The sequence below is a fragment of the Centrocercus urophasianus genome, unplaced genomic scaffold (genome assembly GCF_019232065.1).
Source record: "Centrocercus urophasianus isolate 14NV4802_14NV808 unplaced genomic scaffold, USGS_Curo_1.0 seq_14, whole genome shotgun sequence".
In the NCBI taxonomy this organism is placed as follows: domain Eukaryota; kingdom Metazoa; phylum Chordata; class Aves; order Galliformes; family Phasianidae; genus Centrocercus; species Centrocercus urophasianus.
In genome coordinates, this window is record NW_024884586.1 from 37424711 (window position 1) to 37547668 (window position 122958).

General features: G+C 41.5%; 2 protein-coding genes across 4 annotated transcripts; both read right to left on the reverse strand.

Moving 5' to 3' along the window:
* Positions 1-524: 524 nt before the first annotated feature.
* On the reverse strand, positions 525-17893 carry GPR68 (G protein-coupled receptor 68). Of its 2 annotated transcripts, XM_042815057.1 has the most exons (4): positions 17875-17893; positions 17542-17680; positions 4990-5126; positions 525-3241 (listed from the first exon to the last, which is right to left on the reverse strand). In XM_042815057.1, the coding sequence occupies exon 4, from the start codon at positions 3123-3125 to the stop codon at positions 2025-2027; it is 1101 nt and encodes a 366-aa protein (XP_042670991.1). In that variant the 5' UTR covers positions 3126-3241; positions 4990-5126; positions 17542-17680; positions 17875-17893; the 3' UTR covers positions 525-2024. The 2 variants fall into 2 exon arrangements, with proteins under 2 accessions (XP_042670991.1, XP_042670990.1); XM_042815056.1 differs by lacking the exon at positions 17875-17893 and having other exon boundaries at positions 17542-17695.
* A 10223-nt stretch (positions 17894-28116) lies between these two features.
* On the reverse strand, positions 28117-114826 carry CCDC88C (coiled-coil domain containing 88C). 2 transcript variants are annotated; one of them, XM_042814306.1, is made up of 31 exons: positions 114725-114826; positions 114510-114610; positions 107535-107643; positions 81410-81479; positions 74996-75054; positions 73338-73421; positions 71916-72056; positions 70986-71170; positions 70338-70419; positions 69767-69925; positions 64317-64463; positions 62742-62886; positions 59998-60179; positions 56583-56720; positions 54134-55204; positions 52170-52297; positions 51230-51371; positions 49587-49775; positions 49056-49217; positions 47748-48025; positions 43875-44018; positions 41900-42086; positions 41516-41661; positions 40701-40790; positions 39087-39328; positions 35162-35344; positions 34683-34751; positions 33841-33909; positions 32813-33114; positions 31662-31877; positions 28117-30429 (listed from the first exon to the last, which is right to left on the reverse strand). In XM_042814306.1, exons 1-31 carry the CDS (start codon positions 114782-114784, stop codon positions 29413-29415), a joined length of 6297 nt encoding a protein of 2098 aa, XP_042670240.1. In that variant the 5' UTR covers positions 114785-114826; the 3' UTR covers positions 28117-29412. The 2 variants fall into 2 exon arrangements, with proteins under 2 accessions (XP_042670240.1, XP_042670243.1); XM_042814309.1 differs by lacking the exon at positions 31662-31877 and having other exon boundaries at positions 114725-114825.
* Positions 114827-122958: the final 8132 nt, after the last annotated feature.

Here is a 122958-nt window from a genome sequence, read left to right on the forward strand (position 1 = left end):
CTGACCAGAAGTGAACCACAACAAAGTACCGACTCAAGTAAGCCTTAATCTGTTCAGTGTAATAACTGCATGCAACAGGGCACGCTCTGCATTCCAGCTAGTTTAAACAACACGGACAGCCATAAAGAAGTAAAGCACAAACAAACAGCAAAATAAATATTTTATCTTAGAACAAATCATGTGTGTGCCTTGCAGCATGTCAGGTCATGGGAGTCTGAGTGTTGGAGCTCCTCTTAGCAACGCACAAGCACAGACTGCAGCAGCCAGGAGCCCCTGCTTCCAACCAGCTGGCACAGACAGCAGGGACTAGAGGAAACATTCACAGATAGCAAAGCTAAACAGCACTAAATAGTAAGAAGAAAAGTGCATGTAATAAGATAATTAATCCAGCATGGAGAGTGGTCTAAGTATAAAGAAATGTAAAAGAATTAAACAAACCAAATATGAATATAAGCAAACCTAATCCCCTCCTGGAGTAGGGACATGAATCCCTTCTGCAACAGCAGGGAGGAGAGGAGCTATAGTCTCATAAATACAATCTGTGAACAAATACAGGAAGGGAATAATAAAAACATTATTTATTAAACATGTCTCCTAATTACTTTTAATATTGCACTTCCAGTGTGGTTTCCAGAAAATTCTTAGAACATATTACCTTTTAAAAACCAATAACAAAACCATGCACAGCAACATACCTGAGAAAACCCAATGTAGAATGCCTGTCTAGGCCTTCCTCAAAAAATAATTTTGAAATTAAATATATGTAAACCTATATATGTGCACACACTCTCAACTCCAGGCTGCAGAAACAGAGAGGTGCTCAAAGAAAAGCTTGAAACCAGAGGAGAAGTGAAAGGATAAGGCAATATTTGTGGTGTAACAGCTGCAGATACCAGAAAGCACAGTGAGGTCACAAAGAAGAAACAAGACTCACATTCTTTAATAATGAATATAAAAAAAACCAAAACAATAAAAAATAGAGGAGTTGATTCTAGAAACAACTAATACAGAGCACAACAACCTCATCTGTAACTACCATTATCTCCAGTTATTCCTGTATCGCGTTTCCATCTAACCCAAAAAGCCACAGAGATCACTCATACATCACATTTCTGATATCACATTTACTCAATAATGAGCACACCTTAGCTGTCGTATTGACTGGTGAAAACAGAGTTTAAGCAGAATCTACTTAAGAGTTCCATTGACAAACATCTTGCTTTTTAATTGCCCGCAAGTTCTGTGCTGCACAACACACACAAATTTGTAAGAATGCAATCAAAATCTTAGCAAGGTCTGATAGAATTTAGGTGCAATTAAATTCACCTTTAAACACAGTGACTCAAAGAAACGCAGGAGGTAAAAGTGCCTCTTGTACTATGAACCTCCTGTTCTTTTCCAAATCAACAGCTTGAATTATTTATCCTCATCTGAGCCAAGAGATCCCATACCTCTCAGTCAATAGAAGCCTTATGAGGAGATTCAGCAGTCAATGCACAAATCGAAGTTCTCATCTGATTCTGAGTTTCTGTGCCTGTTGTCCCAGAAGATTCCACATAACTTCATCAGCTGTTTTAGCAGGTTGGCTCCTGCAATGGCTCTGCTCACTTTGAAACTTGCTGGAGGAGTTATTTCAGAGTTACAGTAATCTGCAGAAGTGCATATTTTTCCTTTTAAAATTAATTTTGATGACATTTGATTTGTTCTGCCTCCAACCTATTGAACACCTTCTGGAGATCTTTTTCACCAGCTGCTACAGAGGCAAATAGCAAGGAAAGGCAATTTCAACAGAACCACATCATGAATGTGGTTTTTCAGCCATGCCAGTTGACAGGTTTGAGTGGTATCAAAAAGACAGCAGATGTGATTTTGCCTAAGATCCACGCACCTCCAGAAACTACCTCACTGTACTGCTCTGCTAAAAGACCTTTGGAATGTAAAACAGTTGTAAAACACAGATAAATCCAGTGGATACACACAGTTATATAAGGAAGATTTTACACGAGTGCCCTTTTTGATGAATGCTATAGATGGCCTGCCCTCGTTGAAGAAGAGTCTTTTGTTCCAGAATCACCCTGTGATTCTTGTAATAACCTTGGCTGATGCTCATGCTGTGGCCTGTTGGGAGTTTCTGGAGCATTCAGCTGATAGGATTCCTTTGTCTCAGTCCTCAGACATCCTAAATGCCTTAAGCAAGAGTCTCGCATCTTGACAAAGTTCAGGTAAGTGCTTTCGCTGGAAAAACAGTACAGTACCGGGTCGGCGATGCAGTTAAATGTAGTCAGCAGGAGAGAAGTATGGTAGATGTTAAATATTTTGCCAGCAAATGAGCAGTTGCTCTCAAACACACTGCGAACTACAAGTAGGATGTGGTATGGTCCAAAGCAAACTAAAAAAATGAAGACAGTGCTCGAAACCAAACGTTTAATTTGGAGTTTCTTCTTCTTTTGAGTGCCGTGACTTCTGTGGACAACTCGTAAAATGCCACAGTAAGAGAAGGCCAGCAGAAAGAAGGGGAAAAGGAAGCCAGCAGAGAAGCGGTAGTAATTGATACTGTGCTCCCATTCTTTGATGGGGTAATGCTCAAAGCACACCACATGGCTCTCGGCATCCATACTGATCTCCCCGTGCACAAAGACAAATGAACATGTCACTATTTCTTTGGTCCAAATAATGGCACTCACAATCATAGCAGCCTTCATTGTCCGAAACTGATGAAACCGAAAAGGGTGCACGACTGCCAGATAGCGGTCAATGGAGATGCAGCAGAGGAAGCCCACACTGATATAGATATTCTCATACAAGAGAATGCCACAGATTTTGCACAGCAGTTCATCATATGTCCAATTGTCATGCTGCAAAACGTACTGGATCCAAAAAGGCAAAGAAAATATGTAAAACAGGTCTGCTACGGTCAAATTGCAAAGGTAGATACCCAACTCATTTTTAGCCTTGATCTGTAAGTACCCGTAGTACAGTGACAGGCAGTTAGCTGGGAATCCTATGATAAATACAAATATGTACACCACAGGGGATAATGTCTGGTGAATATTATGATCAATAATGCACTTTTCAGTTGCGTTCTCTGTGAAATTCAACATCTTCTGCCTCTCAACATACACCATTAATCAGTGTCCCAAATGAATAGATGTAGAACTTAATTTCATCCAGTTTGAAGTACCACTTTTCATCCACAAAAACCTCAGGCTGAAGAGATGCCTTGCTGCAGGATGTTAATAACCTGGTGGTAAAACGTATGAAAACCTTGAGGAGGAAAATCATTATCAAACGATCATTTTTCAGTGAGATGCCTGTTCTAAATTTTCTTTCAGTATTTAACAGAAGATAAAGCCTGCCTGGGAAATCATGATTCGTGTCAGTAAGCCCTAGGAGTGTGTTCTGTCAAAGAATTCCAAAGCAACTTACAAACATTTGTCACCTTAGCTTTATGAGTATCTAAACGGTGGAGAAATGTAATCTCTGTTTTGCAGATGAGGCAGAAAAGCAGTAATCTGATCTGATCCAAATGGAAAAATTCCTCTGGCAGAGCAGCAGTTCACTCAGACTTCCTTAGAGGATGTGGGGTGAGCAAAACCGTTGCTTTCTTAATTTCCATTTCTGGAATTTCCCTTTAGATACAAAATATCATAGTACATGCAGCTCAACCCATCGGGATGATGAAAGTGGAATTTTTAGCAGCTGCTTTTACAGTTAAGTGTAAACACAGTCCTGAAAGGGAGCTGCCTGTAGGAAAGACACCATAAAATGCTGCCTTAATGTATCCCTGGTGTCAGCCCCCTACAGAATATACCATTACTGATTCCTTACTTGCCATAGGCTCTGAAAACCAATCATTATCTGCATGTTTGATCTTTTCATTTCGCCAGCACTGAACAAACACAATTATTTTCACCTGAGGAATCTTTTTTGATCCACACACAGACCCATACAGATCCTTTCCATATTATACCATTACTGTAAAAGGCATTTTTAAAACCCACCTGCTGACAACAGGTTAGCACTCGGTTTGGTCAGGTTAAGTGTTTGGCCTTCAGCCTGTCCGCTGTTATTAAACCCCAGACTAAACGAAGTCTCATTTTCAGCCTTCTATCAGCTCGCGTGGTATGTTCAGTCACTTTGGCACAAGTGCTCAAGACTGTGCCCCCCTGCTCTGCTCTGTGAGGGGCATGTGTGTTTTGTGTGATGACACAAACCAGCGGGATTCATTCTTTTAACCACTGCCAGAAAATACCCAGCTGCCGAGTACACTTGGGTGAGGTTAGCAACTTGTATACTCTTTACAGAACTTCAGTTAATTGAAACAGATTGAAAAGCAGACTGCATTGTCAGGAACAGAGAAAAGTCCTTGCTGTTTGTTTCCCATTTACAATACATATCTGCATTTTTTGTAATCATCATCTGTCCTCTGTGAGAGCAAACCATTTTTTCCAAGGCAATCCTTATGGAAACATGACCATGGTACGGTAAAATTACTGTGATTGGCAGCGTTTGAGAATGTTACTGTAGAATAAATTCTTCTGTGAGTGATGTAATTTTGGTTTTGTTTGATTGTGTATTAGGTTTTGTTTTTTAAAATAATGGTGGGCTTCAGTCTCATAGAAGTTGAAAAGAAAATCACTTTCTTAAGGCTGAAAAGATTGATCAAACCTGAAAAGATGTACAGCATTCAGCCTCAGTCAGTGTACCACAGTCCCAGTGAAATAACAGCAAACTTAAGGACAGAAGTATATACTTAATCATTAAAACTCTCCTTTGTTCTTCTCTTTATCCCCTTTTTCTTGCTAACAAAAAGAATATCAGCCCTGGATTCCTTGAGTCTCAGGTAGCTTCAACGACAGCATGAAGGCCAGGTTAAGTTCCTCTCCCTCAAACTTCTAACTTCATTCTTTGTCGCTATCTGCCTTAGCCCAGCACAGTGTGAGCTCTGCTCCCCTTGTTCTCATACAGCCGCCTCAGGGATGCACCTACCTCAGAATCACCCCCTCCTCCACAGATGGCACAAGTGTTACCGCAGCTCTACCAGGCACAGCAGCAGAGAGGCGAGCCAGCCACAGGTCGTCCTGGCTTAGCTTGAAGTTTGCTCCAAGAGATTGCCATAACCCTCCCTGCAGAATAACAATGATAATGTGACCATTATCACACACATGCGGCAGAAAGCAATGAAGTTACGTGCAGATTTTCCAAAGCACTGCTACTCAGGGAGCATCCTCTCTTCTCTGACACCATCCCATGCACTGTGCTTGTCTTAATGGCTGCATGACTGCTGTGTGGTTTCTCCACCTACAAGAGGTCTGGCTTCATGCCTGCAAGCACAACGCACAGAACTCGGAACAGATTTGACAGCCTTACTTTCCCCCTCACCTGTTCCAATCCAGGGCTCCAGGACAAGTGCAATTGTATTTGAGACTGTATTTGATACAATTTCTGTACGATAATTCGGTGACTTTGACATGTAAGAGTTTGTATGAGCAGAACGAAGGACATACATACGCACAGTGAAAAGTGCCTAAGTGTCTGTGGCTCCCTTGTCTAATCTAACAACTAGAAGCATCCAGTCACTGTTCATCTCCTGCTTATAAGACCAACTTACAATAACTTGAAAGCTGTCAATAATTTTCAAAAGGCAGAACTGTCCTTATACATTCATATTTCTTGAGCTCAGTTCTGTTCTGTATTATCCTGTAGGCCAATATGGGCCACAGGATGAGAAAAAGCAGATGTACTCTACAGTCGCCCTGTTGTTTGTTGTTGTTTCTTTTTTTTGAAAATGCTTCTTTTTCTGTAAGAACTCAAAATGTTTTTACTAAATTATGTCACGAAGAATGTGATTGTAAAATTCATATCTGTTCAGCATAGAAGTCTTGCCAGAATTGCAGAGTAAAAAACAGAAAAAGCCTCACTGATACGATATTGTCCTAATATAATACACACTTCTGATTACAGTGATGTTTCCTGCTCCTGGAGGAAGTGCTGCAGTGTGCTGTTTCAGAGCCAGGAAGAGAAAGCTGCCCGTTACGTGAACAGAAGTCCAGATTCTTGTTTGCACAATAGCTGTTTTATGCTGCTTTGTGGAAGAAGAGAGCTTAGAAAATTCCTCCCTTGTTTCAGCCTCCACAGCATGCAGGCTCTGGGACACTGCTGTGCCTTCTGACCAGTGACCAAATGGGAAACAGAGTTTTCCTTTCCCCATTTTTTTCCCTTATTCCAAGTATGTTAACACAGCTCTGCACTGGCCAAGGAAAGGAACTGCAAGTTTTCTCAAGGCTGATACCAAAACACTGTGATTATGACAGTCATCACATGGTTCAGAAGAGTGATCTTTAAAGACCACCCTGTTACTAAGAATATAATACACAATACCTTACAAGCTCCCTAAATGAGGGGAAACTCAAGGAAAGGTGATGCTGAGTAGGAAAGAGGAGACAAATAGCTCCTGCATTACTTAGTAAGCTAGCTTGGGTAGTAGGAGGAGAAAAATAAAAAAGTTGCTCTAAGAAAAACATCTGGGGTGCAGATAATCACTGAGCTGAGAGCAGCTATGGCTGGGAACACACAGGCATTCCATTTAGACAACTTCAATATGGAAATAGTGCAGCTGTGTGGTGTTCTGTTTTTAAGAGCTTAGTTTATATAACACATTCAGTATCACAAGTCTACAGAAATTTCCAGGCAAGATATCTCTCTCCTATGCCCACCTTTTTTCAGTGTTACCTATCTAAGCCCAACTCTTGGAACGAAACATCTAGATGAGCTCCAAACATTTATCTTGTTTCTGGGTAAAGAATTAAGCCAACAATCTCAGGGCTTTAGACAGCTTAACTTTTTCTCAGTCAAAGTAAGCCAACTTTCATTACTCACTGGACAATTCAAAAGTAGGTTCTTTTTTTTTCCTCCAAGTCCTTTTGTATCCTGTTGACAAAGCCACAATTCCCACCCCACATCATGAGCTCATAGAACAGCTCACATTTGGCAATAGCCAAGGATTGAGCCCAGGCCCACCGGCACCAACAGCTTGTTCTGCTCTGACTGAGCAATACTGTGGAGCCTGCGTGTTTTTTCTCAGTTCCAGTGAACATTCCTATAGTTTTCTCCTAAGAAACCTGATACAATTAGACCTAAACATTATAGTGGTGACAAATGGGACTATACACCAAAGGATTTCTTTGTACGTTTGTAATAGATGAGCACACAGCTTGTCTCATCTACAAAAGCACCTGTCACCATGAATGGGGAGGATAAAATGTGATTGCATATCTTCATGTCATAGTAGATCTCTTGCTGTCCCTCCACCTGTCACACATCACAAACAGACCTGAGTCTCTTGACCTTCATAGCAGCTCTTGGACCACACTGCACAAAATCTGAGATTTGGTTCAGATCATTACCTGGATAAACATTAGCCTTTAGACTCCCACATCAAACGGGCAGAAATTGGCTGGCCCACACCTGAGGGTTTGAGGCATGAGGTGGAGTGAGTGTAAGAGCTGCAGTAGCAAAGCTGCTGTAGAGCAGGAAAATGGCAAAGCTTACTAAATGTTCCTTCCACAGAACATAATCATGCTTTTTGGGCTATTTTAAGAGAAGTTTTCTGCCCCTTCCCACATCCTCCACATACAAGGAAGAGCTCATGTTGTGATGGGGTGATGATCTGGTAGAAAGAGGGGAAAGAAGGACCAACTATTCCTTCGTATCTCCTTTCTTTCTGAAGTCTATCACTGTATCTCACTACTTGAGATAGCTAATACACTTAGAGAAAATCCCCCTAAAATTGTAGAACAAAGTGGAAATTGGGGGCATGACTAAGGATGACTGTAAGGAAGTGGCACAACAATGCTTGGATTAAACCAAAGGATTATGTAAAAGGGTCACAAGTGGAAAGAGCCATGAAAGGCAATAAAGGATGTTTCTGTTCTGTACTGGAGAGAAAATCCAGTTCATACTGGAATATTCAAATTCATTCTTCTACAAAAAAAAAAAAAAAAAAAAAAAAAAAAAAAAAAAAAGAAGGGAAAAGAAATCCAAGCACGAGGCAGAAGCAAAAATTATAGATCTAAACACAACTGAAATATTTGCTGTTATTTCTTATTTCAATCGTCAGAAGCAGAATTGTGACAAGAGCTCCCGGCCCCTAAGAGTGTGAAACACTGCAACAGAAAGCACACAGAAATTTTGTCAAACATTTATGGGAAGAGCAGTTGGTTGCAAGGAGTTTTGTTTCTGCATTCTGCTGGTTTTGTTGTTTGTAAAGCAATCGGGCAATCTTTGCTATACTTTCATTCCTTTTTTTTTTTTCCCCTGTTTTATTGTTGTTGTTTTGATGTTTGGTTATTATTTCTTTTTTTTTTGCAATAGAAGTACAAACTCTGGATGTCCCTCTATTTGCAAGAAAGTCATGCCAGGGCATACAGTACATGAAGGGCTGCACCTTTCTGAGCCCATGAAACCATCTCACATAAATTTCCCACAATTTCTCCTCACATTAAATTCCTTTCTAAATTTCACTTAGGTCTTTGCACAACTTATTTGTACTTGTTAACATGTGAAGGGACAGCCTTTCCAGCAGGAATGTCTTCATACAACAATAACTATTCCTCTAAGCATTTGTTTCGGTGGGAGGAAACCAGAGAGGTATTCTAATAATTACAAATCACTTTACTTTTGTTGCTATTGCATGACTTCATTTATAAGTCTATTGTCAAAAGAGGAAGCCAGCAACATTTTTTCAGAACCCACATAAACAAAAGACCAATTAGTCACCAATGTCCAATTCTTCCTAGCACAGACACGCAATTATTCACAGCATTGGGTAAATCACTCAACTTGCTCAAACTTTGATATCTTGAGAATTTGTCTCAACTTCTTAATTTCTGTTTATCATCAAACTTCTCCAAAGTCTGAAGTAAGGTAGTTGCATTTCATCTCTAAAAGTTCGGATCTGAACCACAGTGGTGGTGTAATTCAGGGCTTCATGCCTGTGAATGTCAGTAGGAACTGATAATGCAGATTTGAGTGGCAGCTTCATGTCAAAATCCTAGATTTGTAAATCTTTCCTTTTTCTTACAGTGAACTCAATGCTTGATAAAAGCATTAGATTGGACATCAAACGTGTGTGACTTTTTTTAATACAGTATTCCATCACAAAAATGTAAAGTGTTATAGTATGAAGTGGGGTATGCTCAAACATTTGCATTTACTAATGTGTTGCAATGTTTGCTCCTCGTTCCTCTGGTCATTAGTTACATCCTCCTCTGTCTTTAACTTTGCCACCTCACACGTTCTCCTCCTGGAGAACATTTTAATGGCTTCATTAGCTACCTTACAAAGTATCAGGTGTATCATTAAATGTTCTATGAAACAGCTGAAAAATGTGACCTGTGAAGCCTAGTGTGAGCAGTACAGGCGGATTGATGAAGGCAGCTAGAAGCCAACGGAGATAGTTCCTGTATATTAGAAAATGAATTAATTAAAATACTTTAATGACCTCAAAACTTAGTCCTAATGCTCATTTCTCAATAGCAACGGACTTGGTGATGTAGTATAATCTTGCCAGATTATGGCTCACAGATCATAAAGCTTAGTAAGAAATATCTAAATCACTATAGACAATAAGCCTATGTGTTCTACATTCAACTTAATTCATAAGTCAAAGAAACATTCAATTAAGCAGGGAAGCCACTTAGAAGGAACAGAACGGAGCACGTCTGAACGGTTGTGAGGGAGCCAAAGTATCACCTGCAGGAATTCATGGCAACACAGCATCCCAGAGGCTACTCTGGGAGAGGTCACAGGGATGGACTTGTTGAAACACAACATTCACATTCCTGGAAAACAACAATATTTCAGAAAAAAAATTCCCAGAATGCCCGAGCAGATTATCAGCCTAACCTAACCTTTGTTCCTTTGATTAGAACACCGAGTATTCCTCTTAATTGATGTGCAAACTGCTGTATATGAGATATTACATATTATCTCTGAAATGAGAAGTCTTTAACAAAGCAAATGCTACCTTACAGCAGAACACTAGGAAGGATAAACGGATTACAGTGATCATATATTGAGTAGGAGTCAACAATATATTTTTGTAAAAATATAAGAAAAAAAAGCAAATTATCTTGGGATGTGCCAGCAGCTGTGGGTGCTACCTCTCTATCCTGAGCATCATTGCAAGGCGTTACGGAGCTGCTGGCTGTGGTTGGGGAAATGAAGGGGGATGGTCATTGGTCTGGGATTGCTTAGTCTAAAGAAGACCATAATGAGGGCAAACAGCAGAAACCTTCCAACATGTTAAAGTCTGTCACAAAGAAGAAAGCACGCTCTCTGTGAAAACCTGAATGAAAGACTGGGTTAAACACTGCTAAGTCTTTCCACTAACAAAGTTAAGTGGGGCAGCACTGGGACAGATGACGCATGGGATGGAGGTCTTCAAGTTGGAGGTCTCAAAGTTTGGCAAACATCCTGGGGATGGTTCAGCTGATGCCCCTTGAAGGCAAATAAATGTTTGGAGAACTTTCAGACCCTCCATTCCAGTCTCTGTTATTGCTCAGTGACATGACACAACTCACCCTTGCCCTGAGACACACAGCAGCATGAAAACAAATGGTACAAACCTGACCTGAAGTAAAATCATTTCCACATTAAGGCTATACAGAAGTGAAATGTCCTTGATTTCACAAATTCCAAAAATAATTAAACGGTACGCGTTCTGCTGTTGGAACATTTCATTTCATGTTTTTACACCTTTGGAGGCCTGCACGTGTAAAGGACAAATAGTGGTAAGGAAGGCAGAAGGGACAGCAGATTGTCACATATCTGACACTGGTTCATCTTCTTTCTCTAGGTCTGGGGACTTTTTTTAACCAAATATAAGGCCCAAACGACTGGCTGAGCACAAGGAAGTGCTGAAAAGAAACTACATTTTGGAAAATCCCTATTTATGGTAATAAGAAGTTCACACAGTGTGTATTTTTGGTCAAGCAGTCCAACTAAAAACAGGGCGATGAATCACACAACAGGAATTAGTCATGCCACAGTTGCCTCAAGGAGCTGGCTCATAGCTTATAAAAATGACCCCCATCTGCCCCCTCCTTCCTGCTGCTAAAGAGCAGCCAGGTGGGTGACGTGGCCACCAGGCTCTCAGCACTGAGCTGGCTCCTGCTCCAGGACAGCTCCCTGGAGCTCCTGCATGGCTCACTCAAATCCACGAGCGGGAGTGGAAGAGAGCTCCCCATCACACCACTTTCTGCAGAAACCTTTTCTCTGTTCCTCAGAGAACAACTTCCAACCTTCCTTTTGCCCCAGCCAACAGCCAGCTCAGCCTCTCTCTCTCCTACACATCTCCTCAGCACAGAGGCCAAACCGCCAACCTGCCTCTGCTTTACAAGAAGGTGGCAAACAGGTTATGAGCAACTGCAGGCAGTAGGGCGGCCAATGGCCCTGAAACTATCTGATGATCCTTGCTTAAGTGAGGGGGCAAGAGAAGCCAACACTGAGTAAGTCTTAAGGATTAGGAGACACACAAGTCACAAACAATGTGTAGAAGTATCAGTAAGGAATGAGAACTGAAACCACCATAGCGTAGGCTTGGGACCGAGAAGTAGGAACTTCTTTCTCCTGAAGTAAATGGGTTCTGATTCATTTTACCTTCTACAGCCTTGGAGAAAATCCCCTAACTCTTCTGACTCATTTTCCCTGACTGCATCCCCATCCCCTCTGAGGCTACAGTCTCTCTGACACCAGGGTTGATGTGTCAGCAGCTTGTTCTCTGTACACATGTGCTGTCAAAGAAAGGGAGAGGGTGTCAGCAACGTGCAAGTAGTCCCACTATTGAACCTCCCCAGCATCACGCACTGGCTACAAGGGAAAATTTGCTCAAAAACTAAGTTAGAGACCAGATTCCCTTTCTGCTGACATCTTTTATAATGCCACTGCCTCCAGACAGAAGAAGGTATAATTAAACCTAAATATCAAACAGAACTATCTCATTAACAGAAAGAAATTTGGAAAGCTAATCCCATTTTCAGCAACCAAACATTCATCTGTGCAATTGTTCTCCTCCTTCACTTTTCACTCGGGCAGCACTGATTTGCCAGCACTGCTGACAAGCAGTGACTTGGACCAGCGATGATCAATGTTTGACTAATAATGTTTGGCAAATAGCAAAGGCTGTCTGAGAGAAAAATGTGACTTGCCAGGTCTGACTGAAAGGTGGTTGGAGCCTTGCTGCGTCTAAAGAGATTGAACAGATCTCCTGTCAACGTTTTCATTGTTCCACACATCAGCAAATAATGATACATTCAATAAAGTCATCTCTCTTTTAAATTCTATTTTCTGCATTTATGATTCAGTACATGATTCATTTTGTACAGCAAAAGTTTTAAGACAAGGGAAAGTGGGAAGCCATTTGCAGTATTTGGAAATTTTTCCCTCTCTTCCCTCATTTTTCTTTAACTTCATTCTCATTCTTCTGTTTGGATTTATTTTAATCAGAGACAAAATTCGTCACAGGATATGAGCCCATTCAATTCAAGTACCTAGCATGGCATGCACTGTCGCTAGGAACTGGAACAATTCCTCTATGGCTTTGCACTGTGCTTGTGTTTCTGGCTTACACTGGTTCCATTGTGTTTTGGATGTTTCTGTTCTCAGTCCAGCTGTAACCTAGCACACCATCCACCCTTCCCTGCACTGCTCCTTAGCCATGCTCCTTTCCTTCCGACAGTTCTATATTTCTTGCTTGGATCTTACTTGGTTTGGGAGTTGGGGTAAGAGGGTGGCACACCTACATCTGTGTGTGTCTTCCAATAGTCCCCACACAGCCTGGAGAGATGTAACTCTTCTAGCTACCCTTTTGCACTGCCTTTAACTAAACTTCCCTCTTTTTTTCTTTTTTTTTTTTTCCATCTTCTTGGAAATCAGCCTAGTTTCCAGATGATCCAAGTCAATATCCTCACATAAGATTTGTTCTGCAATGTTAATTCTCACACTTCTGATGATTTTGTAGAAGCAGTGTGCCTTGGAGAAGATTTCTTGCTGTTCTCCTCCCCTCATTGCTCTCACTCCCCAGATGACCACTGAAAACTTCAGCTTTTTTTTTTTTTTTCCTCTTTTTTTAATTTGAAGATACAGAGCTCCAGTACCCCAGTCCCCAATGGATGTATTATTCTAAACAAAGCGCTGGCATCTGTATCTGCAGACTTCCTTATGTTTTAATTTCCTGAATTTTCATTTCCTCAATTCCCTTAATTTTCACGTAAAAAACTCTTTTTAGTACTCGCATGATTTTAAGCACTTGTTCCTTTCTTTCATTAAGATGTAAACAAAGCCTGGGCTTCTATTCAATTCCATTACTCCTGAGAATCCCTACTTTGTCATGTGCATAAACCCTTCCTCCCTCCTCTATTTTCTGTTATACCTTGACACTGCCCCTCCATACCCCATGTGGACTTGCACGGAGTGCAAGAAGCCTTCCCCAGCACTGTTGCTGAATCCCTGTGCAACAGCACCCTGCCTAATGGCTTAAATGTTTCCAGCCACTCTCCATCACCGCTGGATGACAGTAGGACCCACATGATCTATGGCCACCTGTCCCCCACCCCATGTCAGAGCCATCAGCTTTGCCACCTCTCTCCTGGAAGGCAAATCACAGCATCCTCCCTGAAGTCACCAACTCAACCATCCATGTACTTGAAATCTGACTCTTATCTCATCTTCTCTTAAGGAAAATGGTGAGAAACAACCTGTCCACAGTAATGGTGGGTAATCTGGGTAAAAGATCTTCATTAAAAAAAAATTGAGAAAATAGTTAAGGACCCATAGCCTTATAGAAATGGAAAAATTCTATAGCATCAGAGAAGTAACCTACAGTAAAAGTAACAACCTTGCTTTAAATCATTCTCACTTTCCAACATTCATCTAACCAGGGAAAGGGGAGAGAATCAAGTGTTGTAACAAGGGAATTCTGATGTGTTACTGGGTAGGAGAAGGAAAGCTGCTCCAGAAGAAGAGCGATTCCAGAGCTGCTCAGAAACCCAGGACCTGCTCTGGTATGGAGCTGTGGAACCCTGAAACTCAGACATAACTTCAAATTCCAAATAATAATGTTATGCCATAATAGACTAAAGCATCTTAGTTTAAGCTTTCTACTCTACCAAACAATTCTTATGTTGAAAGCTACATCCAATCACTTTTTAAATGTAGGGTGCAAAACAGACACATCCTCAAACAAGGAATGTGCAGAGGCACTACAAAATTATAATCTGTCAGACTGAAAATTCACCCTGTCCCCTTCACAGATGAAAGACAAAATACTGCATTTTATTCAAGTATCATTAAAGCAACTTAAGTTTGTTAGTTTGATTGCATTTGCTTTTGCAACTCATTCAATTCTTGATTTTCCCCTCCTCTGTTAGCCATCTAAACCTCCTCCAAAGCTTTTACATCTTTACTGTCAGTCAGTAAAAAATGATGTGAGAGAAAGGAAAAAGGAAAATTTTATCCTATGAAAGCTCATAGGATAAAGCAGCAACGCTGATGATAAACTGAGTGTTTGGACTCATCCTGCTACAGTTCTCAAGGAGAGAATGTTAGGAGGATCTCTTGCGGAGCTCCAGGAGCAGCAGCAGCGCCTTCTCCATTACCTGCAGACCATAACTCCCATTTGCCTCTGGCAGTGACAGATCTGTGCTTACCTAACCCCAGGATCCAGTGCTACAGCAACACAGCTGGAAAGGAATTCATCATCTTGCAAACAATTTCTGGCAGGAGGCTCCATAGGGAGGAATAGAATCCTCTATACTTTCAGGTGAGCACATCGCTCCACCTTTCTTGAACAGCACTCGGAGCCTCCTATTTGGTCTTTTTTCTTTTTGGACACACCAGCTAAAGTTTCAGGTGAAGTCACAAACCAGTCCTGCCTTTGCTGCCCAGTGGATTAACAGAGTTCATGCACAGCTCCTAGTGAGGAGGGAAATGCACTGGATGCATCCCTCAGAGGACAAACTGCAACACTGTCCTTAGCTGCTGCCAATTACTGAAACCTTTACTGAAAACCATTGGCCAGTTTCTTCTAAACATTGGAAGTGCTCTGTGTCTTTTCAAACCCAAGTGTCATCAGCTGTCGGGGACAGCAGCTCTGCAAATGCTTCAGCTGGCAGAGAAATTCATAACAAATGCTACAAGCCACTCAAAATAATACTTACAGGAAAAACAAATCTCTTAGAGGAAGCGTTCTGCTAATTGTAAGGTAATCATCCTCACAAGACTGCACATCTGCACTTCTATTTCCACAGTTCTTCACTTAAAAATAATTAGTAAAGTTGTACGAATGTCCTCTGAGTCCCAAGTAACATTCCAGTCATCACACTGATAAGAGCAGTAGGCAGCAATAGAGCCCCAGCAAAATGCAAAAATGTCCTGGTGTTAGATCTGGCATAAGTGGCAAGGAAAAAAATTTTCTTCTCCACGAGCCATTCATATAGATGTCCAGGAAGCAGCATCATCTGGTTAGCTGAGTGACAGCACCCGCAGCGCTGCTTAGGAGAGCAGAAGTGACACTGCTGCCTACATCTGTGCACACTTCATCCCATGTGACTCTGCACCAGCACTGCTAAGAAGCTCACAGCCTTCTTGGCCACCAGCAAGTTTGCTAGTTTTTCACTAGCAGGCTCACAGGATGGGATGTCAGCTAGTATAATGACAGCTCCATACAACTGGCTCAGCTGGGGTACATTTATCCCACTGGTCTCTGCTTTCTCCCCATTTCCCTTCTCTCTTCTGTCGCTGTCTGGGACTCCTTACAGCCCCCAGATCCCAGAAGGAATGCAGTCACTTTTTCTTCACCAGCCACAAAGTGAATTAAATAAGGCCTATTGCAAATGCCAAGTAAGATGAGTTCTTTTTACTGACAGACTGGAGTCATCACAGCTTTCTTCATTTAAAACTGTGATATTCAAATTCCAATGCTGCGATGCAGACATCATCACCTCCCAGCAGTGCCCACTATCACAGAACAAAACATTGGTCTGATTCGATAAAGCCAAAACTTTCTCACAGTGTACTACCCCGAGGCTCCTAAAGCTTTGGGGATTTACCTTCTATTTTACTGTCTAAATGACAGCTTCATGCGCCAAAAAAGATCAGCTGGGGAGAGCTACCTTCTGTCTCTTCCTTCACTTAACAGAAAGAGCTTACAGTTGCGTGCAAAGAAGAAGAGAACAGCAAAATACTGGTAACAACATGGGGAGATGAGAAGGGGAGGGCTCAGGACAGTACATGTTTTGTCTTCTCAGAAAAGGAGGACAGGAGCATGCTACAGTGCAGGGGGCTGACTGACTGCTTAGTGGCTTCTTGACTACCAAATGTAAAAGAAGAAGTGGTCAGATGTCATACTCTGCTGGAGCCAATGTGAATACAGGATGTCAGCATGGAAAAAGTCACACTAGGGGCTGAATAACTGGCTGCTCAGAATGCCCTGTAATGCTCACACTGACAGTGTCACGTCTTATGAGCCTGGGTGTAGCCATTTTTCCTCATCTCACTGTTAAATTTCCTGAAAGTTTTAGTAATACCTGCATGTGTTCTGAGCAGAAAAGCACAGTACAAGGCTGAATATCTTTCTAAACTCTTTATTTCTCAACTCCCCACCTCCACCTCCTGCAAATTTGGAAGCAGATCTCTCAGTAATTTCAGTGATTTGCTTTCCTTCTTGCTATTCAGAGACTGTCAAGAACCAGAAAAACAGACAGCTATCAGAGGCAACCTACAATAAGGAATGTCTTTAATCCTACTTAAAAACAAAAATCTATCAGAAATTGGTCTGCTGGGTTTGATTCCATCTCTCTAAAACTTCACATTCCAAGTTTCCCAAGCTGGGCTCTGAATGGCAGCAGAAAAAGTGGCTTACTGTTTGGAAAGTGCGTCAGAGGCGTACTTTTGAGATACAAGGACAGATGTACATAACTGTACACAGAACACCTACACAGCAAGGTATGTAGTTTAGCAGTTTCATGCAGCTAGACGCAACTTCTGGTCTGGATCCTCAGGGGAAATAAATTACTTAAATTCCTAATTACTCACTTAAAGCAGTTTGTATCTAGACATCTGACACATACTTACTAACTGATTTGAAAATGACCAGCGGAGTTCATCTACCCTCTATTCCTCTGAAAACATATACAGGATACAGATTCTTAGTTTATCTTAGCTATTCCTCTTCATCAATATAACATCAATACAAACTCTCCTTGCACTTGTCTGAAAGTCCAAAAAGTTTATCTAGCACAGTTTCTGCTCCAAGTTTTCCACCAGTGAGAACCTGACAAGTAAATCTAGTTTGAAGTTGTGAATTTTTGGATGTGATACTTTGGTTGAGTCCTTGGACTGCCTCATTGTTTTGCTTTACTTCACTTCTAACAACCTAGCCAAAAACCTGTTCTGCCACCATTCCAGGAGTCACAACCCAGTATAACCAATGATGGAAAAGCAATTTGCTTTAAGAATGAATAGGTGAAAAATGAAACTCACCTGTGAGCAGAGATTATGCAAAGATGCTTTTCCTGCAGTGTGAAGAGCACAAACGTTCCTTTCTCCCTTCTCCCAGCTTCTGCTGAGGCTGTTGGAGGCTGTCCTCTTCCCAGCTGGGAGCACAGCTGTCGGTGAAACACTGTCAGGAGGGAGGAGGAGATTATGCTTCATCTCCTCTGCTCTTTATGGTACAACTGTGAAGAAGTCGAATCAGCCCAGCCCAGCCCTCTCCTCCCTCACCCACTCATTCATAAATAAAAAAGATGACAGTGCCAAAGGCAGACGCTAAATGCAGAGATGACAACGCATGCAGAGTAGCGCTCACACCCCTACCTACTGTCACAGGCACAACACTACCATTGCAGCAGCTGGTGCAAAGCCCAGAGGCTGCCGAACACACAGATGTTACCTTGTGCAGACTGTTTACTATCGCAAAGTACACAGAGCATTACAAAGTACACTGAGCCTCAGTGCTGTTATTAATGTTATTTACAGTAAGTTCCTCAAGCTCTCTAGCCTTTTATGATGTCCAAATTCAGAGCTGACCTGTGCATGAGAAGCTGCAGATTTGAATGTGTGAGAGCAGGGGCTGGGAGGTGCTTTTCCTTCCTTCCTCACACAGTGAGGAAGACTGAGGCTTAAACAAACTAAGGGCATGTCCGAGGGTGTTCAAGAAGATCACAGAACATCCAGGAGCCAACCTGCTGCTAACTCACACTACCACTCTTGTTCCTGCAGCAGAGAAATTTGCACCACAGAATGTATATTAACCTGTCCATCATTCAACTTTAAATGCACTATTCTTATAGAAATAGAGATGAATTAAAACACTGAATCTGAAAACAAAAGCTTCAGGTTGGGAACTGACACAGTACTCACCTGGTGCTGTATGCTGCTGGAGGGAAATCAGTGACTCAGAGCAGTGCCGCTCTGCTCACAATGTGGGGTGACAGCGCCCTGCAGGGAGCCAGGGACTGCAGCTTTGGAAAGAGGAGCCTTGTGCTGAGTCCTCCAAATGTTCTCTATTTCCATGCTGGTGGAATGCATAGAGGAACATAAGCAATGAAATGTTATTAAAAAAAAAAAAAAAAAAAAAAGGAAAAAACAGAGAGAGGATACAATGACATTTACACAGCTTGGAAATGCTCCAGAAGTACCCATGGCTAACGTCAGAACCGGCATCAAAAATAACTCCTCACTGCAAACACGCACAGGGCTCTTCAAGGTATGAAAGGCTACCAGATGGCAGAAGCCTTCCTCTGCCAAGGCCTCCGACAGCTAAAATCATCTGCAGGGTTAAGGGACCTCTCTGAATTTGTGAGCAAAAACCTAGTATGACATACTTGAGCGTGGCCTCAAAAGGCCGCAAATAGCACAGAGCTGCTCTTGGCAAGGCTCACTGTGCTGCTCAGAGACAGGGAGAGATGCAGACAGCAAACCTGGCTGAATGGGAGAGGCACAGGGCCTGGGAACACAGTCAGGGGCTGAATATCTGTGCAGCATTGAAGGATATGAAGGCTTGCTGTCAAACCTAGCAGCACTGCCCAACGCTCTTCCTGACTTGCATTCAGTCTCAAGAAAATCACAAGGACTGGGATCTTTCAGGAAACAAAGTAAAAGTCTCTGTCGGCAGTAAACCACCTGGGCTGCAGTTCTCAGTTGTGCTGAACTGTGAACAAGCTGAGCTGCGTGTTAGATGTTGGATGCAGGCACTCAGAATACCCTGAAAGCTGAGCCTTGGCCATCAGGTGCAATATGTGTCCATGCGAGCGTGCTGAAAAGGCAGCACTGGAGAGGCCCAGATGGTAAATCAGGCCTTGCAAGCGGAGAGAAACAGGCACTTCCACCAACCTCTTTTTCGAAAAGTACAGAGCAAAAGAAACTCCTGGGAAATCCTGCTTTGGTTTACTTTCATTCTGCTTTTCTCAGCATGCAGATGCTGTAGGACAGATTGTTGAAGTAAAGGGATTTGGTCATATCCTTCCCCTTACTTGCAGGGCATGGCCTTATCACACACAACACTGGTACTTGGCACATCTATACAAAACTCTAACAGTGAAGAGAAATGACTGCTCTGTTGCTTTTATCCCTATAAATTATACAGCAGCTATTAGAGCTGAGAAATGGCAATTGTTCGGTTGTAGGGGCAATTTTTGTTTTTCACTTGCTTTGGTCAAATCATTTTAATGTTTGTGATGATTAAACTCCTGGCTTCCATACATTTCACAGCCAGAGCCAGCATGCCTCAAAAGGAATGAACCTGCACTGCATATTTCATAGATGCCACAAAAATGCAGCAGGAAGGTCACCGGGACCTCCTCCTTCCTCTGAGGCCCAGTAAAGTGAACTGGGGCTGAAGGCATGTCCTGTGAGGGGAGACTGAGGGCATGGAGCTGTGCAGTCTGGAGCAGAGCAGGCTGAGAAGTGGCTGCACTGCACCCTGCAGCTCCCTGAGGAGGGGAAGCAAAGGGCGATACGGGGCTCTGCGCCTGGAACCAATGGCGGGATGGGAACAGCTCAAAGCTGCTGAAAGAAGGACCTGCCACTGCTCTTCCCTCTGCTGTCCTGGTACTACCTGGAGTTCACACAGGCCTGTCTCTGAGCTGCTGAGGGGCGGCTGTACCACAAAGCCCGACATGTCAGCCACCCGTGCAAGTGGGATCACTGCTGCATATTTAACTGCAGCCCACAAATCCTGCTTTCCCTGTCCTCCTGCTTTCTCTTGTTTCTTTTCTCGTCCCAGTCATTGCTTCATCACACGTTATTTTTAATCTCTTTCACAGGTCTCAGTTTTTGTTGGCCAGTTCCCACAGGACAGATGCAGCCCTCAGACTCGCACTCCAGCTGCCTAGGGAAGACATGTAGAACTGTGTCCTAGAGCTGATCCCCAGAACGGGCCAGCATAGTGATCTCAGCTCTGAGAGTTCCCAGTGGGAAATGCCGTAGTTTAACATACACCTCACAAACACCAAACAAGCTCCTTCATCCAGGCCCCATTTCTACCTCCAAGAGGGACTGAAGACTGAGGTGACACAGATCTCCCACAGGCATCCAGAGATCTGCATGTTCTGGTTCACAGTGCTGAACAACGAAAAGACAATTTTCTGCATTTCCAGTTCTATGTAAGGGCTATCAGAATGGATAAAAATTTTTGCCAGAATCTAGGAGGCAGAGGCAGTGAAATTGTTTGCAGTCCTCACAGCTGTTACAGAGTCCAAGCCGAAACACCTGTTCTTGCTATCTGTAGGGAGGCTGAACTTTTTTTACCTGGATCTTGTGCCACTGAAGACATGCTGGCTTTGATGAGTGACCTTGCAATTCTTGCTTTTGTGAAGGACCCATGGCTGATTGTGGATGCACTGGAATAACCAGCTCATCTCACCTGGAATGTACATACAAACTTCCATTCCGATACATAAAAGGAGGTTGGTAACACAAAGATTTCTTCAAGATAGATAGCTATGTAGATGTGAGCTCTTATGCTGTTCTTTCTTCTCCTACTAGCATGGATCTAAGATTTTTACATTGAGGAGAACTGTGGTCATAAGGAGGTCCATCTGCTATTGCCTCAACGCAGTTGGGAAGCAAGGCCTAATATTCCTGGGGGAAAAAAACCTGGTCTTCAGTAACTGCAGTAGGCAATTAAAGCATGAATGTACACAGTGCTCCAGGTAATAGATTCTCCCTCTCTGCAAAACATTGCTAGAAAGAGGTGACACTGAAACCAGGCTAGAGTCTCTGAACTGGCTTAATTTTTGCTTTTCTTCTCACGTTCCATTTTAGCTTGTTAGCATTCTTTCTCGAGATAAACACTGCCTGTTAAAATCTAATGGACTAAATCTGCCTAACACAGGAAGGAATGTTTCTCTTGATTTTAGTTGCAAATCTTTAAGTTGGTGAAATTTGATCCTAATAAAGTCCTGTGAGTACCTACTATCATTTTTTTTCCTGATTATATAACAAGAGAACAAACGTGTTCATCGAAGCTCCTTGTACAGGACAGAGTGGGAGATCAGGATCTCCCAAGTTGGGCTCAGCTAACACTGATATGTCTGGTTAAGTAAACAAGGAAATGGATCCTCGCTCATGGGAGCTACATGTGGATAGCAATTCAAGAAGCTAAAATCAGTAACAAAATTCTAAAACAATGAAAATTATGTGGAAGAGTATATTGTTAAAAATATCTAACAGTGAACAGAGACAGTACTGCCTCATTATGCAAAAAATATGGTCCTTTTAAAATGCATCTATCAACTCATTAACAGTTTTAAGAGCTAACAAATTCTCAAAGAATTTTGATCATCAAATATATCTGCAAGTCCTAAAATGTCTACTCAACTTGTTCAAAAACTGTTCCAAGATCTTACATAAAAACCCTGCTACAGATAGTAGAATTCTACATTCCTCTGGATGAATACATTTTTGAAATACAGCTCAGTGACTATGAACAAGTGAACTTTGAAATTCGAAAACAAGAATTGAGAACTTGGCTCCAGACTTTGTGCAAATGAGCATCTTGTGCACCACAAATTCCCACAGTTGTTTGTAGCAGAGTATATTTTTTGCCTATGACTTGGCTATCACTTATCATGAACACATAGTGAAAAAGAGCAATAAAAGTGAGCTAAAGAAGGATGTGGGGAACAGCCACTATGAGAAGGCTGTGCCTGCACTGCATGAGGGAAGAAAAGCCCCTGAAATCAATGGCACTGCAGGAATAGTTGGGGAAAAAAAAAAAAAGCATGAAGCAGTAGAGAGAAGGGAATGTTTGAGTCAACAGTTGGACAGAGAAATAGCTAAGGAAGCATCAGAAAGAACTGAGAACAGAACAGATCAGGAATAAATATAGACCTGAAGGCTTGAGAATGTTACTGAATAAGAAAGCCTGGCAAGGGTGGTAAAGAACAGCAAGAAAAGGTGGCAAAAAGTGCTACTCCTCGCTGCTAGGCCATAGAATCATAGCATCACAGAATGGCTTTGGTTGGAAGGGACCTTAAGGATCACCTGGTTCTGATCACTCTGCTGTGGGCTGGTTGTCTCTACCAGATTAGGCTGCACCAGGCCTCATTCAACCTGGCCTTGAATGCCTCCAGGAATGGGGCATCCACAGCTTCTATGGGCAGCCTGTGCCATTGCCTCACTGCCCTCCTGAGTAAAAAGTTTCTTCCTAACATCTAACCTAAATTTTCACCCTTAAAATTTAAAGCCCCCTTGTCCTATCACTATTAGACTGCTTAAAAAGTTGCTCCCCCTCCTGCTTATGAGTTCTCCTTAAGGATGCAGTGAGGTCTCTCTGGAACCCTCTCTTCTCCAGGCTGACCAAGGCCATCTCCCTCAGCTGGTCTTTGCAGGCAAGGTGCTCCAGCCCTCTGGTAATGTTTGTGCCCTCCTCCAACCTGCTCCAACAGCTCCACATCCTTCCTGTGCTTGGAGTCCCTGGCCGGACAGAGAACTCCAGGTGGGGCCTCATGAGAGCAGAGCAGAGGGGGACAATCTCCTTCCTCCCACTCCTTGCTGCCACCCCTCTGTTAATGAAGCCCAGGATTCTGTTAGCCTTCTGGGCTGCAAGTGCACAGAATACATGACTAACATTTACCTATCAGTGCGGGCACAGAAAGAAGAAAATTGGGACTAGAGCTGTAAGAAAACAAGGTACAAGAAGGTGAATTAAGGAGCAGGATATAGTTAATGATAATGATGAGGTGAAGAGTAGAAAGCTCTATCATACAGGAGAGAAGTCATGAGGGAAGAAAAATCAGACAAGATGGGCTGAGCCAGCTTGAAGTAGCTGGTTGCACTGCCTCAGCTGTAGGGTAGGATGTAGCAAGAATGCTCCTATATTTGCAGATGGCATGCAAAGAGTTTCCTGCTAGCATATGCGTGATTCCTGTTGGCAGAAGTGGTTTTTGAGGGCACGCAAAACCATTTAAAATATACTGTTCCCCATCAGACACACATTTCCCACTTCCTTTAAGCCCTTGCTATTCAGGTGCAAAAAAACACTAACAAGGCAAAAAAAAGTAGCAACTGCAGAGATCCTCGTCAGTGGAGACACCATGGCAGCAGTGCACTGCACTACCAGTGCATCCATCAGATGCCGATTTGGTGTGGTTTTGCCCAGAGTGATCTAAAACAAACGCAGTGGAGGAACCTCTACCAGAGTCAGAAGGCCTAATGGAAATGGATAGATAAGCAATACAGTCCTTGCCCCTAGACAATCCTGTTAATGAAGTTTTCAAAGCATTCTACCTCTCTGCTTGATTTCCTTATGGACAAAAAAGCTATGAATGAATTCCAGAGACTGAAGAAACTGAAGGTTACCAAGCTTGCCTTAATTTTAGTTAAATCCCAGCTAAAGCAACACAAAGCCTATCCCACATGGCTTGTGCCTGCCCTTTCCTCCATTTGCCTTTTGCACTGCTTTGAACAAGCAATATTTGTTCAGATAAAATTACAATTCTAAAAAAAAAAAAATAAAGTTACCAGGATTTTCCCTTCAAAATCACTTCCCCTGTTTTCAGTGTTTTGCCCAGAGATGGCCAGAGGTGTCCTACAGCAGCATTCTCAAAACTGACGGGAATTTTCTGTAGAAAAGAGATGCTGCAGCTCAGTGTCCCAGGGTGATGAGGAGCACAAACACATCTGTAGATCTGGAGGTATTTTGTGGGCTCCCAGCACATAGGCTTTGGATAAGAAGAAGGAAAAAAAAGTCTCTATCAAAGATGCAGAAAAGCATTTTCATGGGTTTCACAAGAAACAGATAATTTTAGTCAGAGACATTTAAAGCAGCAAGGAAACATAAGCCTGTCACATCCCATAACCCTCCAAGCTCTCTGCAGAATGGTAAAGCAATCAGGTTAGAAGCACCGCAGAATGCTCACTTTGGCCTTCCCAGTCATACTTTCCTACTTCTTGCAGAAAACTCCCTCTTCCCTCCAATACAAGTCTCTGGAGATGCCTCAGCAGTCCACTGGGGAGTTGTACTTCTCCATCTGGAATACCCTTTTTGAACTTTCATGCTTTCCCTTCAGCAGCGTGTTCCCAAACACAAGCGCTTTACTCGGTAAATGCCAGTAACATCTTATACTTTCAGTGTCTCAACTACTGAAAAAAGTAGTTGACCCAACCTCACCTTGGTGAGGTCATCTTTCTTTGCAAGTTTCAGGGATTTTCACATGGAGAAGGCACACGGTGTTCCCTGTGTGGCAGCCCAGTTCCATTCTGGCTCTGAAGAAGCCAATTCCTGATGTTGGAGAGCAAGGAGAGCCGTTTCAAATTTACTTGATGCTGGTAGTTTAGTCCTCCCATAAAATATCTCATACTACAAAATCAAAAGCATTTAAGTGCTATATTAGACTGATCTATTTGACTCCATAATGGCCTACAACAACAGATTCTATCTACTGCTTTATTTTTCTTTCAGATTACCACAAGACATCCCTCTGTGCTTTCAAAGGCTAATGCTAATGCTGAGACCCGTTACTCTTCCTCATTCCAGTATGTAAGAACACACACTACATACTTCAGCGTAGCTTCATCATCAGAGCTACGTTATCCTCATTTGTAATCTTCCAATAAAAACATATATTTTAACTAGGGTTGATCTGAACAGCATCTGAGAATGATACAGAGAGCTGAACTTAGTTTCCATGGCATTTTGTGCTTTGTTTTGGACATGTTTAAGTTCCTAGTTTCTGTGCAATTACCACGTCTTCGTGGTCCTTAGCAGAAATCAATTCCCACCCAACTGACTAAAAAATGTCAGGGAATTGCTCCTCCCACAGATTCAGCAGGGGCAGCACCAGCACTGTACCACTGTTCCCCGTGTTACTCCTTAACAGGATTCTTCACAATCCTCCAGATCTGCACTGAGCTAGGCTTTTTGTCACATGCCATCAGCTCACGCTTCACTGTCACGAGCATCCAGGCTACCCTTTTAAATAAGACCTTTATGTTTTAGAAGCCTTTAAGCAGCAGCTTTGCTGCCTACTGTTCTCTTCATACATTCAGAGAAATCTTTGTGCCTGGAAAAACACCATTCAGTTCTGCAAAACTTGCCATAGCTTCTCTGTTATCTTCATCTCCTGTCAGTGCTTCCTTAATTCATAGTAAATTTCTTACTGCTTTCCAGCAGATGCCACTCTCTCTGTCCTCATGACAGCCCCTTGTACCAGCTTCAAAGACAGACCTCTGCAGTGCAGTAATCTATCTCTCCATTACAGCAATGAGAAATTAATCTGTTATTTTTGGTAATGGAACTAATTCACACTGCACTACTAGGTCAGGTTAACTCTGTCCAGTATGGGTGACCTGTAACAACATTCCCAGTTTTCCACTGTGCCACCAGGACCTGGTGTTTCATGGGTAGGGAAACAATTATTAAATAGAAAATATATTATTATAAAACATCTTTTTGTGAAGCTTACCACAACTCAACTTTTAATTTTTTTCATCCAAGAATTCAAAACCACAATTCAAACGCCCCTGTCCCAGCTGGATTCAGGTTCAGCAGCACAAGGTTTTGTTGATCTCTCGCCCTCTCCCCACCCACTCAACCCACAGGCTGAGGGTCATCGCATAAGAATCAGCAATTCCTACAGCATTTCTTTCATCTCCCATCAAATCATTCACCTCTGGCTGAACTTATAACCCAAACATCTGGATGATCAGAAATGATTTCCGGCCACAGCACATACGAGTGATGTATCATTTTTTCTAAGCTGGACACTCTTCAACAAATTTTATAATAAATTCTATTATTTGTCTTCTGGCAACTTCATGTCTGGATCCCAATTAACTGAGATCAGGAAAGCTTTCTTTCCTTCTCAACCAGCTGAAGAATATCTGATAGGAAGGTGGTTTCCATAACCACTTTCCATCCTCTATGAAGGATAGGGGCTTGAGATTTCCTGATAAGAAGATACCTTAGAACATGGGAGTCCCCCAAGTACTTTGCACAGCAGCTGTTTCTCTTACTTCAGGCAGATACTGTTGTCATGCAGCTTGTTTCCTCACATTAAAGAGTTGTGCTGACTTCAGAGAAGGGGGCATTGCAAACAGCACAGACCCCAGCCTTTCTCAGAAAGCCATTCACTACCGGTGTCTGCCTGAGCGGGCTCCCCTTCAAACATGCATCAAACGTTTTCAAACATTTAATAGAAAATGGGATATACAGGCTTCCCAACCTGCATATGTGGACTGAGACACTCCATTATCAAACACCATTACTCAAATTGTAAAAAACTGAGAACCATTTGTGGCACTACTCAGCGCAGGCAGCCAGCACTCCCCATCCAGCAGGCATCAGCTGCCTTGTGCTTTCCACCCAGAGCTGGGGCAGCCTGGCACAGCTTCAGCTTCACAGCTCCTGTGCAGAGGTGTCCCCACTTCCCAAAGCTCAGCACACCAGGCTGTCACCATTTCACGATCATTCCCCTTTTCTTCTTGAAGCAAGAACCCTGTGGTGTTTGGGCAGCTCTGCCTCTGCCACTTCTCTCTTCCAGAGAAACCCCTTCCCAGCTGCTCCCGTCTTCTCACGCCACCTGGGAGGCACCAAGGCATCAACGAATAGTTAAAACTGTTAGTTACTGTGAGCTGACTGCAAAACACCACCATTTGTCACAGCGCAACAGTCTCCTGTGACAAAACTTTCCTTCATGCTCTTGGGAGCCCCAAGGCTTCAACGCCACGTGCTTCAAGGAGCCAGAGGTGGCTTCAGTATTAACGACCAGTTGATCTGCATTATGAAGTCCATGTTTAAAACCACCCCATATTTGAAAAGTACTACATAAGTAAAGTTTTTATTCAAACTCACTAGGGCTGAGGAAGTAAATAATTGTCAATGATTATAAAAGTGGCAATTAAGGTTTAAGCGATCAGGCAGATATTTACATCAAATTGCATCAGCAATAACTGACAGCTCACAGATCTGTTCCAGCCTGCTGGCAACCAGGTGCACATCTCTACCAACGAGCTGAAACCAGAGAAACACCTGTCTTTCACCACCGGTGAGCAGGCCGAGAAGTGAATTTAACAGGGAACCTCTGGAAGAAGATTTTAGATTACAAAGAACACTTTATGTTAAAAGTAGATTGCTGTATAACACATCATTTTAACACTGTAACTAAACTTTGGTTTGCAATTAAAATAGCAGAGAAGGCAGGAAGTTCCTTTTGCTATTGTCTTCACATTCAAAGATGAGTAATTTCTCACTTTTGTAAAGTATCCTGAGATTAGCTAAGCATGAAGCACTGCACAAATGCACACTTGGTCAAAATGGAAACAAGCTTGGTGCTGTCTGAAGCCATCAGGGAAGCTTACAAGTCTGATGGTCTGTCTACCTAGAAGACACTTAATTTGCATCATTCCTTCTCCTGAAGTCTTCAGCAATAAGGTTACAATTAAACTAAGATTTCTGATATGCCTTCTTTGGCAACATTATAAAAACAGATGCAACTCTGCTGCTCAGAGACATGAATCAGTGCTAAGGCTCACACAAAACATTGCAAACAGAGCTTCATCCAACACTGTGATCTTGGTATATTTTCCAAGGACAAAAACAGTACAACATCAATGTGTATTATTTTAATCTTTATTATAAACAATTTTGTTGTTTCCAGAATGAGATTACTACAAACCAGATAACAAAAACATCCCTAGCTGAATCAATTTTAGTTTTCACTAGATTAAATCAGAACCAGAAAAACAAATATTACTGGGGGGAAAGGGAGGATTTATTCTATTTCAAGAAAAACAGCTTTACAAACATGAAACAGAATTAAAGATATGCATTTCATCATATATACATAAGCAACTGATGACACTCTGGAAAGAAACATACAAGGAACTTCCCTGGGCATAAATAGATTTAAAAGTATATCTTTCATGTGTATATAAAATTATTTTGCTTTCTCTTTTGAGCAAAGTTCTTGGAGACAAACAGATTTCTAAGATGGAATCCCACATTTCATTTAGGATGTGGGGTGCCACGCACACAGATGTAATAATACAATTTACACAGCATTCCTATACAATACTTGAGCTCCTTATATACATACTTACAAGTCACTTTTGTACACGAGATGTCACTCTTACAATTCAAACGACATCTCCCCTGAAAAGGCTGCATTAGTTCCAGTGTTTGCATAAAGATTTCAAAAAGCAGCACCACTTGGCTTTCTGAGACAAGGATCCACTGAGCTGCAGCTACATAGGGAAGGCAGTGGGGTGGTAATACCAGCCCTTCTCTGTTTATACAACCCCAGTGGAAAAGGTTAGGATACGATCCTTGAATTCTACGCGTTACCTCTATAACATGTGGCTGTGGCAAAGAGAACTGATTTTAACAAATTCATGGTTAAAGCCACACACTTTTGCTCTTCAGCTTTCTCTTCAAGCTACTTAAGCCAAGTATCTGGTTATGTCTTCTGGGAAGAAGTTTGGCCTTTGTATGACCTTTTCAGTATGGTTTAAGTTATTTATTAATGGCGGAGCTGGTTTCAGCACATGTGTGAATTACCTGTGAAACTCTTCTTTAATGCAGGTAGGAGGGGTGCACAGTGCAGCAATGACAGAGGACTCTGCTAAGCTTCTTCTGCAGATGGAAACGCTCAGCATTTGTGAGAATCAGGTCCCAAGTTTGCTGTGGGATTGGGTCAAGCATTTCATTTCAGGCACAACAGTGTCAAAAGATGGACTGGGAGTTTGCTCCTTATTTTTCTTAATCATACTTTGTCCAACAAGAAAACAGTACCCGGAGAACATTCAGATCAGCATGCAGGTGATGTCTTTTAAGACCTGGCACAGTGTCTAGACAAGGACTACCTAACATCAGCAGTGCCAAACATATATACTACAAGCTGCACCCACAGGTTACACGCAGCCATACTCATACCAAACTGTCTGCTGATCCCCCTGGGGGTCTGAAGACCCAGGAGTGCTGCTGGAGCTGCTTCCTCTCACAGGCTCCTCCAAAGCCCCACAGCTGCCATCTGGCAGCTTGCCCTGGCACTTGGTAAGCAGGACATCACCCTGGCTTTGCCCTAGGTAAGTATTTCCCTCAGTGCTGGTGGAAACAGCTCTGGCAGAGCCCACTGTGGCCACCTCCCCAGTACGAGGGGCTGGCTTAGGCTTAGTTTTAGAGGGAGTGTGTGGTGTGGGTGCGTAGTGTTGCCCAGGGTTCACTCGCTCCTGTTGCTGCACGTTCAGACTGCTGGTGGATGCGGTAGGTGAGGCAGAAAATTGGCGGAAGGACAGCGGCTTCTCATCTTTTGGTGGGGCCAGGGAAAGGCGCCTTGCATCAAGCTGCCGACAGCGAGAATCAACACCTTGCACGGAACCTGCCATCTTCGCTGACTGGGGCCTCTCTCTCAAGGTTGCCTGAGAGCTTGTTGGTACAGAAGCTCTTGAAGACTGACAGACAGCATCCCTGCCCCCACGCAAGTCTCCTACTGACTTCTGAGGGCTCTCCTGCCTATACGCCTCTGGGCCGGTGGCTCTGAGGAGATCTGCAGATGCTAAGCTGAACGCCCTGCTCAGTGAGGTACTCCTCCTGCCGACCGACCCAGGCTGCTGTGGCTGTGCTGTCTGCCGCACAGCACTGGTGGATTGCTGCTGTGGCATATGAGGAGGCTTCAGGGGGCCCTGGGAATTCGCCAGAGGCTCAGGTTCGACTTGTCTGAGGTTCGGCTTCATGTAATTTCCAGGCTTAGCCGTTCTTCCTTCTTCACCAGTGACAGCCATCTTCACAGCTGGAGCAACGTGACCAGCGGGCATCATCTTGGCAGCCTCCTTTCTTGACGGTTGAACCAGTGGGATCCCAATAGCTGAAGGCTCATTTGCTTTCTTAAAATAATCACTCAGCAAATCCTCTCTGTTACTGGAGGTGTCCTGTGAAAAAATGAGCATGTGTTACATTAATGACAACACCTTCTGTGCAAAGAAACAAGAAAAGCTTTTCATTCAATCTCCCTCCTCACTTATTTCAAGAGACTCAAAACCACAGATTTTCTATTTAAGTGTGGAATAGAAGACACAAATGCTTACAATGGATATAAATTCAAATAAAGGGATAACATGCTCATCATAAGTAATCGTGACAGCCTAACTTGCCAGGCTAATTGTCATAAATCTGAAGACTTTTCACTTCACCAGCAACCTGGGCAGCAGCTTTTTTGCTTCCTATCACATCAGCCACTATCACTGTAACATTATTGTTGAAAAGATTGAAATCTTCTATTGGTTTCAGCAATATCCATGATGTTCTGTCACTTTCCAGAATACAGCTCCTCTGGGTAATACTCTGTGATATCACAGACACAAAAAAAAAAAAAAAAAAAAAAAAGCAAAAAAAACCCTTGCTAGCAACATAAGAAAGTTTCATTGCTTTTGCCTTGGATTTCCTCACCTCTCCCAGTCAATATGCTACATATGTTAAAAGGTGCACGTACTACGTAATGAAACGTGCATTACAAAACAGAAGAATGATTGCTTGTCCTCACTTGCAAATTTCAAGTCAGACAATTAACCTGGCAGTAGAAGAAAATGAGTATTGCATATTTCATGGGGATGGTCCATGCAAATAAAAAATGGTCATGTTTGATCAGCTGTCACTGGACTATTAGTATGAGGCATACTCATAATATTTAAAGCACATGCTGTCTTCATGAAAAATGCACTGACACATGCTCAGGATACATATTTCTTCACTCTTCTCTAGGGAGCATTTTAAAGCTTAATCTATTCATTTAATTAAAGTTCCAACCATTTCTTCCAGTAACAAAACTCATCTGCTGCAGATGAACACTATCAACAGGAATAGCAGTTGAAATGCAGCTGGAAGATTTCTATGCTCAACTAAATGTTACAGTGTTAAGGTCATTTTTACTTCACTTCGAACTGCTGTTGTGCACGTTAACATTACAGAATTACTCATTCTCCAAAAACATGTGTTTATGAACAAGCAGTGGAAATACTTTATGAGCAAGTAATGCAAGTAATCTGGCAGCCTTAGTCTTTAAGTAGCAGCTGAGAGTTACAATATGCTTTTATAGGTATTAATATGCTAGCAAAAGCTGTGGTAAGTTGGAAGCTGTTGCCTTCATAGCAAGAACAATGGATACCCTGGGGATATACAGTGAAGTGGATCTCCTATTTCCCCTGTCTGTTCTGTCTCTCATGCAGTCAGGACATGAATGAATGAGGAGTGATTCGAGCGACTGCGAAGGCTCCTGACGGAGGGAAGGACATAGGGTGTAGCAAGAGGGATACAGTGCATCAGCTTCTAACAGAAATTGGTGCAATGAAATCATTTCACTCTCATCTAAACTGCGTCGATGCTGAAAAGGAACAAGGATGACAGGGTGAAAACGGAGATGTGGTCAAGTAGTCATAGACAATAAAAATCAAATTTTAAACATGTCTAAAAGCTATGAAAATTATTATAACTAAAGAACGAGAGGCATATTTAAGTATTGCTCTGAAACTTCAAGGACAAGAATTTATTGATGTCACAGAACAGTACAGCTCTGCTGATTTCAACACTGTTACCAAGGCATTCATTAAACAGAAACACCCGTTCACTTACATTTCCAGGGAACTGTTCTTAAGATATTAATATGCTTAACACTGCACCACTTCACTACTCTACACTGTATCTGAGCAGTAAACAAATGCCATAAAAAAAAAAAAAAGCCTCCTTTCTCTGGCCAAGCACCTTACAGTGTAGCATATTCTTGCAGTGGCTGAACCAACAGAACAGTGTCAGCATGGTGAAGGCAATGGAAATTTCCTTTAGCAAGAAAAATATTATCAATGCCATGATGGCCTTTTCAGATCAGGAGACAATTTCATAACTGCATTCTCTATTGAAAACTACCGTTAGATCTCATTTCCAATTATATTTAACAGCTAAAAATCACAGAAAACTTATCTATTCACAGGGAAGAATAGCTGGAATTCAAAACTGATGATATAATACAAAAACTCAAAACAAGTATTTGCTTTTAAAAAGCCCCAGTTCAATACACAATACTTGCAGTGAGTTATCTGTATTACTTGCCACAGCCAACACAGCAGAATAAATGAACAAGCGCTGCGTAAAATTAATCTTAATTGTTATTAACTAGTTAACTTTCAAGTTTCAATATGCAAAATTCACAGTTCTCTGGAAATTTCACACTTACAAACAAGGATCTTCTGTTTCCTGGTCTTCCTATGCCTTTATGCCCCTCAATCAGCTTTGAGCAGGTTAGTGGCACCAAGAAGTACTTACGCTTGGTGGAGGTAGCCTATTGCTCTCTTCCAGGAACTCTTCCAAGGTTACCATCTCACTGCCAGGTGAGGCAGAGCGCTGCCTGCCTGTGTAAGACTGTGATGGAGCACTCTTCTGAGGTATATCATAAGAGATCGAACCATTCCTGTGGAAGGAGGACTCATATCTGCTGCTAGGGTCTACGATGGCAGAAGCAGAGTGAAAGGGATAGCGGTCTCGGAGCAAGGCTGGCACCTCTCTGCTCGGCACCATATCTTCACTGCTGAGGCTCTCAGTTCTACCATGAATATGATCTAAGGAACCTGCAAAAAAATCATGAATAAGATGATTTTTCCCTTTGTTCAACAGATTTACTGAGGTAGGAACATTACGACATAGGGCTATTTCCACACAGACTAGGTGGCATTTCTGTCACTACTTTCTCTTCCCACAACTCATAAAATATCAGGATTAGTAAACGTCTTATTTTCTTTGAGTCCCTATGCTGACCAAGCACAGCTACTTGCCCAAAGAACAGGAGTAATACAGTTAATCCAGGAGGCCTCTTTACCACCTCTGCGCCACTTGATCTCTCAGTCATGACTATGTGATCTGAGTGCCAAAACCTGGCAGTGGGAAAGCTAAAAGTGGAATTTTCCACAATACTTGATCTCATTTGCCCTTCAAAGACTCAGAATTTTAGCAAGTCAGAGTGCACTGATTACTAATACATGCTGTGTAGAGGAAGAAGAGATTTGTTGCTGTAAAAAGAATGTGAAGAGTAGCCTGTTACTTCCCACAATATGATGCCAGTCAGACTGAGGCAAACCTAGACTGCCTGCCTTAAAAGCCACCACTTGCCAGAATCAGACTTAGAAAAATACTTCTTGCCAGTAGTGTTTTGATTCCCAAGACAGCCATGTCCAGATTGTATAATCATTAAATTTCAAAACAGTCTTCAAGTTTAATTGGAAGGAAAACAGCACTTTGCACACAATTTCATGTAATTTCACTTCCTGTTTGTTAGAACTCAGCTGTAAAAGCTTTACCTTTCAAATTGAGTGGTGAACTACTGCTGGATGCATTTCTGCTGCTCTCTAGACTGCTTGGTCTGGACACTGAAAAACAGGAAACAAGCCTTTAACAAACTGAAGCTCTTTTGCTTTTCTACAATAGCTGGGTGCAGTCTGCCTTCTGAATATAGGACCGGTACAACCGAGTCACTCTGAAAACACTAACAACATGATATACAGAGGATGAACAAAGTCTAGACGAAGTAGAAATCATTCCCATTTTTCAAGTCAAGTTGCTCAGGATGACTTCATTTTTCTCACTTTTATTTTTTGCACCACAAAAACATACTTTTACAACAACTATAAACAAATTAACACTAATATTGAATAAGTTCATATCGTAAACTGTCTCTCAGCTCATTTCTTTGGAGGAAGCTGGTAAGCAGCTTGCAAATTAAGTCTTCTGCAAATCCTTGAGCAGGCAGTGCTGCTGTTAGACCATTTCCACCATGTATTCTCCCTTTCCCCTCTATATATACATATATAAATTCATTTTTTTATCTACCTCCTTACAACACTGTTCAGAAAGATCAGCAACAAATAGGTACAGGATGCATTAAAGTGTCTGCTGTTGAGGCAAAGCAATTTTGTTTCAATGTCAGCATTACTTCTGAAAATTCATTTTAGGAAAACATCCACTAAAAGCTTCTCAAAAGAAAAAAAATAAATGTTTAGACCCAAAATCCCCAAACAGTTTTGCATTACTGCCCTGATCCTACAATATTTAACTAAAATGTTTGAGGATAGCTCACATGGGTGTAAATAAAAGAAGCCTTAATGTTGAGGTCTTAGAGCACTTCTGTATGCTACAATCTTACCATACTGTTTGGTGCTCGCAAACTCTACCTCAGGGGACTGTTCACATAGATCATCTTCTGAGTTATAGCCTAAAAAGAACACAAATTAGTCAGAACACAGAAGTTGAAATGCAGTATTAAACACAAGAAGATCAATCCTCTAGGTCAGTCTCTAACAGATTCTAGCAATGTAAAAAGTTGAGATGATCAAGTGGATTTTAGAGCCAATACAGGAACAGCAGCCAATTTCTAACCACTGCTACGAGTCACTGGCAGATAACCATGGTACAACCGACTAACAACAAAATGTGGTCTGTGGAGTTGATGGCATTAAGAGTAAGAAAACTCTGGATTTGATCAATTAAACAGATGAAGTCAGAGTGAAAAGATTTGTGCTGGTTTTTTTTTTACGTGAATGTCAGTAGAAGCCAAGATTTACTCAAGAACAAAAAAGTCGCCTGACTTGTCCAAACAGCTGGTAGATCAAACGCAGAGCACACCTTTCGGTCTGCTTGGGACCCTGGAGATGGGGGTGGAAGTGTGCAGGTGAATAGCTGAGGTTGAGCAAGTCCTGGGACCCAGCTCCACACAAGAGTGTTTGGTCTCAGAGTCTGCTGAGATTTCAACAGTATCACTGCCGCTCCCATGATGGGAACTCCTCTTTTGCTTCAGATCTGTTAGCACTGAGGGGGGAGAAAGAGAAATAAAACGAGTCATTGAAAAACAGCATTAGGAGATGCATATTTACCTTCTCATACAAACAGGACAAGCAGGCACAAAGAAACTGCACAACAGAGGAGCGACGTTTGCAAGCTTTCCCATAACCAGTTTTGTACTGAACAACAAATTTCTGCCACCAGTTTTTCAATCATGTGTGCTCTCTGTAAAGTGTGGGAGTGACAAGGGCTGTTTAGTGCCAGTGGGAGGGTTGGTATTATACATGCAGAAGTTACTGTGAAATGAGGAAGAAAAGGATCAAAGACTTGAATGCAGAAAAAATAACTGAGGTGTGAAATTCCCATAACGTTATTCCTTACAGGTACATTTTATAAGCATTTCAGTAACAAAAGAGAATAAGGATGGAGTGACTTGTTCAAAAGGAAAATACATTGATTTGGAAATTAACTATTGTGATTTGCACACTAAGCTAACTGCTTTCAGGTTTAGATCTTTACTGTAGTAACAGCACGGTCCCTTCAAGGTTAAAACTGCTGCTCTTGCAATGCTCTGCTGCAGTGCCTTTTAGGTGGAATTCGTGGGATCTTAGCAAGAAAACACAAAAACTACCTGCTAGAATATTACTTAAATTCAGAAAGCTGGCGACATCTTTCCTAGCAATGATGTAGGTCACTTCATTTCTTGTAACACTTTAAGGCACCCGCAAAACAGAACAAAATTTAGGGCATTAACTACAGGAAACAGCTTTAATGAGATGCAAGGTTTGAGGTTCTCATACATTTTTAAGGAATATGTGCTTAACTGATTGTAATTAAAAGCTGAAAACACAGCAGATTGCAGCGGTCAAAATAAACTCGCAGACAAGAAACAGTTCAAAGCACAGAGTAGCAGCAAAGCTGTATTAGAGAAAGCAGACCAAGTTACTGTCATATCAGATGACTCCTGGAAACTTACTTCAGAAAAAAAAGTTTTATCCCACAGTCTGTGTGGGCTCCATAGCACAGGGTCTGCACTTTCTCTTAGAATTGAAGTTGATGGCACTCTTACTGGGGCAACTACTGGCTAAAGTTTGGCATGCAAAACCACATTTCTAACTGACTTGAAAAATGCACTTAACATCTTTCACAGATGCCAGAATTATTAATTGCCCTTGACAAAGACACTATGAAATCCCTAACTGGGCAGCAAGAAGCTTCTGCGTCACTGCCCTTGGTTGTATCACTTCTAGGAGTGAGAAAGGAGATGAGACAGATCCTCTGGGTTTCTGCTGAGCTTCTCATGTATCACAGCACATTGCCTGTGCTGCACACACCTCCCTCTCTTAATACAGAGCAGGGATGGAAACCATTGCTTCATTTCAGAAGTTACCAGCTAATGACTACCAGGCAGTAAGAATTCTAGGCAACAAATCCGTGATGAAGGTTATTTCCAACATTAAGAGAACAAATCTACTTTTCCGAAAACATCTCTCAAGACAGAAACAGCAAAGATTTAAACTTTCTGCTCAATTCAAGATTAATTTCACAGCTCTATGAACTCCTTAAACAGCAGATTAGGATGCAAACTTCAAGACACTTTATGGGAAGAATTCTCCCAGTAGCTTCCACTCTATATTCAAAGTTAGGCTACCTATAAGACGACAATGATGTTAAAAAAAATGCCATTATTAGCAATTAGTTGTGCAAAGTATTGGAAAACTCTCAAAGTTTCGAAACTGGTTACATATTATATTTGCATTTTAGTAGGTCTGTAATGTTGCAGAAAGCAAAGCAGCAGCAAATCAGTTCAACACTTCAACTGGACACGACGCAAGTACGTGACTGCAAGGAAATATCCAAGCGCACAGCAACTTCACTTACTTATAACATGCACCACAGCCAATATACATACGCAAACTGTATGCCATGAGGTCCCCTAAAATTGTGCTGCATTGAAGAAATGATCCAGTGTGCAAAAGTGATTCATCTTCTACAGGAAAACTTAAGTCCACGTTCACTAATCTGTGCTTGTATTTAGAGTACTGTAAAGGCATGCTGAGTGTTTCTATCAAGGTGTGTGTTCTTTTAAGGCACGTGGGTTTAAAACGTTTGTCAGAAGTAAATGAAGATAAATACTAAAGAAAAGGTGTTAGATATCTCCCAATTCCGAGAAAGAAAAAGGTTCATTGGGAGAGGGCGGGATGCCGGAAGAAGACCAGAACCGGAGCCGACTAGAGAGAGACTGGTGATTCGATGGAGACTTAGGAGACTTTTCTTTATCCTTGCTTTTGCTTCTCAAAAAGGCAATCTTTCTGCGCTGCACAGCTAAATTGTAATCACCCAGGTATCCCAAAAAGAAGAAGAAAAAAAAAAAAGTGAAAAAAGCCCATGTACGTAAAGCTTAAGTGTCTTAAAACAGATTAAACACTGCACAACCAGTAAGAAATGACAAAGGATAAACAAAGACTAACATCTATTTAGAGGACTCAGATTAATGCATAATTAACCACAGTTAATCTGACTCATCTTAATGCACAGATTAAGAAATATACATAAAACATAAGCAACTTCATTAAGAAATAACTGTTAGAACCCCCTCAATGTTTTAATTAAAAGACAAAGAATCAGACAGGTCTGCATGCTCCTTGGTGATTATATACTCAGATCTCCTAGATGTTTTCTAGGCTTTAGTACTGGTGCTCATCATCTCAACATAAGCATGTTTCACTTAAAAGTCTCTGAGGCTTCACTCTTGATTTTACCTCCAGCACTTGGTGAAGGCTTTTTTATTAGAAATCCAACCCCAAATTTCCAGGCTGAACTTCAGATGCAGACTACAAACTTCTAGCATTTCCCAGAACCACGTGGATGGTTTGGAACATGCACTATTTTAGGTGAATCAAAGGACTCCAAGAAAGGAGAAGAAGAAACATAAAACCAATCAAAACAAAAACTAACAAACAGATACTTGTAGTAGTCTGTAGCAGCAACTACATTCCTTGGCTCATCCCCTTCTGTCTCCTGCACCTCCCAGCCGTGATTCCAGCAGGAAATACTACATAAAAATTAAGTTCAAAATTGCTTCTAGGACAAAAAACTATACACAGAACCTGAAAAAAGTGATCTCAATAGAATAAGTAAAATTTGTTTCTGTATTTTCTTCAATAAAGACTACAGTGTATTTATTTTGAGGAGCTGTCTTCTAAATTCCCTGTCACTAGGAATAGCTGATCTACTGCAGAAAGTAACTGCCAGAGAGATCATTTTGTCTTTCTTATTCCTTTTAATGTTTCAAAAATTATTTCATCTTTTTTACATTAAGAAATGAATTTGATCCCAAGTCAACTCATTGCATCATCCTCCAAAATAATATTACCATAAAAAAGCATTTTCTACATGATTTCTTTTGCATGTGCGCCATCTTCTGGCAGTGGCTGTAGGACCAGCCTTGTCTACTTGAACAGATGTTAATAAATATGACCATAAAATTACATGGATCAGCTTTAAACTGATCTGTCGCGAAGTCCCCGTAAAAATTTTTCATCAACTTACTCAGTAATACACAACACACTTAGATCAACTATGAAACTGTACAAAAGCTGAAGGGAAAAGAAGCGGATAAAAGAAACAAATCGAACACTAGTTTACTTAAAAAAAAAAAAAAGATTTAAAACTATGTGATGCAGTATCAATATATCTTAAGAAAAATAACTAAAAAAAAACATCAAAAACCTGTTTGGCTCATAAAATTGGGCTGTGCATTGCATACCTTTAGTTGCAGAACCTCCAGGGTTCTCTCTTTCTTCCACAGAGTTTGACCCTTGAGAAGTATTATCCTGAGATTCTTGTTGATATTTCAGTTTTTGTGAGGCAGATGGAGAGTTTACTGTCTCTGGGGATTCAGAATGCCATAGAGGACTCTCTGCTGCTGGCTTCAACCGCTCCCTTGTAGACTCCTTCTTTGGCTTGATTAGTTTGACTAAGGCTCTGGCTCCAATCCAGTGGTTTTTCCTAATAAATGAGGTTTAGGGAACAGGATTCAAAAAACACTACATGAAGAAGTTTACAGCTGTGCTAAAGCCACCAAGCTACATTCTTATTTTTTTGCTGTCATGAACTGGTTGGAAAGATGGAGCATGAACCTTTAGAATTCTCTCCTGAAGTCTAAATTATTTTACAGAAATATTTCTTCAGTATGAGAGATATGAGAAAAACAAATGTTTCCCTCTGCTAGAAATCTAAATTACACACATGGGCCTACACAAGTCATTTCAACTCTGAGAAAAGCTCTACAACAGCGAAAGTCCAAAAACTGAAGAAATGAAAACTGCTGTAAGAATTTTTTCCCAGTATCAGTATCAGTTTCCCCTACGTAGGTGAAATTAGCTTGTCTCTTTTTTGTTATTAAGCAAGCCTTTTCTCCCTGATGGACAGCTCATATCCTGCGAAACAGAAGCTCATGAAACTTCTGCTGCTGCTGCTTTGTTGAGTATACGGAGTCCCTGAACTTGTCTGGGACACAAATCCAGTGCTGGTCATGAAGCAGTTTCAAAACAAAGGCAAGAGACTGTTTTGTGTAAAACCGTCCCCCAGCAGGAGCTATATACACATCACCAAACATTATTCATCGGGATCTCATATCCTCCATCTATTCAGAGCTGTTGTGGCAGCAACTTACATATTCTGAGGCTAAAGCAAGAACCTGGCCACCAGCTCAGCATTGTTTTAGCACTAGCACTAAATGATCTATCAATATTGAAGCTTCTTAGTCTCTCCTGTAGTCCTTTCTTCCCTTTCTACAAAAACACATGAAGGATATCTTCTGTACATCTGCGTACATTATTTCACTTAAGTTTCATCCACCACAGTTCTTGGAAAAATGCATGTATATTTCTGTTGGAATTCTGTTTTCTGAATTAAGAGCAGAGAAATTTGTACGTTCTGATATACTTTTGCTGCTTTTAGTTATGGGCATAAGTCATCACAGAACTTCGGAGCTCCTTAATTTAACTACTGTGCTGCCATGCACACAGATTTAAAACAAAACAATCCCAGAAGAAATTCCACCTTCTCAAAGGTGGAAGGATGAGCGTGCACTTCTCAAGGCCGTCACACTGAGCAGGGCAAAGTGCCTCTTTTATAGTTAGTACTGTTTCAGATTCCAGTACTAAGAGACAGAACCCCACGTGAGGCACTCTCTATTAACACAAGCTAGATCAGGGCTTTTAAGTTCACTCTGCAAACCATTCCCAAAGAGAGAAGTGGAGATGATATTTTGTCCTCACTTCAGATGAAATTCCAATTATATCCCACTATGGAGAGACCTTTCTCATCCTCACAAATCTGTACATCAATAGCAAAACTGAATCCAAACAGCACTTACTTTTTTGGAGTAGGATCATAAAACTTGTACTGATCCATTATTTTCTCTTCAAGTTTTTCCTTGTGTCTCTTTAAGGCATTTAGTTTATCACTATGATAAGAAAAAGCATATGCTGAATTATCTGTATGAAATCAAACACAAAAGGCCAAAGAGAGCAAAGAGAATGAAATATCCTCCTGTCACATAAGCTTCAGAATGCTACTGAGCTCACTCACTATACAGAAAAGTACAATAATCTGTGTAGCTTGCTAGTGATTGACTTTTGTGCAATAAGCACGGAAGGTGAAAGAACAACAGTAGATTTAAGTTAGATTACTCAGTAACAACTAATGTAGCTTTTTTTGGCCAGTGGATGTTAGGAAAATATATACATATATATATTATATATTATTTGCTGATTGTTCAATCTTATTTACAGTCCACTGACAAATCACTGACAGACACAGCCTTACTTAGGAAACTGAAACACAAAATCAGTAAGACTAGACTCCTGCTGCAACGCAGCTCTTTCTCAGGTTCTTCAGATTTCTTTGAGAAGCTTGTTTTAGCATTCCAGCTTTTACAGCTAAGTTCTCCACATGGATTCATTTGCATTATTTGAAAAGAGCTATCTGTACTTTTGTGTAAGGCAATACAAAGAAATTCTGTAGCATATTCCCATTATGGAAAATCTTCTGAATATTTCCTTTTCTAGGTAGGTATCAAGTAGATCAGTCAACCTTCTGCTCTCCCTTCTTATTCTAATAGATGATTAGTATTCTACAGTTGTCTAAAACACTTTTTCAGGGTTCACAATTCAAAACTCTTTTCCTTACATGTATTGTTTCTGTTCTTCATGATACTGATCCTTGTTCTCCATGTTCTGCTCCAGTAACATCTGATTCTGCTGGTTCAGCATCTGAATTTGACTTAGAAGATGATGATTCTCTTCTTCCAGATTTCCCTTGAGACGTGACAGCAGCTATTGAACAAGACAGACAGATGAATTTCTACCCTATACTTGACTTCTCTGGAGCAGCAATGCAATCAAGCTAACACAACAGCAGAGCAACCTAAGATACAAACAGATCAACTCTAGAGTATATAAGAGCATACTGTTATAAACACATAGCTTGACTTTCTATACATTTACCACAAATTTTGAACAATGGATGCTCTCTTACACCAATCCAGCAGTGTACCTACTTATTGCTACTCACCTCACAGTGGTTATCCAGCTTGGTCAGAGAGATATCCATGGACTGGTGCTGTTCTTTCAGCTCATCATAGCGAGCCTGCCAACGGTTCAGCTCCAGCTGAGAGTTGTTCAAGGAAGTTTTCAGTTCTTTAGTGTGTGAATGCAGCCCTTCATATTCTGCCTTTAATTGGTTGTGCAAGAAATTCACCCTAAACATGAAAAAGCCAGCAGGCTTGTGAAGAACATTTCATACAAAGTGCCTCACATTCAAAGACTACATTTTAAGCATGCGCCAAATCAAATGTTAAGTTCTAATGACTACTAAGGACATTTTTATTCTTGTCACAAAAAAAAAAAAGTTATAATAGCATTATAAAATGTTTTTAATCTTCTGTTGGATTAGAAGAAAATAGACAACAAATAAATATGCTATTCCTCTATTGGGTAAGAAGCACATCCTAAATTTCTGAGGCAGGATGTATTTAAGAGCATCTTGATATACAGGCAGCTCTATCTGGCATAAGAGTACTAACACAACTTTTGTTTTTGGTTTTTTTTTTCCTGATGCATGAAATATAAGCATGTGTTATATGAACACAGATACGACATTGTAATGCTGTAAATGAGAATATGGCATTCCTTTGTACCTTTTGGTAAATCTAAAAATGCCTACTACTCACAAAGGCATAAAATTAAAGGAGCAGATAAATGAAAATGGTTACATTCTGTACTGCTGACAGACAGCTACGTCTTCCTCTCTTTCAGCACTGTAAATAACATTTTGCAACGTATTTCCTTGTTCCTAGAGAAACTGGATTGAAACCAGAAGGCTCAAGGAAACAATGTTTGCAGAGCTCAGCAGTGTACGAGGGTACATTAAACTCGAACATACAAAGCTTTTGTGATTGAACTGAAGGTGTAATGTTTGAACATGATTAAATCTAATTCTGTTTGAACTTGAAACCTTGGAGTCTTATTTGTAACAAACTTTTTTCTCAAAAGGCCTTTTAGCAGTGAGACTGAATTGGTTCTAACAGTGAGAACTGAGCAGGAATTGTAGGATCATAGAATATCTCAAGTTGCAAGGGACCCACCATAAGGATCATCAAGTCCAAGCTCCAAAATGGACCATCCAAAAATTCACAATTCTGAGAGCACTGTCCAGACACTTCTTGAACTCTGGCAGCTTGAGAGTGCCCTGGGGAGACTGTTCTAGAGCCCAACCACTGTCTCAGTGAAGAATATATCAATGCCTATCTTCAATGCTACCATGATCATTCTTCTGGGCTATAATCAGATCACCCCTCTCCAAAGATAGACCCTGAATACTCCAAATAAAAGCATATCACTTAACATCAGAAGGTCTAGGACAAATAGCTGCTCATTCCACTGTTGCATTATGTTACTTTTGGACGCTACCTCAACAATAGTTTGGTATGAGTTCACAGTCACACAGCGATCATATGAATCACTAACTCCATTATTAATAACAAGGATTAAGTTTTTTTATACTACTAACAAACAGCAGCTTTTTTGGCTACAGAAAAGAAACAGCTACATTAACTTCCATAACTAAAGCACACTGTAAAAAAGACACAATGAAGTTTTTCCTATGGGGAAAAAAAATGAGTAGGGATCATTTCAAAAAACTCTGAGAGCTTTGGGTATTTGTAGTCCTGCTTAAAGACAGGTGCTGGAAACAGTACAGAAAGATTTGTGAGCAGGATCACAGGTGGAGGCATATTTTTAACAAGCAGAAGCCCCAGAATCAGACCATATATGAAGCACCTTTTGTTTTGTTTACAGTATCCACAAAGCTGATAATCTAAAGTTAAACAAAATGAACAAATTACAAGACTGAACTGAGAAAAAAAATAACAGATGCATTAATAAAAGTATTTTGGAGCTAAAATTAATACAATGCAACAGAGAAAAAATGTATTTTGCATCACTGACTTTTCAACAATTGTTACAAGAATTCAGTGAGGGAGCCATACCTGTCCAGTTCCTCCCTCAGCTTCTGATTTTCCCCAGCAGTTATTGCATTTGATCTCCTTTCTTCTTGCAGGACCTCTCTCTCAGTTTTTAGAGCTAGTTCCAACTCTTCCAGTTCTGCCTTCTGTTTCATTAAACTGTTATATCTACAAAAGGCAAATAGCATATTCTCAGCTTCCTTTTATACTTTTTTCTTCATCTATTTTAAGATGTGTTAATAGGTGGTACCACGAACATCAGAAATTAGTGGTTACCTGTCTTTTTAGTTTTGTACAAATGTGTGTATTCAAAAATTTACCAAGGCTCAAGAATTCCACAGTATGCATGGAAACAGCTTTGCCCACAAGTCTGCACGACTTTCATCTCCGGATCACTGAACAATCGAGCTATGGAACAACTCCCCTGACAGGTGGCACAGCATGGGTTAGGTGGGCTCAGTTTCCCTGGAGCTGCTAAGCTGCCTGCATTCAGGAAATACTGTGCAGAATATGAGGTGGATTGAGACCACTTTGTACAACTGCAAGCTGAGCACAGATTTTTTCCTGTTGTGACCACACACACACAGAAAAAAAAAAGCAGAAGCCACTGGTGCAGTGGATGTCAAACTCACCAGCAGGTTTTTCTGGGACAGTGATTATAGGATGTTGCCCCAAAGTATCCCTGGCAGATGTACCTGCATCAGGCACAGAGAAGCATTGCTCCTGCATTTTTAAAACAGCAGCTGAGTGACAGAGTAGTGATAAAGCAGTGCCTGAACAGGAGCAAACAAGCATCATCTGCACGTGTCTTACCCGCCACTGCTGACTCTCATCTCAGCAGAGCACAGTTACTCTGCAGCCACTAAACCTTCAAAACAAAAAAATCAAAAGTAGCAGACAGCACCAAACACACTGCCTCCTGCCAGCTTGTTCTTCTTTCAGGCTACCATTTTCTTCCTCCCAGGGTCAAATTATAGCCTGTCCCAAATTCCAGCACAATTGAAGGGCCACAAAGAAAATACCTGTCTCTCACACAAAAGCTACTTTGGACTATTCATTCGCAGTGGCAGCAGTGGAGTTTAATTAACCTTATTTATTTATGTTCTTCATTCAATTCAGCCCCAGGACATTTCAAATTCAATGTCTGTACGACAAATGGAAGAACCTGAAAGCAAAGAAGGTTTCACATCCAGCTCCAAGAAGGATTTAAGAAAGACCATGTTCCAATCCAGAGCCTGAGAAGACAAACTCCACTGTCAGTCCCTTGGCAGAAATTACCCTGGCCACCTCTGTACAGCCTGTGTTGTGAATTCTTCTGCCATATCCCTATGATAGAACTCTGTTCATTTTTCTCCAAGCTATCTTTTTTAATGAGGGCTTCTCAGAGGGAAGCAGTATACTGGTACAGTTTTAACAGTCTGGCCCAGCTGTACATGCTTTCTTTGAACGTAAGAGCTGCCGTGGTTGGTCACAGACGCTTCCCAAGATACCAGGAGATAGGGAAAGAAACAAGGGACCACCTGTGAAAGTGTAGCAATTCTGCAACTCTGGTGCCCAAATGAAAACCCCAAGCAAACATACCTGTATTCCAGATGCAGAAACTGAGTATTTGAGCTAGATTTATGCAACCTGACAAGCTTTACCACCAGAAAAGGCATCCCTGCCTGTAGCCTACTCAACATACATGTTCATCCCATTTTAAGCACACAGAAAGTGTTTATTAAAGTTCTTACACATGCACACAAATTGCACTTCGGCTCTGACACAGTCCACTTCTCAACCTGAACAATCACATTTCTTTTCACTCCTTTTGCTAATTTGTCAGGAGAAATACTGCTGGTGGATGCTCGTAACTGAGAAAACTTTAAAAAGCACCCAGCTTTGCCCAGGTGTGGCAAAGAGAACATAATACTACAAATCACTGCAATATGTAACCTTGCACAGCAGGGATTCTGCTTTTCCAGCGAGATCAATTTTTTTCCAGCATCTCTGTAGGATTACAGTCCTCTCCAGAGTAAGCCACAGAGAAAACCTCAAGCATCTGCCAATCAATTGCTGTTACTAAGTTATTACCTCCCCTTAGTAATGAGCAATATGTAAAGTAATCTTAAAAATGCAGGCAGAAGAGGTCCAGCCTTTCTGTGCTCACTGCAGAAGAAACTGCTATTAATGGTAAATGGTGCTAACTTACTAAAGACACTTTTCTTCCTAAATCAAACCCACATCTCTGCGGTTTACTGGGCCATGTCGGGCATTTTATTGCAGTTATACTCAACTCATTTTAAACCCACACTGCAGGGCTAAGACAATGCAGACACAGCTGAGGAAGGTTTCATTAAATTTGCTCAGGTTCAGAAAACATTTTGATTGTGTCAAATATGGCCCACACGTGTAACCTCAGTGACCTTCACTGTACATGAAGGTAGGAGACCAAAAGCTAACTTAAGCTGCTTGTTTCTACTGGCAGTCAAATGGAGATACAGGCTGTCCGTGGACACACCACCTTGACAAGTCTCTTTGCTAGCTGACCTGCTGAAAAGAACACTACACTCTTAAAACTGCCAAAACCAACCTGCTTTGAGTACAAAGAAGGTTACATCTGTCTCTCACTGACAGTCACATCTCAGTAACAGAGTCCAAATGGTTAACATTTACTAAGGTGATTTGACCAGTTATCACTAGAGATAACCTTTTTTTGTTGTTTTTTTTTTTCTTTCAGTAAGCCACTCTTTCCCTTAGGTCAGGACTGTTTAATAGTTCGTACTCATCAATAAACGGTGCCTAACAAACTGCCCCTACACACTGCATTGTGATAATTTTAAGCAGAGCCTGTATCAAAGAGAATCATTAATCAGTCTGAGAGACTTGGTAAGCAGGAACAGTGTCTGTGTAATCATTTACAGCTCATTTAGTTGACATCCAAGCAGCTGAAGCAGCTGTCCTGTCACACAACCCATTTTAATCACAACAGGTTTACTACGATTCTACATTACTTCCGTGTTTTATCACAATCTATTGCACATTATATTGCCAGATCTGCTGTCTTCAGGAAGAAGCTTAGCACCAGGCTTAAGTCCGTTCTGAAGGATCAACACTGACTTACTATGAACTCAACTTGTGCTCCTGCACAGAAACTGATTCTGAATACAGATATTCTGAGGAGAAAAAATAATTTTAAGAAGTATATAAAATGTATATATTTAATATTTTGAGGCAGAGTGGGATTTATGCAGTACCACAGTATTCATTGTTCAATCCACAGACAACTGTCAGAAAAATGACTGTAACTAGTGTTAAATAATGAAGAGAACACTCTGATTTCACAATTCAGCTGCAGGGCCTGAAGCAGAAGTCTTAGATGGTAGATAGATGAAAATAAATAATACATTATTATCTCAGGGCAAGCCCAATAGAGGTCCCTTCAGAGAGCCTCCCTTGTCACGAGCTTGAATTAACACAGTCTTCAATTATTTATACTGTTCACCAAGATACACATAATTAGGTAATTACCCATTTGACTTACAGAAATCACAGTACGACTACAAAAGATACTACCTGCTAGAAACAGAAAAATCTTTTAAGGCAGAATGTTATTATAGCAAAGATCTTTAGTTGAAGTAAAGGGATTTAAGCTACTTCTGACAAAGCATCCCCAAGATCCAAACTCATGTAAGCTAAACATCATCACTCATCTGTGATCTGCCACCGTCAGAGGCCTGAAGTCTACAGCTTTGCATATATCCTCATCTCCTAATAATGGCAAGAATAAGAAAACACATTTTCAAGGGAAAAAGTTACTCTACCAAAAAGATAATTTCTGTTCACAACTGGAAGCCAACAATTAAGACTAAGTCCATAGCATAAGCACATTCTAGCTCTCCTGTGCAGTGAACATACCTCTCCCCAAGACCTTTGTGTTCTAGATCCAGGTTTTTGTGCAAGGTTTTCAGGCAGCTGTGCTGGTTTATTAGCAATTCATATTCTGTGGACTGACGTTCATGTAATGAAGCAAGGTGTTCATGGTCTTGAAGCAATGATTCATATTCAGCTTTAAGCTGCTCCTTCTGCTTCAGTAGATTTTCATTTTCATTCTCCTTAGCTGTTTGCTGATTCTGGAGTAAAGCATTCTGGGCCATCAATGAAGCACTCTGGGAGTTGAGGGTTGAATTTTCTACCTAAAGTTTCTCAAATGAAAAGCAAGTGTTACTTACACCTACTGGTACATGCAATAGACACGTACTAGCAGAGTATACCAGCACACAGTTAATCAAGAACACACCGTTTGCTTTGCAGACTTAAGATATTTATGGAAGCTTGGGCATCACTTCCGTATTGCCGTCAGTATCAGCATACACCATATTATACATGCACACACGCACCACCATGCTAGCAGTGGCCTGTTATGGACCAAGAGCCTGAAAATCCAGATAAACTGGAATATTTGCAACTGAGCTCTATCTCTGACAATCACACACAAATGCTGAAGTTACTCCACGTTCATGTACCTGTAAGTAAGAACTTCAGTTCAACCAAAGTCAACAAAACCAACTGCATCACTGTATACAGGGGCAGCAGTTCTCACAAGCCTGATTCCAAATCAAATCAAATTTTATGTTGTTTGCATACTTCAATTACAAGTGAGAACAAAGTATGGGGAACCAAAAATTCTGAGAACATACAAGTTGAAAAGCTTAAATAAAAAAGAATTCACAATATAAAAACGTCAGCTAATCCAATGCTGACCTTTAAAACCGTGCTCTCTCAAATTAATAGCTTTTTTTTTAAATTAGAAGCAACATTTAAAAGCATCTGCTTTCCACCAACAACTTAACATATTGTCTGAAGTCTAAGAATTGCCCTCAGAACCCATAGCTACAATGCCTCTTGGAGATGATAACTTCTGTCCCCTTTCCACTCCTTCCAAAGTCTTCTTCACAGATATGGCATTAACACGAAAACAACATATATGCTTTTATTTTAGTACAGCTTCTGAAATAACATTTGTATTTTGATGCATTGTTACCTTATTTTCCTTAGTTACCTTAGTTTCCATTGTTACCTTAGTTTCTCTCTAAATAACAACATTTATAATAAAAATAAATCAGCTATTGAATCAATTTCCCTCCTAGCTTGGAGAAATTCAGGTCTCAATCTAAGCTCCACCTTCTGGTTACACCTTGCACATAAGTACAAGGTTATCCTGACCTGGAGTTTGGCTGTCTGTGTCTGCAGGGCAGTATTGTGTTCCTGAAGGAACATATTTTGCTTCTGTAGTGTCAGGATCTGATTGTTGAAAGAGACATTCTGTGTTTCCAAATGCTTCAGCTGTTCTTTAAGTAACTGCTTCTCAGTATGCAGGGCTGCATTCTGAAAGACAGATGGGATTGAAAGGGTGATAAAGGAAGAAACAAAATGGCTGTTTTGATTGCCTGCAGTCCTATCAAGGATAAGAAGTAATTAGTGAAGATCATTCTACAATCAAAGGGCAAAAAATATCTCTTTTCACAACTAAATCAAAGTATAACAGATGTTGATACCTGAATTCATCCCTAGAGAGATGTCATTCAAGACATAATGTCTTGGACTATGAGAAGTCCTATGAGATACCAGAAAAATTTGGTAGAATCAGGTGCTCCAGAAAACCCACCAGATTCTTCTAAGTTCAAAACCCAGGTCCCAACAACCCACTCACGGTCACAAGAAAGTATGCAGGATAACAGGAAATAGAAAGCTTACATTCCTTTCCAATTCAATTGCCCTGTCTTTCAATTTCAGCAGCTCCATGGTAGCCTCTCGGTGTCCTGTGTCCAATTTCTCATTCATCTGGTGGTTGGGAATGAGCTTCTCTGTAGAATACTTTAGTGAATTCTGAGCTTGCTGCCCATCCTGCTGATTCTGCTTAAGTGCATCAAGGTCCTTCGTTATCTTCAAAACAAACAATGAAAAACCTTCACTGCTAATTCAATAGTGGGATTCTATATTAAAGAGATATATTAAGATTTTATCTTAAAGAGAAGAAACGCATACCCTTTATTTAACTATAGGCATTTCAAAGGATTGAAGGACCATTATCTTCATTTCACAGGCAGAGAAACTAAGAAATAGACAGGTGGAGGACTCCATGTCTATTGGTTACCTGGTAAGGTGCCTTTTGACTCAAGCTCGCTGTCACCTAACAAGCAGCCTGTTCTTAGGTGGGAAGTTTAAAATGCATTGTTCTTCAGACTATGCTTTCATTAAATAAGACAGAAAAACAACACTGTGACAATGAAAAAAAAACCATCGGGAAACAGATCTGCCAGTAGTCCTTACCTTAAAAATTTCTGCCGTGGAACTCAGCCTGATAATTTTCCTGAAATGTGACTAAGTTGGGAGGGAATGTTGATCTGACAGAGGGGAGAAAGGCACTACAGAAGAACCTGGATAGACCAGATCAATGGTCCAAGGTAAACTGTATGAGTTTCAATGGGGCAAAGTGTCAGGTCCTGCATTTTGGTCACAACCACCTCAGGCAATACTATAGGCATGGGAAGGAGTGGCTGGAAAGCTGCCTGACAGAAAGGGACCTTGGTGTACTGATGGCTGAATACGAGTCAGCAGTGTGCCCACGTGGTCCAGGAAGGCCAATGGCATCCTGGCTTGTATCAGGAATGGTGTGGTGAGCAGGACCAGGGAAGTCATCCTGCCCCTGTACTCGGCACTGGCGAGGCCCCATCTCAAGTACTGCGTTCACTTTTGGGCACCTCAATACAGAAAGGACACTGAGGTGATGGAGCAGGTCCAAAGAAGTCTTGTGAAGGGCCTGGAGAATATGTCCTACAAAGGGAGACTGAAGGAACTGCAGCTGTTTAGTCTGGGGAAGAGGAGGCTGAGGGGAGATGTTATTGCTCTCTTCAGATACCTGAAAGGTGATTGCAGCGAGAGTGGGGTTGGTCTCTTCTCACTGGTGACAGGACAAGAGGAAATGGCCTGAAGTTCCACTGCAGGAGGTTTAGGTTGGCATTCAGGAAAAACCTCTTTACAGAAAGGGGTGTTAAGCACTGGAACAGGCCACCCAGGGAGGTGTTGAGTCACCATCCCTGGATGCGTTTAAATACCATTTGGGTGTGGTGCTCAGGGACATGACTTAGCAGAGGGCTGTTAGAGTTAGGGTAGCATGGTCAGGTTGCGGTTGGACTTGATGATCTTGAATGTCTTTGCCAACCTGAACAATTCCATGATTCTACAATTCTGTGAAATTGGTGTCATTATACAGACAGCTACATGCAAAAAGTTAAGTCAGAAAAGTTTTTGCAAGGTGTATGAATGCAGTAGGAGAGAAAAGTACACACAACTTGTTCTTGCTCACTTTCAAAATGAATGTGCAGAACTACTCTTACCATATTTAGATCATTTTGTAACTGCTGATTCAAGTTCAGGGTGTCTTTCACTTGAGCTTCCAGCACTGCAATCTCTTCCTCCTTCACAGCTAGTGTTGTTTTCAGTGCTGATTCAGTTTTGCTTTCCAGAATCTTGTATTTTCTGAAAGACAAGAGAAATGCTTTTCACTATCTGCCAATAAGAAACGAGAAACCATCCACATGGAAGACTTGGTCTAATTGTAAGATACATTATACATTTGCTTGTTCCTCTATTGCTGCAGATACCCCCAATACATTATACCTGGGGAACAGGCTTTAAGAAAATTCTGTCAATTTTAATGAGGGTCACATAAGCATAATTCAATAGAAATATTTAACAACTATATGATTTTAAGGTTTTTTTTTTCTGTTTTTACCATAATTACACAACAGATTTCTTCTCACGTCTCTTTTTTTACACATTTAACACAGAGAAAAATCTGCAATAAGCACTAAAGGCTCCTGAAAGGCGAGTTTGTTTCTCTAACTAGGTCTTACTAAGAGGCCTGTACACATTTCTTGTTAGGGTTTCTTTGTTCACAGCTGTGTGTTTATATTAACAGGTGGTTGGATCACCTATTAGTCATGACACACACCATCTAATGGACACTTAGACACTATTCTTACTTGTAAAGAACACCTGAAGGAACATACATAGTGGATCACAGAATAGCTATCTAGCTGCTCAACAAAGGGATTGACTGGTATGGACAGCGAAAATGGCACTTTCTCCTTCCTCCAAATAAAACTTGAAGTATACTGCCAAGCATAGAAAAACATGCTCAATGTGAGAAATATGGGCATGGAGAACTGAAGAGAGACAGATGAGAACCAAAATGAAAGGCAGAGGGCTTGAGAATTCAGCTGAGGAAAGGCCTTCAGAGTCAAAAGAATGATTAGAAGATTTCAGTTTCCTCACGTGTCATCATTGCCATTGTCATCCTGTAGCAGCAGCTCTTTGCTCAATCCTATCTTCTCCAGTTCCAGGCTCAGTTTGTCCAGCTCACTAGACAACTGTTGACTTCTCAGCTTCTCCAGAACCAAATCCTGTAACAGTACTAAATAATTAGCTGCTGTGCAAAGGATGGTGATAATTATCCAGCACAATACATTTTTTTCAAGAACACTAAAAAAAAGTTGTGAGATAAAATCTCAGTCCCAAGGTCAGTCTAAAATCTTCATCAGTGCCAGATGAGTGCAAAATTGAACTGATGGCTTTTATTTATAGCTTACTCAGAATAAATCTTAAAAACTCTTCTTTTGACCTTAGTCTTGCTCACTGTACTGATTTACTACCGCCAGCGCTGGAATCCTTCCCACTTGTCAAAAGAGGGGATGAGAGCAGGCCAGGAGACTCCTGCTTGCTGCCAGCATGATGGTCGTGTGCAACTCAGGGCACTTGGCACCACCAGAGGGAGTTCCCACCTCTCTGAGCCCAAAAAGAAGAGAGGACAGTACCAGCCACATGTTTAAAAAGGACAAATCACTGTCGGTGCATTGTGAAGTTCAGATGTTCCTGACGCTCAAAATTTTCTGAATTGCAAACATACCATCGAAGACCTACATTGCTCATGTTTCTGCTCAAAAGTTTTCTTCAACAAGAAATGGAAAAAGCCCAAAATTACTGAAGCAAATCAAGAAAGAAAAAATAAACCTGAATACGAAACAGAAGAATAAATCCACAATAACAGACACTTTGTTAAACATATGTAGGTATTCAACAGTTCTGTGATACGATAAATTTAGTCACATGTTTAAACAACCATGGAAAAAAATGTTAAGATCAATGCTCATCTATGGTTTGTAAACAAATCCCTTCTTCAACATACAGGAACTCTTCCACAGAAAGTAAATGGGAGAAGATATGTTTATGTATGAGCTGCATAACTGAAAGTTTGCAGCTGTTTGAGAACTGAAAGATTATAAAGGAGTCTTTTCAGAAACGCTATTATTTTATTTATTTGTATGGAAAGCAGAATAGAAGCAACTTGTTTCTGATAAAGATTTTTCATCCAGAAAATAATACTACTGCTTCAAATAGTAAAATAAAACTAGATACGCAAATAAGTAATTGCTTACTGCATTAGCCTCGCTGAACTTATTCATTTCACCAAGCTACTGTAACATTGACAGTTTTACTTTGAATGCTCTTTCACAGGAAATCCTGTTCCTGGCAGAACAGCAGCAGCTGGAGCAGGCAATAACAAAAAGCTGCAACAGCCTGATTCAGCTCACATGCCATTTCTAAGACTGCCAGGCTCTGGCACACACATAGTTGGTTTGCCAATGTGGTAATGAAAATGGTGTATTTTTGAAGGATGACTACAGGCAAAAGCATGAATACTGCATGCTGCAGTGGATAGAGGCACAGGAAGACATCACTGCTGATTATTAACAGTGCTGCTTATGACTCTTTCACTCTGTGTGGAATCTTATGGGGGAAAAACACTGCAGGAAGACCTAAAGAAAAGTTCAGTTCAGCTGTTACTGAAAGGGCCAAGTTGGTTACCTGGGATGATTCAGGTCCCAGAGAAGTCTGTTTTAGAATGGGGATGTTAGCATGTTCTGAACAAATGCGCTCATTTCCAGGCTTAACTGGAAACTTTCATGTAAGCAAACAATTTGGTAGTCAGAGACAGTATCAGCGATGTGGGAGCTGTGTTAAAACTCTACTCTGCATTAAGAACATTTCATTGGGAGACACTCATTTGTGGTCGCCGAGTTTTTGGAAGGTTGCACCTTTCAAGACTACACTATGCTGTTTTTCCCAGCAAGGCTCTGAAGATCTCTTATACAGTCATAAACAGCCATAGGACAGATGGCTTCCTTGGCGACTTCACGGAGCTGTAATATAAAAAAACATTGTATTATTATTTTTCTTACCTCTCTCAATGTAGCTAGTGTTCTTTTATCAATTGTAACTTGCTTTATGAGATCTTTGTTGTCCTTTTCAAATTCTTTCAGCTTATTAGATGAATCTCTGAACTGAGCTATTTCCTTTTCTAGTGTCTTGTTTTCTTTCTCAGCAACTGCCAACTTTACTGTACTATCGTCCAAAATAGCATCTTTCAGCTCCACTTGCTGCCAAAGCCGTTTTGTTTCTTTCTCCAGCACTTTTTTGTCCTTCTCAAGCTGAGATATTTCTTGTTCTAGGACTTTGTTCTCTTTTTCTAACCTTTCCAGACTTTTAGCAGAAATCTTCAGCTGCTCAAGGTTTCTCTGAAGGACTTGATTTTCACTCTCTGTTGCCTGTACTTCTTTTTCTAGATCCTGGATCTTTTTGTTGCTGTTCTCCAGCATTTGCTGAAGTCTCTGGTTTTCAGAGTTGATACTCTGATAACTTAGCTCCAGCCTTTCTGATTTCTTACTCAGCACTTTTAACATTTCCACATTCTTCCTTAAGTCCTCTTTTTCCCTCTCCAAATCTTTATTTTCTGCTTCTATCTGTGCCATTTTTGTGCTGGTAAATCTCATGGTCTCCACAACTCTTCTAAGCTCCAGGTTTTCTTCATCCAACTGCTTGTTGTCCCTTTCCAGGTCCCCAAGCCGGATGGAAACGTTCTGGAATGTGTCCAGGGATTTTCTGAGTTTCCTATTTTCCATTTCCAGATCCCAATTTTCCTGCTGAAGAACTTCAACTTTTTTTGTTACTGTTTTCATTGCTGTTGCCTTCTTTGTGAGCTGTTCATTCTCCTTCTCCAGCCGGTGGAGCTCTTTCTCCATTTCTTCCACTCTTTCCACTTTTTCTTTAACCTGGTCAAAATCCTTTTGCAACTGCTTCTTCTCAAATTCTAGCTTGTTGACTTTGGAACTAGTTTCTGTAACTGTTTCATGAAGGATCTTGTTCTCTTTTTCAATATCTTTCACTCTTGCCTCGCTGCTCACTTGAGATCTTTGTCTCAGGGATAAGACCACTTGATTCAGGTGATCATTTTCTTGTTTAAGGTCCTTTATCTATATTAAAAAAAAAAAAAAACAACCCAAAAATAAGTCATGCAAGTGCTACACATTCACCATAATTTAGTTCTAAAGCATGCTTGTTAAAATAAAAAAAGCTGCTTGTTAATAAAAACATCTATTTTACACAAGAAAAATTTCTGACCTAAACCAACAACCCAAACTAATTAAAAAAATTGCTACCTCTGGTATCTTGGTACTCTTATGAACTGAAAAATGGTGCTGTATTCTTTCTACTAGGAAAGGTCTAAGCAGGGAGATAAAGGAGACAAAAGGCCTTCAGAGAACACCTTGAAGAGAATGATTTGTTATCAATCACGTGTTGTCTTTTTGTTTAGGTTTACATTCCTGTCTTTGTGATCTGAAGACCCAATTTAGAAACCCTGAAAGTATGGAAAATTTGTAGTAGTTATGTATCTCATTACACTTTCAGTAAAAGCAGTACATTTATGTAACTGGTTGAATTCCAGCTGAAGAAATCACAATTTAGACAGCAATTTGCAAATGTTATCTAAAAAATATCCACAAAAATTAAAAAGGACTTGGCCCTGAAAGATCAGAATCTGCCCTCTTCTGGTGACTGATAACGCTGTTGTTTTCACTTCTTGCTCTACCTGTGAATCATCAGCTGTTAACACAATAAATCCACAAGCAATCTAACTGAAACTCATGACTTTGGTGGAAAAGTGCAATTTCCCAGGCAGAAGCCTGCAGAAGATTCCTTCAAGATGAAAAGCACTACATAAATAAGGCACTTTGTTATTTAACCTTCATTCCACAAAACTTGGAACAAATTCCAACACAAAAATATACACCCTGCCTTTCAATGATGTACTTATGTGCTTTCATCATTAGTCTACTTAATACAGATGACATTTGGCATGAGCCTGTAACAGAGTTGCTTCAAAGCACTGCATTTAAGGATTTTAGAGCTGAAAGGCATTCAAACTATCAAACTAGAAGATGTAAGTGCTTTCTCAGCATATTTTAAAATAGACTAAGAGGTTGAATAAAATTAAATAAAGTCAAGACACCCAGCTGGCAGAAGACCAATCTTCTGCAACAATATGTAGTTTTATCTGCATGTCCTAAAACCAGTCAGTGCCCATTTAGTAAAGTTCAGACCTTTTTTCCTTAAAGAATGAAGATTCATTCTTACAGCAGCCTGAAGATGTCCTTACGGCAACAGGAGAAGCAGTAGCTAGCCAAACTTGTTGGGCTTTTTTTTGCTTTTACCTATATTTGAACAAGTTAAATTTATGTATAATAGCTCTCAAATGCCCTGTATCCCTGAGAGAACCAAACATTCTAAATGGCATCAGTAAATTCCCACAATTGAGCATACACTTTTAGATTACATTTGTGAAGTCTGTACCTGTCTGTCTCTGTCAGCTTTCAGAGTCTCCATGACAACTTGTAACTGTTCTTTCTCTTTTATCAACTCTTCACTCAAGGTCTCCAGATCTTGATTACTTTGCTTCTCCTTTTCAATTTGATTTTGCAACTTTTCAATCTGTGTGGAAAAAACACAGCAAAACACATCAGCCACACCTTGATATGGTGACAGTCCACACTCAAAAGTATTCTGAACAACCAAGGAGAATGAGATGAGGACTGTGGCAGCAGGATATAATCCTTCCCTTCCTGAAGCGCAGTTTGAAGGAGTTGCATTTTCTCATAGTGCTTATTAGAATAAGGCACACAGTGATGAAAAATGATTCACCAGCCTCAGTGTCATTTTGCTTCTGTCAGTGGCTACAATTTCTGATGCTCACTTTTCTGAGGGACGTGTTTCCTATTCTCTCCATCACTGAAGGCCTCACTTAACCAGCAAATACCGAGAAGGTTCTTAAAACAGTTCAGTGAGCAAAAGAATTTTAAAATGTGATGAACAGAGGAAAACTGGTTTCCAAGTTTACCTTCCCTCTCCCTCTGGTATGTTGGTCCTCTGTTTTCCCAGCAGGTGACTATTCTGCACTTCAGTGATTTGTGAACAAGAGCCCAGTCCTACAGTGAATGATGTCTTCTTACTACTCCGTTTTGAAAGCTGCACTAATAATGAACTGAGCACTGTAAAGCAGCAGCTCTTTAGAAGCCAGAGATTCAAAGAGCCAGGATCTCCAGTTCAGGAAACATTCCTTTTTATCCTTCTAAAGTACTGTGAAACCCTACAGCTTAATTTTCTATGGTGGTATTATGAACTTTGCCAACAGTGAAAATGTCAATGAGAATGTTATTAACAATAATTCTTATAAGTGGGAAATAGCCAGAGGCTGGCCTCTGCCTGTATCAACATCTGCCTCATTACAGGAAGTGTTTAAACAAGCAGGGGCTGCCCAGATGGGAGATAAGAAGGGCTTAACTTTTAGAAATGTGACCGTGTTTAGGATCATTGGTCTCAAAGAAAAGACTGGAACACAAGTTCAGTAACTCAGTAAAAGCTAGTCTTCATTAGCACTTCTGAGAGCACTGGAGGCAAGTAAGAAATTACTGTTTACAAGTTGTTCCATTCCAAGAAGTCCAGAATGCAGGGAGAACAGGCACTTACTGCTGCTACTAGACTGTGCCTGAGGGTTTTCTATAATTAGCTCCCCTCAGAGAAAAGAAGAAAAAGATGTACAGGACTTTTCCTTCACACCACCCCCTCTTGTGCTACCTAAATAATCCCATTCTGGTTAGGTGATCTTTCCAAGCAGCAGATCAGTAGACAGCCAAGCATACTCTGGTCAAAATTCTTGATAACTCTCAGCCAGTGGATGATAGTGAAATGACTTTACCATGGGCATCACAATTTCTTTTTTTTTTGTTTTTAAAATCACACAAAAAATCGAGAGAAAAACACTTTTCTATCTCTTGTTCTTTGTATGCATCTTTAACTGCCCTTCAGAATTGTTGCTCTCACCTCTTCATACTGCAGTAACCACTCTGTAATTAACCACAGATACTTCCTCTGCTCCTCTCAGTAAGAGGACATGTGCAAGAGAAATACAAAAGTATGTTTGAGGAAGAAAAGGTTAAAAAAAAAAAAAAAAAAAAAAAATCAAATGCAACCACTGCAAATGAGGATTATTTTATATAGAGAGCATCAGGCCTCCATATGCTGGAAGACAACTGAGTGTCTCCTCAGACTACAGAATGCTACTATGTTTTTTTTTTTTCCAGATCTTCCTGAACAGGAGATGCACAGTAAGTCAGCAACTCCCATCATGCTCTGTGTTTCTCTGATAGAGCCCAATTTACATCTTTCCACATGCTTCAGCTGCTCTTGAAAGCAGTATTTTTAACTGTCATTTTCTCTCATTGGTCTACAGTGGTCCCTTCACACCACACAAACATTCCCCACTACTGGCTATTATCTTATTTAACTGCTAAACCTGTAGGTGAGCCCACCATGTCAACACATTCAACCATTGCTGAAAACATCCGACTAATGCTGGGATCACAGCTGCCAGCACCAATACAGTGCCATAACTGGAGGTGCCCACAGGAATGTGCCTGTGGCAAAGCCAAAGATTGACCACAGTTGTTCAAATGACTCAAACTGCTGCACACCACAGGTATCTGCTGAGCGCTCTGTATTTCTTGATCTCAAATTTTAAGCATGTAAATTATGAGCTGCAGTGAATTAGTCATACTCAAAGGGTCATAAAAGCGTGCATGGAAGGAAGAGTAAGCTGAACTGAAATTTTTCCATTTTCTTTGCACACAGAAGAAACCCAAGAAACAGAAGTAGTCTCTCAACTTGACAGCAAAGGAATCCCTGCAGAAGATGGACCAATCCATTGACAGATCTCAGTTCTCCCTGGCTGACAGGTATGATCCAGTAATTTATGACCAGTATTTCATATAAAAACTCTTCCTCACCTTGCCCTTCAAAGCATTCAGTTACCCCATATGTAGGTCAGAGGACTCCTTGTATTAGTGTTGCACACAAGTTATAGTAGCAGTGGGAAAGATAGAAAAAGAGTCTGTTCTCTAGATGATTTATCAAAGGTGGGAATATGTAAAAAAAAGAAAAGACAGGGAATTTTTTTTTTTTTTTTTTTTTTATATTCAGACTAGCAAACATTCTCTTTCCCCATTTGGCTCAACTCATCAGAGTTCAGAATAGCCAGACAAAAATGGATGTATTAGTTGGAGATGAATGGACCACTACATTTCACACATAGGCTGAGCTGGCATTTGAGCTAAATGAACTAACAGTTAATAATACAGTATAATATAGACAAATACATGTAAAAAGTGATGGCATGTTTGCTACCTGGGATTAAAAGAAACCAGATATTTGCAGGGAAGAAGATATTGCAGAATACCTAAGGGCCAAAAGGACAAATTTATGAGCTGATCCAGGACTACGGACAGGAAAGAAAAATATACTAAGCTGACTTTTGTTTTATTTGACTTACATGAAAATATTAAAACTTTCAAATGAACAAGAAATTTCAAAAGAGCTGTGGTGTCCTCACCTGGTAGACCAACTATTACTGACAGCCAGAAGACGACAAAAAGGGACAAAATCAACAGCACAATCTATTGGCAAATGAGCACTGAAAGGCTGCTTTTATGAAACAGTCACTTTTGCTTGGAATGATGTACTCAAGTAGATGGTAAAGCAGAAGGCAATAGAATACACTACTGTCAGAACAAGATTAACTAGAAGGGGCCAGAAACGTGCCCAGTCTTACAGAGAGTATCAGTGAATCCCTCATCATTCAGGAATGCTGTAAAGGCCTGCACACACTGTGCCCAAAAACTGAAGAGCTCTGTTTGTTCCTGTAAGTAAGGATTACCTTTTTGCTAAGCTGCTGATTTTCCTTTTCCAGTTCCACAAACTTTAGGCTGCTCTCTCTGGAAGTCAAGGAGGCATCTCTCAGCTCCTGGATTGTGTTCTGCAAGCTCTGATTATCCTTCTCCAACTTCAGTATGCGACTTGAAGCACATTCATTCAGCTCAAACACAAAGGACTTCCTAGCTGTTGAAACAAGAAAATTGGAAGATGGCTCTGATCAATTGATCAGTATCTTCCTTTCTAGGTCCTTAAGGTTTACTTTTACTCAGACAATCATAGCCAAACCCTTATCATTACAGATTGACTGTTAAGTAAACACTTTGTATACATTAGAATTAACTTCTATAGATGATAATCAATAATTTTAATAAACAGGGAAGTACCTGAACAGATAAACATTTTCAAAGCTACTTGGTTCCTAAACTCTCCTAAAGTCGCTTTACTTATGCTAGTAATTAAATTTATATTAATAGCAGAGTATGCTTTGATACTCTTTTATACTTGTATCAGAGGAAATAAATCAAGCCAGAAAATAAAAAAATGAAAAGTGTTTGTGAAAACATCAAGATGATGCAGACAATGAAAGTTCAGGTATTCAATCATTTTTAGTCACGGGAAAAAAACCTGAGTTCAAAGCTCACCTTCACAGCTAACTTATTGAGAATATGCTGAATCAGGGAGAATATTTTCCTACTGGATACACATGCACAGGGGAGCCATCAGAAAGTGGATCAGAGAATTTTCTTCAGTTGAAGTCTTGGAACTAACAACATTTTTGCAAGTTTCACTGCAGATTTTACTTTGAATGTTTGGAGATCCTAAGTCTCATGACTTCTTTGCCTAAAACTGCAATAAAATCTGCATTGCTCTGTTCATTTCTCTACTAAGCAACTGAATAATTAAAGAAGTAATACTCTGTTCCACATGGAATAATTGCTACCCCTCACCACAAAATTACATTTAATATGAAATTGACTTTTAGCGTTGTCCTCAAGTCTCAGAAAATATTAACTCCTGCTAAATAAGCAGCACTGTTGCACAAAGCACACTGAGCACTTTATAACAGGCAAGTTTCTGAGAACGTTAAAATCCCATGTGTGCTTTTGATAGAGCATCACCTGGTGTTTAATTCAGTTCAATGTTGTCCTGAAACAAAACCCATCTAAATGAGTTTTGCATTTAAAAAAAAAAATAAAATTTTAGAATCAAAATATTAGATTCCTAATTAACAGGTAAAATCGTTAACTTTCCTCTTCCCTTGCAGACTCTACTTCAAATCCAACAGGAGGTTTTCCAGAAGAGCTCTGCAAACTGACTCTTATCTTTACATGATAGCTGTATTCAGGATAGCCACGTGCACTGAGGAGGAACTTCTTAAAGAGAATCTCTGGAAGAATACAACACTGCTGGGAAAGAATTTTTGGTTTTTGTTTGCTCTTGTTAGTTTTGTTTTTGTGTTTGTTTTTTTTTTTTTGAATCACCCTTTCTTCACTTATTTTTTCCAATACAAAAGATTACTGATTACCAATGTTCTCAGCTCTGCTTACTTGCCTTTTCTTCAGGTAATAGGAGAAGTTCTGGAATTCTACTGCTAGAAAAACTGAAGAACAAAACTAGCATTGTTTCTTCTACTACATCATTAAATAAAGCAAATGAGAAAGAGGCCAAAAGCAGCTACTTGAAACAAGCAAAAATATCAGAAAGTTTTACATTTTCCTGAAAAAAAGTTCAACAAAATTCCCAAGTTTTGAAGCAACAGTGCTTCTCCCCTATTTCACTAAGCAATATCCTCGATTAGAAATAAGGAGGAATTCATTTCTAAAAATGAGGTGAACCTGCTTTGCATGATTATTTATTGACAGCAACAATTAATTAGATACTAATCATAAAAAGATAATTCAGATTTCTTTTAGAAAACAAAATCATTCTTCTAAATAGCTTTACTGAAAACAGACCATCTGCTTGCTCAAATTTATGCCTTCGTCTTCAGTTAAATTATTCCTAGTACACAAATGCAAATATACAAGTCTTAGCAGAATCAGGTGAGTAAATCAATACAATCTGCACACCAAACACCATGAAATATCCTGTATTTCCCAAGTTCTCTATAACACTGCTGTTTAGGCTGGTATTATAAACAGAATAGATGTTAGATACAGCAAACAATGATAAAACCTGACTAGCAAAGGGAGCATTAGTTATGTTTGTGATGGTTATGGAAATCAAATCAACCATTCCAAAAAAATAATCAGCCAGTTATTCTACCCATACACATTTTTCAGTATCTAGTAAAAATAAATGACTTCAGCATACACTACTTCCTGGGATTTAAAGACTAGCTAACTGTCTGCACTAATTGTATTGAAGAATACTAAAGATCACAGACTCCTCCCCCCCATTCAGTCAGAAGTGTCTCCTATTCAGTGTGACATTTCTGCTGTGTCATTTACAAAGCTTTTTTTTTTTTTTTTTTTTTTTTTAAACTCATCACTTTACTTAGAGTCACTCTTTCAGTGACAACCAACATAAAAAGCAAACAAATAATTTCATAAGGAACAGAAGTTCGAAGGAATACATTTTAGCAGTTCCCAGAAACTAAGTTCAAAGTCAGATGGCTCAGGAAGGGAAATTCTCCAAATGAACTTCCTAAGCTTGAACTCGTTCCCTTTGCAGTCAAGTGACCTGTGTACTTTTTCAGCGACCACAAACAGAAATACAACACCAGCAACCCCAACTGGTACTCACTATCAGCAAGATCTGTGCTTTTAGACAGTTGTTCCAGTTCCCAGCCTAGGTGTGCAGATTCATTCATGCTCTGTTTCTGTGCAATCTCCAAGACCATATTCTCCTCCAGAAGCTCTTCAATTCTCTTTTTGTCCGTGTCTCGATCCTATGCAAGGTGTAGGAGTGGAAAAAAAAAAAAAGTATGCAGATGATCTCAGATTGTTCTGTCAGCTGAACTGCTACTAAATGGAGCAATATACACTGAGGGCAGAAAAGCCTCACTGAATAGTGTGAGCCTTTTTATTAAAATAAATGCACAGTTTTAAATAATTGTTGTAGCCCTAGTTATAGATAAGTCCATTATGTATTTGAAATGAAAGTAACTGGAAGGAAAAGATGCTCAGTGATAACAGGGCCAGTACAAGCCAAGACTGGTAAGGCTGCCTAAATTCAAGGTGTCTCCTGAGCTGATGTGGCTCTGGGCAGCCTGGTCTAGTGGCTGGTGAGCCTGCACATAGCAGGGGGCTTGAAACTAGATGATCATTGTGGTCCTTTTTCAACCCAGGCCATTCTGTGATTCTACCATTCCATGATCATACACTGACTCTCTGGAGACATTGCAGGAATAATCTTGAATACCAGTAGTGAGCTTCTTTAACTCATGTCATATGGATTAGCAAGTAGATATCTGCCTCATAACTTGGGGGGGGCGTTCAATCATCGGAGGAGGCTCCCACAGCTTCTGCAAATCACTTTGGTCATTTATATTTGTGAGATGTGAAGCAAAGATTCAAAACAGCATTAGTCAAAAATTCTAAAATCCACCCTGAAAAAGCAACATGGAAAATAACCATATGGAATAACTACGGAAGTGCTGAAGCACCATGTTATCCTTTATTTTTTAAGTCTTTAAACATAACTCCCCACTGCACTCTCAAAGTTCTTGTTTCCAATGCATCCCATTTTTACACAGTTAAATCCAGAAGAATTCAAAACAAAGTTGCAAGAGGATGACTGTTGAGTAAAACACAAGAGACGAAAGAAAATTTATTAGTACTAGCGGAATTATAAAATTCAGCGTTTCTTTTTGTTTGCAGACAATAATCTGCCACTTCTTAGATCTCCTAGTCTATGAAGCAATTAGCCATCTCTGGCTTACCCAATGCTAAAAGTTTGGAATTGTGGCTTTTACAGTAGTGACGAATACTTCAAGTCACTATAAAGGTTGTGGGCTTTGTTTCTAGCAAAAAAATTCATTTACTGCAATAGATTTCCTTTCATGTATCTAAGGGATTTCTACTTAAGTGACAGATATTAACATCTCTATTGTCAGTATGCATAAAAGCACCTCCCATAAAATTAAGTTTGTCCACCCATCTCATACAGTGGCACTGGCACTGTAAACTACTAAACTACTCATGTTGTGAAAGTATTTTAAGAATCTGTGTACATCAAGTTCAAACTAAAGACATCTTTAAAAGCACTGCTGATTTATCTACCTGCCACTGGTTTCTGTGACATCAATTTATGTGACAGCATAAAAACAGAATGCAGTAAAAAAAAAAAAAAAGGTGTAATGAGGAAGAGAGGGCATACCAGCTCCACATCATGAAGTTTGGATTTCAACTGCAAATTCTCCTTCTCTATCTCATGCAACTTATCAACACGAGCTCTTGCCATCGTCAGCTGTTCTTCCAACATCGCCTTTGTTTCAATCAATATGATGTTATCTTCTCTTAACTCCTAGAGAGGAAAAAAATAATGTTAACTTCTCTCAGTAAAGTGACTTTTTAAAGGCCAAATCACTTTCATACAGCAATGTTGTAAAAAACAAGGAAAAAAAGTTTTCAATTTGACATTTAACAGGAAATGATTCCATGTTTAATTATCTCAGATTCACTAATGAAAGTAAATGCAATTATTTCGTTTTGTAAATGCAATTATTTCGTTTTTTCCTGAATTTTAGACATTTAATAGATTTTTCTTCATACAGAGCTAGATCAAAAAGACAAAAAACATGAAATATATATGAGCATTAACGGCACAAGTCATGCCACTGATCCATTAAAGTTTCTGAATCTGTTTTTACTGAGTAAAAATTAACTTACTCTACAGCAGCCATAGCTTTGGAAACCAAAGTTAATTATACAGCACTCTTGCAAAGCAGTACATGAAGCTCTATGCACTTAAGTATCTCATCTCCAGAAATACAAGATGCTCAAAGCATGAAGTCTGGCTATGTATTCCTGCTCATGTTTGACACAGTTATTAAATTATGTGTTATTTCAAGTTATAATATCTCACTGTTAGCTTTTACTTTTAGGTAAGTCTTCAATCATAGATATAATTTTCTATGGAAGGAATATACCAGCATTTAAACAGATTAGAAAGATATAGGAAGGATTTTAGCCCAGGAGAGTTACAATGGGGTAAGAGGCAGAATTTTTTTTGCCTACTGTTCTTTCTCCACCTCCTTCCTGTGCTCCAATTAAATACGCAAGAAGAGAAAGTCTGCATGCAGGAATGATGAAATGCTTAGTTCTAGAGGAGATCATTCCTGGACAACAGTATTCCAAATGCGAAGTCTGCTGACATCAGTGTTCAAGTCTGCTCTCTCCAACCACAAACATCCAAGCCAAGGAGATTCCTGAATGACCATCAGGCATGAGCAAATTGCTTTCACTTCCTTAACCAGCAACACCCTTCTCAGTTATGGAGGGGAGAGTCTGCCACAAAAAGCCTCACATGGCTAACAACTTACCAAAAAGAAAAAAAGAAAAAAAAGATACTTGCAAGGCACAAGTTAGGAATGCCTAATGGCAACCATTCCCCTTGCTTTCTGATACTACAGGGGGCCATGATTTAAGAGCCTTATATAGCAATCTTAATTGTTTGCTGCATTTTGACTGTAGATGGCTTAGTACAGAAGTCCACCTTATGCACACACTACTGCCCTTGATGTCTCCTCAAGTCATCTACCAACCTGCATAATAGTAGAGGAATAATTTCCTCACTACAGCAGCACTAAAAAGGACAAGTCTGTCAATGCTTATGAAGTCCTTTAACCACTACAACTGAAACGTCTGAGTACGCAAGTAACTAAAATAATAATAACAATAAAACACTAATTTTTCAGAAACAGCATTCTGGCCCAAATCTGATCTAATTGGGTCACTTCAGAGTAGGCAAACTAAAAAGGCTGACACCTAACAGATGACAGGCTAGAGGAAGTACATAAAACAAAATGTGCTGAGTGTTGTTTACGCTGCCAGGATATCCATAACGAAACAGCGATGTGACTGGCTTACTTTGCTATATCGTCACACTCAATCCAGACCACAGCCCTAAGAAGGAAGGTTGTGTCTGACCTCAAAAACAGTCTCAGAACTATGCCCAAAACTGCCTACCAAGCAGGAACTAGTTGTTATTTTAGAGACTCATGAAGAGTCAAGCTATGTGCCAAGTACGTACATGTAATCCAGGCTCTGGTACAAACCACACAGCACTGGGAGCTGCAATGTGTGGAAGACTGGAATACTTTTCATTGAGTGCCCAGGAGGAGTGGACATGCCGGTTCAAAGCAGCTCTGAAGAAATCTTAAATTAATAACCTGGTGAAAATGCCTGCTATGACAAGGCCAACAATGCTCATTGGTATACCCATCCCATGATCTTAGGTTGTCTTAACACTGAGAAGTTCATGTAATTTAAATAATTACTCCAAGGGATCTTGCAGAATTACATCTCTAAGCCTTGAAGGTACAACCACTCTAACTACAGTGTGTCAGCATTAATGCCTGAGAACTCACTGCAGAAGACAGTCAGCCTAATAACACACAGAGCTACAAACCACTCCTCCTGGCCAGAAATTCAACAGACGATCATGGTGAAGCGATGCTTCCATCAGAAATAAGGGTTTTTCTCTCCTTACGAGTTTTTAAACTGAGCTACATTTTAAGTCAGCAGAAATAATAGCTGGCTGTGGGTTTGTTTGTTTATTTTTGAAAATACACCAAATTTAGCAGGCAAGAGCTTCAACTTAAATCATGATGGTTTAATATCCGCCACACATAATCCTGCTTTTGTAACTACACTTCTGAAACAAACTATACACTGTGTTCTGGTCGTGTATCACTGTGGCTTGAAGTAGCTTTAAGAATGGCATGGTGTACTCATATGGTTACAATTTAGTCTGGGAGTAAGCGGTTGCACAATCAGGGTGTGTTGGTACCCAGAGACATTTTCAGAAACTAAAGTAGCAATCAGATTGTTTAAAACTAGAAAATTTGTATGCACATCCAGACCTAGTTATTAAACAAAGTTCAAACTCCTCCCTTCTACAGTTCACAAATTGCCCCTACTGAGCCATGATACAGCTAACATCTTCTGACAATCAATCATTGCTTTGATAAGCTGTACGACAACATAAGGGATACTTTTGCATTTTAAAATGTTCACAGAAATTCCTCCCACCACCTTGTGTGGAAACATAACTGCAACAAGAAGGAATGACAACAGGCAAGGCAGACTTCCTGGCCTCTGAGAATTATCTGATCTCCTGGAGCCACACTAGGTTCAACTGAGACAACTGCTGGAGGAAAGCTTTATGCTGAAGAGAAGCACTTCCTTGGAGGAGTCCTGTATTATGCCCACCCCTCTAAATTCACTCTTAGGATTTCACTAAGCTGCCCCTGAAGAAAGGTATCTAGAACACATTAATCTCCACGTTCCTTGGAAGACAGTCAAATTAGAATGCTTTTTCAGAATAGTTTTGTCAAGAAATACAGAGAAGGAAACCAATGAACATTCTCACATGTGTTAGGTTCACATACAGAAAAGACAGCCTTGCTTCTTCAGCACTGCTGCAATAGCTCCCTAAATCTCTCCCTGTTGCCACAGCTGATTTGTATCACATGCTTTCAGAAAGTACTTACAAACTTGCCAACAATTCCTAAAGCTTGTCACAGTATCATATACAGAGTACCTTTCATATTCTTTGCGACTACAAACTACCAACTGTGTACAAGAACAACACGAAGGAAAAAATTTCCAAAATCCTACTTAGTAACCTTCTGCACTGACACACAAAGCTGAAAACACTTTTCTTCTCACTTACTGATTTGATATCGCTTATTGACAAACTTGACAAAGGCCTATGAGCCTTAAGGTACCACAGAAATATGGCTTACACTGCACTTTGTGCATCTACTCGTTGCTGAGTCTCTGTGAAATTAGTTTGGGTCCCAAGTCTTGGAGCTCAGGAAGTCAATCACAGCAGTAAATGCACGAGATGAATCAGCACTTTACAGTCTAGTGGTTAAAAACATGGACATTCCTGCACAAATCTCACATCCTGTAACAGTGAGACAAACAGTTTTTGAAGAAGCGGGAGGAATCTGAGCCAACACTGAACTCAATCCCAGCCTTTAGTCCTTTATTTGGATGGGTGCAGGACTTGATATACTAACAGAAAACTCCATGGACTGAGGAGAGTTGGATACTGGCTGCTATGAACAGCCTTTGTGTTACTGCACGATGATAAAAACAGACAGAAGAATACCTTGTGGAATTCCCTGAATGCATCAGCATAAACCAATGGAGCTTGCCTGATGCTACCAGTGTACAAGTCTGCCACTTAATGGCTGTGCCAAGGTTTGATCAATAATGGAAAGCAGTGGTAAGAATGTGAAACATTCTGGTTATTCTAGACCAAAGAGAGGCCTGCAGACAGCTGTGCAATCCCACCACATACTAGAAAAGCTCAGCCTCTGTGGCAGCAACAACTTTTGCCACAGGCCACACTGTTCTCCAAAATTAGAAAAGTGTCACATTGACAGGAAATACACTTTGTCCCATCTACTACTGTACCTCAGGGAGGTATCCTTCAGATCCAACACTCATCTCCAACATTCAAAACATTAATCAAAAACTGACAGGGTAGAAAAGGGGGGCTGAGAAAGTTTGAACGAAACTTTCTGAAGCAGAAGCAGAGGTCTCTTTGCTGCATGACAGCAAGGTCAGCATGCAGACAGTGAAACAAGACTGCTGGCTCCTGGACAGCAGTCCAGAAAAAAACCTGCCACAAAACTAAAAACTGTCTTGTCCTAGATCAGGTAAAAACTTCGAGCAGGAGGTAGAAGCTAAGAAACTCCAGTGCACAGACAAAAGGGAAATACCAGGATACCACACTTTGTAGTTTGCGTGAGGTTAATGCACGACCGATTTGCCAGCTTGAGGTAAGAAGGCAGAGAAGCAACTTCATAATCTCTACTATAAACTGAGAATTCCTGAGAGAGGAGGCAAGCTTTTGTTGGCTGTTACTACATTTCATTTCAAATTCATCTTTATGAATTTGTTCGTAAGAACCAGCAGCTAGCTGACATCTTTGGTGGGGAAAAAAAAAAAAACACAAAAAGCCAACTGCTTAAGAAATAGGGTTTATCGAGCCAAAACAACACGTGTTCTCATCCTAGCACATGAGAGCTTCAACACTGCTCTTGTGTCTCAGACCTGGGATTTTATCTAGCTATAGTGAGGTGGTCAATTACAGAACCTCAGTATGTTCAGCAAGTCCAGATCTTTATTTGACTTTGGCAGATATGCTATATACATGAATCATTGAGAGTTTAGGTAAGAAAACCTCAGAGCACTGAAAGGAAGGAAAATAAGAGCAACTTCACCTAAATTTAGGGTCAGCAATGCTGTGAACAATCTATTTGTCCAGATGATCTGCAAGGTCCCTTTCAACCTAAATTATTTAGTAACTGCAGGATGGGCATAACTAACAGGTAGGTAACTAAGATGAGTAACTGTAATTATTATGGGAACAAAGGTACCCATTTCTCATTGACATGCTATACACGAGGCACTAGGAAAGATCCAGATTTTGTCTTTCTACTACAAGCAATAGTTGCAAAAAGGCACATTAAAGAATTTCCAGTTGCTCTCATGTTTTGCTACAGTCAGCTCAATTACAAATGACACATGAAGCAGTAATACCACAAAAGCCAAACATTAAGGATTACTCACCACTTCATTTTCACTTACCTCCATGCGAGCTTTGTAAAAATCCACATCATGAAGCTTCTCTTTGCACCGAACAAGTTCCATCTCAAGTCTCTCCACACGGTTTGCTTTTTCTCTCAGGGAGTCCAACTCATCTCTATATGCTCGGGCAGAACGAGCATCTGAGGCCAGGTGGATATTCTAAGAGATAAGAGGGATAATCAGGGAGAAAAACCTAAGTAAAAACATATTAAAGTATGTCCTTCAAGACTTTCTTTTTCTTAACAGCAGGCAAATTACATTCTCTCAGTGCAAGAGTAAGACGATTCTCATACTAACCAGTACATTTTCTACAAGACTACGAGGTACAACAGCGTGCCAGGACTCACATTTGCAATGCCTGACATTACATAAGCTTCAGGCATTACTGGACTATTTGCAAGCTGTACATACAAAACTGTTCTCACCAGTTAAGCAGAAAGTGTCAGTACGCCACACTCATAACTGTCCAAAAGCTTGCTGGAGTAACTTGAATTCTTCATTGAAAATATAGAATGGTATTTTTTAGCTTCAGAATAAAAGAGTTATTCCCAGTGAAATGAGCCCACCTTACCTCTTGTTTTATTTTTTGCAGCTCTAGGGTGAGCTGCTCAACTTCATGTTTAGAATCCACAAGCTGCTCGGATTTCTCTTCCCTGAAAAACGATTAGGAAAACTTAAAGTTTCTTTTTTTTTCTGAAGGATTTTTTTTGATTCTGCTTGGAAACCAGAATGACAAACAGAAGTCCTCCAGCACATTCTGAAAAAGGAGTTTCCTTTCTGGCATGAGAATTTCATAAAAGTAAAGTCTATTTTCTTGTGATATCACATACATAACAGACATGAAATTCTAACTTCATATCTTTTATATTATCTCTGTTTACATCCCACTGGCACTGCCACCACTATAGCTAGCTTTGCTCTGGACTTCCCACCAATAGTTAAAAGTGCAGCTAGTTACTGGCATTTTAGAGAGAGGAAGAAAAAGATGACAGACAAAAACAAAAAGCAACTACCACTCTGTGTTTAGAGATCAATTTTTAAAAAGGATGATGGAACATTCATTCTAGCTTTCTACTACTACAAATAAACAATGTGAATGACATTTCACGAGAGCCCTCATGAAAGTCAATGTGCTGAAGCTGACAGGCAACTGCACTTTCAGGATACAGAAGACTTTATACACAGGTCTGCCTAGAAACACAAGTCACTGGTGACTTACAGCTCCTGCCGAATCCTTCTCAGTTTAGCCTTTGTGTCTGCCAGCTCAACTGCAAGGTGCTGTTTGTCCTCATTAGAAAGAGGGTTGGCTGGGTTTGGAGAAGAATCTGGACTTGATGCCTTCAGAGTATTCGGTGGTTGCTGAGACTGCAGATAGTCCCTCTCTTGAGTGAGATCTACAATCACCTGGAAATACAGAGAAGAACATAGAGTCACAAGATAAATAGAAATAGCTACACATTGTTTTTCACACATCTATAAAAATGATGAATAAACGTAGAAAATTAAGTTATTATTCTATAAAATTCAACTGAGAGTAAGATGGAAAGATCAGATGAAGGAGAGCAATCTCCACCATGCTCATACCACTAAAACATTTCCCTTCCAATGACAAAACTGCCAGTTTTTTTTTGAGAACTCATATAAATCGTAACTATTAATAGTTTTAACTAACACAATCACAGAGTCAAATGCATGACAGAAAATTAACAGGTACAAAGAAGGGGAGAAGGCTCCTGTACAGATCTGAAGTGAGACGAAGTGATAAGTCAGCAACAGAAAGGCCTGGTTTCACACAGGGGAAAAAAGCAAAAGACACTGGACCCACCATGGTAAATATCTCTGGAGAGTCAGGCAAGCAATCACTCTTAAAATAAAGAGCTAAACAGATAAGGGACAAAAATATCGAGACAAAGTCACAACTGCAAATATTTTGGTATCTTTACTGCATGCACATCTCTTACCAATCATTTCATCACACTTTAATGTTTTTGTCTTTTCCATTCTCACATAATCTTTTTACAGGTTTTCTGACACGTAGAAGAAAGGTATAGAAGAAACAGATACCCAGGGCACAAAAAAATACAACAAGGAACTGAGTTTGTTAACTGGTGTTCCACATGAATGCTATACAAGAGAGAAGTCACTGTACCTCTGTGCACTCATCTCTCTCGTCAATGAGCCTCTTGAGGTGGAACACCATATTCCTGGAGAGAGACTCCAGTTCTTCAGGGGCCATGTCTGGGAGCTCCAGCCACTGCAAGTCGAAGACATTCTCCTGGTTGTGAGTCACCTAAGAACAAGGGAAAAAAAGAAGTGTTTCCACTGACTGACTCATAAATTGTTTGCTGCATATGCTGTATCCCCTAGCTTCTTCTACTGATGTACTAAGAAACATTATCACATGTCACCTACAGCATGTAGAAAATAACAGAAACATCGAGTAGCTAAACTGTAACGCTACTCAGCAATTTCTGGTATTTACATTTTTTTAAAATTATTACGGCTGATAATTTTTTAAATGACTGCATATATGCAAGCACAATTCTGTTAACGATATGCTATGTCTTAATTCCAGCAATGAAGTGATCACTACAGGAATTAGAAGGAACTACTAAGGCTGATAAGCCCTGTTTTCAATGAACTCGCAATCTGAGCTAATAAAACTGAAGAGATCTGACTTTATTAGAAATTTCTCTGGCTATTGCTGTCAGCATTTCTTTTCACTGATACTGTACCCACACATATTTACTCTGATTCTGATTTAGCAAAAACATCATGCAAGTGAAAAGATTCTCAAGCTCAGTTAAATAATATTTCTGCTTTTGAAGTGCTTATTTAATCTTTTTTTCTTCCTCCTCCAATGTTAATGAAGAAGATCCTGTCTTAGACTTCCACAACTGGTTCTCAGTTCCACAACTTAAATCTTTTTGCACTTGCACCTGCGGACACCAGACTTCACCCAATGCCCCTTTCCCAATGAGGCACAACCAACAGAGGGTATTTTCTCTGGGCTTCTCTTTGGATTTCCAAAGCAAGCTTGTTCATAACAGTCACACATAGTCCTTCCTTTTATAGAAACCATAATAGTCTAAGAATATTCTTGTCATTGGATCATGCTTCTCTTTAAAATCAAAGTACATGTCTAAATTCAACTGCAGAGAACAACTTTCAAGACGAATTAGGAGCCCAGTGACCAAAGCACACTACTGGGGAGCCTATGTCTCACCTGCCACAGGACTAAGGGACTGCGTCTGTGTCATTACAGCAAAGGGATTCCAGCCATACACACTTTTTGAAATATTTTACACACACATCCTTGCAAGATTATCATCCGTATATTCTGAAACCAGCAAGACATTTGCCACTGTAACTTTCTAACATAGCAATGTTATAAAAAAATGCCTATTTTAACTGTGTAACATTATTATAACCATGTATTCAGAGAACAATCACTTCTTCCTCTCAAGTTTATGAATCTACCATGAAATTTGAAGTACCAAGCTTGAAAACACTGATACATTGAGTCAAGAAAAAGACAGAAAGTCAAAACAGCAAGTACTGAGAGTCCTACCTCCTGAATATGTGACACAATGGCAGCTTGGGTTTCAATATCCAGCTGTTTTATTCTTTCAATAAACTCTTCTTTTCTTTCACACTGTTAAAAAAAGAAAAAAAAGGGAAACTCCTAAAACTCACTACAGCATTTTTCATCCAAAAAAAATATATACACATATGTATCACTAAATTGCTAACAACAAAACGTTCAAGATCTACTATTAGGCTAGAAAGTATAGCACTTCACTCCTCCATATGGAGCAAGAACTGAATTATGCTGTAAATTATTTGTCTTCTACAGCCTGTGCAAGCAAGGCTAAGTTAAGTGGCAGGCTTTGCTCTTTAAAAACAACAGCCAGGGGAAAACACCACAGCTTCACTAATGGAGTCACACAAACATAAACAGGTAGGTACAAGACCTACACTTACATTGCATTATTTAACCTGTCTGTTTCTCTGTCTGCATTATGCGTGGCTTTGGCAATGAAATAAGATGCATCCCTTAGATGCTATTGTCACATCAATGACTGACTTTGCTTGTTGAACAAAATCAACGTGCTTTAGATAAAAAATAGGGATGGAAAACATTCTAGATAAAAACGTGTGACAATTCAGACAAACAGGTTTTAGTAAACCTTTTAGTAAAGGTTTTTAAGGAGTTGGCCATCTGTTGTCAATATATCAATAACCGTACACTAACATTGTAATGCACAGTTGTTACAGGAAGACAAAAGAGAAGTTAAATATTAAGGGTTTCTTTAAACTGCCTTTTCTGCCATTTAGAGTGGCCCTCCAGGATCTGCCTCTGAGTCTGACCATTCATTTCACTGGGAAGGGCCCCAGGACTGTAAATGGGTACTGAGGATGCACAACAGCCAACTCAGACCTTTATTCTTTGTGTTGCAATGCAGCGCAGAGATAAAGTTCAGAGCAGCCACACGAAGACAGCATTACCCTGACATAATTGACTTGACATAACTGAGCAGAGTAAGTGTCCTAAGGCACAACAAAAACGTAAGAGACCTACAAACAAGGTCAATTATAAGCAAAGGCCAGTCTGCAACACCCCTATTGTTTACCACCATGGATGTTTGGTGGGCAGAACACTGAGTGCTTTATCTGGTAACTGTCATTTGTTTCTGGGGAGTTTCCCATACACACTGCCTGTCCAGTTATTTTAATAAACACCAGATAAAAAATCCCCACATGAATATACAAAGTAGCTATTCATTTTGGATTTTATAAACATATTGAATCAAATGATAAATAAAATCAGGCTTTGTTAAACAAATGTTTAGACTTCGCTTATTTATTTGCTTTATATCAAATATAAAAAAATACATCTATAGTAGTCCACAAGCGAGAAAATAAACCAATAACAATCTTGATACCAAGTGCACTACCCAAAGCTTTTTCTTGCTCTCTGTTACAACAGTACATATTCTGTGGCTGATTTAAGCACTGGTAACAAATTCTGGCATGCAGTGTGTCTCCTTTCCCCATGCTGCCTTCTCTCCTACAATCATTTCATTCATCTAATACCAAAGATTTACTTTGCAAGCTATCCTGAGCTAGACATTTGTTCATATAGCAATGATCTTCATGTGGATTTTCTCAGTCCAGAAATAACAACAGATTCACAAAAATATTTTTCAAGCCTTTAATGAGGTTCACCTGAACAGCACATCCCAGAACCAACAACAGCAGCTTCTTAATTTCTTCCATACTTTTACCTGGAGAGGAAAAAATGGAATTAGTACATGTGTAACACAAATTAAGTATCTCTGAGTCATCAGATCCAAAAAAACAGGAATATTCTCCTTTGGACAGGTGCCTGTTCATATGTGTCCACTACATTGTTTCCACACTTTCCATGTAACAATACAGTTCTTACGAACTTCTTAAACCTAAAATCCAGAAAGATCATCTTCCTCACATTTTCTGAGGTTTTGTACTGATTAATGATGAGATTTTTTTTTTCCTTTTCACCAGTGCTTGCCCCTCATTTTGTGATTACCCAGAATAGAAGGCAAGAACAAAACAAGACACACCCCGGATAGGATCAAAGGATGGTTACTCTGACAGGACAAATTTGTCTTAAATTCTGCACCTGTAAAGTAGTTGCTGCTTAGCACAGTTGCTGTAGGAAAATTTAATGCCATCCTGTGTAAACAAATAGTCTCTTTAACAAAGGGATGCATCAGCAGCTAGTTCTTCCACTGTTCACATTGTGAGAGGCAAGCCCTATGTGCTAGGCGGGGTAACACCAAGTGCTGTTCAGCATTCACGCTGGGAGAGAAGGAAAGAAACAGGCCTTGTACACTACCCTCACCCCTATGCAACTGCTTCCCGACACACAGCATGCAACCGCATGGTAAACGTTCCCACCTCATACCCTGTTTTACTTGAGTGTTCCACTGCTCCCACCACAGAGCAAAGCTGACCACCACCACATCTCTCCAGCAACAGACAGCAGGGCTGACCGGGCAGCGGGTCAGAGGCCTGTGCAGAGTGGGGCCAGGCAGCTGGAACAATGCCCACGTGCAGCCCCATAGAGGCACACTGACCTACATCACCGTGGGGCTGCTTGTAGCCCAGGAACCTCACAATGTGGCATGCAGGCAGCTTTCCTTTCAAAAAGGAAATGCCCTCAGCAGTCTTCAGATTGTTAAACCATTTTTCGGCAGTTTTTGTGAATGCCAATTTTTAAAATGTTTCAAGTGATCTACACAAATTATCAGCACACGAAACATCAGCACGCAAATCAGTGCTGGAATTCTCCAAATTCAAGTCCCACATTATTATCACTAAAACACTGCAGAGAGAACTCTTCTGCAGAGACAGACGTAAATAAAACATGCTAGTTCTCACTTTATCTTGTAAATACCACTTATTTTCCTGTAGAATATTCAAAAACTGTTTTTGAAAAGCATACAACCTTCTCTCCTATCTAGAAGCATACCTAGCTTGCTCCCTTCTGAAAACTCACCATTTAATATACTAACCACATTTCAGCATGTGAAAATCTGCTTGTTCTGTACAATTCTTAATAACACAACATTCAATGTAATCAATACCGCAAAAAACCAAACCACTGAACAACAACAAAAGCTCTGCTGCACTGTGAGCAGTTCCTGCATGGGCAGTACTAGCCCAAGGAGATATCAAGGTTGGCGAGAACACATTTTCTTTTCGCAAAATTAAGTTTTTGTTACAGTTCCAGCACTTGATTTAGTTCTTTATCTATTTCAAAGCAAAGCCAGACCAGGGATTAAAGGCACAGCGTGCCTGTGGGACAGTACAGAAAGCAGGTCTGTGAAGGACAGCAAGAGAACCCTGCACCTTCTCCTTCTCCCTAACACCCTGTGCTATGCTCTGTGCACCACAGCTGTCCTGTAGTTGAGCCTGCTGGCTCGGTGTTCCTCAGGTCAGAAAACACTGCAATCCCTTTCCAGCAGCGAGTGCACCTGCACTACCCTAAAGACATGGGAGCTACTGAAGCCAAAGTGCACTCTGCACGAAAGGCAGCAGACTTTGTTTTTCTCCCCAGACAACAGATGTGCATCCACGATACTGCCCAATCCCGTGAGGTGCAATACCTTTAGCTGTAACTTAATGAGGTCAGCCCTGTTCCGGCCTTGCCTGGAAATACCACTCAGAGGCTTCACTCCCACCCAAACTCTCTCACCAGCAGGACACGCTGGGGGGCACACAGCTTAGGCAGGGAATCCTAACCAGTTATAAAAAACAGCAAGAAATTAAAAGATTTGAGGTAATAAGAAGTTTATTAAACTGCTGCTGCTGCTTCAAAGCTAACATTGGGCAGCCTTATTTATTAGCTGAGCTTACCAAAAACACCCTCCTACATCCCGGCCATGAACGCTTAGGTCTGGGGCAGAACTCTTGGCAGACCAGTAGCCACAAGATGAAGCGAATGGACCGGATTCAAATTAGCACTTAAACAGAAAGGTGCTACTAAAAAAATCTGGGGCATTTGCACCTTATTGAGAATTCCAGGGCAGCCGCTCTCAGGCCCTGTATTTGTGCCTGTGAGGGAGCCAACACCTGGGGGATGCGCGGAGACCATCTGCTCTGACAGTAGGTTGGCTGGGAGGGGGAATCCCAACCACCACCTGCAGGTCAGGATCTGTCCTGGCTCACAGGAGACAGACAGATGGCACAGCCCAGGGACAAGGCGGCAAAGGGATTAGGGGGCACAACAAAAGGGATGGATAGAGGTATGGGGACAGTACAGAACACAAACAAATATAAGAGAGGGAATAGAAGGGAATGCATAAGACAGAATGAACCCATGTACGGGGGATTTTGAGCTTATGCAACTTTTCTATGTACTTTTTCTTTAGTTTTCCTCCAGCAGAAGAGAGGGAATGCTAGTTTGTGTAGTGCCACAGGCAGCACGCAGTGGGGCTGCGAGAGGCTGGGAAGCAGTGAGCACACCAGCGCTGTTTTTCACAGCTTTAGTTACACCCTGAAAAGCCTGACTTCTAAATTAACACTATTGAGGCCGTGTTCTGTTTTTAACTTTATATTTTATGAACCTTGCTGTCTTTGGTGGATTGCGAAACAAAATGAGGAAGGAAACCAGCCATGAAAAAGGACCCCAGGAGGAGCACGCATCTTTTAGGATTTTAATCAAAAACAGTTTCTATAGATATTTACCAGCAGGGATTTGGGGTTTGTTCATTCATAAACTTTCCATGTAAACTGAAAAGGGGATCTAAACAGCAAAGTTTTTGTTTGTTTGTTTTGAAGAGACAGAAACAGGCTACCACAACAGGCACACAAGACCTCATTTCCAGACTTGTTCTGAGAAAACTTCAAGTCCCCTCTTCTCCAGCCTCTAAAGAATTATGTCTGATGGTAAATACACTGATGATTTTCATATTGAACACAGAGGACTGGTGATGCAGTAGCAGATTTTTCTGAAAAGACTGTTTAAGAAAACCCTTAGAGGAAGATAAAAACAAAGTTTAATGGCAGTAGCTCACCACTGCATAGTGCATTGAAGAGAGGCCTGTAATGTCAGCTACCTCATTCTGCAAGTCTGAAAAAGCTTTCTAAACCCTTTACATAAACTTTCAAGTTTCTTTTCAGTTCCTTGTATTCTAGAAAACAATCAAGGACATCATCTTCTCACAAACTATTTTTGCAACTTTTATGCTTGTGGCCAACAAACTGAAGAAGATAAGCCTGGACCAAAATGATTTAGAGGATGTGAAAGTTCATTTAGTTCCTGAATCCAGAAGACACATACCACGTTCTATGAAAAAGCTCAACTCCTACAGCATTTTTAGTAGTAGCAGCTCTGTATTCTCAACAGTCTTATGTTCCAAGTGCAGCTTGTAGAAGCCCTCAGTAGTTCCAAATGTTGAGTGCCAAATGGGAGCTAAACAGCAAGAACACCATTCTCAGCTTCAAAGCTGCTCAGTTTATGATTAAAAAAGCATAACACCACATTTGGCTGCATTTTAGAAGGACGAAGTACAATCTGTAAATTACGCTGTCGAACAACTCTGAAAAAAAAAATACAAGGACTTGTTTCAAAGAAGTCACTGAACTTGTTACAGAGAGAATCACACAGAAGGATCTAACAGATCTCTGGCCTGGGACGTATAGAGTTAATACAGTCAGTAGGAGCCTTCCCAGCTCAAGCAGCACATGGCAACACATTATTTATTCCAGGAATGCGGGATCACGGGATCAATCGCTCTTCCTCTGGTTAAGGGAGGGGGAATCTTTCACTCAGATATCTTACCTACAGGGGACAGAGAACAAGAACTGGGATGTGACCGCTGCATCCAAGATCCACCCTTCCCTTCTGACCACCTGCACCTCAACCTCCAGCTCTGGGAGCTCCCACACGCCTTGGCCCTGCGCTACCTCTGCAGGTGTCCACCCCAGAACCCTCATCTTCCCTCCCAGTCTCTGTCCTGGACTGGGCCACTGACACAGAGAGAGAGGTTATTCCTCTACTACTGCTGTTCTTAAACAACTGCCTCCAATAATTAACGTCTGCCTCATCTCTGCTCCCCATACTGCTGTCATGCTCAGCCTCCTCACTCCTCTGTCAGTTTTCCCTGGGGCTTCTCAGTATTCATGCCAAAAAGCACCATTTCCCATGCTGATGGCTGCTTTGTCCTCATGTCTTTTATTCAATCAGTAACCCTCCTTCAGCTTTCCCACTGACAGAGAATATCTCATTTCACTTTCCTTTCCTCTCCTGTGTCACTGCCTTCTTCTCATTTTCTCTGCAAAACACTCAGTAACACAGGCATCAATCCAGCAGCTACCTGGCCATGGTTCACCTGACCTGCACTCAGCTTTTCTGTAAATTCCCTTCTTTTGGTTGTGCTAACTTCCCCTCACACCTCTCCTCCCTACTGCCCTTTTCTAGGCATCCCATCAGCCTTCAGCCAGGTGCTCAGTTCTGAAACCTCCCTTACTTTTCTATTTCTTCAGCACATCCTACCTTAGATTCTGTCCTCAAAAAGCCCCAGCTGGTTCTCAAAAGCAGTATTAAATATAACCAAACAATAACTTCATGTTTTTTCTATGCACACATCCCATTATTTTCATCCATCTAGTTGTCACATTCTCACATTCTTTATCTTCTCCCATGTCTTTCCAAATTACATCAATAATAAGTAAAAAGACAAAATAAATTTTAAAAAGACAATACCGGATTTCAAAGATCTTAAAGTGAAGCAGATGTCTGTTTGCACTTAAATGGGGCTGGACAATATCCTTCCCATGTGTCATATCAGCTGATTTCTTCAAAGACTGCCTTAAGGTACTGAAAAGCACCAACTAAGTGGTGAGAAGCTATACATAAACACATGACAGCTTTCAAGTGTGCAGCTTCCCCAGAAACCAACACTGCAGTTATTGCATTATGAGCCTCCTACCAGCTGTCACTCAGCAACAGCCACAACAAGAAGCCAGCCAGCCTTTCCCATTGACATGGTGAGCAGAGAGCTCGCCCTGTTGGCACAAACATCTTTGTCAGGTTTTGTCCAATGTCAATATGACTGAAAACAGCAACAGCTCTTATGTTTCTTTTCATCTTCAGCCATAAGGTTAGCCTGTACAGAAGAACTAAGACTGGCATTGCAGACTTTACAGTGACTGTTGAAGAAGTGGATACCCTCAAGCTTGATTTTACTACAGAAGCATCAAGGCTATGAGTTTCTGTAACACAGTATCAATAAATTAATATTCTTTCCTGATATAACCCCTTTGTGTATGTACATACGCTATGCCTGCCAAAACCAACAAAATAAAATCTTCTGCCAAAGTTCCTGCCATTTGTTTGTACTGGAGATGCTGGTTACCACGTCATCCCCCATCACTGCAGACAGGGTTCATTCTGTTTTCCTTCTTTGGTTAAAAAAATAAAATAAAATGCACTGTCCTTGGCACCAGCATGGTGCTACAGCAGAATGGGCATGTAAAAAAAGTAAATTAACTACAGCAATAAAACCTCTTGCTTCAGAAATATTGTTCCAATGAGAAGTCAAACTAATTTTGCTCTGAAGGCCTGTCTTTTGTCCCACCAAAAACAGGCGATTCTGGACATGAAATCATTAGCTTCCAACCATTTTTGATGGAGTACCTCTTGTGACAGATGCCCATGCCTCGACAAAGTGGCTGGACAGATGTTTTTGTCCTTGCCATTCTCTTCCTACTTTTTTTCTGAGATGCCATACATACACTTTTCTCCATTCTTACATATTTTACTTCCTACACTTAGTTGCACTTCACACTTCAGGGCACCTTTGCAAAGCTTTCCTGGTGTGCAAATATCGTCACAGCTGAACTGATTATACAGGAACACAGGACAGAAAACCAGGAGGAGAAACAAGTTTCACAGGGCAGATTGTTCTCTATCACTTGCAGCAACAAGATACGGGACATGACTTACAAGCAAGCAGCTGCTTTGGCAAGAACTCACAAATACAAATTTATATATGTATGATAGTAAGACATATCAGATATTGTATGTGTATATTCAGGTAAATAAAATATTCATTCAGCACGGGGTGAGGAAGAATCCAACAAGCTACTCACCAGAAAGAGGATCTTTGCCAATCATTAAAACATTTGGTAAATTCATTACAATCAGCTGCTGGAGGACCTCCTAAACAAAAGACAGCAACAAGCAAAGGTCAGCGTGAAGAAATCCCAATCAATCATGCCACAAAGAATACAGAGTTCCATCGATTACAAAGCCTTTAACATCCTGCTAGTTCAGAGGTCACAAGAGGAAGCCCCACTTGAGAGACAAATCAATATTTGAAGATGGTATCAGGTTGCACAGCTAACATACACTGATCACTTCTTTGAACAACTTCAATAGAGAAGATGGAGAGTCCTGTGGTACTAACCAAAATAACTTCCATGCCAGGCACATCTTCCCATCATGCCTTTACCCCAGGCATGACCTGCGTTCATTTGACGTCTGACGTACAGCTGCTACTGTGTTCCAGGATGTACAAAAACGCACTGGGCCCATTAAAGGGACCAAAGCCAGCCTGTGAAGTTTATGCAATTTGAATAATTGGACAAATCATTCCATAGGTCTGAAATTCTAAAGACGGACTAAGGAAGTGGGCGTGAGGGAAAAAGCTACTGAATAGACAGCTTGAAACCCACTTGTTCAAAGCAGTGCTAGTTCTAGATTTGTTTGCATTGTTTTTAACAAAAAGAAAATTTGCTTAATTATGTTGTGGGGGAGACAAGGGAAGGGAGATGTATTGTTTGGTCAGAAACACTTAAACATCAGCTGCCTGAAGCTACTCTGAAATGACAGACAGGCTTACTGAGGAAAGGCTACAAGCCCCAGGGCAGGCAAATATCCAAAGGTGGACAAATAGACTGCAGGGAGGACTGTGAATGGCAATGTGTTCAGCCATGCACTCAAGTCATTTTCTGTAACATACAGCACGCAGAAATACTGTTCCAAGCTTCACCTGGCAGCGACTAATGCTCATTTGTGGTGATGTGAACAAAACATTATGCCTGCAAGTATTTGTCTCGCATGAAAAACTGGGGAGGAAAGTGGCTGTGTGATGAAAGTGCTGTGCTGGGATTCAGGAAACAAAGGTTCCGCATAGGGCTCTACCCAGTGTTTGGCAGGTGCCCCTTCCCCACTTGTCTCCACGCCCCAGGCTGCCCTGCAGCCATGGGAAGGGCTCGCGCTTTAATTCTGGTGGAGCATTCAGCACCAGAGGAAAAAACACTGCAGTTGGGCATGGAGGGCAGTCACACGTTTCCTAAAACAATCAGCTATTCACTGAAACACTTCCTCTCCAAGTTACTGGATTGTTATTTCACTGCTTTCAGAGTTACCATGCGACAAAAAATTAAACCTGATTTTAAGAGGAAATATCCCACTGAGCCTGAAGCATCTGATAAGCAATCATAGCGGATATTGAATAAAAATTTGAGACATCACATATTTCATTTCTTCCCCTCCAATTCATGCTCAGAACACATTCCTCAGTAGTAACAGTCTAGATAAAGCAGAAATATTTCATAGCACAGCTGATAGGTTTTTGGTGCTGTTAAAAAGGCAAGTTTCACAGATCTTAATACAATAGGAAGTTTGGCTAATGCAGGCCAGGCATTTGCTGAATTGTTGGCCAAATGCATTTTATAGTTTGTGCACTTGAGACATATTAAACAAAAGTTTGTTTGCACCTGTTAGCAAAACAGCTGCAAACTGTATTGCTTTTAACAGCATATGGCTGGACTGCACTGTCTGCTTTAACAATAGTGTGGCACTGAGGCTTTAAACAAATTCAAAATTTGCATATGCCAAAGCATTGGGCTTTAACCAGTGATTTCCATGGCAAAAAAAAAAAAAAAAAAAAAGAGAATTTTGTTTCCAGTCACCCAGTGCATGGAGTGGCACTGAGGCAGGAATGCATTAAGAATTCGCGTTGTCTTTGTGTAATCATCAGCTCGCCAGCTACTTACCCCAAGCCACAAAAGGCACCACGGCTAACCTTTCTGCTGTACTATTCCCATGCCCCCCCCCGCACACTCACTGTGCATGCACCACCCAGCACAGCCATGAGCACACACCCACAAGTGCCCAAACTCCGTGTCTGGCTGGGCCTGGACCCACTGAGAGCACCAGTCTCTCTGGAACTGCGCAGTGACAGCATGGCTCAGAATGAAAAGTTCCAGTTGTAAGAGGCAGTACTTTGGCCTGTTTATTTTTAAAATACACTACACATAACTATCTTCTGTTTGAAACACCTCCACCTGAGATTATTATTTGTGATGATAACATCACTATGTCCTGTAGCTCATCAGTAGATCTCAACACTGCATAAAGGAAGGTCAATGCATTTCTTATTCTAGGACGGAATTGTCTTCCTCATCTGCAGTAACGTACATGGCCACTGAAAACACTGCCAGCCTCTCTGTGCTGCAGTCAGCAGTGTTCAACACAAACACGCACAATGATACTATTCAATGGGTTGTAAGAGGAGTCAAGACACCAAAAATCTAACATCTGGAACAGTTCAGAATTAACCTCAGACCTGAAGTGACCAGTAGGCGCACAGGCTCTTACACTGGCCACTGGGTTAACCTGGGCACACAGCTGGAGTCCAGTGAGCAAAATAAACAGGAGATAAAAACATTATATTCCCCTGAGGCAAGCAGCACTGCATTACATAAGGGATGCTGCTCCACAAGGAATGCAGCAGAGCTGAGGCATGAAACAGAGGAAAGGAGGATCCACGTTTGCTCTCTCTTGGGTGGGTGCATGGCTAGAAGCAGGCAGAGGCTGCTGTAGAGCAGAGCAAGGCTTTCAAACGCTTCCAGTTGCACACAGAATCCCACGGTACTCCAGGGAGCAACTACAAAAGCAAGAATCCTAATTTTTCCTCTGAGAGATCACTTAAATATTTTTACAGCGCAAGTAAAGCTTGATTAAAGCAGTAAAACTTAGAGCAATAACACATGGTAACAATTTCCCTAATTATTAAAACAATTAGGGTTTGAGTTGCCAGCTTCACACTAAGGCCATGATCCAACTCCATGATCAGTTTGAATGCTGACTGCATGTCAGCACATCAGCTCTCCCACACTGTTACTTTTTTTTTTACTGTTGGTACTACTGCTAATGAGATTTCCATGACACAACATTGGTAACAGCAGTCTTATTTAAGGAATACCATTCAAAACAGATCTGCCGGGCCTCAGTGCAGCTCCTGTAGGTGCCTGTTTCTCCTCTTCCAAAGAGGATATTTTGAACTTGAAACTTGTCCAAGACCTCAGTATCTTCACCAGCAGTGGTGGCTGCAAGAGCGGATGCCTCTGGTTAGGTCACTGCTTACCGTCACAAAACACAAGCACTGGCAGCCAAGTCTCACATCACTTGAGCCAGATCCCCAAACCCAGTGGATAGAACCCAGGAAGGTTCCTGCACACAGCAGTGCATGACTCCATTCTGGGGGAGTACCTCCCTGCCAGAGGTGGAGGTGTCTGTTCAGTGTTTGCTCTCAGCTGCGCCTGCCCACAGAGGTGTGAAGCTGAGCTGGTGGAGACAACCTGCAGCCCTGAGCAACACAAGGACACTGCCAGGGGCACAGCTCTGCTGAGAGCAGCTGGGCACTCCAGGCAGGCACCACAAGGATTTGAGGATACTTTCAGTCTACCTAAAAGTCATGAGGTTAGACATAAATAAATGTAGTACTCTCAGTAGCAGCCTTCTGGCATCTCAGCCAGTGCACACCAGGGGCTTCACATTTACAGTCGCTTTGTTAAGAAGGGAGCTTAAGAAAAACAAGAATAATAAAGCCAAAATTCCCTACATTGATTCCATCAGTCAAAGGCTTTAGGAAAAATTAAGACACATATGAGATTGCGGATAAAATCCTAAGCACTGAGTTAAGCCCTCAGGCTTATAAAAGCATGAACAAACACAGACAGAGGGAATGCGGTTGCTGCACTCAGAGCTCCCAATTTGTTTCTGGAGTGCTGGGGCATGTTTTACTTGCGCTTTTTATCTTCCTAAGATCACACACGCAGGATGTTTGCTGTTTGCTGACCGCCTTGGGTCATCAGAGGAGACAGTGGCAGCTCTAGCTCTCAAATCACCATGGTCATATATTAACACTTTGTTTACATGTAACAGGGTAAATGGGCCCCTTATATTTCTGTAGGAACAAAGCCTCCCGGGCCCATACTACACATGCTTCAGTACACATTTGCTCCTTAAAAATTTGCCTCTAACAGCATGGAATAACACAGTCTTGAGGAATCCATTTTGGCTGCATTCTTAAACGCCAGCAAGAGCATGCCAATTGCTGCAGCAAAGAACATACTGTCAGGATAGGAGTATGAGAAACTGTCCTTTCCACAGCTATGGGACCAGGCAAACAAGCTTTACACAAACACTTCCCTGCACCACACAGTGCTAATGTGAAGCAACTACTAGCTTCTCATGTGGAATTAAATTAACCTCTGCTTGAATCCTGAACAAGAAGGGAGTAGCAAATAAATTATGTAAGAAGAACAGCAGTCGACTGGCCATTGTAATTCAACGCTCAAGCCAAGCCATTCCATTTAAGTATATTGCTTGGCTATAAAATGCTAATTGCCCAGCTGACTGCGAGCCAAATGGTGCTCTCCTGCTTGAAAATGCCCATGAAGAAAAACCATCATCAGCTTTATTTATACCACTAAGAGCAAACATTCCCTGGCCAGAGAAACAGGCTTACACTCCAACTGAGCTCAGACCCCTGAGCTTTTGCTCAGTAGAGCCCTACCTATGCAGTGCTGTCAACATCCTTCTCCAGTACCTTCAGTACACATCTGATCTTCCAGGCATTGCCCCAAGCATGACACATACGGATGAACTCCCGATTGGCCACTTGGAGCCTGGCAGCAGCAGGGCTGGTAAGTTTGGGCACTAGTGGGAACATGGCTGGGCTGGTGCCTCCTGTGCAGCATGCTCCAAGCTTGGGATGGCTGGACTCAAGTTTTTCTAGAAACAGAACTCTTAATAGCGAGCACTTGAGCAAATGAGTACATTTTAATATTAAAATACATTTTAAGGAATAAATTCAGACCTGTGGGATTTCCAGCTTTGTATTCATGTAATAAAGTAAACAAGCTACTTTGCAGCCTACAACAAGGAGGTTAAGAAAGAAGGAAAGTTTAACAACCGATGCAGACAAACATAACTATTTTGCTGTAGTCATCTGAGAAGTTATTGATAGCATGAGGAAAACCATTTACAAGTTCTGTAAACTGTACACCAGGATCCCACAAAAGATGAGACAAGATGAAACAAGTTGTTTTGGCGATGGCAAGGAAGCAAAACATAAGCAGATCTTTTATTGAGATGTTCTCCATGTGCACCTTACCACGCGAGCACACCTGGTGACACTGAGTGACTCAGTACTCACTGTTTCTCTGCCAACATGTAACATACACCACAAAATTTGATTAAAAATCTTGCTCATCACTGTAATAATTGTATTCATGAGGTGACAGACTAGAAGATTAGCTGTCTTAAAAGAGGTGGGTTTTTTTCCTGGAAATCAGCAAACTACAAAGCAGGCTTCTAAAGATCCTTCAAGTGGAAATCCAAAAGCTGCTAAAATAACAGTTGCCTCATCCGCTGAAAGTAATCAGTTCTGACAGTCACGGTCTGGGATCTCAGTGGGAGGGGATGTGAAGGAATTATACCTAGTCTGAACCGTCCCCAGCACGACTGGGCTGTGAGTAGCTAACCAAATGACAGAAATATACTGAACAGAGGAATGAGACCAAATTCTATTAAAAAACAACAACCCCAAAACAACAAAACACACAAAACAAATGCAATACGCACAGAAACAATTATCCACCGAATTATTAGATTTAGGACTGTCATGGCTCAGGTTTTGGTACTTGTATTAGAATAGCACAGAGATTCCAGCACAAAGTAAGACCTCCTGCACTGCAAGCTGTACCAGCACAGAGAGCTCGTCACAAGCCTGCAAGGCATCAATAGGCCAATGAGAAGACAGTAACCAGCAAGGTATGGAGAAAATGAAAATAAAATTCCAAGGTTATAATGGGATCCATTGTGCACTCTCACAGCTTATTAATTGCTTACATCACCCACATCAGCATGACACAGAACAAAATTACTCCACACATCAGAGAGTAAGGCAGGCAAGCCACGATAAATGCATCTGCTTCAAGATCAAACTGTTTATGGCGCACTTTTTTGTGGTTATTGCTTACATCCCATAACAAAAGTTCTGTGTGTACTTAAATAAAAGCTACTCTAGGTAAAAAAAAAATACACATATAATAATTTCAGGATGCTAGGAACTAGGATCTAATTTTACTTCAGGCCTACTGGAATCAATGACAAAGCAGCTGCCCCACCCCCCACACCCCCAGTTATGGGGGAAACAATATTTTCTTAAACTCAGTATAAAAATATACATTCTAAAATATGAAGCAGAACTATGAGCAGCTACCTAACAGCAGAACTCCCAGCCTGGTCCGACTGACCCCAAGATAAATTACTCATTTCAGCACAGTGGTCCTACCGTTGTGCCCAGCAGCATTATCGATTTGACCAGAGAAAAGAAAATTCAATTGCAACACAGTGTCCCCCGGCTTCTATTGCCAGCAGCACTTCTAATTTACCTACTTGAGGAAAATGAAAAGCTTATTGATTTATCCTCAACTACTCTCTCCAAATCAAGTGCAAGTGGGTTCAGATGTTCATAATGGTGCTCAGACAAATTACTCCCAACTTGTATTTTATTCCACCCTCGAGTTGTCATGGGGTGGTTTATGCAGTAACAGGGAATAAAGAATGCGTTGTGTTCAAGGCCTGTCACTTGACATTACTAATATGACCAGCTAAAATGCAATCCATCTGTTCAACACGCTTCCAGCTAATCTGTGGTGGTCTCTAAGGACCATAGTAATTTGGCCTAGCACACATTATAAAGAAACATTGCAGACCATCAGAACAGACTTGAAGCACTTCCGAATTCTCTGAAATTCAGCACACCAAGCACAATGACTTGCATGAAAAGGAAAGCAGTTTTCCCAAGCACAGTCTGAACAAATTTTGCTGGGATAATCAAGCCAGAAGTATTCACATTTAAATTCAAAACTGAGCATTTTTCACAGCTTTTAATGCTGAAGCCTGATACTGAGTTAGGTTAGCCATTCAGAGCTCCTGAGGGTAAGCTCTGCTACACTCCCTTTGTTCACCAAAATGAAAAAAATTACAATACTAAAATGGAGTGTGCCATCAAGAAACATCAAGCCAAAGGGTTGCTATGAAAGTTTGATGTAAGAGGATTTCTACCACTTCTCTTATTGTAAATATATCTAAGTCTTGCACTTTTCAGTGTGTTTACAAGGAAGGGATGCATCAAACACCTAACTGGGCACATGACACTAGCCTTCATAAAGCACACCGAACCTGTTAATAACACTTCTACTTCACAAAGAAAAACAAAAAACAAAACAAAAGTTAACTTGAGGCAAGCTTGGGGTTTACTTAGAGATTCAGAGCTAGAGATCTGTATTATACCTTCAATGCCACAATACGAGAAAAAGTATCAAGAACTCCAAAGCAGCAGCTGATCACTGCATAATTATTTTAAAGCAGAAGAATTCATATTCAGCATCCTTGCACATGGTAGAGGTGAAAAGGCACAGTAAATTTCATGCGTGGCTTGCACAATGTAACCGGAGCACTCTGTGAAAGCAAATATTCTCACGTCCACTGAGTCAATTGCTCTACCACCACGACAAGGGCAAATAAAATGGAAAAGGGCAGAGTGAAGACACAGGAACCCTGCTCCAAGAGGAGCTCTGGGCCCCTTCTCATATCCCTTCTGGATCTTCTGTGCTTAACAGCAAGTCCAGAGCCGCCATGTCCCCTTTGGAGGGAAGAGCTATGTATGAGGAGCAAATACACTCGTGTGCAGTAGACACGGACTATTCAGAGCTTCCTGCCTGTAAGCTGCAGTAAACTGCATCTCAGCAAGAGCTGGAACCTGCACTGCAGCAGCCTGGCTGTGCTGCCAGCAGAGAAGGTTCAGCCATTCATCTTCCACAAAAAATTAAGTCACCTTCAAAGTTCTATTCCACATATGTGTGATACAGAAAAACATTAGAAATTAACATCAAAAACTCACTAAACCACAACAATTCCACAGCTGAAGTAACAGTTAATGTCACAGAACAACAAAGAACTATGCAACTGCAGAGCAGAGGGATGTTCTGACTGAAGGAAAAAAATAGCTGATCAAAAGAAAAAAAGAAGAAAGGTGAAAGTCACCTTCAACAGCTGCCACAATGTCACAGAATCATAGATCACCTGAGTTGATCTTACAGGTCACCTAGTCCAACTCCCCTGCAATGCACAGGGACACCCACAGCTAGATCAGGTTGCTCAGAGCCCCATCCAGCCTGACCTCGAATGCCTTCAATGATGGGGCACCATTATCCCTCTGGGCAACTTGTTTCAGTGCTTCACTACTCTTACCATTAAAACAAAACAGAACTTTTGCCTTACATCCACTTCAAATATCTCTGTTTTAGTTTGAAACCATATTCCTAATCTGTGCTTGTTTGGCAGTTGTTTGTTATTCTAGTCACACAGGTCTTCATGGATATGAGAGTCTCCCATTGTGAAGCCAAATATTAACATATCAGAAAAAGTGAAGCCTGCTCTGAAGAACATGAAAAGTGAATTTCCCAGACAAGCAAAATGAGACAGAAAGAATTTCAGCAGCTGCAAAAAAAAACTGAGATGCAGAGGATGTGTGCAGTGGTTTGAACGCAATTTCAAGAAGCCCAGGGTAAAACAGACAACTGCTTCCACAAACACACTAGCTGATCACAGGACTAGACCACCCTGCTTCTTTGGGAATTCAACAATAACAAAAACAAACAAAACAAAAATAGATTAAGCAGACAAACATCAAGATTTTTCATGTGATTGCATTAAAAATTAAAAAAACTGGAATCCCAAACCAGCTGCCTTAACACATCTGAATGCTGTGTGTTAAAAATTACACTTCCTAAGCTTTCCAGTAGCTGCTGCAAGAAGAATAAAGAAACACAAGCTGCTTCTGACTGGGCTTAGCCCTAGCACATCACAAGGACAGAATTACACTGACACATTAACCTATCAAGTGTGGCTGTGCATGTATGTCCAGCTGCAAGCCAGTGGGTCTGTAACTCAGGCTCACCCACTACGTGCAGAAGAGGAAACAGCCAATGCTCAGTGTCCCTTGTGTGGGGCCATTAGGCTTAGATCACTTACTAGTGGTAATCCAGCCTGTGCATTCAAACATATGATTATGTGTTCTGCTAACACCCTCAAGAGAAGTCTTCCCAGTCCCTAGCAGTGCTCTTTAGGTATCTGAAGAAACTGATTAGCCTCAGCTAATACAATCTGTGTAATCTACTGTGAATTGTGCAGATAACACATAACATTTATTACCTAGCTCTGCAGAGCTCTGCTCTTTTTACTTCTCCATCAGCCTCACACCAGGCCTCCAAATGAGGTGCTCTTTCACAACAGGACTAGCACACAGCTCAGGCTATGCTAAGCAGAAAATGTGTTTCTTTCTGACGGAGAAAAATGAGTTATTCCTATACCTTTAATTTCTCACACTTTTGACTTACCAGTAATTGCTGGTGGCCATGGCACACTGAACGTATGCAATGCTCTACGAATACCTGTTGACACCATGAGAAAATGTGAAGGGTGTAGACATATCTTAGAAGGTACTGCCTTTTTGCCATCTGTCATATAAACAGCAGTAAGCAGTACCACTACATTACTATTAACATACAGGGAAGATTAACTTCTGCTCCCATTAGGCCAGTCTTAAGGTTGCTGACAGCTGAGTCTTCCATATCAACAAAAACCAATTTCCTCTCAAGCTGTCATGCTAGGATTTTCCTGAAAAAACAAGCTCATACAACAGCATCTGTAATGGAAAGGAAACAGGACTTTCAAGACTTCGCACTTACTGAGACAAATCTTAAACACAATCAAAACACTTCAAAAAACAAATAACTCCTAAACACAGCACAAAACACAAGTTACAAACAGAAAAAAAACACAACAGAGCAGGTCAAAATTTTATGTGTACTACCAAAACCCTTTTGTATTAGAGTCATTTTTCAATTATCCTTCTTAATCTTCAGACTCCCTTAATTCCACATCATTGTGGCACGCACGCGTGTTTCCAGGCAATTCCCAAGCTCTCTCACATGCAGAGCCCTTACTTAAATCAGCAGAGCTCAGGTTTACTCTTTAGGCAACATAATCAAAGGAAACACAAGACGATGGATCGAGTGACTGGTGGAGGGCAAGCGCAAGATCACAGACAACAGAAGTGCAGCCCTGATGGGCTGGCCTCTGCTAGTGAAAGAAAAGGAGGGGAAGGTAAGCCCCTGGAAGAATGCTTCAGCCAAAAGTGACTCAAGCCCCAGGCTGTGGAGAGCAGGATCTACCTTCAAGCACACTGGGGCTACATTACAGTGTAAGAGTTACTGGAAAATTAAGGCATAGATTACACAAAAGTTTATATTGCAGTGGATCTGAACCTAGCAGTATTCACTCCTTGGTAGTCCAGAGAAAGTACAGCTTCTAGAGGCAGCCTCAGATGACATTCTAAGGGGCACTAAATTCAGAGAGATAAGCACAAGCAGAATTTTGTCAGTGCAGAGCAGGTTTACTCCCTTCACCTCAGTGAAGCACAAAACTTCTTTGGCGAAAAAGATTCATCTGTAACAGAGAAATGAGCAATGCTGGGTCCATTTTGAACTCCAAAATATTGACCATGTTAATGTGTTGAGTAAGGATTCTTTTGTTCTGGTTTACAAACAGCTTTTCACATAACTTAATAAAATTGCTCTGCATCATTGTTTAAATACACTTCAGCAAAGGCATTGAGTTACTTGGACAAACCTGTTTTTTGCTGAGAGCATCGTGAATTGGTTGAGTGATGAATGGCTGCTCAGAAATTGGAGCTCTATGGGAATTAATGCAGCCACTCACCAGAAGAAATGCCACAGTAAAACAATTTGCACTCTTCAACCTACAGTAAGAGTTAATACTTTGGAGACAGGCATATTAAGTAATAGCTCAGAAAACATGCAGATGGTGCTAGTTTTAAAGGAAGAAAGCAGATGCTTATAGTCTGCTGAACATAAAGAAAATCCAGTAATTATTACAGTGTGGTACCCGAATGCAGACCCAGACGCTCTGGCACCTTAGTAGCACCAGCTCAATTCACCATTCCTCTAAGTCCCAGCACAAGCAGTGGCCATTCGCTATCTCCACAGCAGTAAGATGCATGGTAAATACAGGGTCCTACAATCAGGCACTGAAGTCTGAACTCATGACCTTCAAGCTAAGAATGTTCTACTGATAGTGTAAATATGCAGAAGATGTGCTGGGTCTATGAGATTTACCACTGAAAATTAATGCACAATAATAAATAAACAGAATTTCCCTGAATTAATCTTAATCCAGTCACCACTGTCAATTTCTAAGCAGCACTACAAAAACAGGCATAATTGAGACTAAAATGAGCATTTGCTGCATGTTAGATCCGTAGATACACGATTCCTTGTGAATTCGGACTGAAAGCTATTCTCATGACGTAGAAGCAACAGTCATTTTGAAGCCAGCCCTACACAATGTAGGCAGGAACTAAGCAAACTTCTTCAAATGGTGCTGCCAACTCATTTCAGCTCCAAGCTGCACAACTCCTACTGTTTCAAGCTCCTGCGAGCAGACTGCTGATGCCATCAGGTTGTAGGGCAGGTTTTGGACACATGACTAAGAATGCAAATGAAACCTGCCTGCTGATCACATTATATAAAATTTCACACTACAATGAAAGAAAAAAAAAAAAACATTCAACCATCTACTCATTCCTTTGTCCATTAGGGAGGAAATATCTTCTGGTACACACTGAGTGAATGTGTACACTACGCTACGTGTTTCATTGGGCTCCTTATTCACAGCTTTACCTCCACATTGGAGATTTGGATTAGCTGGGGAGAACAGATAAGAGCAGCTCTGCAGGCATTTTTTTATTCCAACACAACACTCTGGTTTTACAAGGCAGGGGTATAGCCATGTAGTAGTTGTTGCTCTGCAATGACAGATAAGTAGTGGAGTCCCTTAGGGATAACTAGAACATACGTTCTGCTCTGGGAAGAAGGTGATGGGAGTGGTTTCGTGGATGCATTTCTCTTTAAAAGAAAAAAAAAAAAAAAAGACCTAGCTCCCCACCTATTAACACTTCCCAATTTACACTGTTGTAATTCTACTGGCTAAGGAAGCTAAACTCTTAAGAGATACCTGAGAAATTCTTCATTTCTTTTCCAGAAAAGGAAAAGCAAGCAAGGGTGCCATGGTTCTATGTTTTTTGGGTTTCAGTATTCCACATCAACTGTATCTGGCAGCAACTAAGTCAGCATACACCTCACTCCACACATGCCTACTCTCAGATGATACATGTGGGTGAAAGAAGGGTTGGGGGACAAAGGAGCAGGAGAAAGCTTTGCACTGTCCCCCAAATAGGTCTTCATTAAATGCTTTAGGAGGTCTTTGTTGCATGCAAGTACAGCCTCCTTGCTGTCTCCTTGTAGCATCACAGACACAAATCCCCTAATTGCATCTTTGGTATGCAGAAGGTATGAAATCTTCACAAAAAGATGACATGAAAGGCTTGGCTTGTTGGTCATAAACACGGACATTAGTCTTTCCTTGGGGAATGGTCAGCACAGAAATCAGATGTTCAGAATATATTCCTGCCCATACAGTTCAAAGCAATGAATAATGCACTTTGGAAAAGAGCGACAAAACACAATAGTGCAGTAAAGCACACATCACATTAAGCAAGTAACAGGTGGTGACCAAAAATGCATTTTTAATGAGCACCTCTTTATGAATGCACACAATGCAAAGTGGTTTCCAGTGCTTTGAAACACACCACTCCTCAGTGCAGATTAAAGATGTCTCAGTTACACAGAACTAGATGTGTAAGCTCTTTAGTTTCTCTTCAGACACCTCATGGTCTTATTTATTTTTAAGAAATACATTTAGCAGCCAAAGTTGAAATTCTGTACTCTTAATACTTAAGATTCTTTAATTAACACTAGGTAAATCTGCAGCTAATGCTAAACTTTGATGTGTGTATGCATCTGCTTCATCAGACGCGCTACTCTTCACACGCATACAATTAAGTGAAGGCGGCAGCCCAGCAGTTGGTGGAAGACGCAGCGTTTGAATCCCAAGGCCCAGACAGGCACGAACCATGGATTCATAGCAGTTCTTCCAAGTGAATCACCATGCTCCCAAGCTGTTTCTGAACTAGCCCACAGGAAATCCAGGGACAAGAGTTAGACACTAGTCTATAGCAGGAGATGTTCCAGTACTACAGAGAGCTGAAGCATCAGGCAAGCCATTTCACCACTGTTACCTATCCACACAAGAGGGAGCAGAGAAGTCATTTATGCTATTTAAAAAGCAATACTGGTTACTGGACTGTGCCACAACAGAAGAACTCGCAGAGGTTTCAGGCAGTTAATAGTCAGGAGATCAGACTTTGTTATCGGAACTATAGCCATATAACTATATAGCTATAGAACTATAATTAAATATGCTCAGCTCGACTGCATCCTGTTCTGTCTCAAAAGAGTCGTATCTCAAGGACTGAGACAGCAGTTTAAGAAGTTACTCCAGTCTGAATCTTCCTGCATGAGGATCAGTATTACAGAAGAAGAAAATAAATGTGTTTCTCATCTCCTAAGTGAGGCTGTCTTGTTAATCTCTGAGATGACATATTCCTCGTATTTCAGTCACCACTTAAAAGCCCTGATTCATACAGAGACTTAAGGGCATACAGCAGGTTATTACTTCAGCAGGTTGCTTGTTTCTACCATACATAATACCCCTCGTAATTCTTAACTGTTTTCCCCCTCGAGGGCATACAGCATATGCTTTGGGATGAGAACTGGAACAGACTTGCTCTGAATCTCAAAGGAACATTAACGACTTCTCATTAAAAAGGTGAGAGGTAGCAGTTAAACTCTTCCCTCTCCTATTTCATCCTTAAGGAAGATAATTCTTTGTCAAAAAATGTTATTTTTGGTTTAATAACTGTTTAGACAATACATTAAAAAACAAAAAAAACGCTCATCTCTGAAAACAGATGATTTTAGGTCTCCACTGCATTAGTCAGCCTGGTTCTGTTAACCACAAACTGCTTTGGCTTCTTAAGTGCCAGGAAACCAGTTTGCTCAATTTATCATATCTGATAGAGCAGCAGCATGTGCCAAAAAGGGTCCATATCACAGGGTAGATGGTAGTTAAAGCGCTCAAACTGTCACAAAAACCTCCCTCCTCTCCCCATCCTCACAACCGTATGTTTAGTGACGAGATCTCAGCAAATACTTTAAGATCCAAATTCTACCTTTTTATGAACATGCAACTTCTTTAAGGCTTTAATATTTGTACCAAAGGACAAAAACCCTTCACATCCTTCCCTAAGTTAAGGCAAGCAGAAGTGTGTCTTACATCAGCATACCAGATACCTACAGTACAAATTATGGTAAGCTATGAAACTTTTTATATCTCTCTGTGCAGGGAGGAGCTGCCTGGCTGAATCAGCTGACCACGACTGCTGTTCTGAACACATCCCCTGGGGAAGAAAGTTTCTGTCACTCTGCATGGCCTCGTTCACAGTAGAAATTAAAGCTATTAAATGCAAGAGTACTCAAGGGGACCTTCCTTTTGTGCTGCAGAACAGCAGGACACCAGCACAGACAGCAGAAACTTCACCTCCTGTGGATACAGCGTGGGTGTAAGCCCTTATCCGAGAGCATGTTCAGACCAGGCACACTGTCCCAGCAAGGGGTCACTGCTCCTGAAGACCAGTTCCCTGTTGCCTTATGTCACATACCCTGATTTGGAAGTGTTGGACACCCACCACACTGGCAGCATATCCAAATGATGGAGAGATCTTACAACCTGGCAGCAGACTGAAGGCTTGTGCTTCAAGAATCTGAAGTTGGGAAGCTGTGTGCTTTAGGCAAGTCAGACACACAGTCATCAATAAAGCAGGAATTTCAAAGTTATTAACCTGATATTTGTCATGCACTCCCAAGTAAAGAGATGCTACCATAGGTTTTCCACTTCTTTTCACTTCCATAACACATGAAAAGGGTCACTGGTTACAAATGTATTTCTACTTGTTTATAAGTAAATCAAATGAACCTCAAGAGATTTTTCCCTAATAAATGGGTGGCAGAGCACACAGCTCACCACAAAGGCTGCGTGCAGTTCAGTTTGCATGTCACAGAAGCAGCTGACTGCGCCAGCTCAGCTCTCAGATGAGCACATCTCTTACCAGTAGGCTGGGCAGAAGCCTTCAAAGCCAAGACAGGATGGGACCTTCTGCAGGCATTCATATGGTTGCTATAAACACTGCAAGTCTCCAAGTACTGATAAAGTGTGATGAAGCCCTTGACACTGGTAAGGGCTGTGATATGCTGTTAAGGAGAAGAGCCAAAACAAGCCATGATCTGGCAGCCAGCTCTGATTTCACAATGTCCAAGGGTATCAGAGCAAAACCACGGACCTAGCCAAGCATCTCGAACTGCACAGTCAGTACTGCTTATAATCAGGTCCCACACCATGAAAAGAAAGTACAAGTGAACTGAGAAGGTTTATAAAATGAGGCCAAAGTCTGCAGCATCTTATTGAGAAGTCTTCAAGCAATAACAAATTATTTGAAATCTGAATCCCTCAATTGCATAGCATTTACACCCAGCCAATTTATAAAGAGAAAGATCTAAGCAAAAAATGGAGCTCAAAAATCGCCTTCCCAAGTCAAGATGTTGGCTCAGGCTACAAAGCAAACATGTACTAGAAGAAATGCAGAGCAGTTCACTCAAGCTTGAGAATTAAAACGGAGCACTCCAGTTGCATTTCTTCTGCATGACTGGAATCCAGGAGCCAGAGCTAAGCGCCAGAGCACTGAAGTGTAAGCAAGGCTTCTAATAATGGCAGCTTTTGTGGTCCTCCACTACCAGCTCCTACTTTCTGCATGTACAACTATTAAGAGCAATCCACACGCTGTTCAGAGAAGCATTTATCTCAAATCTTACAAGCAAAGACAGAAAGAAATACTGACACAACTTTTTCAAATTTAAAAAAAAAAAAAAAAAACCAAAACCACAGCGATTGTTCTTGTTTTTCTCTCTTCTTGAAAGAAAAGTATATTCAGGAAGTGAAATAAAGACACATATAATACTGACTGATCCATATCTGGAGAAATTATCCTTCTAATATACACAGCAATTCCGTATTTAGTATCAAAATTAAATTCACCTCCTCCCAGTATATGATGGCAAATGTTTATCCTCCTTTGGGACTCCCACCACTCAGTTTTCCTGTTAACACAGCTGCCCCAAAATAAACCAAGCATTAACCTCAGTGCAACACTCCCCTTTTCCTTGAGCACACTGCACTCCAAACAAACAGCTACTTCTGCATAATGTTGGATTCCTTTATAGATACCTTTTAGTGAATTTTCTACATATGGGATCACATTTAGAAGTAATAATAACAACTCTAGGGTGCCACAGGGAACTTCTCTTGCTTCTAAACCTTAAAGCAAATAAATCAGGCCTTCTTACAATAAGTTCTTTAATGCTAGGTAACTAAATTGGACATATTTTTAATAGATGAAGAGTATCACCTGTTATTTTTTATTTTCATTTTTTTTAATGTTAAATATCCCCAAGATACTTAAATAGAATTAATACAAGATTGCTCTGTAGAGACCAGGAGTCTTCCCCCCTGTCCTCAAGAGGCAGATGCCTGTCACACCTTCCGTCACCTAGCAGGCTCTAATGATGTCACTGAGTCTAAAAAAGAAAATAATAAACATCCAGAGACTTTTAATAATGCTAACTATGAAAGAGGACAGACAGTGACAGCTCCACAGGGACCTTCGGTCTGCTGAGCAGGTTTTTATTTAGGCACTTTCAGCGGCCATGTAAGAGCCCAGCAGAATGTAAAAGCTTAACTCTCCTTCAGTTCCATCTCTTAATCATCATGTGAAACAGGAGAGGAACCAGCTCTCACACAGCTTACATTCAAGCAGCCCATCTAAAGAGCTGTTAAAAAAAAAAAAAAAACCAACACAACAAACCAGTGCACACAATCTGCTTTATCTGCTCCTTAGAGAGTTTGCAAAGGAAGGATTTTAAAAAAGAAAACAGCATAACTTGCACAGGGAAGTTGCATGCATGCATCACTCAGTGACAGTATTTTGATTTCAGTGCATTCATGACTAAGTACCTTTAATTTACACTGTCATAAAGACTACATTCTGCATAAAGTACAAAAGGCATCCTTTGCTGAGGTTTGCCTTCAGTGAGGTAACAAGCAGGCTAACGCTGCTTCCTGCAGCCAGTTCTGCTCCTGCTTGGGAGCCAGGCAGGCTCTCTGCAGGACAGACTCAGCCACTCCACACCTTCTCCTATGCCCTACAGCACTCAACTGCCAGAAATACCAGGGGTCAGAATAAAGCTCCAGCAGACCTTTATGATGCAGCCCACATTTTGTTTCCAAAGTAAATACAACTCTGCACTTGGATATGATGCTTCAGTTCCAGAAATGAATGGGAGGATCTCAATCACTCCTTCAAAGAGGCTGATAACCGCTGCTTTAGAAGATATCCCAAGCATGTGCCTCAGATTAAAACACCATGGAAGTATTGTTTACAGACCTAAAATAAATAAATAAAACTCATTACCAAAAGCAGTGTGTGGGAATATAAGCTTGTAACAACAGCTATTGAACACAAAACCCAGATCTGCTAGACAAGATGCATAGAGATGACCTCTGCTCATCCGGGTCAAAGACTCTCCAAAACCAACAGGAACAACCTTCCACACCCAGCCTTGATCCAGACTCAGCACTGTGAGGGAACAAGACTGGAGTCAATCCAGCATGCTACAACCTGGCACATGAGAATCTCAAGGAAAGTCACCCTGCATTAAAGAATAGTTTTCAGTCAACGGGCAAAAAAAACAAAAACAAAAACAAAACACCTTCATTTGAAAGCTGCCATTAAACAGTAAAAGTCTTTTAGGGAACTGCCATGCAATTAGAGGACTTGTCTGCAATCACATTTCACATTTTTGTACAATTTCTTGTCTCTCTGTGTATATACACAAAAATGACACAATCCCCTATAGAAACAAAAAGAAAGTAATCTTCAATTTTCACTTTTTTTTTTTTTTTTTTAAGCAAAAATGAATCTCAACTACCAGCCCTAAGTAGCATGCAGACCATTTTCTAACACAACTGAAACTGGAGGCCTCTGCAAGAACTCGGTTATCTCCTTAGCTAACACAAAATGGGACATCTGCCCAGAATTTACACAGAGGCTTCATAAACAGTATTGTATGGGACCAAATAGCAACTCCACTGCAAAACTCTTACAGATGGGCTCTGCTCAACTCTGCCCCTGTGCTTATGGCTCTGCAATCCTCAGTCCCTTAGCTGCTAGTCACCTCCACCTCACTACAAGCCTGCAAAGATGCATAGAAACCATGGGGAGCAGGACAAGAGGCAGCTTGTGCCAGTAGTTCACACCTTCCTTTCTCACCAGCCTCCACTAACACATTCGCATTTTTGACACACAGCCTTTGATTAACAGCAACACTCCAAAGCCTACACGTGAACCCTGCCCTGCTGTTCTGACCACTGCACAAACATTTTTATTTCAGGACGCTGCTCTTCTTTTGGCTGGGCTTCATTTATCCACACTGTGAACTCACGCCTCTGTAGCTTATTAGAGAAAAAAAAAAAACAAAAAAAAAACAAAAACAAAGCTGCACAGACACACGCCAGCCTGTTCGGCTCTTTCCCAAATTCCAGTTCCAGGAAACAGGCCTCAGATTGCCTGGCTGGTAGTTTCAAGTCACCTGTTTCAGCTTCTTTCTCACTGAAGTGCCTGATAACAGGCCTGCAGGACAGATGCTCCATCCCTGGAAGTGTTCAACACCAGGTTGCATGGGACCCTGGGCAACCTGGCCTGATATCAGATCTGCAGATTGGTGGCCCTGCATGTGCCAGGGGGTTTGGAGCTTGATCCTTAGGGTCCCTTTCAACCCAAGCCATTCCATGATACTATACATTAGATGATACCATCTTTCTGATTGTTCTGGCATTCTGCTTGCAGAAGAGCAGTACCACTGTCCCCAGGTGAGGGACTAAGCAGAGGCCAACACCAGCTCAGCACCCCCAGAATGCCCACACCACAGCCAGCATCTCACTGACTGGCACCCATCGCCATGATAGCAGCACATCCTCACAGTGCCAGCCTCGTGCACAGCCTTCACGTATCATGACCACACTGCTGCACAACAGTACAGCTAACCAAAAATATTTTGGTCAACGCAGAACCAAGGAGGGCTCTTTAAGTTAAGTACTGAATAAATACATACAGAAAGCCATTCTACCTATGATACATTCAAAATAACCAGTGTATTTTAGTGAGAGGAAGAAACAAACATGAAACTGGTAACATCACACTCCAGGTCACATTGATGACAAAGCAGCGTTTCCTGAGTAAGGCCCACAGCCTCACTGAGACACTGAGCATCTCTGTGATAGCATCATAGCGTGACAGGCAAGTCAGTATTAACTTATTTACTGTACAGCTGTTAAAAAGAGCCTCAGCAGTTGATTAATGTGTTCCTATGTGCAGCTGCCAAAATCAGGCCACAAAAGCTGTATAGCTTTGGTAGGTGCAAGACAGTTCCCAGACATAACGCAGAAACGGGTCAGGAGTCTGTACAAATACAGCTCATACAACCACACAGCAAAGGGAAAGAACACACACACATGAGTGCATAAGATCAGTCAAGCATCTGAATTAGAGAGAGCTTATCTGTAGAAGCTTTTGATGTCTTGCTCTTGACACTGTTAATAATCTTGGAATTTAAAGCTCAAGATGATGAAAGGCTCCTCCCACCACTGCCAAGCTGCTAAATTAGAGATCTAGGGAACAGGAATCAAAGAAAAGAAGCCACCCACACATACTGTATTTTGACATACCAATAGGCAATAACATCAAAAATATGAATTTAGTTCTACCATCTAGCTCAGTATGCTACTGTATTTGAATTCCCTTCCCTCTCCCCCTCCCCAGAGAGAGAAATGCTTTTCCACTTCAGAAAAATGTCCTTTTAAGTGTATTTCTAGCATTTTGGTGTTTACTTTGCTAAGGAGTGGATTCCAGGGCCAGTAGAATTAGCAGGCCTAGCAGAGAAAGATTTTAACACACAGAAAAGGACATTGTACTTCCAGAACTTTATTTATAGCTTAAATACAGTTGCCAGTTCATAACTTGTGTCCAAATCTGGAGCTTGAAGTTCAAATTCATGTCCACAATCCAGCCAAGAGCTCCCAACCTGACTCAATGCTCCAAATACAGAAGCAGGCATTGTTTATCCACCTGGAAGCCACTGGCATTGCAAGACCCCAGCTGAACCACAGGGAGAAGCAGTTTTGGCCCCAGCTTAAAGACAGAAATCTCTCTCCTATGGAAGACCCAGCCTCAGCGCTACTGCAGACCCAGTGTCAGAGCTCACAGCAACAGCCACCTCACAGGCAGCTAATGCCTTTTAATTCATCATCACAATATGACACTTAATTGATAAGAAGTCCTGCTGCTTGTACTTCATTTGCTCCATGTTGGCACAGAAAAGTAAAAGCAGGCTGAGAAACATGAAGGGTGCCTTGCTTTTCAAGACATCCTTCTTCACCATTACGTGAGCTTAGGTGGGGCAGGTGCAAATTGAGGTGATACAAAGTTCTTAAGAGCTCAGTAAATAGCTCCATATTTACTTCTCCACAACCTAACTTTAATAAAAATGCTAAGGAATGAGAGTTTTTTATTGCAACTGCACAAACCATGTAGTCGTAGCTCATTTTAGAGCTCACATAGACTTTTTTTTTTTTTTTTTTTTTAAAATGGAGACATATTTCCATCTGTTTTAGAAACATGAGGCGATTTGCAAAGTATTCAGTGGCCACAGCTGAAGAACTACAGGCAAAACACAGCTGTGACCACAGCACTTCTTCCCACAGCAACTGCTCATCCACATACTCCCGATGTGGCCACAGCACCCATGCTGGGACTGGCCAACAGATGATAAAGTTCTTTCTTAATCCTCTCAACCTCAAAATTTTACATAAGTCATAGGAATTTCTGCTTAAGAATGCAGTACATACAGCTGGAATGGTTAGTGGCATTTTTGAAGGTTAAGAAACTAGCTGACATCAAAACAAATTCTTTCATTAATTTAGTTTTTTGGGGGTTGCTTTTGTTTGTTTTTAAATAAGCTGCTACCAAAGCAACTGTTAGCTCCTTAGACTTCTGAATCTGACAATTGACAGGAGCAGAGGATGCACAAGGCCACTGTGAGCTTCCCCCACCAGCCTGCATTTAGGCCCTTCCAAACCCTCAGTCTGAGTGCTCTCTGAGCGCTGCAGAGATTTGGGCAGCTCTTCACACACAGACATTTCAAGTGACAGCATCTACAGGATTTACACACTCTCTGTAGCATGGCAAATCCATGTTTTCTAACTTCTCCCCTCCAATGATGGAAACAATCATAGGCTTGTAACGCTTTAAAAACAAACAAACCCTATCAACACACTGCCAGAAACAAGAACTGCCACAGGCCACTGTGAAGACAGCTGCCACAGCTGGGATTAATCACCTCTCTGAAAAGAAACAGAAGGTGCCAGAGCAATTAAGGGCCATAACAACATACTATGGACCTTATGAACCTGGGTCAAGCATGTTTATTCCTGCAAAGTCAAACATCATTAGGTCTTCCGATTCTTGCACCTGAACTGCTCTCCAGCTAACTGGACTAGTGGCTGATTTTTAGTAAAGCTCACAACAGAAACATTACCAAGAGAAGAGAGTGTTCAGGAATAGCAAGATAAATTCACCTCTGTTACACTGGGCTATCCTTTGCTGGCATGCAGACTGACATTCCCAACTGTGCCTGCATGACAAGGCAGCAGACCACAGCACCAGGTCAGCCAGACCCATGAACACAGTTTAACTGCAGTATGTGGGGAAGATTTCACCCTTGGACAAGCACGCACAACATCAACCCCACTGAGAAGTGGGCAAGCATTCCTTCCCCAGTACTCTCCATTCTCTATCAAGCCCTTTAATCAACATCATCACTGCACTAGGCAGTGGCTGACTCTCACTGTACCAAGCCACATCATACAAAGCCATTCTGAATTTCAGTTTAAAGACAGCCAAGTATATGAACTCAGCCTGAACAAGATGAGACACTGTGTCATACAATGAGCAACAAACACATTCTGCCTAACTCAGCCCTTTGTTAAGATATGGCACCAACTCCAGAAGTTTTATGACCCACCATTTCTCCAGCAAACTGGGGCTGAAACAGCTATTAAATGCAGCTAATGACAGATTCCTTTGAATGCTCAAGAAATCCCACAGCAAAATGAGTCATTTGCCTTGTTTCCAAAGCAGAGGCCCCCACCCCAGGAACAGACCTGCAGAGGTACAACTGCTCAGACAGCACAGCACGCAGAAATGTCTGCCTGCTACCAGAAGTAACCACTCTTACATGCCCAATTACTTATGCAATAAATAATATATAACTAATATATATATATATATATACAAAATAAACACAGCAACCAAAGTTGTCCCCCGCTTTAAGTAAGTCTTTAACATTTTTATTCATAGCCATCTACAATCAGGTTTTGCGAAGGTGAAAGATGCGAAGGCAGCTCTTCAAGAAGTTGTTAGAAAATTCAGTTTGCAAACTTCTGAAAACGAGATATTATTTGAACTGAAAAAAGGCTTCTTCATGGCCATTATGTGCCCTGAAGGGTCACCTAGCTTCTGAATATCAGATTTATTTTTAGTAGCCTTTAAGTCACCTTTCTCAGATACACAGATTCCAGTAACACAAATCCATGCCACATCCTTGACTGGTCCTGCCTAACAACAGAAGGGCCATTACTCTATCATACCTACTATCATTCCTCTATAAAACACGAGGAGACACAGCCTATCAAATTCACTAAGTTATAACCTTGACTTGGGTCCATCCAGTATAAGGGAATGTGAAGTGTCAAGACCAATGGTGTATTTTTAGAGCTTTTGTTTCCCTTGAGGAAGCAGCAGATTCTGTTCCTATTGTTTGTCAGGAACTTTCCCCTCCCACTGCCAGCCTGCAACCAAAATCCAGTCTGTGTGTTCAGTCAGTAGGACACAACCCTCACTTCAACTATCGCTGCAAGCAACGCCTACGACTTCAAGCTATTAAAAAGAAAACAAACACAAAGATAGATATTAGCAGCAGGCTTAGCAATACTTACACAAGGGCTACTCCAAAAGTAATGCCTGTTATTTTGTTACATTGGCCCACAACATCAGAGGGGGATGCTGGTGGTATGGCAACAAGGCTGAACCTTCCCACCAGTATTCTATTACACGTTGCCATGTGACACATGGCAGCAGAGGGGCACATGACAGAATGCTGTATGACATCAAAGTGTGGATGTGAGCAGTGAGTGCTGCATTTAGGCAGCAGCAACATGAAAGACAAGCCACATTCCAGACAGCCATGCAGATTTTTTACAAACATAGCATGCAGGCTCTTGTTCTTGTGTTTTGTTTTGTTTTCCAGCAATGAACTCACAGTGGTGACTATGTTGAAAAAAAGCCTTTCACAGCTCAGAATTTGTTCTATCAAATAGCATTTTTGTGCTCTTTTTATCTGTTGTGGTTTCCATAGAAACAAATAGGACATTACTTTTGGACTCACCAGTGTATATTCCACACTATCCCTACTGAACAGTTTAACTGCATGTTAAAAAAGCTCTAGCTAAACTGAACTAGTTAGCTCAGACTGTAAAACATAAAAACCTCCAAGTATCTAACACGAATACCAGTACGGTACTACACTCCACCCTCAGTTACAGCACAGACAGCTTTAACTCTTTCCACACAGCATCAAAAGAAAAGGAAACTCAGATTAACATTCAGATCTTGGATCTCATTTGAAGATACAACTGTGACAAGGACAAATAAGTTTCTTATACTACGGTGCCATCATACAAGAAAGTTATGATGGGCTGTAATCACACATTTTCAGGACCAAATGCAAAGAATGATCAATTCTCATGATAATTGATTGCTATTTACATGCATTATATATACAGTCTTCAAGCAGCAAGATTTGCTGTACTTGAGGTTTTCTGAGCTACAAGAGGAACACCATTACCGTGTCTCCTGAGAGCCCAGACTACTGTTTCCTATTAAAAATTATATGTTTTCACCTTCTTCAGTGGTTTCTAGCTTTATTGGATTACGATTACACTCGTAATCCAATAAAGCTCAGGTCAACAAGACATCAAAGAACACAGCACATGATTCTGAATCATTCGCGGGGGCCCCCCCCAACCAAATCTGTTTTCTCTTTGCATACTATTAAAAGAGGCTAGATTATCAAGACAAGCAGTTTGCTTGAAGAAAAAGCTTTAATTTCAACACCTGAAGAATCAGACTCTCAAAACTAAATATTGCAAGGATCGGGAAGGATAGTGAGAGTCTAGGCCTTTACAGTGTCCTTAAATACAGACCACTTTCCTTGCAGACTCTGTATACACACTTACACTGTACAGTGGATAACCAAGAAACTACTTCAGCCTCCACTTACGACCAATGGAATCCCCACCTACAAATCACAAGTCTTAGGAATGACCACATTGTATCAGCTTCTCCCATTCTGAACCACAGAGACATGGGTCAGCTGTATTCAGAAACACATGATGTCCTCCTCCCACATTTCAAACCTTAAGTTACACCCTCAACTTTCCTAATGCAGCTGTAACTTGCTTAGGGAAGCCTGAAGCCCTATGGATGACTCCTCCATGCAAATCCAGAGCAAAGAATTGGTGGCATTAAACATGGAACAGAGCAAACAGCTCTGGAAGACAATGACAGCAAAAGCCCCTAGTATTATAGAGCAGTTAAATCAGTTGTAATACTTCTCTGTGTTTTGAGTACAAAAACAACACAGTCTCTCTCCTGTATTTACAAAAAAGTGAAGTGTCCAGGATTAAGACATTCACAGTTTAGTTGTTTTGTCCATTAAACAAGTGAGACATTTACCAGGAGTATTTCAGTAGTTTTTAGTGTTTTTGGACTGGTTTATGCTATGTAACATTCAAATATGGCAAAAAACACATACAAAAGGAAACACCAGCACAGTTACTTCTCTCAGCTAGCCTGAATACACACAACAGTGTGCATACTGAAAATCTATTTAGAGTAACTGAATTCACTCCAAGGGCTTTTCAGCAGGACCCAACATGTATTTAAGTCTGCAAAAGCATTCAGCTGTCACTGTCTTAGTAGAGGGACACTGACGGTCAGTTCAAGGATGTTACCTGAGAATAGTACTATTTGTGAGAAGCTGCAGTCATTTCTGCATTTATGTCTGTTAAAGTGGCCAGATCTAACAGTTTGCTTAACACCTAAGAAACAGCTGCATAGTGTTGGAAGCCTGTCTTCAATACAAGAAAAAGTTTGTTTTTCCTCATTAATATTTTATAAACCTGTGATTTTCATTTCTAGCAAACATAGTATTTCACAAGCAAGTTTGGTGGCAGTCCCATTAAGAGAAGGTTACTTATTTTAAGGAAGTCTCACACATCCAAAAGCATTATTCCATTCTTCTCACATTCCAAAAGCATTATTCCAGCCTGGTCTAGCATTAAATGGTGGCCCTGCATGTGGCAGGGAGGTTGGAGATTCATGATCCTTGAGGTCCCGTCCAACCCTGGCCATTCTGTGATTCTATGATTCATTCCGTCATTCCATTGTCAGCAAGTCTCCCCCCAAAACACAGAGCACCATAACACTAGAGAAGGTATTATTATTTCTTAAGGAAAGCATGGTTGGAAGTACTTTTACAATAACACAATTTCCTCTCCATTTCCTGTAGAGTTTCCACCGGCTGCTGCATTAATTGAATCAGTAGAACAATCAGCATAGTTCGATGAGCAAAGAGCAGATCTTACCTGATAGTAAGTCTTAATGTTTCTGACTAAGATGGTCAGGTTTTGAACCCGAAGATAGACATCATTATTTACATGCTTGTTAACACGGTGGTTGGTTGGACGAGGGTCTCTGTGAGCAGAGGAAAAAGAAAATTAATTTATGCCTTTCCTTGGTGTTAAAACTTAACATCTCAATAATGCACCATTAGGAAGAACCTTAAATATATGTTCACTGAATTAGTTGACACAAGTATGTGTGATACATATACATTAATTCATAATACAATAAGCTTTGCACTTATGTGTAGCTAAGAGATCTTACTGCATGCCACTTAGGTTAATCCACACAGCAATTCAGGGCAGTTTCCCTCCTTATTTTCATTTCCCTGAGGCACAGACCATATGTAGTTTGTGCAAATTGGACCAAAGCAGTCTTTGTTAATATGAGTCTTATCTCACTCAAACAAAGGCAAGCCTAGAGAAGACTTACAGTTTGGCTTCAGGACTTCAAGTCCAGAGAAGAGTGTTAACACTTGATCACTGTGCAAACTGCAGAACTCTGATGTGTTATAACACCAAGGAAGCGAAGGTAAAAGGGAGCACTGAACTTCTGCTGCATCCAACTACCAGATATGGTTAATTACCCCTCCCTCTCATATATCCGGGGTCTCACAATTAACAGTTCTAGTTCTACTGAGACTTCACATTTTAATGAAATATTAAGACAAGTAGACATATACTTTATGATGGAGGAAAAAAATTTTTGTGGAGAAGTCAGGGGAAAACGTCTAAAGCTTCTGATTTTAATGAAAGGAAATCAAAGTGATCCCTGAAGCAACTTTATTTCTTGCATTAAAAAAATACAAAAGCTGCTAATGATAAATATGAATATGCACCTTCACATTCTGTGTGTATCATAACATCTTGGCAAGAAAACCTAAAAACCCTTGTCTACCAATATCACAGATCAAAGCCCAGCATTTCCCTTATAATAAAAGCTCTTATCAGCAAACGCCTACACAATTCCAACACCTGCCTCCCAGAGCCCTCCCTGCTCCGGCTGTTAATTAAGCCATTCACAGCTCTTACAGGGCCAAATACTGAACTCCGGTGTTGACTAGGAAGTAAGAGAAAAACTCCTCCAATATTTATGTTTAAAATTTATCTGCTAAAGTTTACATAACTATTCTATATATATATATATATAGAATTATTCTATATATATATATATATATATATATATATTCTATATATATAGAATTATTATTATTATTATTTAATGCACAATCACCCCAAAGCACCCCTCCAGACATACGACTGCCTTGGCAGCAGATAACATCAGGGACAGCACCGAGGTGCCAGGGTTCAAACAAACTGATGCAGCAACAACCCAAATCGCCCCGATGCAAACCAGCAGGACTCTTCCCAGTCCTCACACCAGCAAAAGGTTTTCGGGTAGCGATCAGCACAGTAACACATTACGAAGAACAAAGAAGAGATCTTATCAAGCTTCTGGAGTAGAATCTTTAGTAAAGATTTCCCTCAGTTTCTGCCGCTCAGCGCCCGAAGCGCGAACGACTTCCTTTCACTGATGCTCGGACAGCACAATGTGGAAGCCACACACACACACATTGTTTGCCAGTAATGGGTCTTCAGCAACACAGCAAGCAGTGGAAATGTAAATGGCTTGTACTCAGACTACTCTGCGTCAACATCTGCTCAGTTTTATCCCCAAAGAAGCTGGATGCTTAGCCTTTTTAGGCAAACTAGGAATCTAAAGGGGGAGGGTGGCTTTCAGTAGAGAGAAGCTGCCCAAGGAGAAGGCCAAGCTGAAGTTCTCCAATCCCACGTACAAGTTCTTGCTGTCACCTACAGCCAGGAAGAGAGCCTCAGCTGTCTGGCAGCAGCTGCCATACTGAACAATGGGGTGGAAAAATACCATGTTGTTATTTGTGGTTTGTTTTTTTTTTTTTTTTCTTCCACACTTGTTAAAAAAAGAAAGCCTTACAGTTTCACACTAACACAATTTCATACACACATCAGAGGTAGCACGAAGTCATTAACGCTTAGTCTCCTCTCGCTAGCAGTTCCCACGGCTCAATACCCTCTTAAGGCACGCTTTCTCTCCCCTAGAAACTTCCTCAGCCCTGAAGCCCGTTCCTTCTATCTAAAACACTGCCCCACCCTCCACATCCCCCCCATCTTCCTTCCGCTCCTCAGATGCTGCACAGTCAGACTTCTGCTCGGCCACCCCAACCACAACTCCAGCCCCACAGCATACCAGCAGCACCAGGGAAAGAAAATTATCTGGCTAAAATAAATAAATAAATAAATAAATAAATAAATCACACAGTAAGAGGTAAATTCTGTGCTGAAAGAAGCTTCTACCTTAAAGGAGACAGCTGCCAGTACTGCGCCCTGCATACTGAAGCACTCGTTTGGTTTTTGGTTGGTGACGTTTCCATGAGTTTTACTGGGAGAAACTCCCAGGATCACACTGAAAACTGAAGAGGATTGTTTTTTAAAATTGGTAACCAGAGAAAGGGAAAGAATCGGTGCCTGAACGCATCAGAAAAATCCCTGACAGCAATCTCAGTGATGAGTGTTTTTCTGTAGGGTTGCTTTTTCTCCATTGATGATGTTTGGTCTTTCCCATACCCACAAAGAGAAGCACCGTTTCCCTGCTTGTTAAAAACCACCTACTCCTCCCAGTATCAAAAGCATTCTGTAAACAGGACAGAGGCAGCCTGACCAAGGGCAGCCTTCCACAGACAAGAGAAAAAACATGCCAAGCTACCAGGATGTCTTGGGCCTCACTGCACGCACAAGTGCTGTACGTCCTCCAATCTGTATGCCTCCTTCAGGCTTTTAACAGAGGTGAAGAGGGAACTAAGGGCAGGGTAGGCAAACCATGAGCTCAAGGCACGTGGAGCTGTCAGCAGCACTACCTGAACATTCACCCCCTTAAGGCAGCAATTAATGAAATCAAAACAAGAAAACAAGGGAAAAAATAATTTTGTTTCTAAAATTTAAAAAGACAATCCTATTTGAGCAATTCCAGACAAATAATCCAGATAAAAAAAGGAAGAAGCCCTCAAACCGGGCCCAAGGCTCATTAGCATCAGAACAGATCAGCAGCCCAGGTGCACCCAGCACCCAAGCATCCACGGCCTTAACAACACAGGCACCTCTGTGAGGAGGCACAGAGTGCACTAGCCCAGGTCTCCCACCGCTTAACTTCCTCCTCTTACTTAAGAGGGATGAATCTGCTGGATGGGTTTCTAAATTATCTAAATTAAACAATGGTGGAAAGCACACTTTGAACTGTGACTGTGTTAAACGGATATGTACCTTTAGCCTCCCACTCCGCATGCTGCTTGCTGCAAACCACAGCAGCAGCACAGCAGTTGGGCTGTTCCCATCACGAGGTCCAAATTTAAGATGACAGACTGACAGTACCACATACTGGGGCAGCTGCTGAAATTTAGAAATCCATTCCTGTGAACTTAGAGGCCTTAATGCAAATGATTTAATCAGATGTACTCCTGAAACACACTTCCGCTTCCTGAATGCTTTAGCAGAAAAGCAGTCTGTGTCAGCCAGAAGGATTAGGACCAATCAGTATAAAGCACTGATGTGCCTGCACGTATGAACTCCTGCATTGTTTCCCAGATAAAACTTTAAATAGGAGGTGTAGATACTTGCTTACATTCCTGGTATCACACAACTGCAGTATAACAGCGAGAGCAGTATACGCCATGCCATGTGCTTCCCTCATAGCAGAGAGTAACATGCAACTGCCTAAAAAAAAGTTTAGATTTGTCCACAGAGAAGTTCATTTACTCGACATCAATCTGCCAGAAACACAGCAGCTCAGGACACAACAGTTGCACTCTGAAGATTAACATAAGCATTTTTAATAAAGCCTGTTAATTCACTACTGCAGATGTGCAACATTTAACGTGTCCTCCATGCGTGAGCAGGTTGGGGTATGCACAGGAAAAGGAAACCACTCAAAAACAACACAAAAATAACCTTAAAAAATGTCTAAGATATAAGTGGAAAACCAAATACTGTCCTGTGTCTCTTCTGCTGTATTTATCAGCTGAAGCAACACAACTCAGAACTAAGCAATCCTAGACAACCTTTTCAAAAGGGGTCTTGCTCCTTCAGGGGCTAAAAAAGCAGCACAGCAGAACCCAATAGGATCGGGGAAGGCACAGCCCCACTGTCACCCATTCCAGGCAGCTGTGGGGTCCTGACAGGCAGGAGACACAGCAGAAGTCCCCCATCTCTCTGGTGACGTGGCCATCTCACTGATACAAACCAAGCTGAGGAACTGGGATTTTTGCCTTTTCAAGCTGACAGAGAGAATCTGGGCAAAACCCAATCTACTACAACCAAAACCAGATAGTGCTAGAAGCAGTGCAGCCCACTGGGCACCTCGAAGAGCTGCAGCCTTCCTTTCACTCAGTCTCACCTCAACAGGTCTATCTGGATTTCTGCAGACACCAGACTTTCCAGTCACACGCTAAACTTTAACACCAACTGGCTGCAGGATAGAAGCATTTTAGTTTTAATAAAGAAATTAAGAATAATTCTGCTTTCAGAACGTTCATAAAAACAAATCTGTTGCTCTGCAGCAAAGTGCTGCAACACTGGTGTCTGGATGTCAAGTCATACATACGTCTACGTAAGTTGTGCTCTAATAAGGAGGCAAACAGAATTAAATCTGAAAAACCACAAAGTAAATTAACACATGTAAGACGGCAGCTATCTACAACAGGAATCCTTCTCTTTACTCTACTTCCCTGTACCCTGTGCACATGTGCTTTCAGGTAAGGTTTACTCATGGCATGCTGAGTTCTATCAGATGTCGCCAAAGGCTCTCATTAATAACATTTCAGCGGGAAGAAATCTCAATCCAAGCACCAAAATCATCCTTAAGGCCTAAAGCTTGCAGAACTGATGAGAGCAGGCATTTTTAAAACACATTTATTTTTCTACTCTGAGAGCTTTGAAGCAGAAACACCCCTTGAAACGCACTCTCAATTTACAGGCAAGTGGTAATTGCACTGCAATTTCTAAAGGTTAAGTCTGAAAAAGTGAAGGTCACAGATAGCACCTCACTTTGTCAGGATACATAAACACAACCGTGATCTTTCCTCAGTCAAACAGCTCCAGACTCTCTGTACAAGTATCTTAGCTTCAAGCTCCTTAGCCACCATCAGAAATGCTGCCAAGGCTACATAAATAGGGAGAACTATTGTGAATAATGGGACAGTTCCCTACTGCACGCAGCTTGGGCTTCCCCAGGAACACTGCCTGTGACGTGCTGGCAGAGACGGTTTTTGGAAGAAAAACTTATTTTCCTGACTGCTTAAGGCAAGTAAACATGCCAGGGTATTTCTCACCAATGTACAACATCCAACAAAACGCCAAACTGTGCACTGCCAGCCTATACACTTGAGTTCCTTATTTCAATGGGATCTCACTGTTCTCTCCCTGTACCCACAGCAACATTAAGTTGTTCCACAGACCTGAACAATTTTACCTCTGCTTATATATATTTCAATAGCCAATTACAAAATACTTAAGCTCCTTTATTGTATACATCAACTGATAAAGTACTTCCCAAATATATCACTCACTCAAGAATGTTACAGGCATTCAGCAGCCACATAACTTCAGCCTATTCAGTAACCAGAACTGGGAGTGGCCAAGCATTAAGTTCATTTTCATTGTTTTGAAATAATTAATTCTTTCATGCATTAGATAACTGTGATAGTTGTTAGTTAAATCTGCAGCCAACTCACAATTTCCACAGCTCCTTGAGAGTTTGGGCGTTTATCTCCATGCCAAACACAACCGTCAGAATAAAACTGTGTTCCCCACATTTTGGAAAAGGTACAAACTCTCTATTCGAGGCTCTAATTCGCACAGACAGGTCTTTAAGAAGGGTAATCACTCTTTAGAAGATGCCGTTTCCAACATTTTCTCTTCACAACCAACATCGTACTGTTTTATGCCACTACTTCACTACCCCCAGGTAGGGGAGCTGATCTAGATTCTCATCTGAACCACAAACCTTCACCTTCCACTGAAGTTCCAGTGCAGAATTTCCATAGCTAGCAAACTTGAAGCCAAAGTAAGCCTGAGTTACCTCTGCAGTGGGAACACCACAGATAACAGAGCTGCCAGCTGAGTTCTCAGTCTGCCAGGGGTTGTTTGTTTCTTTTTTCAGCTTATTTTCAAAAGATAATTACTTTTAAAGATGATAACACAAACTCCCACAAGCATTTGAGCTGGGCCCAGCTTTACCAACCAGTGGTCAGACTTCAGCCGATTCCACTCTGAACAGACCACAGCACCAGAACTGGGAGCTTCTGAACACTTCCTTCCCTGCAGGCCAGGCAGAGCTTCTCCCCCTGAGTCCTTCAGTGGGTGCGTTTGGGAACACTCGAAAGCAATCACAGAGAGGATATAAAACCAGACAGGGTCTGCCTGCAGCAGACGAGCAGCAGGGACACGGTTTAAAATGTGTAAGTTTTAGTAGCCATTTACTCCAACGATAGAAGCTGTTTTCCACCTTGCTCTTTGAACACACTCTTAACTTTCCTCAGGCCCTGCCCCTGTAGCACTGCCTGAAATAAACGTTACCAAAAGTTTCCCTTCTGCCAAAATACACACAGGACACAGAGCCCTCAGCAGCACGAAGACACGTTTCAGATGCAACCGTCCCAGAAAAGCTTCACTCGCTCAAGTACTTTCATTTCCTTATTTATAATGCAACACGCCTCCCCTGAAGCACACGAACAGCCAAAAAAGAGCTAACTGTTTTTAGAAAGGCACCGAACCACAACGCGTCCGAGCAGACTATAAAACCGGATCGGTTCGAGTCTTCCTTTGTGTTCGGGAGTTCCCAGCCGCCGAAGCGCTGCTCCCAGCCCGCAGGGACCCCCCGCCCCACGGCCGCCCGGCCCCCGCCCCACTCACATCTGCAGCATGATCCTGTTGAGCAGGACGCCGTCCGCCAGCTCCATGTACATGCCGAGCTTGTCCTCACCGCCGCCCCCCAGCGCTCCGAAGGTTTTCACCTGCCGGGGAACGAAGGGCGGAGGCTCGTCGCTGGGGCTGGAGCGTCCCCCAACCCCGCGGCAGGTGGGGGCCCTGCTCCCCCCGCTCCAAGTCGGGGACCCCGCGACACTCACCCAGGTCACCAGGGGGCTCTGCAGGAAGAGCTCCAGCAGTTCAGAGATGGTCACGTCCATGTCGCCGGGGCAGGGCGGGCGGCGCGGCGGCGGGGCGGCTCACTCGGCAGACAAAGGCGCCGAGCCCATGGCTCCACTGCCCGGCAGCTGCCGCCTACAGCGGCGACCCCGCGCGGCCCATCGTCCTCCGGCCGGCGGGGCCGGACCGGCGCCGCTCCGCCTCCCCTCGAGCCGGCACCAGGCCGCCGCCCGCCACCGAGAGGGGCCGCCTGGGCACGAGACCGCCGGGGTCAGCGAACCGCGCCGTGGGAAGCGGAGTGGCCGCCCGCGGGGCGACCCTCTCGAGGGGGAGCGGCGGCACGGATCCCTCGGCGGTACGGCTCCGGAACGCACGCGGCGCACCAGCGCTGCTCGGCTCAGCCCGCCCCGTCGCGCACCGCCAGCTCCGCTCCGGCCGCGCTACCTGTGGCGAGGCGCGCCCTCGCGCCGGCAATTAGAGCCGGGCCGCGGCCGCGCCGTGACGGGCGGCATCCGCGGCCAATGGGCGCTGCCGAGCGGCCGGTGCGGACCAATGGGACGTCCGCAAGGGCGGGAGGGGGCGAGACGGCGCGGGGCTGCGGGCGCTGCTCGGCCTCGGGCGCTGCCGCCTCGGTCCCGCCGCGCCGCGCTCCTGCTGCGCACCTGCGCGTTTCGGGGCTCGACGCCGCCACGTGGCTCCGACGCCTCAGCCGCTGCTTCGCTTTCGACGGGGAGCGGCCCCAGCCCGGCCCCCGGGCACGTGGCTTCGCTCTGCAGCACTGCCCCGGGGCGGGAGAGAGCTGTGCAGGCACCGCTGCTGTTGGTTTAGTTGCAGAAAGGCCAACAGTGTGATGTGCTCCTGCAGTCACAGCAGTTCTACTCATTTTAGGTTGCTGTGTATGTTGAACCGCTGCTGTTGAGGAACTCGGGTGCACGCAGTTTAGCCGAGCTCGCGTCGATCTGTCTGTCTGGGAGCGGACAGGAGGAACATCCAGTATTCCCCAACGCCCCGGGTTAGACGAGCACTGTAATTTAACTCCTGCAGCCCTTTGATCTCCCGTCTCTTGGACATATTTCATTAAATAAATTGTAAGGCTGTTACTGCGGTGCTTACAGCAGAGGATGAAGAGCCAAAAGGGCTCAATAATATTTGAAAAACGCACGACCCTCTCCAGGGAGCCAGAATACAAACACTCAGTTTCCTACTCCTCACAGCCTGGATACGATCTGTTCGCAGGAGCGCCCTGCAAGCTCCTACACCCAAGCAGCATTCACGCCGTAGGTCGCGGCCCGCGGAGCCGAGCACGAGGCCGCGCACCCACAGCCCCGCTCCCCGCCCGGCTCAGCCTGACCGCCCGGCGCGGCTCCGGCCCCCCCTGCCGGCCGCCGCGGGTGCTGCAGGCGCGGCCGCCGTAGCGAAGGCCGCGTTGCTGAGGCGCCCGTCAGGACGCTCGGCTCGCGGGCCGCGGAAGGAGCGGTCGGGTCCGCGGCCCCGCGGGCGCTGCTGGAGCTGGCTGCCGGTGTCGGGGTTGGGCGCCCGCAGCCATCCCCTAGCAACACGGCGGCCGCCAACAAAGCCCCGCTCGGCGCCCCGCGGCCGCTGCCGAGGGCTGGGAGCAAAGAATAGCAGGGACGTGGGGCGGGAGCCGCGCTCGTGGTGAGCAGGCCACGGCTGCTTTCTCCTCCTGCTCCTGGGCCTGTCGTTAAGCGGCGTGCTTGTAAATAGGCGCTGTGTTCGTCCGGCGGCGTCTGAGCAACCGGGCAGCGCGTTTGGTTGACTTGGGCTCTGGAGCTGCGAACAACGGATGCCGACCGAAAAAGCAGGTGGGCAGGAGATGGCTGCATCCCCTGCAGCACCTGATCCCAAAGTGTTCGTGCACTTCGGATTAAGCTGGTAGGGAAACTTAGAGAAACCGGAATGAAAATAAAAACAAAGCTGTGCATAACCAGAACAAAACTATGAGCGGTGCTCCAAAAGTAATGCCTCCTGTGTTATGTCGCCCTGCAACATCAGAAGCAGATGTTGGTGGTATGGCAGTGGAGGAGGAGTCTTCCCACCAATATTCCGTTCCAATTTGTTGCCGTCTGACAGATGGCAGCAGAGGGACACTGACAAGCGCAAAAAAATACTTCACTAGCAGCTTTGGAAAGCAGGTAGGTTGGCTAGAGCTGAGGAGTAAACTCACACGCAAGGAATACTTTAAGGAAGAAATGTTAGCAAAGCCCAAGGGCAGGTAGACGACAGCAAGACGAGGTGCACCATCTGAGATCATACCAGGAGAGGGAACAACACTGGGAAATTTGTGCCATGCAAACAAAGCCCTTCCTTACTACAAAATTAATGTGAATTAGATAATATTTTAATCAGGAAAAGTAAACATATTAAAGGACTGGAGTGCAGCTCCTAAAGGCTCCAGTCCAGCCAATCACTGCTGTCAGGCTCCTCACTCTGCAGGGAAGAAGTCTCATTTTTGTATGTCCAAATAGAGTCTGTGTTATTCACCAAACTGCCCGAGAGTTCTGCTATCTGAAGTGTGAGAGCTGTGGTCATTCTCACCTTGCAGTGCAGAACATCTGTACAGGCATGATGACAACCAAAATCTCATACCACTGCCTGTCTGACACACGACACATCTCTGTACTTGGTTCCAAAGGAATGCGTGCTCTAAAGGTGAAATAGTGCCTCTTTCTTCAGAGAGAGCTTATTGCAAGATATATAAACAGCAAGAACAAATGTTTACATATTCCTTGTTTCTGACTACAGGTAATCTAGTCCTTTAAATGGGTTCAAGATTTATTTCCGTGTTGAGGATAAGCCCATATATGCTAATACATTTAGATGGCTTCAGAGCTGTGCTCCATTGTTGGTTTTAACCAGCAGTGATTTCTTTAATAAAAACCACAGCTTTCAGCTATTTGGGCTAATCTGCAAACCCTCTGTGGCAGCAGCAGAGAAAGCTCCTTTGGCTTGGGGGGAACTGGGGAGGCTGTTGGGAACTGCAGGAGGGAAAGAAGCTTGTTTCAAAGTAATATGATCTAATGTAACAGTTCTCAGATACGTAAAAGTGGAAGCAGATTGGAAATATTTTTAAATTTCCTCCACATGTTCTGTGTTGTTAGCAGAGACTTTCATGGATCAGTTCATTAGGAGCTGCTTCCACTTACCCCCATGTCTCCTGAGTGGAGAGATGAAACACACATTCCTGATCACTGCTTCCTTCAGGGATCCTTATTTACTCAGCATCAATACAATGACAGAGCAAACACAGCTAACACGTTCCTGGCTTTACCAGAAGGTGGATGACTGTCCTGCACCCTCTGATGTAGGAGCATCAATCTCTCACCTGAATGCTATCAGGCGGCCACTCAACATCAGCAGGTTTAAAATAAGCTTTAGTAAGGTATGCATAGATTAAAACCAAATTTCTAAAACTTCAGTCAATAAAACATACACCTGAAATGTAAGAGAAAGGACTAAGCTCACCTTAGATCTCATGAGCATAGCAGTAGGGCTCCAGGATGCACGTACTTCCAGAAGCAACGCTAGTAGAGATGAACTCACTACTGAGTGCTTCTGAGACAGAGCAGATACAACATCTTTGTACATGTCATTTAGGGTTGTTTACAAGCAGATTACCAAAATCCACATTATTCAGCTCAAATCATCCCAAGTCTGTATGTAAAGAGATTCACAGTTTGTGAACATAATTCCACCTTAATGCCAAATAATTTCCACGTCTGAACCCAAATCAGAGTTGTTTGCATAAAGCCATTTCAGAAAAATCCTGTGAGTGACCAACACACCTGTGGAAGGTGTCACAGCACACGGTGACACTTCTGGCATAGCTCTGAGATCACTGCACATCAGCATCTGCTGTAGTCATTCCCTAACGCATGCATGTTTTTCATAGTGCCCACTGGATTGTATTGTTTTCACATTATTCACAAGTGCTCTTGTCATGCAGAAGACTGCATGTCCCTTCTCCTTTTTAAAAACTTTTTCTCAGCAGTTTCATTTCACCTTTGAACAGTTTTATTTATTTCAATTTATATATTAAAAAAAAAAAGAATTTATGCTCCAGTAAATATGACTGCAGATAGATATCTCAATTCAAGACACAAAGTCGCCAGATAGCCAGCCACCTAAAAAACATAGCAAGTTAGGTCTTCCTTCCATAACTAACAGACCTTATGTAGTGACTTAGGTTGAAGTAAGGCACTGCAAATGCTTTAAACATGTTGCTGTTCTGCAGCACATCCACATGCCCTGCCTCCTGTCTGGACTGAAGCACAACCTCACTTTCTTCTGGATTCCAGAAAGAGAAAGCAGCAAGAACAGATGCAGAACATTCATGTAGATAACTTACCTTTAAAAACTTCAGTTGCTGGTAACTTCTTACTCAGTTTCACATTTATGTTGTGGGTGAGTCGAAGCAGAAACCCATCTGCCCTCCTACTTTCACATCTGACCTCAAGCCAGAGGACCTGTGGAACTACTCTAGCATAGACAACACTGCTCCAGGATGCCTCTGTGGCTGTGAAATGGTCGATACATGGAGGGCTGAATGTCCACGGTCGCTTTACTGATGTTAAGAAACATAATTTAGTGAGGGAACCAAAGTAACTTCTGTTGTGTGGAAGGGAATCTAAACTCCTGATGGAACTGCAGGAGCAGTATAACTCTTCAGCCTGGAGAAGAGAAGGCTGCGGGGTGACCTCATTGCAGCCTATCAATACCTGAAGGGAACCTACACCCACGAGGGGAGTAAACTCTTCAAAAGGGCTGACAACAGCAGGACTAGGGGAAATGGATCGAAGTTGAAGGAGGGAAGATTTAGGTTGGATGTTAGGGGGAAGTTCTTTACAAGGAGAGTGGTTAGGCCCTGGAACGGGTTGCCCAGGGAGGTTGTGGATGCCCCGTCCTTGGATGTGTTTAAGGCCAGGTTGGACGGGGTCCTGGGCAACCTGATCTGAATGTGTATGTTTGGTGGCCCTGCTAGGCAGGGGGGTTGGAACTACGTGATCCTTGAGGTCCCTTCCAACCCGGGTGATTCTGTGATTCTGTGTGATTCTGTGAACTCTTACCAGCCAGTTCTCTAACTAAAGTTTCTGAAACCTGTGGAGTTTGCAAAAACACACGCAGCAATTATTTAGGCAGTTTAACCCTTGGTCTGTTAAAAGGATTGGACCAACATGACAATCAATTCCACAAGAACATGACTTCTTCTCTAGGTGGGCTGTGGGAGACAGACAGGCTGATGTTGGCTACCAGGTGTGTATAATACAGACAGGTATGTTTTATAGGTAACTTACTGCGAGACATTCCAGCTTTCAGATCCTTCCACTCTTATGATACAGGAGATCTGTCTTCTGGCATTGGGCACTGTTACCTGACAATAGCTCTCCTCTGTGAACAGTAGAAAAAAATCTAGAAATCTTGGCATTACTTCCATTAGTGTAAAGGTATGCTTCACGTGGGGACCAGGTACTCTGCATTTGAAATTCACGAGAAACTTCTGCAGCCTCAATATCTGGTACAACAACCTTAGTGGAAGAAGCTGAAACAGAATATCTCCATGACTCAATATGACTCAATTTGATCACCATTAGGAAAAAATTAATAGAAGAACCATATTGGAACAGCATCTATCCCAGGAACACAGCAAGCTGGATCCACAAGCAGTGAACTCTGCTGGAAGTCATTCGAGTGGCCTTGGTGAGTAGGTTTATCCACAGATGTTTCTGCTAGAGAACTGAAGGAGCTGGAAAGCTTTATGGTCAGTAGTCATTCATTTTGTAGAGACTGTGGCTTTCAAGGTGAAGATGCTGAAAACACCTTTTGTCTGGTACCCCAGTAAACCCAGGCTCAAAGCTGGGAAGCATACATGAGAGCAATTGGCACCAAGTCTCAGACACAGAAGAGACACTGTTCTGTCTTCAGTCTAGGACAGCTAAGGAAGGAATGTAAGAGCACAAGGGCGGCCTGTTGCCAAGTGTAGTTGTCAGGAAGTGGCATACAAATCATCTTTACAAATACATCAGATAAAGTCTCCAGGTTCAAGTACTATGTCATGTACAATATAAACGTAAATGTGTACATACTTGAAGTTATATAGCAGCCCTTATTGACACACAAACACAAACTCTCCAAAATACTAAGTACGTGTGTTTCTGGTTACCTTACAAAAGACATACGTTCTTAACTATTTCATACAATTCTTTTTGAGAAGCTGCTGAGTATAATATTCCTTCCTCTCCATCTCATTTGTGTTTAAAGTACCTAATGAATTACCCTGCAAAGTAAATGTAAAATACTCCATATAATACTTTGGGTTTATCCTGTAAACCATCCCATGGTTACAGTTAAAATACGATTAAGATGACTGAGCTACTGTTAATACAACACACGCAAGGCTTTCTTGCCATGTGGGTAAGTGGTATTAAGAATAAAAAGCACTGACCAAGGAAGGGATAGAGAGGGAGAGTTCTAGAATAAAACTTTGTCTCATAACATCATTTTTCATCCCCTCCTAACTCACATCCACTTTTTTTTTTTTTTTTTAATGTCCATTGCTTCTTCCAATCCCATTATTTCTGTTTTCTGAAATATCTCTAGATTTTCATAAATAAAAAAGTGAAAGTCACGGAGCAAGAGCATACCCACTGCTGCCCCCAACTCACTCACTTCCCAACTCCTTACATCTTCCATGAGTGTCACGTATGTGTAGACATGTCCTGCCAGGCTGCAAGCACCAGATAACTGGAACAACTAACTGTCCAACTACGAGTTAGACAGCATTACTAGATATTCAGCTACGTATTTCACCAGTACTTTAGAGCTTCATAAAAAACAAAACATTCAGAAATACTTCTATTATTCTTTTGACTATGACCAGTAATTTACCGACAGTACTTCTACTAAATGAAGTGACTGAAGTCCAAAATCCAAGATCCCTATAAATACTATGAAAGTGCCTTATATATTAAGAGATGTGGCATCATACAACACAAGATGAAGCACTGAAAAACTGAAGGAACGTTAAAAAAAAAAAATCAACAAAATCACTACTACTCATAAGAATGTCTTCCTGGGCCTAGAAGAGACGTGAAGATGGACAAAAATGTGGAGCATAATGCTCAAGTGAAGTCTAACAAATTGGGAAGGAGTAAAATTCAGACTAATTAGAAAAACCTGCAAATTACAGATTTCCCTTTCTGCTCTGACACCAAAGTTGCAAAAATGATGTTTCAGACAGGTTATTAAGATATCATAGGCACCCTTATATTGCAGCAGATTGTACTTGTCTTTTAGTGACCTATTTTGCTGAGAACTGCCCTGGCACATTCCAAACTCATTGCAAAAACTTGACCTTTGGGTGTGATTTAATACGAACTTTCTGAGGAAAAGATGGCTAACTATTTTTCCCTGATGCATACTTCCATTTAAATCTGAAATTACTAACATGCATTAATAAAGTTTCAGCAGAAAACGTTTGGCATTTGTAGTTAGCACAGACTCTTCCATGCAACAGTCAATTTACAAGAACATATTGCTAACCTGAGATTTTGAGTGTTGTCAACTATTATCCAGCTTTGGACTTCAGTTTCTCTTACTTCTATTTGTACCTGATACATTAATGCCTGTAACATCCTGATTTTTGCAACATTGGTGCTTTGATTGTTGAGAAGTAAATCAATGCTTGAAAATATATAAGAAGGGTTCTCTTGTTTGCTGGGGAACTGAATAAGCTCTCATTTATGGAAGCACTGCCATCCAATCAAAGCCATCTGTAAAAACGATAAGCACAAACGCTTAGCTTCAATTACTAATTAATATAATTTAGATTTTGGAATAAGGGGAAAAAATGTAGTCACTGAGTTAGATCCAAAGATTAATTGCTGTATTTTAATCGAGTATTAGAATAAATTTCAAAAGATGGTATCCTTGTCAAACATTTATTTTGCAACCATCTTTGATTCACTAAAACTGGTATTCCAAAGGAAGTCAAAAGATTAGAAAAAAAGAAAAAAAAAACCACTAATGCCATTTTCCTTCAGCTTTAATTCTTCTTTTTTTTTTTTTTTTATTTTTGTTAAGTCAAATAAGTCATTAAACTGGTATTCCTAAATAATCCATTTTCCATTTTGATGAGTTAGTCTACCATCACTGTTAAGAAATTTCAAAGTCTCTTTGGAATACTAATTTCATGTTTATA

What these genes read in the sequence shown, in the direction of transcription:
- GPR68 (XM_042815057.1), bottom strand. Translation starts at nt 3,125, where the DNA reads ATGGTGTATGTTGAGAGGCAGAAGATGTTGAATTTCACAGAGAACGCA.
- CCDC88C (XM_042814306.1), bottom strand. Translation starts at nt 114,784, where the DNA reads ATGGACGTGACCATCTCTGAACTGCTGGAGCTCTTCCTGCAGAGCCCC. An exon ending in TTGTGTCACATATTCAGGAG is followed by an intron (nt 72,057 to 73,337) that starts GTAGGACTCTCA and finishes CCTTGTTCTTAG; the next exon opens with GTGACTCACAACCAGGAGAA. An exon ending in TTCACCACTCAATTTGAAAG is followed by an intron (nt 33,115 to 33,840) that starts GTAAAGCTTTTA and finishes ATTTTTTTGCAG; the next exon opens with GTTCCTTAGATCATATTCAT.